Here is a 130,321-nt window from a genome sequence, read left to right as displayed (position 1 = left end):
AACGGAAATGGGGGTTTCAGATGAAGCAAAAAATGTTATTCCTGGGAAGTTTTTACGTAAAATCAAAAATAATTTTTTTTTTCCTCTTGTAAACTCAATCCGGGGACATACTGTATATGACTGATTCACATAACTTTCCGACTTTAACGAAAGTTAAATGCCGCCAGTAATACGTTATTCAGTGATAACTTTTTGGATCAAGTTATGAATGAAAAACGTATTGCTGGCTGTATTTATTTCGTTAGGGTTAGAAAGTTATGTGAATCAGTCTGTATAACAATATAATATTAAAATGATTTTTGCTACTTTGTTATCTTTGTGAAGCTAAAAGTAGCGACACAAAGGAACTTTTTGTGAAACTGTTTTTGTTTTTTTTTAATGCGTATTACGTTGGTATTGCTGTAATAGCACGCCGGGCGGCCTCTGGCATCTCTAGCGAGCTCCTGTTAACAATTAAAACATTTGACATTTGATTTGACATAAATTTCACAGAAATGCCACCATAACTCATGCCACACAAAAGTCCCTAGATTATTTCATAATTAGATTTTTCAGTTTTCATCAAATTAATGGGACCAAAGTATAAAAAAAATAGTATAGGTATTACACTCGTTTTATAAGGTGCACTGTGGCACTCGTTAACTCGTTCTGTTCATGTCACAATGAAGCGTCTTATAATAATATACCGGGGGATCAAAAAGGACCGTTTGAGTTGGCAATACAATTAAGAGCATTTTGTTATTCGGCTGTTTGCAATACTGCTACCAGATACTTACAGATATTTGACGTGAAATCAACAGCGACAAAATTCTAGGATATGTAATAGTTATTTTTATATTAAGTGCGCGAAGAGAGTGTTTTTTGTGCATGAAAAGGTCTTTTACGCCGAGACGAAGGTCGAGGCAGTATAAGCCTTTGAATGCACAAAAACATCTTCGCGCACGAAATATAAACAATATTTTTTCTATAATTGATTCAAAAAATTGAAATTAAAAATTCAAATTTTTGAAGGAACTCTGAAGTTTCAATGCAGTGACCATGTTGCTAGGTAACTAATAAAAAACAGTGCGTGAAATGAAAAACAGAAATAGTCGTATGCGTGAAATTGCATTTCACACACTGTTTTGTATGGTTTCTTTGGTTTCGATCTTACTAACAATGCAAAAAAAATTACACGTCAGAAAATGACCCACTTCAGGCACAGATAACTATGCGTGAATTTCAATTTTTTGAATCAATTATAGAAAAATTCATTTTTGTAATGACGAACTAGCGGAACTTTTTTTTGTTATATTTTTTTTACAAAATAAACAAAAATTAGACAGTTGGTAAAGACTTAAAATGTCATATTATTGTCGCTGCCATAATGAATGAATTTCCAAAACGGAGTATAAGCAAGCAGACGAAGCAGCACATTTTAAAGGCGTTCAACAAAATAAAAGAAATTACTCATGGAGATAATGGAAACGCAGTGAAAAAGTACAAAATTGTAGAAGCCATAACTTAACTTTTTAAAAGCCCAAATTCGCGGTAAAAAGGTGTGTTCACGAGACAAAAGTTACTAAATTTAGTAACTCTAGTTTGTCATTACAAAAATGAATTTACTATATGTACAGGTAGAAGGTCTTTTTGTGCTTCGCCCAGTTGCCGATCTCAACTGCGTTTCGGTCTTCAATCTCTGGGCTTGGCACAAAAAGACTCACTTCTACTCTTTATGATATAATATGCTATTGTTTACACCCCCATTGTTGCTAAAAAATGCTTCATCACTGAAAAGCACATTTTCCAAAAAAATTTGATTTAAAATGATTTGCCAATTCGCGCTGCCCCACGTGCGGTTCCTTCTCAAAAATTTGAAGGACTGCTATTTCGTGTTCCTCATCCGTGGCCACCTTTTGCTTTGATAACTTAACAAGAGGCCAACTAACTCTCAACTGATCCCCCAATCTTTTAAAAATCATGTCAGAAAGCTCTGTCCGTTCGAGGTAGGGCTGGCCATAAACACAAGCAGCAAGAGATGCATTCTTTAAACATTTCTTTCAAAATAATACATTTTTGAGTACAATGAGTTTACTAAAAAAATGTTAGATCCGGTTACTTTCAGTTAGACATTGTAGCATGTCAAAATGCCACTATACGTTTGGCCGGGGTAGGAGGCCAAGAGGTCCTACTTTTGCTCGCGGGACTATTAGATCGCTGCTCAAAGACCTGGAGCTAGCAGATAACGCACGGCACATGACGTCGCGACGCGCCCACCCTGCCGTAACCTTTTTCGGGACGCTCATTTCGAGATCATTCAGTTTTGTTTGTGTCGTCAATCAGTTCATTTTAGTTTATCGGTTCAGGGTTCATTTTTTGTTTATCGTTTCACTTTCAGTTTCGTTCAGTTTCACTTTCGGTTTTCGTTCTTTCGAGTTTTCTTTGCAGAGACTGTGCCAGCCATTTTTGGGGCGGCTGGAACCACACATGTTGGCCCCTAAATTTTAGGCTGAGGTGGCTTTACGCCTCTAGGCTGTCTAGCTGCGGCCTATCTTTCTATCGTTCTCTTTTTTCTTCTTTCTCCTTTCCTTTTCCTTCAATTCCTCTCTACTTCTTCTCAGCTCGGGTAACCGTACGGCAAAGTTAGTTCCGATTCCCTTTTGTTCCAGTGACTTGCCGGAAAGTTATCTTCTTCTCTTCTTTTCCCCAACCTTCTTCCTTCATCCTTGTGTGTCCAAACCTTTTGAGATCCTGCGGGAAATAGCCGTCAACATCTATCGTGAATTACGCGCGGACTCACCGACACATTACCGCTTCAACATCAGTGAATTTTCCGATCGGTGAAAACCAACGTAAACAAACCGGCGCCATGATCGACCATCTGTCATTTAGCGCGCAAGTGTAGACCCACCGGAAATGGTCATCAAGATGCGCTGTTCGTGCAATTATCGGGACGCCTTATTACAGCGGAAAATAAGGTCCAGATCTTTCATGTTGCGCTCCTAGATTCGTGGGTAACAGAAAAAACCCATCGCGAGCGGAAATCAAGGGACTCGGTCGGCGACCGCCGAGCGGGCGGCTGTGCCGCAAGTCGCGGAATGCGAATCACGTGCGTGGCGTTCGGGATCTGCAATCATCCCCGAGAGCGGATTGCCGATCGCCATGGCGCTTATCGTCCGGCGCTGCCAGGCTTCGGGGCCGTCGAGGAGACCGAAGGTTTACCGATTACCGTTTTACCGTTTGCCGTCTTACCGTGGTCGAGAAACCCCTCGTCGTCTAGCGAGATAGAGGGGTAGTTCGAGCCAGATTATCGTACCGTACCGTGAAGGAGTACCGGAAAGTCCTCCTTCAATTTATCGTAGAGCAACCCCTTTCAGCGGAAAGAAGTTGTTTGTGGAGTCCCGTACCGTCGTTCTTCCAGTCATATCGTCGTTCGCTTATGGTCCGTTTTGCGAGGACACGTCAGGATCACGCTGTGATGCCGCGCCTGGTGTCGTATCTCGGCGAGTCCTAAGCGCATCGGGATCATCTGCGGATATCGTTTTTGGATCAAGTTTTAGAAGGATCATCGTTCTTTAGGGTGGTCGTCGCCAGACCAACCATCGCTCTTTTGGGCCGTCGTTCCTGAGGGTGATTCTTCGCCAGAATCATCGTTCTTTAGGGTGGTTGTCGCCAGACCACTTATCGTTCCTTTGAGTCATCGTTCTTGAGAGTGATCGTTTACCGGTCATCGTTCGTAAGGATCGTTCGCCAGGTTTATCTTTCGTAAGGGCCATTGTTCGCCAGACCATTTACCGTCCAAATAAAGAGATTCGTCAAGGTCACGCCGTGACGCCATCATAAAAGGAACAGTACCGTACCGCAAGCCGAAAGGACGCTAATCGAGGACACAACGTATCCGGCATAAGATGAGTCGCCACATTTTTATTGCGGATTAATGAAAATTTAAAGAACGCCTCGAATTTCCCGCTTCTCATCAAATAGAACCCTCTCACATTTTGTAATTTTGAATTTTAAATATTTCAAGACATTTATTATATTTCACAAATTTCAATTTTTCATTTTTGCATTTTGATTACATTTAGCAGTTCTTCTATTTCTTAAAGTTTGCACATCCATTATTATACATTATATTTCACCATTCAAGTTAGATTTTCGGAACTTTTCCGACCGCACTTTTCATGATTTTTTCATATAATTTTTAGTGTCAAGGTCAATACCAGACACCTTTCTCATAGAATCAAAATTTCATTTAACGTTGTAATTTTATTTAGCAGAAGACTGCATTTCATTTCAAACAAAACGAATGTAACACCTTGTTTTCTTTAGTACTTCGGAAATACTGTAGTTTCAATTTGGTTGTAGGTCGTAAAATTTTATTGGATATTATGAGCGATTTACGGACACAATGGTTGGGTTTGAAAAGGTTGGGAAGCGGCGCGTGCCGTTTGCCGTACAATGCAAATATACCAAATGTACAATACAACCCTGCTTAAAATATTACCTGCTAGTGGTAAACTAGGATTTATAAGCCCCGCAAGATCTTTAACTTAAAGTACCATAAAATTTTACGACCTACAACCAAATTGAAACTACAATACTGTATTAGTTTTAAGTTTATTCGCAACAGAAACATAAGATAAGTTACAACGTCCCTGTAAAGGAAAGCTTTCTTAATAAGACCAGAATAAGTGTTAATTGATAAGGTCATTAATGTGAACTGGTTCTGCAATTTCTTTTTTTTTTCAAATCATTTAGAGGAACCGTTTTTCGATTCTATGAACCAGAGCACAACACCAGTAGAAAATCTCTTATTTTAATTACTGTTGGTGAGAATAGCAGAATAAACCAAGTTATTTAATTCCCACGGAATTAGATATTTTATTTTTTCTTACTTCCGACGTTTAAAGAAATCTAAGTACTTGTCCCGGCAGCTGGACAAGTCTAAACCAGCTCAAAAAGGTTGCCTGGCGCCCACATCCTAACCCACGCCCTTTGCCCCGAAAAACCCCCTGAGAGCCCGGTGCTGTCACTGGCCAACTTTTGGTCATAACATGTTTTGATATTCCTTGTCCTACTAAAGGAGGAATATTAGAACAAATCAGAGATTTGTTGAATAAATTAACTAAAGTACAATGACTGTTGCATCACTAAGGCCCGGTTGTATAAAGCGATGTCAATTCGTTGTTAAAGTTAATATACTGTCAAGCGATCTAATTGGCGGATATTTAACATTGGATGTGAATCAGCCAATCAAATTGGCGGATTTCAGACTTGACGCGTTGTTAGCTGACACGATGTTAACTAAGCTTTATGCAACCGGGGCTTGGAGGAATAAATAATAAATGCTGTGACATAATTGATTATAAGTTTATTACTTACTAGATATAAATAAAAAAAAAACTTAAACATATAATAGCAGTTTATTTAATGAGTTCGTGTGTAAATTGGGCCTTTTTTCTCACAAGTGGACCATTTTTAAACGCGAGCGAAACGAGGCCCACGAGTGCTAGAAAAGGCCCAATTTACACACGAACGAGTTGAATACAAGGTTTTTTTTTGTTCGACGAGCCTCTTAAAGGCAGGCTCCAAATCGCTTAAAATCTTTGACGTTTAGTTTTGACAAGTTGTGACATTTATCAAAATTCGTTCACACAGGAGAAAATTCTCAAATTCTGACGGTGTCGGACAAAAAATACAATTAAATTAAAATTAACACACTACACTTATCACAATCACACTACAACTTCATACATAACTGACGATGGGAACGACATATTTGATTGATTCTTTTTTTTGTTCGATATTCTCCCAGGATGGAAATCCTAACTCAATTGAATGTTTTCAATAGAAAAAAATCTGGAAGATTTGGAGAAAAATCTGGAAAACTAAATTAAAATAATTCGGGAAAAACTGAAAGTGCTTTTTCTATGGAATTTTTGTATGAACTCAATACCATAACTCAGGATTCGAACGATGGCTATGCGTAATTCTTTTTTGTTTTGTTCGTTATGGTTTTGGAAGTTTTCGGGGAAAAAAATCGGGACAATTACAAAGGAAAGTCGGAAAATTCGGGCAAACTTCAAAATTTATAATTTTTGTATGCACTCTCGAGAATAACTGACGATAGGAAGGACATATTTAATTAATTCTTTTTTTTTTTTGGTCGATATGCTCCCGGGATGGAAATAACTCAATTGAATGTTTTCAATTGAAAAGAAAATTTCGAAGATTTGGAGAAAAATGTGGAAAAACCAGCCTAAATTAAAATAAATTTACATTTGTTTTTACTTTTGTGTTGTTTCACGATCTATCCAACAAATAATGTAGTTGTTTTATTTCTTTTCCAATTTATTTGGCTACGTGCACAAATGTCATTCTCATTTGACAGCGGATTGTCAAATTCTGAATCAAACCAATCGGATTTTCTACTTAAACATCGATCTTGCAATCGAAATCGAAATGTAAATAAAACAACTTGAGATTCATTGTGATTTCAAATTTAATGGAAGAAAATAAATTTTTTTCCCTACCGGTTAGAAATATAGGCTGTGGATACCTCATTCGAGGTGAGAAAATTCAACTTTCTCGCTAAGGTCAAACATGTCAAAAATGAAATAAGTTATTGATAAATGAAAGCCAATTCAATAAAACAAGTTGGTAGATCAATTATATAGTCTGGAAAATAAACAGATAAGCTAGGTAGGTAGATTACTTTACCCTGTTTATATCAAATTTTCGAACAAACGTCAAATCTTCAAATGCGATGACAAGTTAATTAAACAAATAACCCAGCCTACTATTCAATTCTCAAAAATTTCGTTTTAATCAGGAATATAACCATCTTTTTTTGACTTTTTTCAACGAAGTTGTGCCGGTAGGGAAAAAAATAGTATTCAAACCTTGTTAAGAAAGTGCCCTTGCAGACCTTGGGCACTTACAAACCTGGCCTACGGCTCGGTTTATAATCTTTGCCTGCGGTCTGCAAGAAAGCACTTTCTTACCTTGGTTTGAAATATACTATTTATATATACTGACTAAGTTAAATTGTGACTTAAATTCTGGAACAAATCAGCATTCCAGGCACATCACACATTTACAGCATTTCAGCAGTGTAGAATACTGCCGATAGAATTCATCTCCGATGTAAAATTCCTTATTTTTACTTTGTTTACACATTTCCGATAGCTTTTCACAAATTCACAAAACGATCACAAACAAATTTATTGAAATTTGGACAAGACAACGTCTGTCGGGTCAGCTAATTAATTATAAAAACAGTTTAATTATGGGGTCATGAGTCCACTAGTGTTTTACAGACCTCATAATATATTCAAAATCGGCATTATTATGACTTCAGAATAAACAGGTTTTGGATAGATTATAAAAACAGTTTAATTATTGGTTCATTAATCCACTAGTGTTTTATAGACCTCATAATATATTCAAAATTGACACTATTATGACTTCATAATAAACAGGTGTTGGATAAAATCACCAAAACAAACCCTTTAGAAATTAATTACGTATTAAATTACTAAAAAGCTATTTGTGTAATAAGTTAGGGAATGTAATTTTTTTCCGTATAGGCATGGGATTTTTGCCGTGTACGAAAAAAATGGATTTCATACGTATTGCGCACATGATTTTTTCTATTGGAGTTTGGAAATATAAATTAAATTTGGATATTTTCAATTTTCTATAGGTAATTATGTATTTCTAAATTAAAAAGTGGAATCAAAACTGTTAGAGAAACAATTTTGTTTGTAAAAAAACAAAGTTTGGGAAAGCGTTTAGGTGTTCTCTCGAGTAAATTGACGGAAATTCTATTAAAATGTCTGCTATAGTTTGTTTCCAAACTATATCCAGTTGTATCAATTTATAACACGAACTACGTGTATGTAGCTATCTCCTTTCAACACATGTCAAACAAAAACAAGTTCGTTGCTTCTGCTACGTTCGCTATTAAGATTGTCGCTCTAGCATCTCATTCTAAACCGTACGATTAGAGTAACATAGAACTATTGACGTGCGTAAGATGTCCACCAAACGTCAAAATGTGAAGAAACGACGAAAATGTAATTCCATTTATCCAAAGCTTTGGAAATCATGACAAAAGTGTCCCAAAAACAAAATTATTATTATTATTGCAATCGGAACGAAATTTGAAATAAAGACACAACTGCACATGCGCATCATTCATAATTGGAAAGTCGAATGGATATTTAGATTATTCAAAGCGATTATTTCGATTTATTCGATTATCAAAATATATCGATTATGCCCAACACTATAAAATACTATAATTTCTTGACAATGGCGGTAACATAATCAACTTTGCTGTCAAATGTCAAATATGGACGAACGGCATGTCGTCTTCTTGATTCAGGCGTGACGTCATTGCATATATTTTGGAAATAAACTATATAGTGAATAGTTTAATATTGAAGAACATGCAAAAAAAAAACAGGCCGAATAAAATTATATTGCCAACACCGCTGACACCTGGATTTGAATTGTCAAAATGACGCTTTAAAATTCAATACAAAATATGAAACGGCCAGTTAACAGTTGTAGAAAAAGATTGAATTTTGAAGCGCCACTTTGACAAACCAAATCAAGATGTCAATGGTGTTGACAATCTAATTTTAAAGTCACAGCCAACTTTAATTATAAATTTAAATGATCTCAAGGTACAGTCGCGAGCAATAAATTTTGGTCGTCAAGGTCATTCTTTGACGCATCGAAAATGCTCCATTGTAAAATAGTCGTAAATATCATAACCTATCATCATGTTGTATGACATTAATTGTCATTTTTTTTCTCATTTTTTTTGACACTTTGTTGACATGGGCATAATCAGGCAGGGATTTTTTTTAAATTTGTAATAATGTAACCAAATTTTGAAATGACATTGACGACCAAAATTTATTGCTCGCGACAGTACATTTCGGAAGCCAGAGCTAGATAGATGCAATTTTTTTACTTTAAAAATGTTTCCCATTACTATTAATTAAGTACTACATATTGCAGGGGCTACTAATTACTAGTTAATTAAAATTGTTTGTTAATTTTTGTTTTAATAAAAATAAATTGTGTTTTTATTACTTTTTTAAAGTTAATTGAACGATTCAGATTCTTCAAATATATTTTTTTTGATGATCCTGTTGTCTATGTGACCCTGAACTTGTGCAGTAATTGAGATAAATAAACATTAGAAATTAGAATGGTAGAAGCACCTTAAATTTAACTTAATCAAAAAATAATATCATGCAATTATGCCCCGCTCCGGCCCTGCAAAAAGCTGGTCGAATTTAACCACCACCGCTTGCCGCCAGTTCACAACGAGAACGAAGCTAACCAAACAAATGCGTCGGCACCGTACGTAACAGAGCGGTGTCTACAATGTATTTTTTAAAAGGAAAAAATGTGAATTGTATGCTAAATTGTTAAATATTCAATCGTTTCGTTAAATATTCTATAAATGATTTACATCAAGTGTCAACGTGACTGTTTTTCGTTTATTTCAAGGGAAACGGTCGTGATAAATCGGTGGTGTAAATTTGAGGTTATGTGATTTATTCCGTTTTTAATATTTATCAAGGAAAGTGGAACAAAATTGGGAATCTCTTCGGTAAGTGATTCACACTAATCGACATTACTAACCTTGTTCGTTTCTGAAGTTCAGGAAAACCGGTTTAATTAATTGGGCGTTTTTCGTACAAATTATACCGAGATACTGCAAAAACATTCGGGGTGAAAGTTTTTCGGGACATTTGTTGGTATCAATAATCTCCAAATAATCATGATAATAACAATAACTTTGTATGCAAATACGAGTAAATTATCTATGGTAATTAGGTAGAATATCGGTACACGAGTACTCGCAGTTTCTCCAGTTATTTTCACGTTTAAAGTTATTGCCCTGTAATAATAAATAATGGACACGTGTTCATGGCATTCCTAGATGTAATTTCTCATATTCTTCCACGGTGATTAACGGTCGATGCGTTTAACATCAATTTAGAAATGTTTTGGTTGATGATTTCGTGTTTATATTGTCCAGTTTTTTGTTGCTGACGTTTTATCTTCTAAATTAGAATTTTGATCATGTATGTTCGGTTATTTAGCATAATAATTAGGGAACTTTGCTTTAAACAAAAAGTAAAAAAAAAGTATTACAATTTTATGTTTAGATTTTATTACACAAGTAATTAACTTGACATTAGTGACTAAATTATGTATTGTAATTACTTACCAAGAACTGTATAGGTAATTCAAGATTATGAGTAAGGATTATAGCTACATAATATGTAATAATCAACGATGGTTAAATTTTTGTCTTATTAAATGTTAAAATTAATATTAAAACTTCCCGAATTAAATTTTCATGTGATTAATTCCCACGTACATCAAACGTGCATGTTCAGCCGACCAGAGCACTTGCTTTCATCCAATCAAAAATGTTTATCGCGGTAAAACTAAAAACGTCCTACTACTCTATCATCTGTCAGATTCTCAACTTGTTTATAATAATTGTGTTTTTAATAACTGTATTATAAATAAATAATTACCTAACGTTAAAATTTGTATTCTGAAATGATTTTTGCCAAAAATAAAACGACCAAATTTTTTATATCTGATAAATTTCCCAATTTTCACTCAACATTTTTGCTTTAGACAATTTTACTCGTTGAATTTGGGCATTTTTATTCAAAGGTTAAACCCTCGAGCTAAAGCTCTCGGGCCTAAACAGAATTCAACTCATAACATTGTTAAAGAAAAAAGTTTTCATAAAATTGAAAAATTGATCCGATAAAAAATTATGTCTTGTTGTTTTACCTTCGAAGAAAAATGGTATTCTTGAGACTATTTAACGATGGTAAATAGTAAAACGTAGCAAATTTTACATTGCTGTCGATTGTGTGTAAACAAGTTACTAATCAGATGCCACTAATGTCGCCATACAATTCTTTTGTGTGACATTTACTTCAAGAATGATTTGATAAGAAAAATTATGTGTTTGGATTCAACTTTGTGTTAAAATTTTAAATAAAAATGATAATACATATAAAAAAAATGCCATTTACGATGTTTTGGCATAAGAGGAGGCTATGATTTCATTTTTTAACGTTGGATACATGTTTGATTTCTGTCATCTCTGCTGTCACTAAAGTGCCTGACATGCGGACCTATCAAAATGAACGTAACATGTTGCCGAATTTACCGTAATCATAATTAAGCGACATTAAAACGTATTGATGGTGTTTGTATTAGACTGCAGAACATATTTTCAGTAAGTTACAGTGAAGTCAAGTTCTTTTTATGTATAAATTCAATCGTAGGTGAGTACAAGATAAATATGTAGCACGGATAGTGAAGGAAGAAACAACGACCCAATTGAAATGGCACAGGGGTTTTGTAAGACCTATTATAACTTCGCGATAGAGTTGTGAATTTATGGCTTGAGTCCATTTTTAAATGTACTCCTGAAATTTGCCAACATTTTTGTAGATATTGTGAAGAACTTATTTCGGAAGATTGGGCAAAATTAATGAGAAATCTTTCATTTGAAAACGTTCTTCCTTTAATAATTTCATTAGGAGAATCTGACTCGGAATTTGATGCAGGTAATGATTATTCAGAATTTTCTAATGAAATTATGGAAGTTGAATAGTTTTGTTCTTTTTTTTGTCATGGACGATGGGTGTGTAAATATTTTGCAGAAAGATTCGAATAAAGTAAGGCTTAATAAGTAGGTACAAGATTTTATACAATCTAGTTCTAGGAACGTTTTGGTTAAAATAAAAAATTCATTGACAAGTTACTAACTGGTTGGTTAAGACACTGTATAGGTGGGTTATCTAAGTGGTGCAGGAGCCACTTTAACTTTCGGTCCCGGTCCCTACTATTCTGTAGTCTGTTCAAGTCAGTTTCCTGTTTTGTTAAATTGGATTAAAAATGTGTGAGTATTTTATATTGCAAACTAGTAAAACTGACAACAATGCACTAGACAATGACGCAGTTTATAACCTCAAACTTAGAAAAAAATAACCTAATTCAACAGACAGCTTTACTGCCAACTTAAATGCACTTTTTCCATAGCCTCCCCTTATGCCAAAACATCGTGAATGGCATATAAAACTTAGTTACAGAAGTTAGGCGTAAAAGTTTCAAACACTTTTTGATAATTGCCAAGAAATGAAATGAGAGTTTTGACGGACTTTTATTCAGGATCACTGGTGCTACGATTGAAGTCATATCTAGGGCTCTCTACTTCTAGCACTTTGTGGATTTTGATCAGTTTACGAGAGAATTCACGGTCAGATACATAAACAAATGAAAATTAATATTAAAATTCATGTGATTTTTCAGTTTAATCTCTTTTTAGAATTTTACATATGGCCTATATGTATAGTGATGTTGTAAGGCGGCTATTCCATTTTTATGACGCTTCTTGAAAATCTGCAGAAAACTTTATAAAACAATACTTCATGATTGGTCGTTACATGTATTTTTCATGAACTGTTGTCGAAGATTGGCATACTATTGTGTTGTAACGGTCTGACCTAGATAATAAGATAGAAGATTACATTTGTGCAGGACCAAAAAATTACCGGTATTATTTTGTTAGGCGGATGAAACTACCTTTGCCTTCTTGCAGAAGGAGAATTGGCATGTTTTTTCTCTTTTGTTTTGAAATGTATCTAGCGAATCAATATTTCATTAGTGCCTAAAGCCGAATTTTTCTTTTGGTGTTGATTCCAAAACGTTTTTTGGAAGTAAACAAACAAACAAAGTTTTTGATTATGTTTTACTAACCATGAAAAATAAACATTTCAAGAACTTTTTTTACTTTGGTGCGTTGAAAACGTGTTTTTGAAAATTAGTAGAACACACCGGTTCACATATTTTAATTCTTCTCTATGGCCATCATAAAGTGACACTTTTGCGTATATGTATATTCTTTTTTTATTCTGTCAAGATTTAGGTATAATAAAAAATGTATATGTATATCTACCCATTATAACGAAAAATTTAGTCTAGAAATAATTACTGAGTTTGTCGAACTCGTCTAATCGTTATATTTTTACAAGTCTACTATTATTATGTAGCACAAATTACTACTGCTTTAAGTCCACCGTTAGAAGTAAACATCGTGACGATTATCTCTTTTACTGTCTTAAATTGAACATACAAGATACCTAGACGTTTTTCCACCACTGTTAAAGAATGAATGCATTCTTGTTGGATATTCAACGAAAGAATGATATAGTCGAATGTTTACCCTTTTAAGGTGACGTCACGACTTCCTTCCTCGCTTTCTCTTTATTGAAACGACAGAAACAGTAAAAAACAAAAAAAAAGGCACGTTTATTTATTGATGGTCACTTTGAGGTTATTTTATGCTTCTGTCCATTTGACAATTTTTAATTTCTTTCACTTATTACATAACATAACCTTTCGAAGCAATTGTCAACAAATTTGACACATTTATAGTTATTTATGATCAATTCAAATTTGTTTCTGATCCTAGCTCAAACATACGTAAAGTTACTAGATAATGACGTCATCGCAAAAGGGTAAAAATTGGAATATATCAATTCCACACCCAGTGATAGAAAATACAAAAACCCATGGCTGTCGGCCAATCCATCCCTCGTATTTTTATTTTATTACCGGCAGTTCGCGAATCGGATGCGTTTGTAAACAATAAGTCACGCATCGCGTAGCAACCGCTAAACGAGGCACAATTTTAATCGTCAAATTTGGAAGTCAAATTAAATTCAATTTTCAAAGATTGTTTTTTCTGGTAGGGTCATGGAGAAAGTATAGTCTTCAACTCGCGAATAATGGCCAGTATTCAATTGGACGATTCCACCACTCGCCTACGGCTCGTGTTGGAATTTTCGTCCTCTTGAATAATACCCATCATTATACGCTCGTTGAAGAATGTACTATTAAAAAAATACCTTTTTTATACTTAATTGTTTTAATGTACTTAAACAATTCAACAACTCAAGCGTAAGTGAATTTATTTTCATATTACTTTTAGGTAAAAATTTGCGACTTTTATCTGTAGATTTTCTACATGTAGTGCGTATTAAATTAAAAACGATGACGTGGCCTATAACCTCTTTGTTATGGTAATAAAATTTATTAATGATTTAATAAAAAAAAATTAGTTACTGCAAATGGAAATATGTATGACAGAATAATAATTTCAAATACAGGGTATTTCACGAGTGATAATAAGCCTGACGGAATTGAAAATGCAACCCACAATACATTTGCAAAGCAAACCTGGATATTTTGCGCGTCCATATCCGTTCCATTCCGTGGGCTCATTATCACTCGTGAAATATCCTGTATATTGACGAACTAAGTTTGGATACAGTACCAAAGACCTATCTTTCAGCTCATTGAATTTAGAAAATTCAATCTTCGTCGTCGAATAAAACGGACGCGTCAAAAATGTGTTGTTTTTTTTATCACACTATACTGAATCAAAGCGCACAATCTTAAATTTGGTGAACAAGGGACCACGTTGAGGACGTACTTATGAGTTTATAGTGTGCCGCTTTACAGCGTATGTGCGTCAAAGAACTTATTCCAGAAGTTACAAAATTTTGACGACATTTTTGGCATTTAATGTTAATAGTAATATACCGCGCGTAAATCCGATTTCTTTGAACAAAGTTTTGATTCCAAAACCGTGTTTGAAAAACATTGTGATGATCATTTTTTAGTTCCTTTCTCCTTTCTCATAGAACTGTTTGGGTTCCTAATGCAGGAAGAATTCCAACGGTTTATCTGATTTGTAGATGATGTATACAAGGCAGAGCTGCTTCTTTGTAAGTGGTACGTCAGAAAAAGTTATAAAAAATCGCAAAACTTAGTGAGAAACGAATATACAATAAAAGAATGTTTTCAGCGAAGCAGGTATTCGTTACTGACCATATGACGAATGCTTTGATTACATAATTGGTGGTGATAAAACAGGTATGGGATACCTTCCAACGATAGTGACAGCTTCTTAGGAAATAACAAGTCACAAAATTACGTAGAAGAACCGTTGTTTTTATAGCAAAAAGTGAGATGTTGTACGTCTCTGACAATATTGATTCATGTATCACGTGATCATGAATGATCCAATGAAAACGCGTAAAGTTCTTAGTTGCATGGCTATCACAGCGATAATAAAAAACAAAAAAAAATTATCTTATTTACTTTCGTGGTTACGATTTTTGATTGATTTGATTTGTATTTCATTCATTATATGGTCTCATCGAATATAACACGTGGTATGATTAATCATCGATGATATTAAATTCGTGAAATTGAAGCAGGACATTTCACTCGTCCTTCGGACTCGTGAAATCTCCAGCTCAATTTCACTCATAATATCATCGATTATAATCATACCACTAGTTATATTATAGCGGAAAATATACTTTTTAAGCTAACATTTAAAAATGTAACCTCCAGTGTAGTGAGTGATAATTATGGGGAATGTTTCCATCAGGAATTCGCGGGAATGGAAGAAGATATCGACGTTGATGTATCTGGCAACGCGGGCCGATTACCGTTGAAACATAAAACAAGTACGAGTATTTCTTAAATAAGTACAAACCGATGTATGTAGCTGTAACTTCAAAAAATAAATAATCATAATAGGGAAAATATAACCTATAGGTTTGGCAGCTCCGTATGTCAAAAAACGATTTTTGAATAGAGTAATCTGCGTTTTCAAAAAAAGCAATCTGATACTGATATGAAGTAAGTAGTTTCATTTAATCGTTATTGGGAACATAATTATACATACATAGCAGTAAATAATTTGAAAATTTTAATCTTTATTATTAGTTGAATTTTTACTTTTTTGTGCATACCAAGGTTGCGAATAATAAATAATTTTGATAACGACGTGTTAAGTGAAAAAGTAATATTTTTGTAAAAACACAACATACATATTATGAAACTTTCACAAAGAATGTCATCCATATTCGTGCACTTAGTTGCATAACAATTGTTATTTTGTGAAAGAAAACAACTTCCATGCCAAAAGTTGAAAGCATGTCCAATTCACCGACATCCGCGCCGGGCGCCGGCATGAATGAGCGGAACACTACCGTAACTACCGTCTCATCTGACCATCGTACTCGTGTAAAACAATTTTACTTCACTTAAAAATGTACAGGTCATAACCGTTGGTTTAAGTCTAATTGTGGGAACAATTATTAATGATTGAAAGAAAAAAGAAAAACCGACAGTAATGTTATTAACTGACAGTTATAGAAAGAGAAACACGGCCACAATAACGTGTATTTATCAAGGCTGTCGTGATTGGTAGATTGACGTCACCAGTTTGTGGTATGATTCTGATTGGTTAGATTTGAACATGCCACATGTTCTGAGGAGATCAATTTGTGCGAACTTCTTTGTACTAGAAGTCAGGTTGCGATCTTGAGTGGGATGATACCATGACGTTTTGGTTGTTTTTCTTATCTTTGTTTACCGTATGTCTCATACTACGGAAGCCGTGCGTAAAAATGTAACATCGGTGTTATTAGATAAGTGGTGATGACGCAAAGGACGTCATAGTTCTAGTGTTAGAAGTTGTTTTGATTTCTAACCTTATTTCTGTCGATATTGTTTTCACATAAAAATATCTTCTAATGAAGTTTCAGGATCGAGAGTTGTTCTATTGCAAATTGCAAGTCGTTTCATTTTTCTCTTGAATTATATAGCGTGTCTCAAAATTCGCGAATTTCGAATTCAGAGCGTGGTAGGGAAGGACCCAGTGGAGCCCGAAAAATACTTAGAAAAAAAGGTAATTGTTCACTTTAACTACTTCTGGAATTTTCGCGTTTTTTCTGGCTAGACAGCCTCAGGACGTCCTCCTACATCGTTTCCCACCAGTCAAACCTTGTGCAAATGAAAATTTTCCTTACCCATTAGATATACTAAGACTTGGCGCGACCTTGACGCGACCTTGAAACACAACAAGAGAGAAAAAAAAAGGCCCTGAAGCTGTCTAGCCAGAAAAAACGCGAAAATTCCAGAAGTAGTTAAAGTGAACAATTACCGAAAAAAATTCGCTCTTCATTTAATTTTGTTCAATACATAGCAGCCTTCACACACAGTGACAATACTATTCTAGCTACGTTGCCGTTCCATTTTTAAGAAAAATTACAAACATTTCAGATTTTTTGGTAATTGTTCACTTTAGCTACTTCTGTAATGTTCGCGTTTTTTCTGGCTAGACAGCCTCAGGACGTCTTCCTACATCGTTTCCCACCAGTCAAACCTTGTGCAAATGAAAATTTTCCTTACCCTTTAGTTATACTAAGACTTAGCGCGACCTTGAAACACAACAAGAGAGAAAAACGGGCATTTGCACAAGGTGTGAATGGTGGGACACGATCTAGGAGGACGCCCTGAGGCTGTCTAGCCAGAAAAAACGCGAAAATTTCAGAAGTAGTTAAAGTGAACAATTACCGATTTTTTTACTCCAAAGTAAAGCTACTCTTCAAAAAATTGTTTTACGTTATTATTTTCCACAATCATCTACACCATAAATAACAATAAACACTGAACTTTTCAGCCTGTATTTGAAGAAAACGCACTTCAAAGAGTGCACCTTCAGACCAATGTATCTTTGTGGGGGGAGTCCCGATTTTTTTTTTTAAATTTCCATATTTGGACTGCGGAAGTGATCCCCTACAACGCTCTAAATTCGGGATTCGCGAATTTTGAGACACCTGTATGTATGTATGTAATTTAATTTTTTCTTTGGTTCTATTTATTTTCTTTTTACACTTTAGCTAACGAACCATCTGTTAGAGAACTGTTTTATAATCGTCCAGTCTCCTGGACAATTTGACTGTAACTTTTTTTTTTTGAGTAACAATAGAAAAGTCATGGATGGCCAATAGTCGAGCTGAAGTGGGCTTTGGGGGTTGTCATTGTTTCACACAATTATCTGTTTGTTATTATGTTGTTATTATTTGGTAAGCAATAGCCATAATGAAGAAGTTCAGCCTGAATGCCTGTTAACTGTCGAGTCAGTGGTGTCAATAATACAGGGTTATTGTTATTATAAATGATTGTAGTCCAAGCAAGCCATGCCCATGTTATGAAATTTTTGCCGCCTCACTGTGAACTATCAATTTTCGTTACCGTCAGTATCATTTTTTAAATGAAAAGTGCGGTGATGATACTTCTATTTATTTCTTTCTAAATTAATTATTGAATCTAAGAATATTGAGTTGTTTTGCAACCAATTTAACTGCTGTGTGTGAACGGTGTGTATTCACTTATTCATCATTTTTATATGTAGCGGCAACCATACATTTTACATTCAGTTTTTACGCCAACTACAATCATTTATAATGACCCTGTATAAAAATTTATTTTTGGAACCAACTGCTTTTGTTTGCTTCAGCTATATGTTTTCTTGTATTTTTGTGACATGTGCGTGATAGTATTGTCTTCAGCGTTTAATATTTGAATAATATTTATGTACTTCGAATATTTTATTGAATAGGTCAAGGTTATCTTTATAATGGTCAGACTTGTAACGTAATAGGTGAAGAATCAGTGAAATGTGATAGATAAGAATGCATTGCTCTACTGCCCTCCCTGATTATAGGGAGTAAAGTGGCTCTTTTTCTCATTTTTTTTAGCCTAGGTGCAGTTTGTAACCTTTGGGCTTTGAGATGTGACGCAGAATTTCCTCTTTTTGCCCAAATCATTTTTACTCCTTCGGAATCAAGTGCCTAACAAACGTGTATGTTTTCGTCTTGCTTTATCATGAAACCTTTTAAATTTTTAAAATTGGCCATTTAAAAACAAAGAAGTTAAACTAAACCAGGTACCTACTGCAACACTTTATACAACGTTGTAACTTCTATGCTTAAGTAGTACAAGGCAATTTACAAAACAAGTACTGTTTGCTCTTATGAAGGATCTTTTAAAATTTAAATGAAAGAGTAGATATAATAAGTTTTCAATAAGGTAAAGCGGTGTTTTTTATTTGCAGAATAAATATTTTATTATTATAAGCAATGCATATCAGCAATTAGCTGTAATCCGTTCCTACAGAAGTTGGAACTTACAACTCACTATTTTGGTGTGGGGAACGGAGCTAGAAAATTATATATACCTACTTACCCTGGATTTATTTAATTTATTTAAAGGTGTTTTTACCACCTGCTAAATTCTTCTCGAAATATATACACTGCGTTTTTTATTTCGCTGAACATACAATGTAAAATGGCTATGTTCAGTTCTAAAATGGACAAGTCAATTCATTTGAAATAGGCAACCAAACTTCCAGATCCATGAATCCTATGTTCAGTCAAATAAAAAACTCACGGCAGATACCTGTTAGTTATGAAAGTATATCTAACAAAAAAAAAAATGCATTTTTCCGTTGACCGCTTGTTAATTTCAATATTAATGAATTATTTTGTCTAAAATATAGTGTATTAATGGACCTCATTAATACACTATTTTTCATTAATCAACGATTCTTGCGATTTTGACGTTTTGATGATATTTTGATGTATAAACAACCTCGAACATGCATTGTTTGCACTTACCAACACTGCAGGAGGTAGTGCAGCAGGGTTTTCTATATTTTATAGATCTATAACTGCACAATTACGAATTCACTTTTTCAAAAGTAGACCTTTTTGGTTATAATTCGCATGTCATATTTTTCAAAGGTAACTAGGTTTTCTTAGCAACCGTGATTTTTACGTGAAATTGAATGTAAATGGAGTTGACGTCTTCCTACGTTCTTTGTGGAAAAGTGAATAGAAAGTGTTGAAAAATTTAAAAATGGCCTACCCTGAGGACAAAAAAAAGGATGAAGGTATTTTATAAGGTCTCATCTTTATCGAAAAAGATGAAATTGGTTTTGATTTGGCTTTAATTTGAAATTTTGTCACAAAAAAAAAAGTTTGCGGTCAACGAAAATTTTTTGTAATCAACTCATTTGTTAATGGGCGATTAATAATTTCAACTATTAAAGGCACTCACTCGCTACACTCGTTCGTGCTTTAAACAGTTTAAATTATTAATCGCCTTAATTAACAAACTAGTTTATTAAATAACTATTAATGATTGATTATGTAAATTTAAATAAGATAAACAATCGAAAGTTATCACAAACTGAACATTTTTGTTCTATATTGTCAAAATAGTGCATTGGAGTTAGAAAGCCTGCAGATTTTGCATTTGGAGATCCCGATTTGTGAAATGAATATAATTTGCTTTCTAACAAAGGAGTCCTCAACTGATGAGTTAAGGCATGAAAATTGGTCAAGCCGATTCAAATTTTAAGTCAAGGGCGATTGATGTATGTTGCAAAGTTGTGAATGAGAGAAGGAGCCAGTACAGTAGTAAGTAGAGAGTAGCGATTTGATGTCATGTCTGAAGATACAGGGTGTGGCACAACTCACGCCCCAGAGGAAACTGACTTGTGCCGACAGCAATAACATTACAGGAACGATTGATTCTTTTTTCTTATCCGCATTTTTAATCGAGTTATGAGCATATCAAACCAGGGAAGAATATAGTCCAATTTTTACCCTTTTGAGGTGACGTCACGATTTCCTTCCTCGCTTGCTCTTTATTGAAACGACAGAAACAGAAAAAAAAACAAAAACAAAGGCACGTTTATTTATTGATGGTCACTTTGAGGTTATTTTATGCTTCTGTCAATTTGACAATTTTTAATTTCTTTCACTTATTACATTGATTACAAACATAACCTTTGGAAGCAATTGTCAACAAATTTGACACATTTATAGTTATTTATGATCAATTCAAATTTGTTTCTGATCCTAGCTCAAACATACGTAAAGTTACTAGATAATGACGTCACCTCAAAAGGGTAAAAATTAGACTATAGAACGAATGGGGCCGTTGCTTGGTTTCCAAAAATACTCTCATTCTACTCGAAATATCTGGTCGAGTGTATTTAATTGTCAAATTTGGCACATTATTGCACTGTCGAAAAACTTTGGTTAAGAATAATGTCAACAAATTTAATAAAAGTTGTCATCGTATAGCCCGCAACTATTAATACATACAAATGTATTATTGGGCGAGAGTCGTAAAGTAAACAACAAATGGTGGTTCGAAAAAGAACCGAGTTTAATAGAACGAAAGCAAATAATAACAAAGCGAAACACCAAGAAAACTCAAAGAAAGGAGGAAGAATGAAAGGAGATGCTCAAAATGTCCACCATTCATTTCGACACATAGTTGTGCACGCTGTAGTAAGCTTAATTTAGAGGCCCTGACCATTTTTGGTGTAATTGTTCCAAAAGAACCTTGTAATCTGTTTCGAAGATCCTCCTCGTTATGAATGGGTCAGTTGTAAACAACGTTTTTCACGTGCCCCCATAAGAAAAAATCCAGAGGATTGTGGCCCGGAGATCATGCAAGCCAGTGGCGTGGACCATCTCGTCCCATCCAACGATTAGGATACATTCGATTCAAAATACCTTGCACATTGTGACTGAAATGGGGTCGCGCCCCGTCATGTTGTAATAGAGGTATTTTCATATTTGGTGGCGGAAACAAAAGACTGAGAAATGTCACAAAAATGTTTTGTCAGTGTCAAATTTCTCATAAACGCCGTAAAAAGGAATGTCTAGGTAAATTTAAATTTTCGCTAAATAGATTGAAAAAACAAATTCTAAGGAAACCAATTTTTGTCAGTGCTTCAAAAGGAAAAGTTATTCTCATATAATCAAACGTATTACAAATTATTTTGTGTGCAACCGTACGCGAAATGAGCACTTCGCGTGCCTAGAGCAGGCCGCGAAATTGAATTTCGCAGCCGTTGCCTTGACGACGGCCGTAAAAGTAAAAGTCATTTCAATATTTATTTATTATCACAATTACAACATATCTATCTCTATATTTGCGGTGTGATCTTACAAAATCTGGATTGGGTACAGTTAAAGTTTGATTTATGCCAGTTTTTGTGTCAGGAACGGCCGCTATTAGTACAGAATTTTCATCCGGTTTGAAGTTCCCGCCAATTTCAAATGGTGTGGTCGCCTGATGATTCGATGATTGACGTATTGACGAGTCGGTAAAAAAGATCGATCTAGAACAGACACGTATGAATTAGGTTAATTTTCCACCGGTCAAAAAGGGAAATATCTAGTAACTAGTAAGTAGTAACATATCCTGAATCATGAATGGCATCAACAGACATTTTGGTTTATTTGTCTCTTCGCACGGCATCTGATATTTCCACGATTAAAATAACCTAAAACTTATAACAGAATTTAACGTTTACCTGTCACAATAAATAAATTCCAGTAAATAGGTAAGCCAATGCAACATTATCCGACAGGGTTTTCACATTCTTCTTGTTACATCAGTCTCAAAGTCACTGTAACATTTTTTATATTGCTGTTTCGATTTTTCAGGTTTCAAATGCGACACTGCACAATTTATAATCTTTTTTTAACTCTGGATGAGTACACGGAACAACAAGTAAAAGTTCGTTTTATGTCAGTTTTTGTGTCAGGAACGGCCACTATTAATACAGAATGTTCATCCTTGATGTCATCGATAGACATTTTGGTTAGTTCGTCATCGTCTCTTCGCATGGCTCCTAATATTCCCATGATTAAAATGACCTAAAAAAAGGGCAGATTATACAGCAAATTGATCTGGTCTTGTGTCAATACCTTAGACTTTTTCGCCTGATAACCAACTGGCTTTTTTTCAAAAAAGGTACCAATTTCAGAAACTTCGTAACACCAATGCCATCCCATATGTTCAGCGTGAGCTTCAACATTGAATATGTGCTCCATAAAGTTGAACTTTTCACAGTTTTTGATTTTTCCATTAAATAAGCCAAAACAACATTCTCCGACACCGTTTTCACATTATTTTTATTACACCGCTCTTTAAAGTCATTGTAACACTTATCGTACTGCCGTTTGGACTTTTCTGGTATTAAATTGGACACTGCACAATCTGGGGAAGTAGACGGAACAAAAACGTTGTAATTTTTTTGCGACATTTTTCCAATTTTTCTCAAAATGAATTGTTTTATTTATGTCGTTTCCATAGCGACATGGCGACATGTAGGCCGACTTTATTTTTATTGACAGTGAAGGAAATTTTACTTGTTCATTTTATAATTACAAATTTTCGGGTTGCACACAAAATGTTGTGTACACCTCGGCTACGAAATCCTTTGACATCCTCGAGATTGTCTTGTCTCGGCCGCAAAGCGGCCTTGACGACAATTTTTCTCTCGGTTCGTCAAAGTAGGATTTCGCAGCCTTGCTATACAAATAACTATTTCTAGTTCGACGATGAATAACTTTCTTATTGCCAATTTGCTGCATTTCTGTCGAAATCACGAACGTCTCTGAGAAATTTGACACTGACAATACCAATTTGTGACATTTCTCAGTCTTTTGTTTCCGCCACCAAATATGAAAATATCTCTACTAATTTATGCGAAAAATCAATGGAATACCTTCAAGTAAATGAGGTAGTTCCATGTTTAAAAAGTTTGCGTACACTGCTCCTGTTAAACGCGTAGGGAATTCAAAAAGTCCAATCTGAAAATAAAGAATACCTAAACACGCTTTCTTTATTTTTTACAGTCTTGACTTACCACTGAATCTCCCACTAGTCCTGCCCACAAATTTACGGAAAATCGACGCTGAAATGCACGGCGATAAATAACTCTTGGATTATCGGACGACCAGACATGCAAATTTCGATGGTTGAAACATCCCTGCCGATCGAAATTTGATTCGTCCGAAAACAAGACCAGCGAAATAAAATTTTCATCTTCTGCAGCTTTATTAAGCAACCAAACACACACATTTCTTCGAACAGGGTAATCTTTTGGTTCGAGGTGTTGCACACAAGTAGAGTGGAAAGGATGAAGTCTGTTCTCCATCAAAATGCGCCGATCTGATGATATCCAAATCTCGGGCAATTTCTCTTATACTCCTTGTTCCATCTTCCTCAACGATATTCAGCATTGCCCCTTTATTAGCCAAGGTCCGTGCGGTTCGTGCACCTCCGCCAATTTCATTACGATTCGGCAAAACTTTTCCTGTTTCTTAAGCCCTAGCAAGTACTCTCAAAATTGTTTTGTGATTAGGAGAAGGTCGGTCAGGGAAACGATCAGAGAAAACTTTTGCTGCCTCCCTAGCGTTCCGCCCGCATTCTCCCAACACCTCAACAAAATGGACAGCTGAATACATCTCGGCAAAGTTTTACAACACGATTTCAGATCTTTTGAAAACACATGACAAATTAAAATGTTTAAATTGTCAAGATGACACAAACACCTTTCAAAAAAAGCAGTGGCCCATTTGATTATAAAAAGTTCCGCGCGGGTCGGTAATATGCAATTGGGTAGCGACCAATTAAGTCCTCCATGGTATTCTTGTCTGATTGGTCAATTTCGCAATGTTTTCTCGCTTATTTTGAGAGTAAAAAAGATAGTTTTTCAGCGTAATCCCACGAATTTACCAGTCTTATGTGCAGTCCTGTCACACCCGATATAATATAATCTGCGTTGTTAGGAATACTAATGTGCTGGAATAATTGAAATACCAGATAATGAGGGCAACTGTTTATTGGAGTTCATAAAAATAGAGACAGATCGCTAAAATACTAATGGTTTATTTCGGTTTTTTGGGAGAAAATGCCGCCTAGTTGGCACAACAATTTCCAAAACGACGTCATCTTAATCGCCATTAGTAATTCTTATGAGTTTTTCCTTTCCTAATTCAACACGTTTAGATGTATAATATGCTTTTATAATCACATCAGCAAAATTCAAATTGCATTGTATTTAACAATAAAATTTTTACGTTTTGACTCAGAAAGGTACTCTTACGTTATAAATTACTCTCCCGAACTGGGCAACCCTGTTACCGGTAACAAATCCGGAATGTTCAGGGGTATAACGAACAGGTCGTGGACTTCGAGTCGGTTAACAATACGAACCACGAGTATCGTCGACTGAGGCTGAAAAAAAAATGGTGAGAACTACCCGGAGTACGGGAAATGATACACAACAAATTCGTGGAGAATGGTTTTTTTATTCACAAACTGTCACGTGAAAAGGTTGGTACAAGACAAGATGATAATAAATGAAACCTAGAAGTTCAAAATTCGGTAATTGTACACTTTAACTACTTCTGGAATTTTCGCGTTTTTTCTGGGTAGACAGCCTCAGGGCGTCCTCCTAGATGCAAATGCCTTTTTTCCTCTCTTGTTGTGTTTCAAGGTCGCGCCAATGTCTTAGTATGTATATCTAAAGGGTAAGGAAAATTCATTTGCACAAGGTTTGAATGGTGGGAAACGATCTAGGAGGGCGCCCTGAGGCTGTCTAGCCAGAAAAAACGCGAAATTTCCAGAAATAGTTAAAAGTGAACAATTACCCACAATTCTTATCCAGTATAACTTAACAAAATGATACAATCTGTAAAGCTCCACGAAATGATAAACCTAAACAATTCAGTAATATTTCTTCTATTTTGACCCAGACAAGACGCAACTAAATAACCCACGAGCTTACCTGTATTGACGCGAACCCAACGAGTAAATCTTTTGACACCGGTTGACAGCAAGTCGCGAAAATATAAGGGAGTGGAAGGCCGACCCCTTTTCGGAAGCTAAACAATTACACCGCCCTCCGGTGAGGGTTAGGCCGTCGAGCTCTTCCTCCCTTCCTTCAGCGAGTTCCGGATTTACTGCTGGTCGACACTGAAGTCGTTGATCTTTGTCACCGCGGCATGTTTACCCGGTAAAGAACCGTCGGAAGAAAGTGTGGTGGTCGCCGATAACTGGATGCTGACGAGGTCACTTTCAGCTCATACGGTGAAGCCGTATTTAGACAGTGACGAAATGATTAATAAACTATTTCAATGAATCTGTCATTGAATAAAAGTGAAATGAAATAAAAAAATGAGATGAGATACATAGATAATGTGGAAATTGAATTTATATGTAAAATATGAATAAGGTGTGGAAGCCACGGCCTAGAGGAAAGAAAGTGTCACCACTGCTCCGGACTTGGCTGGTGGGTAAATCCGGAATCTTCCGGTGAGTCCGGGGATGACCTGGACTGGTAGGACTTTCGCCCCCTCTCTGCGCGGATTTTTCGACGAAAGTCCGTGTACGTTTTTGTTGCTATGGGTTCTAGAACGTTCTACAGAAATCGCCAGGATTTACAAGCGCGCGGCGATTTAAATCGTAACAGTACCTACATGGATTAATGAAAACTGTCATATAATGAAATAACTAACATTATCATGTACGAATCGACTTTGATAAATCATAGATTCGACGAAGGTTTTGTATCAACTAATTAATTCAGTTCAATAGCAAGACTAGTGCACCAGGAAAATTGATGTTCTGAATAGATATCCCTTGTGTTGTTATTATATGGGCATCAAATTCTGCCATGATGCAATATTTTTTGACCATGTACTAGGTTTTCTTATATCTAAATAGTTTTTATTAAACCATTGGCCCAAATAACATGCCGAAGTCACTTGGGAAAATGTCTCTCTTATCTTGTGTTTGTTCCTTCCTTTGTTTATATATCGTGTAAAAATCATTTTAAGTGGAAGAACTCTCTAATTTATGAAATTTTTCTCTATAACATTTTGCAAAATTCGCAAAAGTTTTCCAAGATTTTTTTCTCCCCAATTTTTACCAACAGAATCGTTTTGTGTGATACTAGTCTCTATTTTTTTGTAACCATAAGAATTTTTTCTATAACAATGTAACTTTTTTGAGAAGGTTCCGTTTGTATCACAACAGAAAATTTTTGCCCCAACCCATAGGCGGGTATACATTTTGATGGATAATTTATTTAAAATTTGAAAGCAATTTGTAACGCTTTTTCGTAAAAAAAAATCAAATAAAAAAACTTTTCATTTAACAAGCTCTCCTACGTGTTAAAATTAACACACACATTTTAGATACACTCTCTATACCGGGTGTAGAATGGATTTTGGTACATAGGCACGTGTAAAAGTAAAAATCCTCGGATATTGGCTGCTCTAATTATTTTAGAACACTTCTCACCAAAGTTGGCGTTGAAGAGTCCCACCACGGATTACGGAATAGCTGTTTAAATCTAACCTCGCTTTTTGCGTTTTTTTTGTGTTTTTAATCTGCAGACTGACGAGTGGATTCGGATTCATCTGCATCCGCATCTGCAAGGCTGACTCGAATACAAGTTTTCTTTGATCATGGGCGATCATTTTTTTTTTTTTAGAAAAAACTGTTGTCCAATTTCTTTGTTTGAAATTTAACGTTTAATGTATTCACTATCAATGCGAAGCGTTTAATATATTCACTATCAATGCGAAGTAAATTATGTACTTATGTAATGATTATTATTAGTTCACAACATAAATAAATGAAACGGGACTCGTTGCATTATTTAAATTTAAATTTGGGATTTAAAACATGTACAATTGCGGCCATTCAAAAGTGAACGTTTTTTTTTAATAGTTTGATTTTTACTTTAAATCATAGGCGTCTTAAAATGTCAATTTGACAGTAAAAAAAATATTTTTTTTAAATGCCACGACATCTCACTCCGATTCAGACAGCTAGAAGAAAATTGGTTGTTGGCTGCTGTGGCGAGACTCATTTTTATTAAAAATTATTTATTAGAACTTTTTTATTAATAGTAACTTCTGCTGCACGAATGCCAATGAATACAGCCTAATTTAATCTAAGGAAAAATACGGAAATGTTCGCAGGCTATCGTTCACTTTTGAATGGCCGCGATTGTACGAGTACGTACCCATTAACCAAAAAAGAAAAACTTTCAAATCTAAAGTGAACAATATTTTTCGCGAAAGTGCCAGAAAGATTCCCAGTTTTTTAGAAGGCACATTGGTTTAACCAAAAATTAACACTTCTGAGTTGATACTTTCTGATGGGGTCGATTACGAAATAAAATACAAAATTAAAAAGACGAATTTCATCCGTTCAGAACAGGTTTTGGTTAAAATTTGAATCGTCCATGGACTTAACAAGTGCAACTTTATGTAATCTATGAAATGTAGTTCTTTTACTTCTTTTCTTTATGTATATTTTTGAATATCATGTTTTTCAATTTTGTATACTTAATCATTGTGTACCTAATGGTGCCGTGATAATTTTATTAAAAAACAATACTTATTATTTAATAGACAAAAGAGACACTACATTCTTGATGATGAAGTAATTAATCTTTTGCGTTTTATTTTATACGCAAATAAATAAATTAAATCAAGTTATTAGAGTCCTTTATTATCAGTAGCTAATATTCAGTATATGTTTGGGTAATTTAATTATATGGCCCAACTGTTAATACCAAAGTTTAGATTTATCTGTCGAAAAATAGAAGTAGAAGTGCCTCACTCAGACTACTTGGAGCCATTCGATAATATCTCAGTCGGGTCTTATCAAAGGTGATATTAGCAATTACTTTTGACCCATTTGAACCGTCATACGAGGCAGTATTTCCCAATAATTTCCGACTTTGTACTGATTTTCGTCCAACATTTTAACAAGTGTTGAACGATTTTTAATAAGTGCAGGTGGAAAGAGTGAACCCAACTGCCCACTTATCAATGACAATCAATAATCACACTGTTGATTTGCGATCATACGACCACGTGCATAAGTCTTCGATCAACGTGTCTGTCTGTGTCAGATCTTTTAAGAAGTTGATAAAAAGGTATTGATAAAAGAGCTGATTGTTGTTTGCCGTGGTCATTCGGTATTCACGCGTTTCATCAACATCTCTAACCATGATCGTGTCTTGAAGACGGCAAAAGTCGAAACAAGGGTATCCTAGTGTCATTCTCGCTTCAAGGTTATCGTTTCGTGTTGCAAATATCGGGTTCAATTTAACAAATTTTCTACAATTTAGAATTAGTCGGTTCGATGATTTTGTTAGTGGATGTTGTTTCTTGTTGTACTTTTTGTCGTTGTGGTGTTTGTGTTAAAGCATTATCTGAGGAAGTTGTGGAGTACGCGAACGGATAGTCCAGGTAAGCAGAAAGAATATTTTTCTTTCCATTCTGGAATTTTTTCAATATTTGCCTTGTGTAACGATGTAGTAGGCGACAACCTTTGCCACTTTGGTAAATAATCTCAATGCATCTTGTTTCGAAGGTCGAACAATGTCAACGATTTGCTTTTTTTGTGATTTTTTCCTTTGGGTTTGAAGAAAATTTGTTAGTTTAACAGCAGCGTGTTCGTGACACAAAGCATTAGCTTTGCACCAAGGTGTACTTTAGTTCGTGAGTAGGTTCAATTTTTATTATGTACAAAACAATACACAATTTTTAAAATGAATGTATATAATGTGTCCTCATTATTTGAAAAAAAAAAATTAAGTTTTCAATTAATTTTTTATAAATTAAATACCACTATTTCATTTGTGCTTCTTCTTCAAAACCTTGTTCGAAGAGGTCTTAAACTGTTCTATTTTTCGTTTTTGTTTTTCAATAATCAGTTCACAACCCTTGAGGTTTTTTTTCAACTGCGCATTTTCCCTCAAGAGGAAGTTATATTTTTCCAATAAAATGTCGTACGTGTTAAGAGGATCGACTTCTAATCTACCTTTATCGTTTTGCATCACAAATTCGTTTTCTTGTCCATCCGAGTCTTTTTCTTTCTTTACCTCCACAGACGGAACCTCTAGTAAAAAAATTTGATTCAAAACTGGTAACGTTTCATCTTCCTCATCTTCAATTTTAATGTCCTTCGGAGGTAAAACAATCGTGGGAGCTGTTATTATATATTAGATTGTGAATATATAAATCTCAATAATTTACCTTTTTGTGTTTTTATTTTGGTTCGGGGATACCACTCCACGGGGGCGTGCAAATGTAAGGAGGGAACAGCTACAAATATATATTTAGTCACTGGAACATATATATATTTTACGTGGGATGATTTCGTTACCTTCAGGTTTTAATCGGTGTTTAGGTTTAAGATTGAGCAGTTCCGATCTGAGATCTCTGACGTAGTCTTCTGTAGTGAAGTGGACCGAGCAGATCTGGGACGTGTTAGGGTTAAAAGGGTTGGGTCGTTTGCAACTGTCGATCCATTTTTGTCGAACGATTGGGTCTTTAGGAAACTTGTGGTAATGGATGTCTTTGCCACATTTTTTCGACAGTTTCCGGTTGTTGAAGCAGACTTTTACAGCACATAAGGAACCAGTCATGGTCTGAAATTTGTGTAATTACTAATTAAAACATTTGGTAGGAGATTTATAAAATGTCGCAAATGGATGCGTCGAAAAATTTTGAAAATGCTCAAAATTTTGGCAATAGCTCAGTTTCCTCTCGGTTAGCGTACTTAAAAAGCTGCATGTTAAAAAATTAAATAAACCCTTTTATCATTTGTCCATCGATTATGAAGAAATTTAATTATGTAATAACAATATGTATATAATCACATTTTTAATAATATTTAATTAAACCTTTAATAATTAAATTTGGCATAATTCTGGAGCAGACGATAGAAATTTCAAGTTAACTGAAACTGAATTGATTGGCAATAGTCGGTCAAATAATAAATAAAGTTTTTCTTGTAGAACCCAGAATAGTAGTTTATTTAACGAGTTTGTGTGTAATTTGGGCTTTTTTTGGCATGAGTGGGCCAGTTTAAAACTCGAGTGAAACGAGAGTTTTAAAGGTCCACGAGTGCCAAAAAAAAGCCCAAATTACACAAGAACGAGTTGAATACAACGTTTTTTTATTCGACGAGCCCCCCAAAGGCTCCAAATCGCTGAAAACCTTTAAAATTAGCTTGACGTTTCGTTTTGACAAGTTGTCAAATTTATCAAAATCCGTTCACACAGGAGAAAATTCTCAAATTCTGACAGTGTCGAACAAAAAATAGAATTTTATTAACGTTTGTGCTGCAAGTAATTGATTTTTTGAATAATTTCTAATAGTATATTATTCAATGGGCGTATAATAATAGCTATTACCAACGAAGATGAAACTTACAGCACGAGCGTCAGCGAGTGATGTAATCATCTAAGTGGGTAATAGCTATTATACGCGAGTCAAATACTATACATATTTTTTTGTTCGACACTGTCAGAATTTGAGAATTTTCTCCTATGTGAACGGATTTTGATAAATGTCACAACTTGTCAAAACAAAACGTGAAGTTAATTTTAAAGATTTTAAGCGATTTGGAGCCTTGAAGGAGCTCGTCGAACAAAAAAACGTTGTATTCAAATCGTTCTTGTGTAAATTGGGCTTTTTTTGACACTCGTGGGTTTTTAAAACTGGCCCACTAATGCCAAAAAAGCCCAATTTACACACGAACTCGTTAAATAAATAACTATTTATCTACTACTACCAGAGAAGAAACGATAAACTACCTATATTACGTTTTATTAAACACAAAATCAATTCTAGGATTAATTTTTGTTACCATGGTAATAATTTTTTTTTTATTACCAATATGTACCGGGTGATCAAGAAGGACTGTTTAAGTTGGCAATACAATTAAGAAAATTTTTATTTATAACACTGTAACTGGATATGTTTTGTTGGTTTATTTGACAAATATCTGATATAGGTATAGCATTAACAACGACAAGCCACCAACAACCGGAAGTTACTTCTGTTATACGATTTAAAATACGATTCAGTGTTACCAACTTAAACAGTCCTTATTGATCACCCCGTATAATAAAATTTGTTACACAGTCTAGGACTGGCTTACAAATCTATGAGGGGCATGATGACCAACTCAGTAGACCGGGACCAATGGCTTAACGTGACTTCCGAATCACGAGACAGAATATAGCCTTTTTTTTAATTTCGCCCTGGGTAATATTAGTACAGTCATTAAAAGTTGCAGGTAGATTTTCCTTGTTTTTGTAAATTTTTCCCAGTTTTTCTTCCTCGTTCTAACTTGTTAAACTCCGTACGGTGATAGATTGTACTTTTTTAAATTCTAGTTCCAAAACATAAAGCAGTGAAAAATACTAAACTCTGCATCTCAATTGTTTCACGTTATGTAGAAAACAGTTGTATCCCTGCAGATTAATTCCCGCCACACCACTCTCTGGGTCTGTCTTCTGTCAAAAAACGTACAATCTATCAGAATATGGAGTATATTTAGGTTGTCGTCGATATAACCTTCGACAACAGCGGGTGATTTCCATCCCCCTATTTTTTTACAGCCGAGATGTTTGATAGTTTAAATTTAATTTTGACATAACGATTGAGTTATATTATTCCATCGAATTGTCAGTATTATTCAATTGACAATAGTAATAACTGTCATTACTTGCCAAAATCTTCTTAGTAATCCATAGATTATGCGATAGTTGTAGATAAAAATGTTTACTGCCCTAACCTTAATAAGGTTTTCTTCTCATATTTAGGGAATGTCTGTACATACTTAATTGCCCAAGAGTATTACAAAATAAAAAATCGGGCCATGTATTCTTAGAAACAAGTTAACTTTGTTTATTGTTTTCTACTGTCATAAATTCTCATTTTTCTCCTTTGTAAACTGCCTCGTAACTGCCCTAAAGCAAAATGAGCAGATAACGAACCGTTGCCCTAGACAACACAATTTTAAAAGATTTGGATGCTTGAGATAAGTCGTTTCAAACAATAAAATTTTGTATGCAACTCGTTTCTGTGTAAATTGGGCTTTTCTAATTGCCCGAGGGACAAGATTAAAACACGAGCGTAGCGAGGGTTTTAAGGCCTCGGGGGCAATTAGAAAATTGCATAAATAACTATTAATTTAATTTTTAGTATACAAATTTTGTAGCATTTTGAGACCGAATAGTGCGCATAATATTTTAAAATTGTAATTGTAATTTATAACTGTTAAATGGTTTCTAAATATTTTAATTAATTTAATTGGCGGAACGAATAGCTGAAAATTATTTATAAGTTTTGAAAAGTTTCTGAATACAGGCTGTTTGATAAAAAAACGCCTCAACCCATAACTTTTTTATTTATTATCTGATTTCAATGAACAAAAAAAAACAAAGATATGGTTTTTCATCCGCTACAAAACAGCTATAAAATATATTTTTTTGTTCGACACTGTCAGAATTGGAGAATTTTCTCCTGTGTGAACGGATTTTGATGAATTTGACAACTTGTCAAAACGAAACGTCAAGCTAATTTTAAAGATTTTCAGCCATTTGGAGCCTTTGGGGGGGCTCGTCGAACAAAAAAACGTTGTATTCAACTCGTTCTTGTGTAATTTGCGCTTTTTTTGGCACTCGTGGACCTTTAAAACTCTCGTTTCACTCGAGTTTTAAACTGGTCCACTCATGCCAAAAAAATCCCAAATTACACACGAACTCGTTAAATAAATAACTATTTTTGGTGTTATCTTCAATAGCTGACGATAGTCAACTTTTTTTTTTAAATGGACACATTTAGTTTTTTATACATAGTCTGGTAGAGCTTTTTTTTCTGAATCTAATGATGTATTAAAAATTATCATTTAGTCGACAGCCAACTGAAAAAAAAACAATTTTCAATTGCGGTTCAGCTTATTATGAAATTTTCAAGGGTGCCGTGAAAAACAATTGGAATACAAATAGGGTAATTGTTCACTTTAACTACTTCTGGAATTTCCGCGTTTTTTCTGGCTAGACAGCCTCAGGACGTCCTCCTACATCGTTTCCCATCAGTCAAACCTTGTGCAAATGAAAATTTTCCTTACCCTTTAGTTATACTAAGACTTGGCGCGACCTTGACGCGACCTTGAAATACAACAAGAGATTAAAAAAAGGCATTTGCACAAGATTTCAATGGTGGGACACGATCTAGGAGGACCCTCTGAGGCTGTCTAGCCAGAAAAAACGCGAAAATTCCAGAAGTAGTTAAAGTGAACAATTACCACAAATAGCAACAAATGTCAAGTGTCAGTTTGAAAATTTTCACGTGCGATTTTGCAGTGGTTTATTATTATTTTCTTGGAAAACATGAACAATAATAATATGTAATAATTATCTCACCGATATGTTTGAAGATCACGTTGAATGTAATAAAAATCGAAATCAAGCCCTACGGTGTTACAGTTAATCTATTGTTCTCGTGATGATTATTTTTATTATTATTCATGTTTTCCAAGAAAATAATAATAAAGCACTTCAAGACTGCACATGAAAATTTTCAAACTGACACTTGACATTTGTTGCTATATACATATTTGTACTCCGATTGTTTTTCACAACACACTTGAAAATTTCACAATAAGCGGAACCTCAATTAAAAATTGTTTTTTGTTTTTCAGTTAGCTATCGACCAAATGATAACTTTTAATACATCATTAGATTTAGGAAAAAAAACCCTACCAGACTGCAAAAAAAAACTACATGTGTCCATTAAACAAAAAAAGTTGACAATTGTTAGCTATTGAAGATAACGCACAAAAAAATTATGGCTGTTTTGTAGCGCATGAGAAACCATATCTTTGTTTTTTTTGTTCATTGAAATCGGATAATAAATAAAAAAGTTACGGGTTGATGCGTTTTTTATCAAATAGCCTGTATACAGAGATGTTCTGGCATTTATTCTAGTTCACCTGTTATACTGATTATATAGGTAATTTAAAAATGACAGAATGACACCGTATGGAAGTTTGATTAAAGAATAATGAACTTAATTTGCGTTGTTGACTCTCGTAATGGTTAAGTTATGTCGCATTTATACAGTTTTATGTGATTATGTGATGAATTTTTAATATTATCATTTAGTAATGTGACTTATCAGTTAACCTCCAGAATCCATAGCTGCGTTACGTTTAAAAGTGTCAGAGCGAATTGGTAAGTAAAGCTAATAAAATGCTTAATGTCATTATATTATATTAAAGAACGAGTTTTATAAGGGTTGATTTGGCGCGTGAGTCCCAAGTGTAGAAAACGACCCGTAGGGGAGTTTTGTATGGGACGAGTGCGCTAATGTCCTTATAAAACGAATTTTTTATGTTATTTTTTAGAATTTGCACTCTTGTTTTAATTTTTAAATAAAAAAATTAAAATGTCAAATTCTAGGGAATTTTGTATTAATTGGTAATTCAAGGTAACGGATGCAACTATATCTGCAACATATGTTAAAAAGTAGAGTTTGAACATTGTTATTGGAAGTTTTTTGGTGTAAATGACAATAATACACTGAAATATTGATAAAAAATTTTTTAGAGATCTATTAAACTACGATTGCTTTAAGAGATAGCCATAAACGACTCCAAATTGAATACAATAATAGACCTATTAGGGATGCAGATTCTAAAAAGTAAATTTAATGGTATACGGGAAATGTAAAGCTGATCTTGGTATTTTATTAGGTGGTAGCGTGGCTTGAGTTAAAGTATCGGGTGTTCATTTAAATGTATCCTCAAAGTAGGCGTTGAAGAGTCGATTGTGAACGGACCATGGATCAGCTGTTTAAATCTAACATCAGTTTTTGCGTTGTTTGTGTTTTTACTGTGGAGACTGACGAGTGGTGCGTCCACAATCGACTCTTCAGAACGCCAACTTTGATGAGAAATTTAAATGAACATCCGATATGTCTTAATTATTGTATCTCAACTTCGTGGGTATATCTAAATTTTACTTTACATAACATCCAATTTTTACTGAAACTAAACAGGCAACAGCGCTGTGTGTCCATTCTCCGTTATTGAAAGCACCATTACGATTCAATGATGAATCTTTTATGTTCTGAAGTTAAAACCATTTTTGAGTTAAAATTTGATTCATAGAGATAGTTGTTTGATGTTTATTAGCTGAGTTAGCAAAAATACGAAAACTCTGACACTGTCAAAGTCATAGCCGCCCCTTATCTAAGTAATTGTTGATTGTACGGTATATGTTGCTATGGTTGTTCGAAAACAAACATGTTATTAAAAATGGCGATTGGTTGGGCAGAAGGGGTTTTATCGAAATTTTATCGAAGGTAAAATAACAAGACCTAATCTTTTAATCGGATACATTTTTCAATTTTACGAGTCGAATTTGGGCATTTTTATTCTGGTTAGGCCCGAAAGCTTTAGCTCGAAGGTTTTAACCTTTGAATAAAAATGCCCAAATATCAACGAGTAAAATTGTCTAAAGCAAAAATGTTTAAGTGAAAATTTGGAAATTTATCAGACATAAAAAATTAGGTCGTGTTATTTTTGACAAGATTAATCCCAGAATACAAACTTTAACGTTAGGTAATTATTTATTTATAACAGTTATTAAAAATACAATTATTAAAAACAATTTGAGAATCTGACAGTAGTAAACACCACTTGTTGATAACCACCACTTCTTGAATTAAGTTGGTGTAAACAAAATTACACTAAGTGTATAATGGCAATTTTGGTACATATTACTAAAATGCTAGACCAATCAAATCTAAGTACACAACGTTGCCGGTTGATTTCCTGGGTAGAATGCAGTGTTGGTGGTTATTTTTATTTTTTTATTTTTGTTAATTTTTTTTTGTGAAGCGTCAATTTTGTCAAGCTAGGTAATAGGCAACCAGTAAAACCAATTTGTTTTGAGGGTTGCGTATCGTAGATCAGGCTAACATTATGCGATTTCTGGTGAAAGAGTCGCCTACTTCGATCCCACATTCATTTATAGACACTCTGTATCTTGAGCATTAGCAACAATTTCGTCTGTATGTATCTGCGTAAGGAATTCTGACTTAAGCCCTAAATAAATCGAACAAAGACCCTACTTAAAGAAATTTATTGTCATATTATGCCTGTCAATCACTAGACGGTCTCCGACAAATATTTTGAGTACTACCCCAGGTAATTTTTTTCTCCGAGACCGCCTAGTGATTGGCAGGTACAATATCACAATACACTTCTTTAAGTAGGGTCTTTGTTCGGTTTATTTATGACTTAAGTCAGAATTCTTTACGAAGATGCAAGTACCTACTATACGTTTTCGAACTGCTGCACTGCCTGGTTTTCGCAAGACACTACTAGTTCCACGAAACAAATGTATAGCTCTGTCCAAGGTTTTCTTAAAATGTGTGTAATCTACAGCAAAATTTGGAAATTCAGCTTGAAATTTTTCAATACAATTTTGCACCGAATAAACCCAGACTCCCCCATGTATGCAGATGATTAGAAAAAATGCTGCAAACAACATTGAACTGTTGTTCTTAAATAATTAAAAACATTGGTCAGTATTTCAGGTCTCACATTTGCTATGGCATCTTCACTTATTTGTTGCAGTTTTTGCACATTGTTAATCGAATTTCTAAACACATTTTTTTTTAATGAGGGATAAAAACAAATTAAGAGGAGTCAAGTCAGGTGGTCGGCTTGGCCACAGTGGAAATAACTCTGCAAAATAAGTAAGTGATAATTTGTCGACCCTGACGAAATATAAATGCAGCCAGTGATATGTTTTTCATTGATAACTTGATCCACAAACATGAATAATTTAAAACTTTTGTATGGTTTGGACATCCCTCACAAGTCTCAATTATAAAAATTTTAAAATGATAGTAAGTAATCGACAATTTTTTTTTAATTTAAAAAACTGACTCATCATAATACATCAATATCATATCGATCTTTTCGTCATTGGAGCACATTTTAATTAATAAAAAATACTTCAATTCAATATCATATAAAAAAGAATGTTGACATTTTTAAGAATAAAACCTAATTTACAAATTATCTCCGACATTTTTTGTTTTGTTTTTGACAATGCGGTCCAATCCTCGACATTTCCTAAGCTAACTCGATGAAAAATTTCTTGATTACGCGATATTTCCACTTATTTAGAAGTACATATCAAAATAAAGTACCAATTGGTACAGCTCACGATATACATAAGAACTGGTACGCGCATTTCCCTATACTTCCCTAATAAATAAGCCTGTCAAAAAAGCACCCTAGGTGTCAGCTTCATAAGTTACTATACTCCGTATGCTGATAAAGTCGGAACACTGAAACAGTCGATGCACGTCATCAACGCGAAATGATGACGTAGTTAGTACCAACACAAAAAAAAATGATTTTTTGTAGTTTTTCTTGCAAGAATATACATTGTACGGCAAAAATCTTGTTCCTTTATCGAAAACGTATGTAAAATAGTTCATTGCTGTACATATTTATGGCAAAAAATTAGAAAAGATATGTCCAATTGTCCAGTTAGTGATATTGACATCTTACTGTTGGTGGTAAATAAAGCGTCGTTTAGAGAGGCATCTGTCGTTTCGTGACATCTCATCTTCATCTTCGTTCGTCTCTGTGTTTTTCGTGTTTCGTCCTGTTGGTTTTCTCAAGTGTTTTTTAGAAGTCGTTGTGGTTGTTTTTCCAAATCTGTTCTTTTCAGAACAAAAAAACTCGAGCAGAACGAGTTAGTTTTGTGTGTTTTGTTATTGTCGTGTCTTTAACAATGCCAAAACCCCTCAGTAAACATTCGCAAGAGATGATTGCTAAGTTGATACGTTGTTTGAACAAGAACGTGACAACCGTGGCCCCCTTTTACCACTAGGAGCTGTTAGAGAGGTTAGTTTGTCTCTTGCAATATTTTATACTTGATAGTAACACAAAGTTGTTTTAGAGAGTTGCAAATGCTCTTCAAGTGTCTGTTGCAACTATTAGTGGAGTTTCCAGCAAAATAGCATCCAATGTGTTATTACGCACTCCCAAGAAAAAAAGACCTCGTACAAAACTCATTTGTGACTTGGATGAAAACCACGAAATGGAGATACGCAATGTCATTTATGATATGGTTAAAAATAGTAAGTATCTATTAAACATTGTTATGCAAATAATTATTGCGAATTTTATCTTTAGAGAAACATATTACAAAGTTAACTCTGCTACGAGTCCTCAAAGCCAAACATTTATTCCAAGGAGGCGCATCTTCTTTGGGAAAAGTATTGAAGGGCATTGGGTTCCGCTTTAGGAAAGATGATCCAAGGCGCGGTTTAATAGAGCTGCCAAGAATCGCTCTAAGTTGGCTGCAGGAACGTCACATTCCTTTTACAAGTGAATTGCTGAAAGTACAGTTGTTAGAAATTGTGACGCGGTATAGATACTTAGTCATGTATTTTATCAATTACTAAATTTAAATATTTTAGGCACAAGCCCTACAAAAAATACAAAGCAGATGAATTTGCCCTTAAATATGGTCATAAAGTACTGCGTCTTCCTCCATATCATTGTTTTGACAAGTTGTCACATTTATCAAAATCCGTTCACACAGGAGAAAATTCTTAAATTCTGACAGTGTCGAACAAAAAATGGAATTTGTGCTACAGCAATAATCCTACTGATAAAGGCTAATGAGGGTTGTTATTTTGGGGTTCGTAATGTTAGCTTCAAGCAGGGATGTTACAGGTGAAGTGCGTCTATCGATATTTTGAAACGACTTTTCAATCACTAGTTATCATTTTGGGTCGTTTATGGTCTCATTACTAAGGGATTATTTACCTATTAAAATATCGATAGACGCACTTTAGTTGTATTTATGACAAAGGATATTACTTGATAATAAGATCTTATTCTTCGGTTGTTATTGTTAAATTTACAACCAAAGTCGAATTCCACAAGAGTTTCTGTAGGACTATACTCTCCGGCCTAAAAATTTCGTCCACCCTTTTCCTGTCATTTCACAAAAATTGAATGTAGTTTAACCTTTATTGTCATTATGATTGACGTTTGCAAATTAAAATTTGTATCCGCCACTGTAATACTACTTTAAAATAAACAGTTAACAATAGATTTGTTTCATTTCATTCTCTAATCTGTAACGTTTTAATTATTATAATTTTTCAACCATTTCACTAGTTTTTTTAACTTTTTATGGTGCACAGTAAATAGTTATTAAATCTTTTGATAAAATTTTTGGAATTACCGCCAAATTGCATCAATTTGCGTGTAAATTAAGCTTTAGCATGACGTCACGCTCTAGTGATGACGTGCATCGACTGATTCAGTGTTCCGACTTTAGATTGCACGTTTTTAAATTCTATTTCCAAAACCCAACGCAGTGAAAAGTACCAAACTCCCCATCTCAATTGTTTCACGTTATGTAGAAAACCGTTGTAGCCTTGCAGATTAATTCCCGCCACACTCGTTTCTGTGCCTGTCTTCTGTCAAAAAACGTGCAATCTATCAGAATCAAAGTACGGAGTATACTAGACGGCGCTGTATGTACACTCGACCCAAAGCCAGTCGATTAATAAAGTACCGACACGATTTGACGTTTATATAAAAGGCAACCGTAACGATTTTTTCGCTACAAGAGGCGCTGATATCGCTATTTTGACTGGCTTTGGTGAACATTTGTTCACCAAAGTCCATGGATTTATCAGTAATAATTAGTAATTTATTAGTAATAATTAGTAATTCGTTACTAATAAATCCATGCCAAAGCCAGTCAAAATAGTGATATCAGCGCCTCTTGTAGCGAAAAAATCGTTACGGTTGCCTTTTATGTAAACGTCAAATCGTGTCGCTACTTTATTAATCGACTGGCTTTGACTCGACCGATTTAGAAAAGCCCAGGCCCTCCGGCCAGGCATGCATTATTTGTTTGTCTAGTTGTATTTAGCCTAAGGAGACCAAAGAAGCAGGTAGTGTCGCCCCGTCTTAGAGACCATTTCATCTAAGAAGTACATAATGCGCACGAACGCGTTGTCGTCAGACGAGTCCATGTTCAAATTTTTAGGGGAGGTTTGAGTCCAGCGGCGTACAGACCTATCAACCACGTGGAATCCATGCGCTCGTTGTTATTTCTAACTTAACCCCGTTAGCGTTCAAAAAGTGTTTTGTTTGTTATTCCTTTCGCTGTGTATCGTTTTATGGTATTCATTGTTCAATTATTGATTTGTTAGAATTTCAATCATATAAATTAATTGAACTATAGTGACTCTTCAGCTAATCGAATGTTTCTACGGCACTGATCATCAGCTGACTAGCGTCGTACGGTCAGATTTCGATGAGTCATCATGTACTTCTTAGATGAAATGGTCTCTACCAGTCTTATTTGCAAATGAGGACCAAAAATATTCACTTCGTTCGGCACCGAAACTAGCGGCCTCAGCACATAAAATTTCATTTTTGCTCGTAATACACTACTAATAAAAATACGGTGTGATCAAGAATTATTGAATCTGTTGGTAACAATGAAATTTGGTGAATCTGAAATTTACTATCAAAGGTTCATTTTTGTAATAGTACAAACATAACCGGCATAACCAAAAATGTTTTTAATGTCATCTCAAGTTAAAAAATCCCGTCAGTACCAATTACGAGACAAAAAACACCAGTACTTTTCAATTGTTTCATTGCCAACAGACTCAGTCATTGTTGATCACGCTGTACATACTAAAAATTTTATTGTTTTCAAGTATTTTTTTTAAATTTAATTGATTTGATTGAAAGGATTATTATTCATATTTTTAACAGTTTTTAACCATTTAATCATTCAAGAATTTAATTTGCTAGAAATATTTGCAGATTTTTTTATTAACGACGTGCTTTGTAATAAAACAATTAGTCTTCATTGAACAATTAGACTAACAGTAAATTGTGGGTTTTTTGTCAAAAACTGTCCAACACAAAGAGAATGTTGACAGTTGACTATTACGAATTAAGTAGGTATACAGGCTGTATCTGAAATACGTGTGTTAATTTTAACCAGTGAAAGAACTCGCCAATTTATGAAAGTTTTCTTTACAACATTTTGCAAAATTCGCAAAAGTATTCCAAGATTTTTTACCCCTCAATTTTTACCAAAGGAGTTGTTTTGTGTGATTAACTAGTTTCTACTTTTTGTAACCATGAGAATTTAAATTTTAATCATGTATTTAGTTTTTTCTATAAGAATGTAATTTTTTAATAAGGCTTCGTTTCTATCACAACAGAAAATTTTCGCCCTTACCCATAGGCGGGTATACACTTTGATGGCTAATTTATTCCAAATTTTAAATCAATTTGTAATGCTTTTTCGTAAAAATGTTGCAGAGAAAAGTTTCATGAATTGGCGAGTTCTTCCACTGATTAAAATTAACACACGTATTTCACATACACCTGAATATATATATTTTTTTACCAAATTAGGCATCTTTAATGTTTAATGTTCATTTCAAATACCGAGAGATCATTTAAATTAATAATAATTAGTTTTATATTAGCACAAAGCACACAATTTTTCATTTTTAGCAAAAATCAAAATAGTCAAATATGTATTTGAAATTTTGAAATTTAACGTTCAAAGTTCAACAGTGACAGTCCCGGAAACAGACACTGCCATCTAGCAAATATTTATGACCTATTCAGCGGGCTCCAGCGGGCCCTAAATTTGGCTCTCAAAATGGCGGTGAGTGGATGTACCAGTCTTCTCTTTATCGTGGTACAGCTCAAACCATTTAAAGATACTTGTTACTTGCTGTAAACTGTTCTAAATACATATTGTTAAGTTCATACCTGTTGTTGAAAATTTAATACTGACAGTAAAACAACACACAAATGACATTTACAAAAGTGAACCCAGAGATGTTTAAAATGTTGTCTTTGCGGCCCGATGAACACGCTCAAACTACCCAAACAAAGAAATGACGCAGCTGGTGGCCTTTCACTGACGAGTCTGATGCGTACGTCACAATCCGAGTCGTGCGCGTGCCGCGTTTCGAACAAATGACGACAGCGAACAGTCAAGGTCGCCCGTTCGTCCCAAAAATATCATCGCCCGCCTCATCTCGCTGTTGACCATGGGAATTTTGTTGATTTTTGATTTTTTTGCCAACAGAAAAAACGTTGTCGGATTCCGACGAAAGCTGGTGCAAAGTCGAAGAAGAAGAATCGGGAGGTGCGCCAAAAACAGAGGAAATGACCGAGATGGATAAGACGCGCGAAAATGGTGTCCAGTGGACGCTAGGTGATGAAGTCAGAGAACAGGACGACATCTTTCCGCAGAATGGCGACACCACGGACAGCTCACCGCCGGCGGCGCCATCTGACGGACAAGGAGGTCTCACACCGGTCGAACAGAAGGCCCTCATTGAAAAGCGGAAGAGGCTCAAGTAAGTTATTTCAAAACAGTAGTAAAAAGAGCTCATCGCGTGATTTTTTTCAAAAAAATTTGGAAATATGACAATAATATTAAAATAATTAAAATTAATTATAATAAACTGCGACCAGAAGATCATTTTTCAAAATTAATTTTGTTTCTTCATGACATCAAAACATCAATGTGACTAAAAAACTTATTATTTTAACAATTAATGACGACATGTTTTATATGTTTGTTGTGATATTCATGGCCAACTCACAAAATACTCACTCAACTAACTGACAAAACTAAACATTTTTTGTTCCTCATCGCACATAAAATATTTGATTGTTAATAAAATATTAATTGTTATTGTATTTACTGTCGAGAAAGGCTATTTTATTGTATGCGGTAATATTTTTCAGATAAGCACAATGGCTCAAGGTCGGTTGCTTTTTAGATGTAATCTTTGTACAGGATTATTGTGTAATTGCAATTAATTAGTGGACATGGAGTTTTTGCACTTTCATCAAAGTATCAGATTGTTGCAGGTTACATACGAGTACGTTGAAAATAATGAATACGTTCAAAGTAGGTGATTACTATTATTTTAAATAAATTTGACGTCGTTTTAATTGAAAGTGGTTTTTGAAAAAATTCATTCATTTAAGGAGGGGATGTTGTGGCCTATAGGATAGGAGATTGTACTCTTTTTGGTTTGATTTTTTTTAGCTAAGTATATTTTTTTTATTGGCGATCTTTGGTGTACAACTTTATTAATGTTTTTACCTAGAATCCAATTTAAAAAAAAAAATAACATTACGTTTAAGCTTGTGATAAGCGATTAGGTACATCCACGAAAAAAGTATCCAAATGGCTGCCATGGTATCAGAAGTTATTTCAAAAGAAGAAAGGAATAAGGGTCTTATTCAGTGTAAGTGCGCCTTAGACACTTCAATTATTATTACTATAGTGGTATGAACATCAAGCATAGTTTTGTCTTACAATATTCTTCCTCAAAATAGGTATACTTACGTTTTATTTTATCGTCACGACTAAATTCCATAACAAAATTAATTATTGGTTTAACTATGTATGTTTTGCAGGCGAAAAAATTAGAATGAGAAAATTTTGACGTAATTCTAGTAGAGGTGTTGGATTCTCTCATGGGCTGTGACCTTGGAAATATCTGCGCGAAGACGGGGCAATAACACAGTGAAAAATCTGTAACTAACTGTGACTAATTTACATATAAAGAGAGAAAGACGAGAGACGAGAGAAAGACGACGCTAACGTAACGAATGACGATGTTTTCCGGTCAGTTTGTAGCTACTTGAGACCGATATTTTTCGTTTGCGCAGATATGTCACATAGCCCATGAGAAAATCCAAGACCTCTACTCTATCTATCTCTATCTGTAGATCTTGAGATATAATGGCAGCCGTTTGAAAAAATATGGTTTCGAGAACAACGAATTTCAAGCTTTTCGTACCCACTGTTTTAATAAGGATTTTTTTTTCAAACTCCTGTAACTTTGTTGTAACTTTCTGAATGTTGATTTGGAGACATTTTCGAAACCCCTCTTTAAGAAAAAACTACACGAAAAGAAAGATTTATATTTTTTCAAATTTATAGAATATCCTTAAAAAATCTATGTAACAATCATTTCATTTTTTTTTTTTAGATTTTAAGTTTCGAATTTATTTTTTACATTTTTTGCAAGCGATAATGTACCCGACGGAATTGAAAATGCAACCCACAATACATTTGCAAAGTTTACGTGGGTATTTGTTTTTTGATTTAAAAAACATAAAACATAGTTAGCCGGGCAGTTTAATAAATTTTGCCATAAAAACGTCATTCGCTTGGTTAAACGAAATTGTGAAAAAACAAAGAGCTTTTGGGAAAATGTTTGTTGTCTGCATAAACGCGCAGCGGCAGAAGCATTTTTATTACATTATCCATAAATCAGGATCATGTCTGTTTTTTCATGGTTGGAATACATTTTAATCGTCATATTTTAACTTTTTCGTAAATGTCAGTTGTGACAAATAAAATTATTGGAAACAAAGTCATCATAGATTCATAATTTCACTTTAACAATACGATATTTAAAATACCCACGTTAACTTTTGAAACGTATTGTGGGTTGCATTTTCAATTCCACCGGACTCATTATTATCACTGGTGAAATACCCTGTTTATCAAATTAACTAATAATTCTTGTTTCGTTATTATTTTTTAAATGACATAAGCAAAAAAAAAAGAAACTTTTGTCAAGTTGAGTTTTTTGAGAATTGTTCAAAACTGAAAGTTCTTTTTAACATTTCAAAAACAGAAAAACTGTATATACGAACCTCGTATATTATTAGGTTGGCTGTCATGTAGGTAACTGAAAATATAATTTTTCATTCGTATAGGGCGAGATTTGGAATAAAAAAAATGAAGTTTTAATTTACCATAAAATCTGTGGTAGGTATTGCAGTTTTTGTTGATTTGGGTCACTGTGTAGGTGTAAGTTACAAACGTAAGAGTCATGAACTCGTGACAGTCCGGACCTGTTCATTAACCACTACTACGTCCACCTGTTGCAAAGTTACCCATTTTTCAATGTAAATTTCTTTCCATCAGTCGCGTTCCGAGTTTGCACAGCCGCGTTTCGTATCGAGTGAATCGATCGCGTCAGCTGGGATTCACGCCCGATTTTCAATTATTTCGTTAGCCGGAGTAACTTATGTTCGACAAAATATGTGCTCCTACAGTGATTGATATTCGACTTTTTGTTTCTGTGCAAGAAAATCAAGAAACGTCATCCATCGCACATCAACAGTTTTGTTATTCTATCGTAGGTTATGTTTCTCTAACCTTAAAACCGCATTCGTGGACGTTTAACGCGGTCACTGCGTTAATTAAGGGAAAGTGCATGTTGGAAAAATGTAGTGAAAGGAGATTTAATGTCAACTGAACATTTCCGAGTGTAATTTGGTAATTTCTGAAAAAAACATGATACTAAGCGTAAGGGTACCAAATTGTTATTACCATGTTCTATGAAGTCATGGAGCTGTCTGTGTAAATTTTCGATATTCCGAGTTCCATATCGATGACATCGATCTTAAGAAGATTTTTTCGAAAATGACTTCAAGTAGAACACTTGACTGTGAGGTGCACTTCACGACTTCACTTTAAATTGTTATCACTTATCAGTCATTCGAGTAGCAGGCGCTCCGGCGCTCGTTTCCGTTTGCATCACATTCTATGTTTGTTTTTTATCATTGCCAAACACGTTACCAAGGGTTCTATAAAAATTAATAAACCGCTAGATTTGATTGACCGATTGAACCATGGAAATGGAGTCGATCAGCTAATCGAAAAATCATTAATAGTTATTTTTAGTTCTGATTTAATTAAATGTTTTTTCTGGATTATTTGATAAGAGCCATAAATATTTAAAACAAATGCTATGTCATACACTGTACTCTTTATCTTATTCTACAGGGTTATTACTTATTATAAATGATTGTACCTAGTCTAAGTAGGCGTAAAAACTGAATGTAAAATTTATGGTTGCCGCTCCGTATAAAAAACATCAAAATGATATGAATAAGTGAGTATAAAAAAACACACCGTTCACATACAGGAGTTAAATTGGGTGCAAAACAACTCAATATTTTTAGAATTGATTGCAAAACAACTCAATATTTTTGGATTCAATCATTAATTTAAAAAAAAAAAATCCTCATCACCACATTTTTCACCTAAAAAATGACAGTGACAGCGACAAAAATTGACAGCGGCAAAAATTTCATAACATGAACATGGCCTGCTTCGACTACAATAATTTATAATAATCCTGTAGTATCGTGTTTTGAATGACGCGTACCTATTTCGCAGTAGTGCAATTTTTTCATATTTTTTTTTCATGTTACTAATATGAAGGTGACTGTTGTTGACACAAGCAAGTACGCAAAGTCATTAAAAACAAAAGTAATATGAAGAAAACGAATCGGAATCTTCCATTGTCACTATCTGAAATTCCCACAGGTATTTAAGAATAAAATTGCGAAACAAAAAATTGTTTAAATATTAATTTCAGTGTAGTGTATTGTAGTCCCTCCTCCAGGTTATAAAAAACAGTCTTTGATATTTTAGTACAGAGTTAATTTTATTTTTCTTTTTAATCGACTTTGGTTTAAAGTTTAAACAAAAGTTGTTTTTTTTGTCAAATCATACTTTGTAGCATTTCCACACAATGGAGGAATAAAATGTCCGAAAAATTACATAATTACATGTATACTTTAATATTGTTGTTAACTTTGTACGTAAATGTATACAATTACTAAATTCTATTGAAAGAAATAGAAACACTCAATACTGAAAGTAAAAAACTAACTTCAATAACAACAAACACAACGAATCCATGTTGCGTGTTTTGTATTGACTTAAGTCAGGTCTGTTATTTTTCGTAAAATCACTTTTCAACGAGTCTTAATTAATGTTTTGAGTCATTAATATGGAATAGTTTATAATAGTTTCCTTCGAAAAACATCCCACACCGTAATGTGTTCACAAAAGTGTATAATTGAAGTTCATGTGTATTGATTATTGTGTGATCAAACGGATTTCGGATCAAGTGTGCTTTGGACTGTGTCATCCGGACAAGAATTTATTTGAAGCAAATGACATTCCAATGCAATCTTGATATGAAATGTATTTGATCGCACGATATATTCTATCAAATTGGCACCTACAGATATTTGTACAGCGTGATCAACAATGACTGAGTCTGTTGGCAATGGAACAATTGAAAAATATTGGTGTTTTTCTGTTTCGTAATTGGCACTGACCGGATGTTTGGTAATTGTTCACTTTAACTACTTCCGGAATTTTCGCGTTTTTCTGGCTAGACAGCCTCAGGGCGTCCTCCTAGATCGTGTCCCACCATTCAAACCTTGTGCAAATGCCTTTTTTTCTCTTGTTGTGTTTCAAGGTCGCGTCAAGGCCAAGTCTTAGTATAACTAAAGGGTAAGGAAAATTTTCATTTGCACATGGTTTGACTGGTGGGAAACGATGTAGGAGGACGTCCTGAGGCTGTCTAGCCAGAAAAAACGCGAAAATTCCAGAAGTAGTTAAAGTGAACAATTACCGGATGTTTTAACTTGACACAACATTAAGAAAAATTTAGGTTATGTCGTGTATGTTCATACCATTACAAAAATGACCCTTTGATGGTAAACGTCAAATTCGCCTGTCAACTCTATCAAAGCTGACAACCGGAAATGCGTTTAGATTACAGTGGTACCAAAATCATTCAAATTTTCATTGTTATCAACAGATTCAGTCATTCTTGATCACGTTGTATTATGTCATCTGGAATACTTTTAAAGACTGTTTTTTTTTAGTCTTCTAGAAGCAGAAAACAATCTGAAGTAGTTGAAAAGTGGTGTTTTAATAATGGTTTATTTAACGAGTTCGTGTGTAAATTGGGCTTTATTTGGCATGAGTGGGCCCACGAGTCCAAAAAAGTCCAATTTACACGCGAACGAGTTGAATACAACGTTTTTTTGTTTCGACGAGCCCCTTAAAGGCTCCAAATCGCTTAAAATCTTTAAAATTAGATCGACGTTTCGTTTTGACAAGTTGTGATATTTACCAAAATCCGTTCACACAGGAGAAAATTCTCAAATTCTGACAGTGTCGAACAAAAAAGTGTTTTAATTATTCTTTAACTTCCACCTATCATATTCTAATTTTCCACGAATAACAGTCGAAAACAAAAACTGTTGTTCCTTTGATAAAATGCAAATTTGCTAACGTAAATTTCCTGGGAAGTGCGTCCTCAATTTTTTTCATGTTATCATTATGTATTGTTTTGAAATGATTTTAGTAAAAAAGTGTCGTCATTTCACATCAACTGTACTCTTTCTGTTCTAAGCTGCAACAAAAGTACCAATTTTATCCAGCACTGTATACAGAGTATTTCGCAAGTAGTGATAATGAGCCCGGCGAAATTGAAAATGCAACCCAGAATACATTTGCAACGCTAACGTGGATGTTTTAAATATCGTATTGTTTTAAAATGAAATTATGTATCGTTGATAGCTTTGTTTCCAATAATTTTATTTGTCACACCTGACATACGACGATTAAAATGTATTCGAACGATGAGAAAAGAGACATGATCCTGATTTAAGGAGAATGTAATAAAAATGCCTATGCCGTTGCGCGTTTATGCAGACAATACAGATTTTCCCAAAAAACTCTTCGTTTTTCACAATTTCATTCAACCAAGCGAATATGACATTTATGTCAAAATTCACGAAACTGCACAGTTAACTATCTTTCATGTTTTTTAAATCAAAAAACAAATATCCACGTTAGCATTGTAAATGTATTGTGGGTTACATTTTCAATTCCTTCGGGCTCCTCATTGTCACTCGTGAAATAACCCTGTATTTGTACACCTGTAGTGGTGTAAAGTTTTTATTGTTTCTGGGATTCTCGGAGTGTTTTTTTTTTTGTAAAATTCACAACAAACTTCGTTGACGTTTGACAAGAATTACGACATCGACGGAAAGATACGACTATGTATACAAATAATTCTTTATAGTAAGAAATGTTGGGAAAACACATTTTTTTCTGGATCTGTAAGATAACTCTAGGATTTTGTCAAAAGTCGTAAATTTTCTCCTGTAAAAAAATTATTACCCTTCAAACCAATTTAAAACTACATTTAGTGCATTTTTCTATCTGATTTTTTGTAAGAAAACCACTATAAATTTTTTCTCACATAATTTATAATTGTACCTATTTATACTAACCTAAACTTCGAACCTACAGAAATCAAAATTATTTCAAATTGACACATGAAAAACGTTTTGTAAAAAATGTTGAAAGTGTTATTTTCTTAATTAATGGAAATACAGTTAATTATGTGGTCGAGTGTAGGTTATTGATTGCATTAATCAGTCTATTTTTAACTCTATAACAACGTTAAATTATCCTCTTAAGTAAAAATAAATTAGAACCCGGACTGGTATGTTAATTAAATCAAACCTAAATCAGTGATTGGACCAGTAATTAAATCTAATTTTGTCCTTGTTGCTCTTCTTTGTTTTTAATTTTTTTTATATGAACCATTTATTTTCTATTTTTAATTTTCGTAATTAAAGAAGACTGCTAAAGTGATTAACCGATACTGCCCCCAAATGTTCCTCTTCTTCTTCTTTGATTTATTTTGTTCTTTCGCTTGGTTATGTTTACATTTAATTTCATTAAGTAACTGACGAAGTTTTAAAAAAGTTGATGTAATGAATAGTAATCTCCCATAAAAAGTTCACGTGTTAACTTTAAATTACTGTAGTTTTATATTTTTATAACTGATTTACCCTTTGGTACAAAACTAAAGTTGTCGAAACATGTTTGCTTCTTGGTAGAAATTTTTTAATGCTTTCAAAATAAATAACAATAAAAGGTTTGTACCAATTTCGTTATTAGGCATTTGTTTTAAGTTATTAGAGAAACAAGGTCCAGCACAACAGTCGTTCAATGGACGTTTCAAATGTTTTATGAAAAATACGGTGATTCTGAAATAAGTTTGGAAAAAAACCGGTAATTGGTGATAACGACAAGTAGTCATAGATAAAAAAAAATTCTTATAAAAGTTTTTTCGTTTTCGAGATAAAAATGATCGAAAATTTGGTCAAAATTGCTAGTACGCTGCTGAGTTAAAGGTGATTACCTGATTATCTTGGTAGTTTAGCAACAATAATAATCAAAGGTAAAAGATGCCCGTTAGTCACAAACTCCTCTCGATAATTTCCATGGTTGCTAATGAAGTGAAGAAATTCGGACAAATTTTCCCTGCTCATAGGCGTTGAAAATACAAGAATATAGGGTAATTTCCATCCTTTTGATTTCACCTCCAAAAGTCATTTACGCAGAATTAATTTGTGTGAAGGATACTCCACATTTTTTTTCCAAACTTATTTCAGAATCACCCTGTATAGTACAGTTTTTGTCACAATTCTTAAAATGTTCACACGAATATTCAACACATGATGCATCTTTTGCAACTTTTACATAATAATATTATATCTTCCTGCGCGAAATTTGGAATGAAAATATTTTTTATCTTCAAGCGGTCGAAAAGCGCGCTTTTGTCTATCTCTGTGGAAACCGTTGTGGCTTTTGTTTTATAACAGGACTTGAAACACTTCAAATCCTAAGAGTTGACATGTCCACAGGCGGCTGGACCGAGTCATATGTAAGGGTCATTTGAAGCATTTCTCACGATTTATTTATCAATAATTACACGAAATATTTAATAATCAAATTATTATTATTAAAAAAAGCCTCTAAAAAAAGCGAAATAACTAAATTATTACCCAATATTTAACGGATGCCACAGTGATGTAACACGAGTCGCCCATGCGCATGAATGACATATGTGAAAATCAAAAATAGCAACATGGCCGTTCAACGTTAAAAAGTAAACTTTAGACTTTATTATTGAACCTTCAAGTAGGTACAAATAATATTGCAGTAAGAGAACTCGGAATTACTAGTGTCTTAAAATTTGAAAATTGTCATTTTACTGTAACTGCAGCAAAAGAAAATAAAGGAGTTCATGTCCGATTTTTCTTTTGTGATCCGCTTTTTGCGGTTCGCCCAGTTGCGACCTCGACTTCGTCTCGGTCTTCAATCTCTGGGGTCAGCAGAAAAAGACTCACTTCTACTCTTAATGATATAATCTACCATTTGTCAAGTAATTTATTTTTTTATACTAACTAAGAATAGCTTCGTCAATCAACTGTCTATTTATACTCAGGGTCGTGACATATACTACATATTAAAAAATATTACTCCTATTTTATTGATGAGGTATTTAAATACTTAATTTCCTTAGCAACAACATTAATTATTATTATTTTGGATTTTCTTTTCAAATAATTTAAACATACATACAGGGTCAGTAAAAACTATGGATACAGCTAAATATATTCAGAACGGTTTAGCAGAGCTCGTTGAAATTTGGCACACAGATAGAAGTTTAAATTCTATCATCTGATATTTTTTTCAATTTTCTAACATAATTTTTTCACTACTAGTCTTAGAAGGCGTCATTATTGAGTCTCGAACTGAACCCAGAAATAGAATTTCTCTCCTACTAGTTAATAATTTTTCATTATTAACCAGTGGTTAATAATGCACAGCCGTCACCTAGCAACGAAAGATTTTCTTTGATTTTATTGGTTAACGTAGACAGACGATTTTCAATTTTCATAGCAACCGTTGAAAAATGAGAACTCGGATCGTCGCATCGGACAAACAAATTTAATTAATAATTATTATTAGAAAGGGTTTTAACGTATCTAGTAGTGAAAAAAATAATATATGCACCACGCTAGAGAAGACAATTTTAAGCCACGTTTCTTTATTACCTACCTACCTCTGCTTAAAAAAATGTCTTCTCTACCTTGGTGTATAATTACTATTATTTTGAACATATGTACAAGGTTAACATGATTTTTTTTAAACAGCACGGGGTCAAATTTAATATCTTTAAAAAGAGTATTTTTGTGAATCCAGTGATGGACTTGCATATCTTACTTTAATCGAAACTTTATAAAAAAATTATCGAATTAATAAAATTTGAAAAAAATGTAAAATTTGGAAATGTTTTTAGCTATCGTTAGGTCTTTGCCACCTGTACTTTGACCAAAAAATAAATCAGTTAATAAGTGTTGAAATACGACATTTAACTGAAACAGATACATTTTAATAAAAAAAAATTAAAGTTTAAACGCAAAACATCACTGAATTCACAAAAAATTACTCTCTTCAAAAATATTAAATTTTTTTAAAAAAATCAAGTTAGTCTTGTATCTTCAAAATAAATGACGTTAGAAAATCGAGAAAAATCTCAGATGATATAATTTAAACACTTATAATTGTGGCGTTGTGGCCCAAATTTCAACGAATTCTATTCGTCTATATTTTTCGTCAAAGGCGTTGCCATTGAAGAGTCGATTGTGAACGCACCACAGATCACGGATGAGATATTTAAATCTAATCTAAATTTTTACGTCGTTTGTGTTTTCAAATATAATTCTGAAAGGAACTGTTTTCTTACCTCAGTAAGTTGATACATGGTTATATAAAAACACGTGCAAAAAACACCGTACACACTGCCACGGTATGAATTCACGGATACTTCTTAAAACTACAAAATCACAAGTTGTCAAAGTTTACCACATCTAAAATCAATTATTTTGACATTTAATTTTTACATTTCACAGAGATTTCTGGCGAAATCCTGAAATGTTCTAGTGTGGATTTTCCACGTACAAATAAAATCAGTTCTAGTTTTTAGTTTTTACACCTGGTTTTTCCAGGTTGGTTTTTTGTAACTAGAGATGGTTACCTACCTTTCCATGAGTCGGCAATTATTTATCTTCAAACAAATGTACCTTTACAAAATCTAAAACAATTATTAAAAAAATAACTATCGTTTTTTCAAGTATTCTGAATGTAAACCCCTACGTGTTTGTTCAGTTCACAAATTGTTTCCTTTGAAGTCCAGATTAAGGTGCGTCCAAACCGAACACGCTACACTACTCCAAATGTGTCCTAATGATCGCGTGCATGTGTTCACACAGATTCGGCTGAATGCAAGGTATGAGGGGCGATGCGAGCGTAAGAAAGATAATACGATGCTCTCAAAGAGAGACAGAACAGTATAGTATTAATAATAATAATAACGTTACTAACACGGTGACACTCAGACGGTGTAACCTATAATAATAATAATTAATCCATTGTTAAAATTATGTATGTATTGAACCAACACAAACAATTCAATCTTATAAAAATAATAATCAAGATTTTAGATCAGTTTGAAATATCAACGATTTCAGTGATCATGAAAATACATGAAGTACAAATTCAAGCATAAGGAATTGCAGTAGCTGGGAAATAATTTAAATTTATCGAGCTATGTTGTACGTAGTGTAGGAAACAATAGTGCTGATGCCAGCAACAATAGCTAGGAAGTTTTTCAAAATTGCTAATCAAAAAATGTCAAAAACTTAATTTTTTTAAATGGCAACTAGATATAAATGTAAAATTTAATTCTAAGCCTACTTTTATTGACATTGTGTATGCCTATTCCCAGCCGTTTGGCGTAATTTCGATTTTTTGAGTAAAATATCCCTTTTTTACCAAACAATTGTTTCATTTGAATTTTTATTCAAAAATCACATGCAGTAAACAGTAGATAACAACGAAATAATAAAACATAAGCAAATTTTTTTGTTAATTTGCTTACTTTTTATTGTTTTATTGTTATCTAAAAAAAAATAAATAATAGTATTTATTGCAATGCTATTTTTGAATAAAAATTCAAATAAAACAATTGCTTATAAAAAAAGAATATTTTATTCAAAAAATTGAAATTACGCCTAAACGGCTGCAAATAGGCATACATAATGTTCATAAAAGTGGCCTTAAAATTTAATTTTACATTTATATCTAGTATCAGAAACGGTAGTTGCCATTTAAAAAATGAAGTTTTCGACATTTTTTGATTATCAATTTTAAAAAATTGCAGTAGGCGTATGAAACATAAAATAATGTCGTTGATAGCGCAAAAAAGCGGCCAAATCTTTTGCAAGTCAGTAAAGTAAAAATAAATTATTTATTTCTGATGGTTCAGGAATTATAAATTTTTTAATGAAGCCCTGCAACCTCACTTTTTTGCAAAAAAGATGACATAGGTCAAAAACGATGACAGATAAGTCAAAATGGGGCCTTTCTATTTAAAAAAACAAAGATGGCATCGATTTCCGGTATTTCCGGAAGTGCCGCAATTTTGAAAATGTTTCACTTGAACTTGGAGTAGTCAATTATAGTCAACTACCAATTTTCATATTAATATGATTTTGGGAAATCAAAAAGCTTCTAATGAACGGGCTACGTGAATCAGCCGGTATAACCTCATTTTTTACTCTTGGCATATTTTGTCATTTTGATTTATTGATATTAGTGATTTATAGCATAACAACTGGTAGGTAGGAAGAGATGATTTAATTACACTCAGCGCAATTAACTCAAAATCAAAAACTGACTGCGTGACCGACACAGAAAAGTTAAATTTTCGAATGTCAGTCATGATGACAGTAAAAGGTGGTTTACAGAGATTTTGTTGAAGTGACAGAAAATGCTGCCCGAAATTTTGATTCCGCGACTGTACATTTTTTTATATACCTACCGTGAATCATCTTTGTTCGTGCGCGTGTTTTTACAAAGAACTGCGCATTTTCCAGTCCCCACGAGAACGTGCACGAACGCGTCGCGTTGTTGTGTGCATCGCGATACGTTCGCTTTGGACGCACCTTAAGGATGAACTGGAGTAACAATCTCAGCAAAAAGTTGCGGAATTCTTATAATGCTATGAAATTGAATTGTAATTGAATTGTAATGAGTTGCAAGTAAATTTTGTGTTCATTTTCTTGATATTTAGATAATTACTTACATGTGATTTTACAATCTTTTGACTAAGACTGTACGTGAGAGTAAACAGAAGCACACTGAATTTCAATTTTCATTGATTTCTGTTAAAGTTCTTAACGTAACTGTAGTGGTAAAAAGTGCGATATGAGTCTAATGTTTCATACCGACGTCAATTATATGCATTTTGTTCACTTTTATTGAAATTAAAACAGATACATAACCTCAAAAACCGTATTTTTCCACATATAATTAGCGATTACATGGAAAATCCTCGACCAACTTTTTTTGTAAATTCATTAGAAAATTCTACGATATCGATACTTTATGTGTGAAAAATTTAAGAAAAATTTGCCTTTTTGAAATATATTTTTTATCAATTTTTATGCGACCATTGCTCAATTGCACACCCAGTGATAGAATATTCTGAAATCCACAGCTGTCGGCCAATCACGTGCCTTGTATTTTCATTCTGTCACGGACAGATCGTCAATCGGATGCGTTTGGAAACAATTAGTCACGCATCGCGTAGCAACCGCTCGACAAGGCACAATATTAATTGTCAAATATTATTTCGTCAAACTACATATTTAAAGGTTTAGCCTTTGAAACCTTAGGCCCTTGGTGCAAAGAAACAATAGATTTCATTAATGTCATCGGAGACCGACTTATCGCGGAATCAGGGGATTGAAAATCTAAGAAATTCCTTTTTGAGAGGATTTTCCTTGCCATTCAACGTGGAAACGCTGCAAGCATTCGGGGCACTTTTCCAGATTCCGCATTATTATCGGAAATTTTCGCATTGTAAATTAAAAATGTTATTTTATGTTAAATTTTAATAAATAATTTTAGTTATCCTTGTATCTTCAAAATAAATGATGTTAGAATATTAAAAATTAAATTAAATTAAATTTTCAAAGATTGTTTTTTCTTGATATAGTCGTGGAGAAAGTGTAGTCTTCAACTCGCATATAATGGCTATTAGTCACTCGGACGATTCCACCACTCGCCTACGGCTCGTGTTGGAATTTTCATCCTCTTGAATAATAGCCATCATTATACGCTCGTCGAAAATGTACTATGTATTATTAACAGAAAAGCAAATATCTGTAGGTACAAAAATTATCGCCTAGTAAATTCTTAAGTTCTTAAAATAGTTCGGACTTTTCCCTCACCATGAAAGATTACGATTGGTCGTTCATCATTTAAAGTCCCTGTCATAAAAAGCGAAAGTCTTAACAGCAAAGACTAATAACCTTTTGCTGTTAATTTCATTGTAACATGTCAGTTCTGAAAGCCTTAATACTGTTGCAGCTCGCCTAATACTTCATTTATTTTCTTATAGATTTTTTGCAGCAACAAACTCTTTCTATCACGGTATTTTATTACGGTTATTATGGATATCCATTTTTTCATTTATAAAAAACCACACCTCTTTTAATATTTAACCGACTAATTCTTAAACACAAAGAAAGGAGGTATCAATTAAACTTCACATTATGCTGCTATCAATAAAATCATCATTCCTGGATAGTTTTTTTTTTCAATCTTCTACGTGGGATTGTGTAGACTTTGGTTAAACATAAAGTAAATGTGTAAAAGCTACTGGTGATAATTATAGCACTGATTATATTATGTATCTAGTCAGAAAATTAATTACTATTGTTACTACTACTAAAAGTTACTGCGATTTTTCCAACAGTCGATATTTGAATCTCCATTCAGGCTACATTATAAGACATTTTCCTTTTTAACAGCACGCGCTTTCATCCGCAGTGTGTGCGGTTAGTTAAAATGACTCACATTTCATGAGTTTTCTAAGTGCGGGATTGTCGTACTTTTTGGGTTCGTATTTTCAACACCAAGAATCCATCGACAAGATGTTAAAGCGACCTCTAAATCGAAGAAACAGCAAAAGATTCGTTATCGGTGGCGAAGAAGACGACGTCACACCACCCGGTATCGAAATCACCATAGCTGAGAGCGTCGACGTTGACACCGATAACAATGAAAACATTCAAAGCAACGAATGGCTTGCCGCGTCTTCGCGGCTCAAGCCTGGGACCACTCTCACGTAAGTTTTTATACAAAAAAAAAAGAAGAAAAATATGCTATATAATAGCGCTTCTGGCATATAACAATTGCAAACACCACGACGGGATTTAGTATTAAATTGTAAATTAATTTAAACGATCATACAAATATCACACGATGAGCTCTCTCAAATCTGTTTACAAAACATTTGATCAAATTTAGGTTAAGTGTCAAATAAATGTCACCTCCTAATGTGTTCCTTTTAAGGCCCAGCATGTCTCAAGGCACCGTCATGCTGCAGAATCGGCTACAAGAAAAAGATTTTACCGTGGCCACACCGGAGGAATTCGTGAAACGTTTCAGTGGGACCAAAGTTATTAATAAGGTACGGCAAAATTTAAAAACCAAAGTAGATACAATTTTGATTGTTTGAGAGTGAGATGGATTTTTTAACTTTCCCTTCTTAATTCTTCTCAATTCAAATTTGATTCTTTTTTGAACTTTTATGAGGCCCAAATGAGGCAACACATTGCAGTAGAAAGTGACCATATTACGTGGGTAAAATAATACCGAAGACTGTTGAATCGTAGGTACTTATCGCCAACAATGGAATCGCCGCTGTGAAATGCATGCGTTCGGTGCGTCGCTGGTCTTACGAAATGTTCAAGAACGAAAGGGCCGTACGTTTTGTCGTTATGGTAACACCAGAGGATTTAAAAGCCAACGCCGAGTACATCAAAATGGCCGATCACTACGTCCCTGTACCTGGTGGAACCAACAACAACAACTACGCCAACGTCGAACTGATCGTGGACATCGCCACTAGACTGCAAGTACAGGTGCGTTATTTGCCCTGCTACGATCAAACATTGTTTTTAATTGGTCGCTAACTTAAATAGGCTGTGTGGGCTGGTTGGGGTCACGCTTCGGAGAACCCCAAATTGCCCGAACTGCTTCATAAGAATGGGATAGCCTTCATCGGCCCCCCCGAAAAAGCTATGTGGGCTCTGGGAGATAAGATCGCCTCGTCAATTGTCGCTCAAACTGCCGAAATACCAACACTGCCATGGTCCGGTTCTGGTGTGTTAACTTCATCTCAATTAGACTGTTTGTTGTAATTTGTTTTGATGACAGAACTGAAAGCCCAATACAGCGGAAAGAAGATCAAGATATCTTCGGATTTGTTTGCCAGAGGCTGCGTTCAAACCGCAGAACAGGGTTTAGTCGCCGCTCAAAAGATCGGTTTTCCGGTGATGATCAAAGCGTCGGAGGGCGGAGGCGGCAAAGGTATCAGGAAAGTGGAGAACGCCGATGATTTTCCAGCCGCGTTCCGCCAAGTCCAGACGGAGATCCCCGGATCGCCCATCTTCGTGATGAAACTGGCCAAATGCGCTCGCCATCTCGAGGTACAACTCCTGGCCGACCAGTACGGCAACGCCATCTCGCTCTTCGGCAGGGACTGTTCCATCCAGAGGCGCCACCAGAAGATCATCGAAGAAGCTCCGGCCGTGATCGCGTCGCCCTCCATCTTCGAAGACATGGAAAAGGCCGCGGTGCGTCTCGCCAAAATGGTCGGATACGTCTCGGCCGGTACCGTCGAGTACTTGTACGACCCCTCCGGACACTACTTTTTCCTCGAATTGAACCCCAGACTTCAGGTGGAGCATCCGTGTACGGAGATGGTGTCCGACGTGAACCTGCCAGCGGCCCAGCTCCAAATCGCGATGGGTCTCCCTTTGCACTACATCAAAGACGTTCGTCTTTTGTACGGAGAGTCCCCTTGGGGCAACTCCGAAATCGATTTCGATGTACCTAGACACAAGCCCCAGCCGTGGGGACACGTCATCGCCGCTCGTATCACTTCAGAGAATCCCGACGAAGGTTTCAAACCTAGTTCGGGAACGGTCCAGGAGTTGAATTTTCGATCGTCGAAGAACGTCTGGGGTTATTTCTCGGTTGCGGCGTCCGGGGGTTTACACGAATTCGCCGACTCTCAATTCGGACATTGTTTCTCGTGGGGGGAAAACCGCGAACAGGCCAGAGAAAATCTTGTCATAGCCTTGAAAGAATTGTCAATTAGAGGTGACTTCAGGACGACTGTTGAGTATTTGATTACTCTCCTCGAAACCAAGAGCTTTCAAGTAAGTTGGAGTAAATCGAGTCTGTCTGTGGATTTGATTTTTATTTTTTGTAGGAAAACACCATAGATACAGCTTGGTTGGACATCTTGATCAGCGAGAAGGTCGAATCTGAGAAGCCAGATGTGATGTTGGCAGTGATTTGTGGGTCTTTGCACATTGCGGACAAGACTATCAGTACAGCATTTCAAGAATTTCAGAATTCCTTAGAAAGAGGACAAATCCAAGGATCAAACACTTTGACAAACGTGGTCGATGTGGAGCTTATCCATGGAGGAAATAAATACAAAGTGCAAGCGACGAAGAGCGGTCCCAACAGTTACTTTCTAATGATGAACGGCACATTTAAAGAGATAGAGCTACACAGGTTGAGCGATGGAGGCATTCTGCTTTCAGTTGACGGTTCTTCATTTACGACTTACATGAAAGAAGAAGTTGATCGATATCGAATCGTCATTGGGAATCAAACGTGTGTCTTTGAGAAGGAAAATGATCCAACAATCCTCCGGTCACCTTCAGCTGGCAAGCTCATAAGCTTTTTGATTGATGACGGCGGCCACGTGGAGAAAGGTCAAGCTTACGCCGAGATCGAAGTGATGAAGATGGTGATGACGTTAACGGCGAGCGAGAGTGGGACTGTGTTTTATGTGAAGCGACCTGGAGCAGTCCTAGAAGCCGGTTCTATTATTGCCTCCTTGGAACTAGACGACCCATCTTTGGTTACCAAGGCTTCTCTCTACAAAGGACCGTTCCCAGAGCTCGACGTTTCTCAGCCGATAGTGTCGGAGAAGTTGAACCACATCCACAACAGTTACAAAGCCGTTTTAGAAAACACTTTGGCGGGTTACTGTCTCCCAGATCCTTATAACGCGCCGCGTCTGCGCGAAGTGATCGAGAAGTTTATGTCAAGTCTGCGAGACCCTAGTCTCCCTCTTCTGGAGCTCCAGCAAGTAATGGCGTCTATCTCCGGCCGGATCCCTCCAGCCGTCGAGAAGCGAATCCGCAGATTGATGAGTCTCTACGAGCGTAACATTACGAGCGTGTTGGCACAGTTTCCCAGCCAACAGATCGCCAGCGTGATCGACAGTCACGCGGCCAGCATGCAGAAAAGAGCCGAAAGAGACGGTTTCTTTTTGTCCACCGAAGGAATCGTTCAGCTGGTGCAGCGCTACAGGAACGGAATCAGAGGGCGGATGAAGGTCGCCGTCCAAGAACTGCTCAGACAGTACTACGACGTTGAGAGCCAGTTCCAGCAAGGTTCGTACGACAAGTGCGTCGCTCTTCTCCGAGAGAAACACAAAGACGACATGCAAGTTGTCTTGGCGACGATTTTCTCGCATTCGCAAGTCTCCAAGAAGAATCTGCTCATCACGATGCTGATCGATCACTTGTGGTCGAACGAGCCGGGGCTGACAGACGAGCTGGCTCCGGCTCTGACCGAGCTGACGTCGCTGAACCGAAGTGAACATTCCAGGGTGGCGTTGAGAGCGCGGCAGGTGTTGATCGCCGCCCACCAACCGGCCTACGAGCTGCGGCACAACCAGATGGAGAGTATTTTCTTGTCGGCCGTGGATATGTACGGGCACGAGTTCCATCCTGAAAATCTCCAAAAGTTGATAGTTTCTGAGACGTCGATCTTTGACATACTCCACGACTTCTTTTACCACGCCAATAGAGCAGTTTGTAACGCAGCTTTGGAGGTCTACGTGAGAAGAGCGTACACCAGCTACGACATCACCTGTTTGCAACATTTGGAGCTGAGTGGAGAGGTCCCAGTCGTTCACTTCCAATTTCTGCTGCCTCCGACTCATCCGAATCGCTTGATCAAACTGAACGACTTCAAAGAAACTATTGAAGAGGGTCCGAAGGTCGTCGACACTTTCCAGAGGACAGGGTGCATGGCTGCTTTCGAAAATTTCCAAGAGTTCGAACAATACGCCGACGAAATACTGGATCTGATTGAAGACTTCGCCAATCCTGCGACCATCTCTGCCAAAGATCTGATCGCGATGGAGAGCGGTTCCGAGTCGAGAAACAGTACTTCGATCAACGTGAGCTTGTCAGTGGAAGGTCAGAGGTCGTACCCTGAAGACAATTGCCTCCACGAACCTATTCATATTTTGCACGTGGGAATCAAAGACAAGGGAGACACTGACGACGCTACCATGAGCAAAATCTTCAGCAGTTTCTTTGTTCGTCACAAGGAAGAATTGATAAGTCGCGGGATCAGGAGAATTACGTTCGCCGCCCTCAAGCACAAGCAGTCGCCGAAATTTTTCACTTTCCGGGAGAGAGACGACTTCAAAGAGGACAAGATATATCGTCATCTGGAGCCGGCGTGCGCGTTCCAGCTGGAACTGAACAGGATGCGCAACTATAATCTCGAAGCGTTGCCCACCTCCAATCAAAAGATGCACTTGTATCTGGGCAAGGCGAAGGGAATCAAAGGGAAAGAAGTGACTGATTATCGATTCTTCATCAGAAGCATAATCAGACATTCCGATTTGATAACGAAAGAGGCCTCTTTCGAGTATCTACAAAACGAAGGGGAACGAGTGTTGTTGGAAGCGATGGACGAGTTGGAGATCGCGTTTTCGCATCCTCACTCCAGAAGGACCGATTGCAATCATATATTCTTGAATTTCATCCCCACGGTGATCATGGATCCGGCTAAAATCGAAGAGGCCGTTACTAGCATGGTCATGCGGTACGGACCGCGCCTCTGGAAGTTGAGAGTGCTTCAAGCGGAATTGAAGATGATCATTCGACTAGCTCCTAATTCTCCCACTCAGACGATTAGACTATGTTTGGCCAACGACAGTGGGTACTACCTGGATATTAACATGTACTCTGAAGTGGTCGATCCCGACACCGGAATTGTAAGTAATTCTAAAATCGTTCTCCCCAGGATTTAGGGATATTCGTTACTGGGTTGGCATAAATTTGGTTAGGTTGGAGGCTATGTGGTTTTTGGTGACAAACAAAAGATATCGTAACCTGTCAAAAATGTAAGGCAGCGAATTCCTTGTAACAATTGCAAATGGCAAATTTCTCGCGAACTGATAGCTGTTTTTTCATTTCACAATCAGTTTTGGTTTCTGACGGCATATTTAGTTGGACTTGCGCAAAGAATCTCTCAGTTGATATAAGTCGTGCCAAAACCAAATAACCACCAACACGCAGAAAATCTACCGGCAACGTTGTGTAATTAGATTTGACTTTTGACAGGAGGGAAATAAAAATGTTATTATCACGTTAGTTTGGTGTCGATTTTAATTATGAAATTTCTTTGCGCTTGCGTGTAATAACTCGTGAATTGACAGAAGAAATTGATGAAACGCAAAAAAGTGTGGAATCCTAGTGTGGAATATCAAAATTACCATTAATTACACCTAGTGTCATTTTGTTTTCACCAACTTAATTCAGCGGGAGGTGATTATTTTGTTTTGGCACGAATAATAGTTGACAGAATACGTCAACCGTCAACATCTATGAATAACCAAACTTAGCCGTTCAAAATTACTTTTGCAAATTCAAGTTATAATACATATTGGGTGATTCAAAATGATTGTGGATAAGTATGGCAACTCTGTACGAAAATTTATGTGGTAACTGAGTGGGGAGGATAGAGTTGACATTTCTCTGAATCACCCAATAGTTATTTACATTGCTGTGCAGAAAAATCGCGTACAATTCAAAAATCAAGCAATCAACTTTTCGAGTATTTTGTGTTTTGTAAATGTGGATTTTGACATTATATTTGTAAACAGGTTATAAACTGTCAGTGAAAGTGTCACTATTTTATTTGTTATTATAGGAAAATGAAACAGTTGTTTTTCTGCACAGCAGTGTACATTACAAATGCAGTAGACTGCAGTCGGTTGCAAAAAAATCGGGTAGGTACTATCGAATTCATGAAAAACTAGTACATGCAGCAAAATTTTGTTGGAGTCTGTCATTATGACAGTTCGAATTTAGCAATGCTCAATCCAACGTCAAACGTATTTAGGTTATCTATTAGGCATTCACGATCTTTTTGGGACCGAGTTGGCTATGACCATCTAGTAATTTTGTTGACAGTACCTCGGTGATAAGTATATTCCCTAAAGGAAATTGACACTTCTTGTGTTGGGTTAGGTCGTTTTCAAATTAAGGTTATATTTAGGGATGGCAACGATATATCGATATATTTAATATATCGATATTTATATAAATATATCGATATATAAATATCGATATATCGAATCATATATCGATAGTTTTAAATATATCGAAAAACTAAACCGCTGCTGCAGACTACAGTTTGGCGGCTTTTTGTTTCTGTTTCTGCTTTAAACATATTAGTGACATCTATCGTCAAGGAGATAACTTATTTGCCGACATTTGTGACATCCGGTAGGTACCAGAATTGTCGGCTGAATCTGAGGGTATTCACTTGAACAAAATTAGGTTCTTCCCCGGAAACTTCTTTCAGGGAATACTCGTACCAAGTTTATAAATACTGGTCACCGAATATTTTTCCCACAGTCTTCGCAGAGCTACAACCGTATTCACTGTGAAAATCGAAAGGTGTAATTAAAGTGAAAAATCTACTAAAATTGTGGTTGCGATAAGTTATTTTGTTAATTGTTAGTTAAAGTGACTGTTGATGAAAGTATGGCTCCTCCGAGAAAGTAACATTTGGAAACATTTTCAAAAAGTTACTCCGAATACTGCTAAATGCAACATGTGCTCAAAAATTTTGAAAACTTCGGGTAACACAACAAATTTGAAAACGCATTTAAAGCAAAAACATTACTCTATTTTGCAACACTTAAGTGATGAGAAAAAAGAGACTGAAAAGCCAGATGCGCCAAGGAAAAAGAAACTTCCTTTGCAACCCAAAAGTCGAATGGATGTTGAAACTGTTGGAAGTAGTTCACTACATTCAAGAAGACTTGAATTTTGAAAAAAATAACTATATCGTTTTTATATGATAATAATATATCGATATATCCATATATCGATATATTTGTTTCGATATATATCTTGTATCGATATAATGCATTCGATATATCATATGATTAATATATCGATATATTTACATTTTTTTGCCATCCCTAGTTATATTATCTGAATAGGTACATTGTTGCCAGATCTCTTAAATCTGGTCTATTCTTTTTAAATTGGAAGTAACATCGTTTAATGGAAATTTTTTGTCGTAACAAAATTATTTTGGCAATTTTCACTTTTCCTTTGACCAAAATTAATTATTTTTACACACTTAATACATTATTTCCTTTGTTACGAATATTATAATAATAAATCTGGCAATACGGTGCCAAGAAAATGTCGAACAGACACTGACAAAAAAAAAGTTGCATTCGTTGCATCACTGAATCAGGGAGTCCAACATGAAAAGAAAAAATCATAGCCAACTCTGTCCCAAAAAGATCGTGAATGCCTTATACTTAACGTGTTGGACATTAGTAACATAGTAACCAGTTAAAATAAAATATGTACGTAGAAACGTTACACTACAACATTTTTGAAAAGTTGACATAACTACAACGTTTTGCTGTCCTAGTTTTTCATTAATTCGATAGTACGTCATAAAAATCAAGAACACATTTTTTTCCTGTTTTTGACACATGTAAATAGGGCTTTTCTGACTTTTAATGGCATGCTTTTTCAAATAGGTTATGTCTGACACAAGGAATGTCATTTCATTATGTCTGACGTAAGAAATGAAAAGTTTTGACATCTTGCTTGTCTCGGTAACATCAAAATTGACAACAAGAAGGATGAATTACACTACCTATATAAAATTTGATGTACTCGATTTTTTTTGCAATCGATTGTACATTTTACAGCGCAATGTTTGAAACACGACCGCGAAGCGGGAGTGTTTTAACAAAAACCGAGCGACGTAAAATGCCTACCGCATTAGTAATGTGTTAATTTTTTTGGCTGACGACCCATTACTCGTTTTCTCAAATTTGAAATTTGTTGCAACCAACAATTTTACAAAACCTGTCGCAAACTGACATTTAATTAATGAAATGGCAGAAAGTTATCTGTTATACTGATGCTTACGATTTACACCACAAGATGGCGCTATCAGACTTTAGACGAAAACAGTTAAATTATATTAATTTTTGAAAACTGAACGGATCAATGGTAGCGGTATCTTGTCTTAGTATAAATAGACTTTATTTATGATACGCTAACTGTTTTTTTTGGAGGTCCCTAAAAGCTTAGAATTTTCTTGTTAGTTTACACCTATGGTTTACACACTCTGTGCGGTAAAATAACAGATAGTTTGGTTAGTGCGTAAAAATCAAGATACCGTAGCTGTTCAAAGTGTGTAAACTGTCATTTAGAGTTGAGGAGGCCAAAAAATAATTTGAAACACCAGTGTACCTTCTATTTGACACTAGTATGTAATTTATTTTTTTTGCATGTAATGAAAGTGGCACTTTTTGACACGAAAAATCATAGTGAAAGTAGTACCTTTTTTGCATCATTTTATTCCATGTCCTCGGAGATGATTGTCAAAGCAAAGCAATTTTTTTTTTTTTAATAATTTTTCATAAATCCTTTTAGACCAAATTTCTCAACTAGCATAGATATGCAAAAAAATGTATGTACAACACGTTATGAAAGTCTCTTTTTTTCACTTATTAGCTTGATTAACTCGGGCTACGCCCTCGTTAATCAAACTGAAAATTCATGAAAAAAGTATGACTTTCATAACTACATAGTTGTACAAATAACTACGGTGTGATCAAATTTAAAATTTACCATGAAAGGTTCATTTTTGTAATAGCATAAACATTACCGACATAACCAAAAATGTTTTTAATGTCGTTTCAAGTTAAAAAATCCTGTCAGTGCCAATTACGAGACAAAAAATACCAGTATTTTTCAATTGTTTGATTGCCAACAGAGTTAGCCATTGTTGATCACGCTGTATTTTTGTGTATCGCAATGAAAAAAGCACTTTTTTTAAACGAAAAATCGTAATGAAAGTAGTACTTCTTTGCATAATTTTATTCCATGTCCTTGGAGATGATTTTCAAAGTATACCTACTTTTTTTTAATTTTTTCTCAACTTACAACGATATGCAAAAAATAACATGTACAACACGTTATAAAAGTCTCTTTTTTCACTCATTTGTTTGATTAACTCGGGCTACGCCCTCGTTAATCAAACTGCAAATTCATGAAAAAAAGTATGACTTTCATAACTTGTACCGTTGAGGGAAAAGTTGTAAAATAACTACAGGGTGATTTTGAAAGTTGTGCAGATATTTTAATCGCGAACTACTGGCTTCATGTAGAACTCGGAAAAAATATTAAAAAAAATTCTATGTCAAAAAATAAAATGAGGTTGGTTGACAACGTAGAAGACTAAAAGCAATTAAAAAAAATTGTAGCTCAAAAAATAAATGTCATTTAATTTTTAAACAGAATTTTTTAATATTTTTTCCGAGTTCTACATGAAGCCAGTAGCTCGTGATTAAAATATCTGCACAACGTTCAAAATCACCCTGTATATCACTAGATTTAATCTACACTCAAAAAGAAAGTCGAAATTTTGGTGTACTGTCGCGAGCAATAAATTTTGGTCGTCAATGTCATTTCAAAATTTGGTTAGATTGCCACAACTTTCAAATTTTTCCCTGTCTGATTATGCCCATGTCAACAAACTGTCAAAAAAATGAGAAAAAATGACAATTAATGTCATACAACATGATGATAGGTTATAATATTTACGACTGTTTTACAATGGAGCATTTTCGAGTGCATCAAAGAATGACCTTGACGATCAAAATTTATTGCTGGCGACTGTACATTCGATAAAATTGGATAAAAAAATGGCACTGACACAGCGGATGTGAGATGAAAGGACAATACAACATGAAAAATCTAATTTCCCAAAAAGTTTGAATCCTAGGGAGTAATTTTTTGTTGAGACATTACTTTGTATAAACCATTGATTACTAATTCATATGAGAAGCCGAGAAAAACAAGGAAGCTAGATAAAGGAAAATTGTGCAGAACTTTTTTTATAGAGACACTACAAAAGTTTCATTCGGAACGACTTTTTATAATGAACCAGTCTTGTAGAAACAATCTGGTCTATCTTTTCACCATCGCATTGTATTTCTTTGGTTATATTTTTACTACAAGTAATCATTAACAAACATTAATTTAATGTATGGCTCATCTAGTATCGACTCATTTGATGGGATCCTTTTGCAAGTCCATACCAGAGTGTGAAATTTTGTTTCAGATTAAATTTAGAGCTTACGGCAAGAAACAAGGTCCTATGCACGGTCTTCCAATTTCAACTCCATACTTAGCCAAAGACTACCTCCAACAGAAGCGTTTCCAGGCGCAATCAGCTGGGACCACTTACGTTTACGACTATCCAGACATGTTCAGACAGATGGTCGACTCGCAATGGAAGCAGTACATGAATGAACGCATTTCCGGTGAGCATACCCGTAATTCAACGACCGTTGTTGATTGCTTTGTGTCGTTGTCTGCACAGAACACATCCAAAGCCCCGATAAGTTGATGGATTTCGTCGAGTTAATCCTCGATCCTGAAAACGAGGGTCGTCTCATCGAACAGAAACGTGTTCCGGGAGAAAACAACGTAGGGATGGTCGCGTGGAGACTTACTCTCTACACTCCCGAATATCCCCACGGCAGAGACGTGATCGTGATCGCTAACGATATCACTTACATGATCGGTTCTTTCGGCCCACGTGAAGATAAGGTGTTCGGTTTGGCCAGCGAGATAGCGCGATGTCTCAAGATACCAAGGGTACGCTTGATCTTTCTAACGCTTGTTCCTCAATTTATATTGGGCTTTTGGCAGATCTACATTGCCGCCAACAGCGGAGCCCGCATCGGACTCGCCGAAGAAGTAAAAAGTCTGTTCAGAATAGCGTGGGAGGACAACAACGAACCCGACAAAGGCTTCAGGTACTTGTACTTGACGCCGGAGGACTACGCCAAGGTCGCATCGCTCAACTCCGTCAGAGCGGTGCTGATCGAAGACGAGGGCGAGTCGCGCTACAAGTTGACCGACATCATCGGCAAAGACGACGGTCTCGGCGTGGAAAATCTTCGATATGCCGGAATGGTGGCCGGGGAAACGTCACGAGCATACGACGAAGTGGTGACAATATCGATGGTGACGTGCAGAGCGATCGGCATCGGTTCCTATCTGGTGCGTCTCGGGCAAAGGGTGATCCAAATCGAAAACTCGCACATCATTCTCACCGGTTACAGTGCCTTAAATAAGGTAAATTGTTTAGTGTGAAACGTGTGGGACCGTTCTGATTGGTCGTTGGTTCAGTTGCTAGGTAGAGAGGTGTATGCCTCGAATAATCAGCTGGGAGGAATCCAGATCATGTACAACAACGGAATCTCTCACAAAGTAGAACAGGGTGATCTCGACGGTATTGCAACGATTTTGAAATGGCTGTCTTATGTTGCTAAGGATAAAATGAGTCCTCTGCCTGTGATCAAGCCGGTAGATCCGGTCGAACGAGAAGTTGAGTTCATGCCGACTAAGACGCCCTACGATCCGAGAGCTATGCTGGAAGGCAGACAGTCCCCAAGTGAGTTTCACAATAAAATTAATCAAGCAAAAGCTTAATGGGTTTTCGATGAAAGAAAAACATGAATTCGTTTAAATTTAAGTGTAATCTGTGAAATGACGTTTGAGCATAGTTAAAAAAAATAATATCAGAAAATATAAAAACAATAAAAAAAAATACGTAAAAACCGTTAGAGGATCATTTACCAAATGTTTCATTTCTGGCAATAGTTCAGTTGATAAAATAATAGTTACTAGAGGTCGCCCAGCGGTCGGCATTCGACCGTTTTCATTAAATTTTTAAGTTTGAATGTTACTGAGGTTTTTTTTATCAAACAGTATACCTCTATAATTATTGCTTATAATTTTTTTGAATTTTGTTCTATTACGGCAGCTGCGAGCGTTTACAAATACGTCATTATGCACTAATTTTCGAGTGATTTGAAAAATACGAATGATAGGAAAAATGAGGTATAGTTTGGCTATGCCATATTTAAAAAACAATAACGCGTTTTTTGACGTTTCGTTAGGTTTTTTATTGCTATACTGGCCAGGATTCGCCAAGGCTACACAGTAAATTTGCCTATCTTTTTCAAATTATATAAAATTGAAATTGACTTCTCTGAAAATTAAATGGTAAAATAGTACTTGAATATATATGTTAAATTTATACGTGGAATCTAAATTCTCTTATTGCGTTCGGTTCCAGTTAAATCTTCGCAATCAATAGCATTGCGATGCATAAACTTGATGCGTATTCTTGTTCCATAGACTAATGCTTCCTTTGTATTTAAGTTTCTGATCGGTAAAACGTGCAATTAACTTTCAATACTAACTTATGTGGTGGCAAACCACTAATAGTCGAAGAATTTTGTATTTCACTCCGAAGAGTTTTTTTTTTGCGAATAATCTAAATAAACTCCCTCTTGGAGTGGATTTCACTGTGGGGGGATTAAATCAATTACAAATCACTCACTTAGCATTCGCTCGAAATTCACTCCGCATTTACTACGCTAATTTTTTACAGTGTATGAACGTAATACACAGGTGTCCCCGAAAAAGCATTTGAGTCCATAACTCCTTTATTTATCGGAGGATTTTAATTATTTATCCACCAAATTAAATGGCCCTAAATAGGCTACAAAAAGCCCTAATAAATTCACATATAGGTCCAAGGACTTCAGATGCCAACAACACATAATTTTTTTAACACTTCTGATAGAGATTTTTTATTCTAAAATGAACAGTGTATCACAAGTGTACACTTACTTACCCAAAAACCAAAAAAAAAAAATTAAAAATGCTACTATCGTCGAAGCTTAAACTACGCTCTGAACGTGTAATCCCAAATGTTATCACACATTTGTCATTTGTTTTTCCAACTAACTTAATTTGGTTAATTTATTACATTGTAACGCCATGAATTTTGATAGCTTCTCGCTTGGTGCTCGTCATTTGTTTCAAAAAATATAAAAAAAAAAATTCTTACATGAGGTTGCACATGTCATACATTGTTGTTTTCAGAATAAAAATCTCTATCAGAATTCGTAAAAAAAAGTATGTGTCCGTATTTGAAAAAAATATTTTGACAGTTTAACCTTGAAGCACTTTGGGTTTTACGTGAATTTAGTACGCCATTTTATAACTTATTCACAACCATTTAATTTGGTGTATACATAATTAAAATCCTCCGATAAATAAGGGAGCTATGGATTTGTCTGTTTTGTTGGGGACGCCCTGTATATTATACATAAATTTTTACCTTTCTGCACTCCTTCTCCACATAAGCTTTAACTATGCCAAATCTCACAACCCTCCGTGCGCGCAATTTGCTTAAAAAGGGGTACAAAGGTTTTCCTTCACGAATTAATATACAGTGAGTTTTTTTTTAAGACTGGCCATAGGGTTTTACATGCTAATTTTTCAACCCCCTGTTAACTTTTGTCCTCATGAAAATATTCAACTCAGTTTTGTAGTAAAGTAAAATTTTAAATTTTCAGTAGGCTAAAATTTCACCTGACATTTGTAATTTTGATCATGTGATTGCTTAACTACCTCTGGAGGCCATTTTTAACATTTCATTTAATTTTTATTGAAGTAAAGAACCTTGTTATAACATAAATAATGATTCTATCGTTATTTTTTGCAAATAACATTTTATTTGTAAATTGTCTATTACAACCATTTAGATATAACAAAATGAAGTAAATGACTAGATAATACTATTGTTTAATCTAAAAACAGCGCTAGGTTTTGTAATTTTCACAAAAATAAAAGTTAACAGGGGGTTGAAAAATTAGCATGTAAAACCCTATGGCCAGTCTTAAAAAAAAACGCACTGTATAGATTTGTGTATCAAGGCCAAAAATTACATCTCTTTCGTTCGAGTCTGGTTTTCTGGCCGAGGCGCAGCCGAGGCTTAAACCGGCGAGGACAGAAGGCACTTTTTGGCAGAGGTGCACATTGAATTTTTTAGGCGACCGCACGAACTACAGACCAAAAATAGATAAATTTATAAATTATCAACAATTTTTTTATAGTATTTATTTGTTATCAGATTGTAAACAAAACTAGAAATTTACTATTTGCAATACAATTACTTATTTACATAATTTATGATGATAGGACAATGATCGGTTTGTCGGTTTCGTTGCTAACTTACTAAACAGACCAACAGATAGCGTCACGGTCATCGTCCGAAAAAGAGTTACTTTTCGTCCGCTTGTGAGTACGTAAACTTATCGTTGCCTAATGTGGCTATTTTAATTTGTAAATGCCTTTTTGCTTATAACTGCCTAATTTGTCACAAATTTTGGTTTTCATTGAATAAACTCAGCAACAGACTAGGTTTACCTACAGTTCACAGAAAATCCCATTCCATTATGGTATTTACACTACCTAATTGTGGTTTTTCCATAATCCACAATGTAAATACATAATTAAATTCCCACTTTCTGCTTTTATCTCATTTTATCTGAAAACGAATGAAATTATCTAATAATTTCTCTCTGTGATATTCATTTATTCGAAAGTGCGTTCTTCAGTTACCGACAAATCGAGTAAATTTGAGCAGGGGTTTGGAAGTGATATTTTTTCAAGTAATGTATCCGTGTTTTGTTGGATCTGTGAGAAGTCCGAGTTCTCGTTTGCTTTATGTGAAGCGTTTGCGCGGGTTTCACGTGAAAGGCTGCATATAAATAATTTCTTAAAAGAATACTTTTTAAGGACACGCTAAAAACTTACCAACTACCGTGTGACTTTTAATGATTGAGACAAATTTGTGGGTTGGCACTCCCTTTCTAGGTTGAGATGCAAGAAATTAGATGTTATTTTTTTTATAACAATTTGATTTATTTTGAACGGAATTTGACAATCAAGTGTACCAACATAAAATCGTAAATGTGCTGCCAACCGAACAAAATAATTTCAATAATTAAAAGTCACCCGGTACTTTTTATTATATTGTCATCACAAACAGACTTATCTCTTCTGAATTGTTTTGACTTTTAACTTTATACTATTAGTGCTACGAGTATTTGTAAAAACCTTTCAAGTTTTATATCTATTAGTTTACTTTAGCTGTTTTTCAATTCCACAAAATAAAAAATCGTCAAGATTTATGGCTTCTCTTTTGAAAAATGGTTATATTTTAGAGTTACTGTTATGACCGTTCTCTTTATGTAATTGAATAATTATCATATTTTATCAAGTCAAGAAAAAAAGGAATAAAAGCCGCTTGCACCAACACAAATTAAAATTAACTGTAGGTTAAAATGCTTCGTTACTTTAGTTACCCATTGTTATAACAAGGTTTTCGTATACAGGGTGTCTCAGCTAAGACTTTCAAGCCTAATATCTCAGTTATTTGCCAACGGATTTTTATAAAATTTTAAAATGCACATATTTTAGACCGTGAAGGTTCAACTAGTAATAATAAAATTACCTCAAGTTAAAAAATGTAATTTTAACACATGTTTCCTTTATCGAAAATTATGCGCGATTATTATTAGATCGTTAAACATTAAAAAATAGGGGTCTACACAAACAATTAAGTAAATCACTTGTCTGATTCAACGAAAAGATTAGATTTTGTCGTTAAAAATTTAATGTAAAATTTGAAGGTATTTGAGCAGTTACCTTTTGAAACAATTGATGATTAATTGCCAGGCAACATTTTGTACACCCTTTAAAGTCTGTCAAAATTGGGCGCGCTTTATTAGAAACATCAAATTGTGAAAATTTATTGAAAATACTCTAAAAGTAGACTACAGCGGCAGAAATTTCAATATTGTTGAAAAAGGAAAAAAAAATTGCCTATGGAAAGTGTCGTAAGAACTTCAATGACACAGTTCGTTTTCTCGTGGAACACTATCCAAATGTAGGCTTTACAAAATGTAAGGTTAAGAGAGTCGTCAATTTACTGGAAGACACAGGAAGCGTACATGAACTAAATTACCTTGCTAAAATATCCCGATCGTGTTTTAGTCCTTTATGGAAGAATTAAAGCATCCAGTATAATAAATTACGTCCAAATGTTGTCTTTAACTTTGTAAGTGTTTGTAAGGTTAGCAAGATAAACGTCAAATATGTCACCTGCGCTTCTGCGAAAAGGGATGACCAAAATTCTGCAAAATTGCGCGTTTGTTTCATACGCGTCTACATTTTTGCATTTGCAGCCACGTTTAACACAGTTTTTTGCTTTTTTTCTTGCAAACCAGACGTCTTTCAAGGACGAGTTTTTCCCTATAGCATTTTTTATTGACGATCAATTTTTTATGTAAATGTTAATCGAGTGAACATTTTAAAAAGGCATGTAAAAATTACGTTTTTAAGACTTGGGTGATTAATGAGATTTTATTCTTCACCGTCTAAAATATCTGCATTTTAAATTTCACAAAAATCCGCTGGAAAATAACTGAGTTATTGGGCTCGAAAGTTTTAGCTGAGGCACCCTGTATTTTCTGTACCTAGTTAAATTTAACTCACGTTGGTGCAACAAGCCCTAAATCTCCTAATTTTTAATTACCTTACATGTAACACAACATACAAGTATATGAATCATTATATGACTCACTGTTTTGCAGATGATCCTAAAGTTTGGGAGAGTGGCTTCTTCGATAAGGACTCCTGGTCGGAAATCATGAAACCTTGGGCACAGACCGTAGTAACCGGTCGTGCTCGTCTAGGTGGCATTCCTGTCGGTGTTATCGCCGTGGAAACGCGCACAGTCGAATTGAATCTGCCTGCTGATCCGGCGAATTTCGACTCAGAGGCCAAGGTAAGTTTGTTAAAAAAATTTACAAATAGAGGATGCAACGAACTATAGAATTTGAAATCAACAACGAGATAACATCGTCAAGACTAGTATATTAAACTAATCCTCTACGAACCTCCTAAGTTAATTTTAAAGATCATCTTCAAAGAGCCATAGTTCTTTTCGGTTTAATTTTTAGGAATGTAATAAGTTATTGTTGAAATAAAGATACAATTTTGAACTAATTAAACAACACTGAATTGAGAAGTTTATTAATTAAACAAGACAAAATAATTACTAAGTAACATAAAAGAACCATTAAATAACAAAGAATTACTGCTGATCCGTGATCTGTAATCTGGGGTGCGATCACAATCGATTCTTCAACGCCAGTTTGAGGATAGATTTAAAATGAACACTCGATACTAGGTTGGTTCATCACTTACAGAGTACGCCTGGTGTAGAAGGAAACTTAAAACAAATTTATCTCTTCACAAAATCTTGCCCTGATCGCGCAATGTATCGAAATGAATTTATCCATACTTTGGCATAATTACTAAATTTGTCTAAATATCAAGATGTTTCGCACTCATCGAGCGTAACTCTTTTCAAGTCCGCTCCAATAATTTTTCTGCAATGCACACTTTAAATTTAAATAAAAAATCACAACATCTAACCAGCAAGTAGATTTGAACATTCCAACTTTCATTAACTTTGTTTCTGTGATTTCGTTTAAATAATACCATAAAAAAATAAACAATAAAATTGAAACTGTTTATTAAAATTTATAGACTGTCTCCCAAGCCGGTATGGTGTGGTTCCCCGACTCGGCCTACAAGACTGCGCAAGCAATTGCCGACTTCTCCCGCGAGGACCTGCCGCTGTTCATATTCGCCAACTGGCGTGGTTTCAGCGGCGGAATGAAGGACATGTACGAACAAATCATGAAATTTGGTGCATACATAGTCGACGGCTTGCACCGATACAAACAGCCCGTGATCATCTACATCCCGCCTAACGGAGAGCTGAGAGGTGGCGCGTGGGCCGTCGTCGATCCGACCATAAATTCGCGCTACATGGAGATGTACGCCGATCCGGAATCGAGAGGAGGGGTCCTGGAGCCGGAAGGCATCGTCGAGATCAAATTCAAGAAGAAGGACTTGGTGAAGACCATGCACCGGATCGATCCGATCCTAAAGGATCTCGACGAGAAAATGAACAAAATTAATCAGACGAGGCCGTTGGGAGAGAGAACGTCGAGTATATCGCAGACCATCGAACAAATTAAACCGCCGGAAGTGATGGAACTGGAGTTGAAAATCGTGGAACGGGAAAATTTCCTTTCACCGATGTACCATCAAGTGTCGGTACATTTCGCCGATCTGCATGACACTCCCGAGAGGATGTTGGAAAAGGGAGCAATTAGTGTATTTTATTTGAACCTTTCCTTTTGGCTGAAACTCATGACGGTGTTTTTAGGACATCGTGCCTTGGCGTAAATCGCGCTCGATTCTTTACTGGAGACTGCGTCGGTTGATTCTTCAAGATAAGGTTGTGACAGCCCTGTTGGAAGCTCAGCCGTTGTTGGGGGTGGGACAAGGTGAAGCAATGCTCCGAAGGTGGTTTGTTGAAGATAAAGGAGCAACCGAGGTAAGTTTTGACTTTACTGCCACCGTGACCAGGTGTGATTATTGTTGTTATTAGGGTTACAAATGGGACAATAATGAGACTGTGGTGCATTGGTTAGAGGAGCAACTAGAGAAACCTCCGAGTCAGTCGATAATTAACTACAATTTGCACTGTGTGAAGAAAGATGCTGTAATAAACCAAATAAATTCAACATTAGAAGTACGTAAAAGAATTTTCTCGTGAAAACATCAGTATTACAATTTGTGTATTCCAGGACTGTCCAGACGTGGCTCTGGATGCCGTCGTGCAGATCATCCAGAAATTGTCCGACAACCAAAAAACTGAAGTGATCCGGACTCTTTCGCAATTAGGATCTGTGGAAAACGTCGACTAGGTTAATTACTATTGAGAAGCAATGGAACTATTTTTAGTGCATTTTGTATGTTTTAGTACAGTTTTTTCTAATAACAAATATCTATTTTTGCAAGAAAGAACTATAAAATTTTAGAAACAATAATTATTAAGACTTACGAGTGTAAATAGGTTTTTGTGCTTTATTTATATTGTACAATTGATCATTGTATTTATTTTTGTGGAAAAGTGCTAGGTGTTAGGACAATTTGTTAGTTGTTACTAATTTTATTGCGCAATCTAGGGCAGACATGGTCCTTGATTTTGTTATAAAATAAAACATTTTCAAATCATCTTTTATCTTTACTGTTTACCTCTGAAATTTTGCCCAAGTGTTTGGTTAAAGGAATAACATAATAATAGCTATTTATGATATACAGTTCGGACGCCCTTACTTGGCTAAAGCAAATGTTGCGCACTGGTTTGGTTGTGCGGGAGGGAGAAAGTTTCAGCGCCCGAATAATAATTGTTCAAAAAAGTGAAGAATCTTAACAACCACAGTTATGATAATGACATCGAGTACCATTTACAATGCATTATTTTATTTAATAAATATTTCTTAATATTAATAAATTCTCTATGTGAGTTACGTGACTAAAGTCTTTTAAATGTTACGCCTCTTGGTCTATTCATGAGTTAATCGCGGATTAAAATTTAATTCGAATTAAATTTTAAAGCGCCATTAACCAATGAATCCTAAACTTCGATTGGTTCAATCTGATCACGTGTTCAGTTAATCTCGCATTTGATTACGATGAACTTAATTTCGCTTCTGTACCTAAACTGGCCCTAAGTCTTGTTATTTTAGCTTCGATTAAAATGCGAGTAGCTCGATTCAAATACGTCTAAACAAAGCGCACTTTGGCAATTGTTTGGCCATAGCTCAAATTAATTCGCATCAATGTCGCATCAGTTGTATTCAAAATGAATTCAAGTCGTTTTGGACAATGTTTGTGGAATTGTCTTGTATTAATCTCCCTAAAATACACTGGATCTTGATTAAATGAAGATAGTTTTATTTTTAAATTCACTCAAGTTTTGCTGCCTCGTGGAAAAAACTTTAGAAGGTAAAATAACAAGATCTAATTTTTTTAATCATTTTTTCAATTTTAGGAAAACTTTTTGCTTTGACAATTTACGAGTTGAATTTGGGCATTATTATTGTGGTTAGACCCGTGACCTTTAGCTCGAGGGATTAACCTTTGAATAAAAATGCCCAAATATCAACAAGTAAAATTGCCTAAAGCAAAAATGTTTAAGTGAAAATTGGGAAATTTATCAGATACAGAGTGTCCCCAAAAAAAGACGAGTCCATAGCACCCTTATTTGAGGAGCAACTCTTCAAAGCGCATTATGGCACATAAAACAGTTTTTTGGGTAGAAGCAAAAAACGTATATTTTCTAATTCGATTCACTTTACGTTAAAACTAAACGGCCAATTGAGAAGTTCTGTTAGATGAATCACATTAATGATCTCATTTAGATCAAAAAGACCCTAGATATTTAGAAAATATTAAAAAAAGATCGGACATAAGGCAATTTGATTCATTCTAGTGAATGTAATGCGTTTTGTTGTGGTATGTTTGGACATAATGCTTATTGTTAATCGTGAAATTTATTATAACATTGTAAAAACCGAGGTAAACACTTAATTGAAAAGCCAAACTAATACTAGACAAGATTTTTAATTGAAACTTATAATTTATAAACTAAAAGACACGATTGAAACCACTAATTTGAGGTTAGATACATGCCAAAATGTATCCAAAATGCCAATGAAACAACATAATGCGTTTTGATCCGTCTACCTCGATGGACATTATACGTTTTGATGCAAGCATCAGATTGCAAACTGAAATTAAATAGAGATATAATTTTATTTTTAGCAGTTTCTTTAGGTAGGGCTGTAAAGTAGTTATAGAGGATTACAAATCCACTTCAAACTTCAAACTGAATTTTGGCCTCGACTGGACATAATGCGATTTGATTAGTTGCTCCTCATTTATCGGAGGATTTTAATTATCTAAACACCAAATTAAATGATTGTGAATAGGCTACAAAACGGCCTACTAAATTCATGTATAGCTCTAAGGGCTTCAAGGCTAAACTGTCAAAATATTTTGAAAACAACAATGTATCACAAGTATAACTTCACATAAAAAAATAACACTAACTTTTGAAACAAATGACGAACACCAAGCGAGAAGCTATCAAAATTCATTGCGTTACAATGTAATAACCAAATTAAGTTAGCTGGAAAAACAAATGACAAATAATAACATATGGGAGTGCGCAGATATGCGGCCAATAATTAGCGCAAAATGGAGTATAGACGATAGTAGCGTTTTTTATATATATATTTTTTTGTATTTTTGGTATGTAAGTGTATACTTGTGATACATTGTTGTTTTCAGAATAAAAATTTCTATTAGAATTACTAAAAAAAAAGTATGTGTTCCTATTTAAAAAAAAAAACAGAATGTGTCGTAAAGACGCACGATAGAAGTGAAACTTTTGTATTACAGGGAAACATTGTAATTATTCATCAATCACTTTTAAATAGCATATTCACAACAAAATTGTATATTTTAAATAAATTATAAACAACGATAACACTAAACAATATTTTAATGAAGAAAATAAATTATAAACAACGATAACACTAAACAATATCGAAATGCGTAACTCATTGTTCATTTTTAAGCTTCCAAATTAAAGAGAAAACATTATCGATAAATGCTGTGAGTGTGACAAAGACAGAGACACTGCTCCCACTCGACCCAATAGTGTTTACCCCCACCATTTTTCGTCACACAAAAAGGTTGCCGATCAGAATTTCAAGACCCTCCCATTAAAAGTTTCACTTCAAAAAGTTTTTTTGACAGTTTAGCCTTAAAGCCCTTAGGGCTATACGGGAATTTATTAAGCCTTTTTGTAGCCTATTCATAACCATTTAATTTGGTGTATACATAATTAAAATCCTCCAATAAATAAGAGACTTATGAACTCGTCTTTTTTTTTTGGGGACACTCTGTATAAAAATTAGGTCTTGTTATTTTTAGCACGATTAATTCCAGAATACAGAGTAGTGGGACATTTTTATGGCGATAAACATTTTTGATTGAATGAAAGCAAGCGCTCTGATTGGCTGAACATGCACGTTTGATGTACGTGGGAATTATCCGTATAAAAATAAAATTATCCGATTAAAAATTAAGTTCTTGTGTATTTACCCCCGATTAATATTTGCAAAATAAACTACATACATTGTATTGGTAACATATATTTTGGAAAAATCAACTCCAGTGATACTGACTAAATCAAACCACAGCTGAATTTAGTGTGGTCTACGAGAAAGGTGTTCTTTCAGAGCAACATACCATCGAAACTGGTTATTGTTGTGAAAGGATACTTTAAAATTAAAAGATGAAAAAATCATTGTTCCTGTTTGCGTCAGCATAAATCGAATTTCAAGGATTCTTAACGAGGAACTGGAACTATCAGCTAAAAGTCAGAATCTTTGAACGTTATTGTTGAATCTGGCTCATTCTTTTTTAACAAATCAAATAACAAACAATAAGACTGGATTGTTGTCTTTAAACATAAGCAACACAGTGAATTTTAGAACAAGCCACAGAGAATTGTCTTACGCCCAATGGTTTATTTTGAATAGAAAAAAATGTGCATTACCTATTCTATTACATATTAAAATACTCGTAAACCAGTAACATAGAGGGTGAATTGGAAAGTATCCGGAATGACCCCCAAGCGGTCGCCTTTTTTAAATTGATTTTATGTTATTGTAAAGGCAACCCCTTAATGTTTATTTACCGCAAATCTCAAAAGAATCTACGGAGTAATTTGGCTTTGACAAATATTTGACTTTAAAATTGTGTGTGTTTTCAATTATGGATAAAAACGAGATTCGAGCGGTATCAATTTTTTTCATTTGGAAGGAAAAACGGCAACGGAAATCAAATCAAGGTTAGATGTTATTCTTCGGGATTCATCACCTTCATTTTCCAACGTGAATTTTTGTGTTTCTGAATTCAAGCGTGGCCGTACTCAGAAATGATGAACCACGTCCAGGACAGCCAAAAACACCGACCAGACCTGAAATAGTGGATAAAATCCAGGATGTGGTTTTGGCAAATCGCCGAATAAAGGTGCATGAGATTGCTGAAGCCGTAAGGATGTCCTACGAGAGGGTATTTGATTTAAAAAAGCTTTTTGATCAGTCCGGAGCAAAAACGCGTTCAAGCTCAAACACCAGTTGAGTGTTGGGAAGTGGTTCAAAGGAATCCAACGGATTTCAAGAGACGATTTGTCACTATGAATGAGACCTGGATTTACCACTATATACCGGAAACAAAAATTCTGTCGGAACAGTAAACTGGACCAGATGAATTGGTTCCACATAAAACAAAAATCGGTAAAGTGATGGCATCGGTTTTTTTGGGATTCCAAAGGAATTTTGCTAATTGATTAGTTGATTACCTTCAAAAGGAAAATTATTGCACATGAGTTTATTATTGGTTAATATTGACAAATTCCTAATGACAGCATTATCAATGCCAACTTGGTTTTATTTTTTGAGAATTAAATTTTTGAAAATATCTTTTTTTCACTACTAGTCTCAGAAGGCGTCATTATTGACTCTCGAACCGACCCCAGAAGTAGAATTTCTCTCCCTTGGTTAATAATAATTTTCATTATTAACCAAGGTCAATAATGAACAGCCGTCACCTAGCAACGAAAGATTTTCTTTGATTTTATTGGTTAACGTAGACAGACGATTTTCAATTTTCATAGCAACCGTTGAAAAATGAGAACTCGGATCGTCGCATCGGACAAACAAATTTAATTAATAATTATTATTAGAAAGGGTTTTAACGGATCTAGTAGTGAAAAAAATAATATATACACCACGCTAGAGAAGACAATTTTAAGCTTCGCTTCTCGGGGAATAAACTACCTCGGCTTAAAAAAATGTCTTCTCTACCTTGGCGTATAACATACTATTATACATACTCTCGTGTCAAAAATGGATTACTCCCTAGGATTTAGGGATATTCGTTACTAGATGCCATAAATTTGGTTAGGTTGGAGGCTATGTGGTTTCTGGTGACAAACAAAAGATATCCCAAAAAGGTAAGGCAGCAAATTAATTGTAACAGTTGCAAATGACTAATTTCTCGCTAAGTGATAGATGATTTTTCGTTTCACAATCAATTTTGGTTACTGGCGGCATATTTATTTGGATTTAATCTCTCAATTCAAAGTAACCAACCTTAGGCATTCAAAATAACTTTTGAAAATTCTAGTTACACACAACATGAAAAACGTTATTTCCCTAAAAGTTCGAATTCTAGGGAGTAATCCATTTTTGACACGAGAGTATATCCTAGAACAAACAAAGATATGCGCGTAGCATATCATTGAATTCAGAAAAAAATGTTTTACTCAAAAACGTTAAATTTGACCCATCATCCCATTTAAATAAAATCAAGTTGGCCTTGTATCTCAAAAACAAATCACGGTACAAAATTGAAAAAAATACCTTTAAACAGAATTTAAATCCTCCTAAGGGTACACCAAGTTTCATGGAGATCATACAAAGGGTTTTAAAAATAATCAGCTGTACCCATTTTTAATAACGACCCTGTATGTGTAGTGTGTACATAAAGTCCTTTCACGTTGGATTTTCCTCTCAAGGGCAAATAATTTAATTTTGTGGTTCTGTAATTATGTTTTGTAAATAGTGACATGCAGGTAAACACCGTTCACGTTAGATTAAGCACTGCTAAATCGCATTATGTTGGTTAGCTGCATGTCACTTTTCACAAAACATAATTACAGAGCCAAAAATGATAATAAAATTCCAATTTTACACAGAAATTTTCACAAACACATTTTGTAATAAGAAAATGACATGACTGAATTTCAGCATCTCAACGTTAACAATGTGAATTAAAATCAATAAATTAACACACTAAATGTGAATAAAATGACTCTAATGCACATTTTTGAAATGAAAAGAGCTCTTAAATCATAATTAATGATATCAAGGGATTAATTGAGTGATATGCGCCGCCATCTGATTTTATCCAATAGGAACAAAGAAGAAAGGATCTAACATGAAATTACTACAATTCAATACGAAACGAAAATGTTTGTTATATGAATGATTAGCGGAGTCTTAAAATAAACATGGCAATCAATTTAAATATTTACTTTGATTGTTTGTTTTTGTTTAAAGAGTATTTTTAAGTTTCATTACAAGTGATTAAAATGATACCTAGTTAGTTAATGTAAAAAATTAAGTTCTGCCTTTTATTAGAATCACCTTTTTCAATATTATTTTGTTTATAAACATTGCTAAAAAACTATATTCAATTGATCTAGAACTTCCAAAGGGAAGAAGGAAAAATTATTTTAAAAAGGACCTGAACTACTTGGTTTTGTAAGTTCAACTAGTCTTACTAATCAAAAACATTTTCTATTTAATATCATTCTAGACTCCCCTATCAATGAAACTAGAAAGTAAATTTATATCTTAATGTTTCTGTCTAACAAATTTTTTTGTTAGTGTTTAAAGTCTAATAAAATGAAATAATGAATTATCTCTTGTGCAGTCGCCAAATACTCTTTCATTTAAATTAGACATATTTAAAAATTTAAGCATTTCATTCTAAATTTAGGTCATTAGTTTTCTCAAAACTACACTCTATGATTTCAAAACTACACTCTATGAGACTATGTTTTTTTTTTCTATATATTGTATTTGTCTGAGGTAGGTAAGTACTATATTAGTTATGGTACTACTTAGAACTAGATGTTAATCTTGTTGAATGATTAGAAAACAAATTTGACGTGAAGTTTTTTAGTAACAGTGTAGTAAAATATAAGAAATAGAAATTTGTTCTCTATTTGCAGAATTCTGGGAAATACGTGAAGGTAAGAATATATCGTTAAGACGCAACTGATAATGTAAATGCATATCTAGACAATATTGAAACAAAATTGTCTCTAATTATAAAGACAAATAGGAATAATCCGCTTTTGATAATCTCACAAATTGCATAAATGGACATAACTGGAACCACGTGACCACAATAACCTTGTGACTAATTAGTTTATCTATTTTTTAAATTCACTGTAGTTGTTAACTGACGGTGAGTTAACGAAGAAGCAACGTAGTTCAACTTATCGAAGATGGTAAGAGACGTAGAATTCTGCATTATATCAGTTACCAAAAATACATACTTTTTTTTTGCATATTATCGTATTATCCTTGATTTTATTTTTAAAATTTCTTAACAATTTATCGTCAACATGTGTGAAGGCGAAAATGTCGAGTATCATGGTCAAAAAGACCACAATTTATCATTGTTTTGCCGAACAATAAAAACAATAACTTATTTTAGAAATAAATTGCCAAGCTTGATAGCAATTTTTTGCGACAATGTTGCAAGTTTCTAATTTTGTATCTCCGATGAAATAGTTTGTTGGATGTCTGCATAGCGTAGGTAATAGGTAAATTAATGATCCAAAAAGGAGTAAAATATGTATGTAATATTTTAACAGTATCTACCAGTAATTCCTACTAATCTCAAAAACTGCTAGTCACCGAAGAATGGTACCTATCTAATTACCTACTAGCAACAATTAAGTTTTATCAAAGAAAATATGCATACTTTTCTTTTACTTTATTTTGTAAAATAAAACAGAACCTGTCAAATTTTTAAACACCATTTCCCGACTTAATAGTTTACTACTTCTAGAATTAATGAAAAATTTGCGGAGTTTATAAAAGCAAAAAACTGCTTTTTAATATTACAGCATTTTACATTACATTTTTGGGGTTTAATAAGCATTAGATTATCATGAAATAAAACAATAATGCCAGCACTGCTTATTATAAAATTTTCAACAACCTAATAGTCAGCTTTTCTGAAAAATATTTTAATGAGGGTGACATATTGAGTTGTTTCAAAATTTTATCACAAAGTTTGCTCATTAAAATAGAACCAAATTGACGTACCTACTTACTATCGAATTCATGAAAAACTAGGACAGCAAAACGTCGTAGTTATGTCAATTTTTCAAAAATGTTGTAGTGTAACGTTTCTACGTACTTTATTTTAACTGGTTACTATGTTAATAATGCCCAACATATCAAGTAGATAACCTAAATACCTTTATTTTTCAGTAACACGATATTGTTTCTTTTCGTCATAGATACACATTTTGAAAAACAACTCATAACTCCCTTGGGATATTTCAAATTTTTTCGCCCTCCACATTGTTTACAACAAACTCATGAGAACAAAACTATAGCAACCATATATTCACGCAATCTTCCCTGCAAAATATTTTTAAGAAAGTTTTAACTTTTAAGTACAGACACTAAAAAATAAAATATTGTATGCAGCACGGGAGATATTCATGTTTTTCCCCTTTACTTAATTAAACTGCAAATTCATGAAAAAAAGTATGACTTTCATAACTAGTTGTACAGATAACTATTTAAGGTCACTTTTATTAACATTGTGTAATCCTATTTCCAGCCGTTTCGGTGTAATTTCTATTTTTTGAATAAAATATTCTTTTTTTTATGAAGCAATCGTTTTATTTGAATTTTTATTAAAAATAGCATTGCAATAAGTAGTAGATAAAAACAAAATTTTAAAAAAATAAGCAAACTAACAAAAAAATATTTTCATTGAAAACGGTGCACAAATTTTAGCATTTACATTAAAATATTTTATTTAAAAAATAGAAATTAAAAACGACTGGGAATAGATGTACATAATATTAATAAAAGTGGCCTTAAAATTAAATTTTACATTTAGGTGTATGTATCTAGTGTCATAGATGATAGTTGCCACTTAAAAAAATTAACTTTTCCCACATTTTTTTATTATCAAATTTGAAAAATTGCAGTAGGCGTATGAAACATAGAAAAAATGTCATTAATAGTGCAAAAGAAGCGCGAAACCTTTAGGAATTCAATTTATAAAAAGTCAATTCTTTATTTCCAATGGTTCAGGTGTTATAAATTTTTTAAGAAGCCCTGTAACTCCGCTTTTTTGCGGAAAAAATGACATAGGTCAAAAACAATGACAGATAGGTGTTGACAATAGAACGTTCTTAACTCAAAATTTAACGTAAAATCCAAATATGAAATCAAAATGAGGCCTTTCAATTAAAAAAAAAACAAAGATGGCGTCGATTTGCGGAAGTATCGCTATTTTGAAAACATTTTATTTGAACTTGGAGCAGTGGATTATAGTTGCCCACCAATTTTTATATTACGTAATACGATTTTGGGGAAATCAGAAAGTTTCTCACGAACGGGCTACGTGAATCACTCTGTATACATAACCGTAGGTATAATTTTTTCAAAAATAATTACATATTCTGAAATTAAATACGTATCTAAATACACAAATCAATAGTTACAAACAATTCAAGCATTTTTGACCAATTTTCTATGCATATCTATGATTGTAACTGTTTTTACTGTTTTATTTTATTTTATTTTATTTACTGTTATTGCAGTAAAAATAGTAACGACATAAAATCGACAACTTCACAGGTATCAGTGTACTCTCTCTTTGCAATAAATACTCTCTGAAATTCTATGCACAGCTACCGATTTTTGTTATTTTGTTCAATTTAAATGTGAAGGAATTGATTCACAAAAAAAATGGCGGATGGTGATCTTAGATTTCTACAAGTCGTTGGACAGATCGGATCAGGCTGAGTCTGAGTAAACTGAAAAGGGTTATGGTTTTTCAGATTTGTTATTTTAGATTTTTAAATCAATGTTCTTTCATTATCATTTTGGATGCAGAAGAAAAAATCATTGTGATAGGAGTACATTAATTTTGATTTTAAACTCCTTGATTTTCGTCTTTTGTCCATTGGTATTTTAGGGTGTTGATCGTTGATGCAATCAACATCTGTAAGTTTTTTTTTTTGGTTTTTTGACAAGCTAGAATTTTACATTTAAGAAATAAGTTATTGCATCTTAATACATACGATTTAAAATCAAATTCCTCGTAATTATTGAAATGACGAATAAATAACCTCAAAACTTTTTGAATCAAAAACAGATTAGGTACAGTAAAATGTCTGGAAGTATTGCGAAAAACTTACTCTGCAGTAATAGAAACTATCCATTAAAACGTAATATTTGGTGCAATAATTGTAATCATTATACACAATAATCATGTTACTTATTGCCACATAAAAATGATACTATAAATAACTGACACGAACAGTGATAGGATAGGGATACAAGTACATCTAAAAACTGGAAATAACCAGTAATTCCGTATCAGAATTGACCCCTTCACCTAATGATATAATTTTTTCGGTTAAACTAAATACAAACAAAGCTAAAATTCCCAGAAGAACTCGCTCAACAACTTATGACATGTCGTGCTTTGAATCTTTTTTTGTTAATTTCAAAACGAAAATGGCTTTGGAAAATTAGAAACTCCATTCATTCAGCAATCAGATTATTTGGAAAAATATATTTTGTATTCAACAGGAAATGAAAGATAAGATCCAGTCTAATTATAAATACAGCAATTTTAGAGCTGTTTTTTATTAGATTCTAATAAGACAAAAATAAAAACCCTACTTTAGTGAAATCGGAAGTAATGAAAAAGCGTTAAACGTGCAACATGACCTGTTTCTCATAATTATCATTTATCAGTTAAATAATCTTACCATCAATGGAAGCGCAAATTATTCACGTTGTTTAATAATGCAAAACAATCACAATTTTGAAAAGTCACCGACATAAATCAAATAAATGCAGTATCATGTATCTTTTCTCGAATAAAAACAAAACAATGTGAAATATTTTGTTGGCAACAATCGGCTGAAGTGTTTACCTCGAAAGTTGCGCAAGGTCTATCATTAATTTAATCATTATTCTAATTGAGTTTCTCTTAACTGGTTATATCCAGTTATATGCCTAAGAATTATGACCTGTTGCCCGATTTAACAAACACATGTCATGTTACGTGCGTTAGCATCATCTAGAAGCTGGTCTAAAACAGTTTGTCTAGAAGCAAGAACTTTATACTTTTCTGGGTGGAAAATCACACTTACAAGACTAATTTACTCGGAAAAGAATCAACAAGGAAAAAACTTTAGCTCTATTAAAAAATGAGCGAAAGAAGAAAATAAAGTTGACGAAATAGTAAAAAAATACTGATAATGAAATATGTAATAGTAGTAAAAATGAAGTGGTGGTGATATTTTATAAATTATACTGAAACCGTACGTTGCTACGGTAACCAAAACAAGCACTCGCGCTTGGAACGGGTGTTCATTTAAATTTTTCTTGAAAGTTGGCCTTAAAGATTCGATTGTGAACGCACCACGGATTACGAATCACGGATCAACTGTTTAAATCTGACCTCACTTTTTGCGTTGTTTGTGTTTTTCCTCTGCAGACGGGCGAGTGGTGCGTTCACAATCGACTCTGTAACTTTGAGGAGAAATTTAAATGAACACCCGTTATTATTATACTCCTGAAGAACTTTAAGTCATTTAACACTGAAATATTTTGGAAACCGGCCTAGTGTTCTCGAGTTTTTTCCTAATGTACGTACGAGAGATTATATATGTTAGTTAAATTGTATGAATAAATAATTCTTTTTTTTGAAAAATAAAATTTTATATTTCTGATAAGACCAAAATACCTAGCTATTTTTTAAATAAAAATAAAATAAAATAAATGTTTATTATGAAGTCATATAATAATGCCCCTTTTGAATATATTATGAGGTCTATAAAACACTAGTGTACTTATAAACCCATAATTAAACTGTTTTTATAATTAATGAGTTTAGAGAGAACTGGACAGTTTATTGAACACCAAAAAGAATAAGAATTGTTACAGAAGGAGGTGTTGGATAAAACTATGTATTACACTCGTGCCTTATAAGGCAAATAAGACACTTGTATAATAAATAGCTATTTAACTTAACATATTATAATTCAAAATGAACTTATTTTTAATATTGTGTATGTTTTAAGTATCTGATAATAAATACTAGAATATATGTTTTTTTTTGTTTTTTTTTACGTATTTAATGTGAAACTGTAAAATTTAATGTAACATCAGATCTCTTTTTAAACAAATCAGAAGGCATTTTTATCAATTCTCAACGTACGAAATTACACCGCCGACCACACTCTATATAAAGAAAGAGAAAGGAACAAATTCAATCCACAAATTATAAGAAATCACTAAAGATAAGAGCGTTAAGTTCCTATAAATGTATGCGCACAAATACAATACGAAATCAGTTTCGTCTCGAAGCTACAGATCAAGCTACATCTACCAAGAATTTTGAATAAATATCGCATGTTACAATGCCACCAAATGTGAGTTATTTTCTTTATTATTAGACTTTTTTAACTTTTGTTTTGTTCGTGTTTATTAATTTTTTGGCATTACAGCAAGGCACTGTCACCAGCCACACCCCCTTACGAATTGCCATCATAGGCCAGAGCGCTTTTGCTGTCGACGTCTTCCATCGACTTCGTCAGCACGGTCACATTGTTGTCGGTGTTTTCACAATTCCTGATAAGGGAAAACGCGAAGATCCTCTGGGTGAGTTCATTGATTTGTCAGCGGGTCAAACAGTTAAACACTATCAACTTCTTCATTTGGAATTATGTAACCGATTCATGTATTTTATAGCGAAAGTAGCACAAGAAAACGATGTTCCTCTTTTTAAAATCAAGGCCTGGCGCAAAGCTGGAAAGCCTCTTCCGGAAGTCCTGGACACTTACAAGAATGTCAACGCTGACTTGAATGTCCTCCCGTATTGTTCTCAATTCATTCCGATGGAAGTCATCAATTATCCTCGCATGAAAACCATCTGCTATCATCCGTCTCTTCTTCCAAGACATCGAGGAGCGAGCTCGATCAATTGGTAAGCACCGTATCATTCAATATTGAATCTGCTAACCTACGGTATCTAAGGACGTTGATTTGCGGCGATAAGAAAGCCGGACTTACCATCTTCTGGGCTGATGACGGCCTCGACACTGGCCCAATTCTTCTCCAGGAAGAATGTGAAGTTCTCGAAGACGATACCGTTGATACCTTGTACAAGCGCTTTTTGTACCCCGTTGGTGTCACTGCGGTAGCTCGCGCTGTTGACTTAGTAGCTGATGGTAATGCCCCTCATGAGCCCCAAACTGAAAAAGGTGCTACGTACGACCCTATGCTCAATAAACCTGAACTTCAGAAGATCGACTGGACCAAGACAGGTCTGGAGATTCATAATTTCATAAGAGGAATGGATTCAGTACCTGGTGCGACGTGTCAAATAAAACTTCCCGGTGAAGAGAACTACCAAGAAGTATTTCTCTTTGGGTCTAGTCTCTGGAGAAAGTCTAAATTTGAAGGTACAGAAATAGAGATAGCAGGAACCAACCCGGGTGTTATTCATGAAGATGGATTATCCGTCACTGGAAGTGACGGCGTCATGGTCAACATCAAAAGAGTCAAAATTGGCGGACGAATGAAACCTGCAGCACTTTTGAACCAAGTATCTAAACAAGTTACTGTAGAGCTGACACAAGAAGAAAAGAACCAAATCGAATCAATCAGAGACATTTGGGAATCCATTCTCAATACGGAGATAGAAGAAGATACGGATTTTTTCGCATCTGGTGCAGGTTCGATGGACGTTGTCCGATTGGTCGAGGAGGTTAAGGATCTTCTTAAATTAGAAGAATTAGAGAATGAAGATGTGTTCATGGCACCCACATTCGCTGAATTTTCTCTCAATGTAGTTGTTAAAAGTCGAGGCGGTGACCATAAAGCTGAAGTTGAATACAGAGCCATTGAGACTGAAGCCAATGGTATGAAGCTGAAGTTTCCCTGTCAATTATTTATAAATGGAGAATTTGTCGATGCTGAAAACGGCAAGACGATCCCAACGGTCAATCCAACAAATGAAGAAGTTATATGTCACGTAAGTGGATTGATAAATGCGTTATTTCTTAATGACGATAATGTTTAGGTACAATGTGCTTCACCAAAAGATGTTAACAAAGCAGTTTCTGCTGCCAAGAAAGCCTTCGAAAGCGGAGAATGGAGCAAGATCAGTGCTAGAGAAAGAGGGCAGTTGCTTTATAGGTAAATTGATCGTTTCATTTTATACTTCCTATTTGCGAATGTTGAAAAATACATAATAGATATTTACGATACAAGTGGAATAAGAGCATTATTAATAAACGCGTGCGAAATTTGTACGAGGCGAAGCCGAGTTGTGATATCGCACAAGTTTGGTAATGATGCGTTATCACACGTGTATTGTACAATATTTTATCTACGGCCGCCCAGAAAAAAAAAGTTTTTCTTTTTACCTAAGTGAAAATCGACCACTAGTAATTTATTTATAAAAAAAAAACAGTTATATCAATTGTTCTTGTAGTAAAATGTTTATTAAAATCAAATTTTAATTAATTGGTTGATATTATAAAAAAGCGTACGGTAATGTAAACGCATGTGGTAATGAAAATGCGTGTGATAATGAAGTTCTTATCTACATTCGTGGGATAAATGACACTTATCCTATCCATTTTACGTGAGATAAAAACTTATTATAAAAAGCGTGCGGTAATGAAGTTCTTATCTCACGCAAAATGGATGGGATAAGTGTCATTTATCCCACTGGCGTAGACAATATGCTATAATCTTTTCCTCAGCAATACCGAACTGCAGAAAACTCTAAAAATGCTTTTTTGTTATGTAATTTGTTTTTCTTTACAGATTAGCCGATCTAATGCATCAACACCGGGAGGAACTTGCAACCATAGAATCTCTTGACTCTGGAGCTGTGTACACTTTGGCGTTGAAAACACACGTTGGCATGAGTATAGAAACTTGGCGTTACTTTGCTGGTTGGGCTGACAAAATTCAGGGCTCAACAATACCAGTGTCTCATGCAAGACCCAACAAGAATCTATCATTCACTAAAAAGGAACCCATTGGGTATAATTTAGATAATTCATAGTGTTCACAAATCAAAACTTAATTTTTCAGAGTATGTGGTTTGATAACTCCTTGGAATTATCCCCTAATGATGTTATCCTGGAAAATGGCAGCGTGTCTAGCGGCCGGTAATACAGTAATCATCAAACCTGCCCAAGTCTGTCCTTTAACAGCTTTAAAATTTGCTGAATTGTCTGTGAAGGCCGGAATTCCTCCTGGTGTGATAAACGTCGTTCCTGGAACAGGATCAGTGACAGGACAAGCCATCGCTTCGCATCCTCACGTGCGCAAATTAGGATTCACAGGAAGTACCGAAATTGGACAAGTGATAATGAAAACCTGTGCTGAATCGAATTTGAAGAAGGTTTCGTTGGAGCTGGGAGGAAAGTCTCCGTTGGTTATTTTTTCAGACTGCGACCTCGATAAAGCTGTTAGATTGGTAAGTGTAATAATAAGTACGTATATTACATCATTGTCGTGACAAATGTCATCAACATTAAAATAAAAACACACATATTCCTTTCCGAAGTTTTTTTAATAACAGAATTTTCAAAATTTCAGGGAATGCAAAGCGTGTTCTTCAACAAAGGTGAAAATTGCATTGCGGCAGGTCGATTATTTGTTGAAGAAAACATCCATGATGAATTTGTCAGAAGAGTTGTCCAAGAAACAAAAAAAATTACCATCGGTGATCCTTTGAATCGCTCCACGTCTCATGGACCTCAAAACCACTTAGCCCACTTGAAGAAGCTTCTGGAATATGTCGCAATAGGAGTCAAAGAGGGCGCCAAGTTAGAATATGGCGGGCAAAGATTAAATAGGCCTGGATATTTCCTACAACCAACCATTTTCAGTCATGTGGAGGATGACATGTTTATCGCCAAAGAAGAGTCGTTCGGACCCATAATGGTCATCAGCAAATTCAATAATGGGTGAGTCCCTTACCTACTTTTTCATTTCTAGAACTAATTCATGTTGTTAATGTAGAGATATTGATGGAGTTTTACAAAGGGCCAATGCAACTGAATACGGTTTAGCTTCGGGAATCTTTACGAGAGATTTGTCCAAGGCCTTAAGGTTTGCCGAAAAAGTTGAGGCAGGAACCGTTTTTGTAAATACGTATAATAAAACTGATGTGGCTGCGCCATTTGGTGGTTTTAAACAGTCTGGATTTGGCAAGGATTTGGGTATTACAATTGATTAAATAAATTTGTTATTATGTTTAACTTTATCTGTTACAGGCCAAGACGCGTTGAATGAATACCTGAAAACGAAATGTGTGACAATTGAGTACTAATGTAGATTATCGATAGTTATTAGTAATTTAAATTATTTTTATTATGTAAGTTTATCTAATAAAAGCATTACTATCTCTTCAAGGATGATTTTTCACAAAAATTGAGCCTTCCATAAGAATAGTGTTGACATTTAGTTTCAGCATTCAAAGAATTGAGGCATATGAGTGGGATTGGAAAATTTGGATTCATAATTAATGATAATAATAATAACAATAACAATATTTTTAAAGAAACAAAAAATATAAGAAATATAAAAATAAATAATGAGTAGATTCAGTAATTAAAGAAGAATCTACTTATTCGTATTGTAATGGTCCAAATAGATTCGCTAAATTAAGAGTTTTAATTTTAAAAATGATTTCAACGAAACGTCTAAAGAACCGTTCATTTTGGGACGGAAATGCTGGTCAGTTGTAAATTTTATTTTCTCGGTTCATTTGTTGGCAAAAGTGGTATACCACATTCCTCAAGTGAAATCTGCCAACCTTCCTTTGAAAATGCAGGTACGCGTCTGGTCCAAACGCAAAACAAAGGTAACGGATTTTCATGGGAAAAGAAACTTTGCAAAAATTACTCGTTCCACAATTTGGGAAGTACAGTTAAAATCAGGAGATAATTGAATTAATGAATTTGATGTTAGCAGGTTTCAAACTGATAGAACCACAAAATTAATGTTCATTAGGTTAATTTACTTTTTTTAGCATTCTCAAATTTGGGGCATATTGGTAATTAAAGGGCGAGAATTGCAAATTAGAAACAGAGCGCTTTATCGTAGAAAATGACTAGAATCGTTTGCATTTGTAGTTAGAAAAGTAACAAAGCAAAGTAGAAAAGGAGTCGGTAGAAAACATAGACAACAGGGTAAGGGTAAAACCAGGTAGTGGTAGAAACCAGATGTGTGAGTGAGAGAGAGCGAATGAAAATTACTAATTAATTAGAACAATTTTGGAAAATCAAACCAATGTAGAACAATTATTAGAAGTAGCAGATCCACGGAATTTAGGTGCATGGCATGGCAATTACGTAACAGCATTTCAAGCCCAATTTAGCTTTCAAAAAATGTTAATTTGTTTCTTGATGCTGATGTTTATTATTGTATAGAGTTAGTAATTTAGTGTCCTTTTTCACAGTTCTAATTCAAAAACAAATTATGTACCTACATTCGGTCTGGTCCTAACAAAAGTCTAAATTTAAACATTTATTATTTAAAATTATGGTGGGAAACGGAAACGGTTATTTCAAAAGTACTAGAGATATCGAAAAAGTGTCGCGATCGGCGGGAGTAACAAGTAAAGTCGTACTGAGCTGATTGGTCACTTTGGTCAAGTAGGGGTTGCGAAAGTGGGGTGTTGGGAAAATGATAAAACCGAACGCGGAACGGGAAACGAGGCTTTTTTTATTCATTCGGGGTCTGATTTCCAAAGTAGTCGCAGGTACGTGCAGTACCTCCAACATTTATTTCTGTGACCACGTGTTTTACAATTACAAGGTAAATTTTTCCTCTAATGTAGCCGCGATCTAATTGGTCAAACACCTTTAGTTCTTTATCGTTTCACAATCTTAGATTAAATTCTTATTGCAAAGTATGTGATCTTCTTGCATTTACCGATTGGGGAAACGTGTTCTCGCCAAGGTGATCAATGATAAAATTACTATAAAACATCCTCATTAATTATTCGTTACTTGGGGGCCTTCGCCGTCGGGGAAGCTACCGCCAGTGTCGGTCGCACTCAATTAGCTGTGGACAGTGACCAAACTAGGCCAGCTGACACGTAAAGAGAGGTACCCTATAAGTCTGTTAAAACCTTTTTCCCTTTTATTTTCAATAACCGGAGTAGACCAGGCTTTGACTGAGGCCGTCCAGGGATATCGCGTCAAGTTCAATTTAATCGGGGAAACAATCCAAAGCTAAACCGGATCACATAGTTCGCATCGCAAACTCTTATAATTATTCATGAGTCATCATTCAATTCACAGGCCGTGAGTCAAATCTCATTCACCCAAACGTCCACCAAAAGACTTTACTAAATTCATTTATTTATTCACACTTTGTTGGGACCAAACACCACCACACTCCATTATTTGTTAAATAAAATTTAAGTGAAGTGTGTTCCATCGTTTTTAATTCCATTTTAAAATCCCCCGAAAGGTGCGGCCTCTCGTAGAACCAAATTAAATAAAATTATAAACAAAACACAATGTAGGGCAAATTAACATTTCTCTTACCATTATTTTTGTTTCGTATTTTTCCGCAAAAATATAATCCGAGGGAATGCGGCAACCAACAATACATCAAATAAGGGAGGAAAGTTTCATGGAGGAAGAGTCAAGGAAGTCGAAATGTTTCAGTATCAAAGATTTGTGGGAAGTTAAAAACCAACAAAAACAAAATAATATATCATATTTCTAATAAAACAATCAACGTTTACTATACTTACAGTCTTCACCTTGACAGAATGATTTTATTTTGTTGGATTTGCAAACTATAGCCGTAAGATCTCGATATACCGTGAGTTTTTTTATTTTGCATAGGATTCATGGATCTGTAAGTTTGGTTGCCTATTTCAAATGAATTGACTTGTTCATTTTACAACTGAACATTTTACGTTGTATGTTCAGCGAAATAAAAAACGCAGTATATGTAGGTCTTTAAACTGACTCTGAAGCCCCACTAATAAAACTATAATATTCACCAAATCCTGGGAGCGGCATTGTGTAGTTGTATTTCCCAAAGTATTAGGATTAAATCTGAATTTACTAAGAACGCTTCCTGCAGATGACGGAGTTATTTGTTCATTGTAAATATAGTTTCTACCTGGTTTGTACTCTAAAATGTTCCATTTGCACTTAACATGCAAATACATTCTCATGGGATGCAGCTAGTCCCGTGGGTTTTGAGATTCGCAGATTTGACAAGAATGATGAATGAGACAAAAATGACCCTTATGGTAAAATATTTTTAAGAAAAATTACATTGAAACGGTCGGTACCATCATCTTCATCTGGTGTCCCTTCGGTGAACAATAATTGAATACATATTATCGTTTTATTTTTCGGCCCTTTAGAGTTTAGACTGTAGAGTCAGTTTAAACATCTAAAGATCTAGTTAGATTAGGACAAGGAAGTTATATTGGCACCAGTGATTTTCCTTTAACCCCAGCAGCAAGGTGTTAAGCGTTCACTTTAAAGGACAATTACTATTTTTCATGTTCTTATAGTTTTTTCTGTATTATACATTTTCTTCTTTCAATTTTTGTTCTTACACTCGATACATTTCTAAAGGACAATTATTATTTTTCATGTTCTTATAGTTTTTTCTGTATTATACATTTTCTTCTTTCATTTTTCTTCAATTTTTGTTCTTACACTCAATACATTTCCACTTCCTCTTATCATAACAATTTTTTTTCCAGCGACAAGTGAAGTAATGGATTGATCGTTTTAATGAACAAGAAGATTTAAAAACGCATCGACCTGGAAGGCTGTGTGTTGTCTGAAGAAAATATCCCAGAAATCCGAGATATGGGCTCTAATAGACCCTTTATTAATTCAGTATAACTAGAACAACTAGAATTTAACTGTGGTCTAGACGCTATAAGAAGTGCTCTGAAAAGTGGAGAACTTCACTGTCGTAAATCAGCAAAGAAAATTAGACTTTCTCCAGCACGAGTTGAATTTTGCCAATTAAATCACAACAGAGACAGACATATTTCTTGTTGAGAAGACTTTCATGAGTTCTCAAGATGCTCCGTAATACCAGCGGTAGAGTGGCAGGTTTATGAGGTTGGATGTATCATGCTGGACCAGGGGACGTGGTGCGGTGACGCCTCCAAGGTTTAATGCCGGAAAGTATATAGGCGTCCTAGAGGATATTCTTGTGCCGCCTTTAAATATATTATATGCGAAGAAGAAAAGACACGGACCTTTTGTTTTCGTGCAAGATAACTGTTCTATCTACACAGTACATTGTGTGGATGAATCGTATGAAGACAATAATGGACTCAAACAACGCTCACGGTGGCCAGTAAAATCACCAAACTTGAACCATATAGAAAATGTATGTGGTCATATGGTAAACCGGTGGAATGACGTTTCCATGGGGTTCGCCAGCGGACGATGGGAGCCATAGAAACTCTTGTCAGAGATGTCTAGGAAACTTTCCGTAATAGGGAACTCTGTCGGACGATGGTAGACGGCAATCGGCTTCGAATGCAGGAGTGCTTGGAAGCCAATGGATGTTACCACACCATATTTTAACTTTATGTAAATTAATAGAAATAAATTTATAATTGCCCTTAGAGTATTTTTTTTTATTGTTTATGCAGATGCGATATAAAAAAAACGGACACTATTATGGCAACATTATTTTTAATGCAAACACCAAAAAAAAAATGCAGGCATATTTACTCATAAAATTAACAATCCCATAAAACAATTAATAGACAGGGAGATATTTGTAGCAAATTAAATTTACAGCATTTGTCGAATGATATTCAGTTCAGAATTTTCAATTGCCTCAGTAAAATAAATAATATTTTTAAAATTTCATTAAAAAAAGTTGACTATTTTTCATTGATTTTGGTGTTAGAAGTATCACTTTTTTTCACTTAGTGAAAAAAAGTTATGACGTCAGCAACTTTTTTTAACTGCTTGGTTTTAATCCATGACTGAACGATATACCTACTCGTACTATGGCGGACAATAAATTTAGGCCAGCAAATTTCTGACATTTCAAAAAAGTCAATGCAAGCGACCATTTATTGTCATTATGACTGATGTGTCAGTTTGTCAAACTAAAGGTTTTCAAGCTGTTTGGCGTTTCCTTCGCCCTTTTCGTAACTTACAGATCATGACGCACTAGCATAACTGATTTGTAGTAGCACTTCTCTCTGGTGCACGCTTCTTTTCCCAATTTTAATTTTGATTATCGCTGTCACGATTACAAAAATGACAAAAATCGAAAATGGGGTTAGTTGAACATAATGCCAGCTTCACATTTTGATGTCAACTCAATGACAGGCCGGCCTAAATTTATTGTCCGCCATAGTACGTATTGTACAGAGAAGTGATTTATTAAAATGAAAATTGAAACAACGATTAGAACAATTAGTGACATTAAACCCACCTTTCTTTAGTCCACTAGTAATTTCAGGATCTTCATCTGAATCACTCATTTTGACTTTTATTGAGACTGACATAAAACTGACAAATTAATTTTACAACAATTAAAAAAAACCTATATTCTGTCTCGTGATTCGGAAGTCACGTTAAGCCATTGGTCCCGGTCTATTGAGTTGGTCATCATGCCCCTCATAGATTTGTACACCAGTCCTAGACTGTGTAACAATTTTTTTTTTTTTTTTTTTAATATAATGTTTCCTTAGTTACCATAACCGGCCACCGCACTTGACCAAAATGGAAGCACAAACTACAGTTAAATTAGGTTTTGATTTATGAAATTTTAAATTTTTTTATAGACAACTCGTGTTAGCGTGCTTTTTTTTCATGCGTGTAGATTATTTAACTCGTCTACGACTCGTTTAATAAACTTCCACACTTATGAAAGAAAGTTGCACTTCTAACACTCGTTGTCTAAATAACTATTGGTTTTCATTTGCTGCATTCATGCAAATGGAATGGGTACACTACCTGCTTGGCCTGTTATCCTCAGGCTAAATACAACGAGACAACCAAATACCTAATGCGTCTGTGCTTGGAGGTCCTGGGCTTTTCTTTACCTACTTTATGTTACAATAAAATGCACAAATGCGCTCCGGTTTTTACAGTGGACGATACGCCACTGGCAAAGTCCCCACCAACCAACCTTGTCTAGCAACCTTTTGTGCTTGCACACGATTTGGCGGGTGGCATCACTTTTTCAAACTGGCCATCCTTCTTCTCAATATAACTTCCTGGGCTTAGAATGTCTTCAAGGGCAAGAACAAATGCCCTTACTACGGAAATAAATATGATGCTTGAAAAATAGTCACACCAGGTTCGGAAGTAAAAATATTAACTAACCGATTGTTTATTCTGAATGTTGAAGGAAAATAGATACATATTATGTATTTCAATTTGAGTGAAATCGAATGTCAGTTGATAATACAAGGTGATCAACAAGAAAACAAATTAAGAGTGCTACCTCATTTTTTGTTTTATCGAAACGTCTTTCTTAGCTTTATCGCACACAGTGTGGAAATGAAGTAACAATTAATTCAGTAATTCCGTTGATATTCATTTTTTGGAAAACAATCTCAAAGGAGTAAAGCGATTTTAACTTCAGCAAATACCGTGAGATCATTTAAATTTATAATTAAACTAGGCTATGACTTTAAAATTAGATTGGCAACGCCATTGACATCTTGATTTGATTTGTCAAAGTGACGTTTCAAAAATTAAATACCTACAAAATATGAAACTACGAGTCAACAGTTGTATCGAACACCCGGATACAACTGTTAACGCGTCGCTTCATATTTTGTACTGAATTTTGAAGCGTCAAATCAAGGTGTCAACGGTGTTGTCAATGTAATTTTAAAGTCACAGCCTCCTTTAATTATAAATTTAAATGATGCCGGTGGTGTCGGAAAATTCACCTCTCGTTCTCTAATGTAAATAACTATTACTGGTGCTCCTGTTATGGTTATGTTTTTGTTCGGTACTGTAGTGGTGTCACATTTCTTACTATCTGAACTAGACATTTTTTTCAGTTGATTATCACACCAAAATCAAATTTTCAAGCACTAACAGTGAAATTTTAACCTAATAAACACAGCAAATACATTATTTGTTTGAAAAAAAAAACAAACCAGCGTCACCGTCGTAGGGAATTTATTCCACAGCATACGATCCTTTATTGACGATGTCAAATTCTAAATTTAATATTTTGGTCCTTCGAAAAGTCTAAATACAATAATGTTGTACGGGAGGTATTTTCCGGCGCTCCAACTAATCAGGCACTCGGCGCGCCATCGTGCCTGAAACTTAGTTGTCATGCCGGAAAATTCACCTTCCGTACTCTAATGTAAATACGTCACTATTGCCTCGTAGTGTCACAAAAGTTGTGCGTAAGAGGTATTAAGGGTTCGTATCCGTGATAGAAATGTCCATGAATTTTGAAGTAATAAGGCCTCTTTGCCATTATTCTTCAATCAAAGCTTTCAAGCTGACCTTTGCTAATATTGAGTGGTAGGAGTGGAAAAATTTCGTATCGCTTTGTGTTATTTGTCAAAAGAATCGGAGTTCTGTAGTGGCGGATGGCGATGGCGGTACATTATCTATTCTATTATGACATCAACAATAATTATTGTTGATCGTGTGCGGCAAAATGCCGATTATGATAGTTTTGACAAATTTTGTCAAAAACTCTAAATGTGAGTAGCATCAAAATAGCTGACGCGACATACACATTCCGTTGATGGCATATTTAAAACAATTTACAATGAAGAAAAATACGAAAAGGATCTATATAAATCGAATGAGCATCAGTTGTCCTTAACCGTAAAATTGGAAATGTCGATTTTAGATATTCTAACTGGCATTTAAAACTGACATTTCCGATATTAAGGTTGAGTGTGGGGGAAACACATTGCATGTATGTACAACGTGTCTCAGAAAAAAGTACATTAATTTTAACTGGTAATAGAACTCGTCAATAGCAACAATATATTTAAATGCAGTTTTTCGTAAACCTTGAAGTTATCCAATTAAAATTATTGAAAGATTTGTCACCAATTTTAACACTCCCTCCATCCCAAATTATGGTATGCATTTCTTTAAAATCCTTTGATTATTATTGAAACTTAAAGGAGTTAATGAGTTTCAATCATTTTATGTTGATAAAAATAATGTATTCTAAATACATACTTGTATAGGTGGCTATGCTCAAAACAAATCTTAACATTTTGTTGCTGTCAGGGGAAAAAAAGCAAAAAGAATACACAATCAAAATCACACCCGTTTAGACGAAAATATGGAAGGTACAACAATTTTAAAAAATTGTGCGTGTATAAAAAAAAAACCGAAAAACTAAGTAATTGACTTGTGACCAACGCAATGGAATTTTATTGTTCTTATTGCAACATTTATTTATTTATTAAAAATTATCATTTATTATAAATTAATTTATTTCAATTCCGACTCAAAAAATGTTTAAATAATGTTTAAATTCAATTAAAGTTGTTTCAATAAAATGTATTGAAAAAAAAATAAGTCCTCTGTTTTGTAAACTGTAATTTGGGACAAAATAAAATCGGAAATGTATACAATAATTTGGGGCAAAAGAAGTCATAAATATTTTAAACTGACCCTAATGAACCTAAGCTAATGACAAAATGTCTCCTAAAATTAGTGTATTAATCCGTAGAAATTCTCATGAAGTAATCAGAGTCATCACTAATCATTACAAGAAGTGTTCAAAGTGACCGCCATCATTATTTTTAGTACGATAATCAAGTGGGGCACAGTGGGGCGAATGGCCTGTTTCGCTGGACAAAACTCGAAAAACGAAGGTCAAAATTTCGATGTTTTTTGTGCACAGTCTTATAGATAAGACTTTGCTGCATCTATATCAAAAAAACCTGGGTCAAAATATTGTATACCTGCTTCCCTAGGGCAGTCGAAATTTAGGGTTCTTGAGTAAGCACGTACGACGCTTCGCTACCATGTTTCAAACATAAAATTCAAGTGCTCATTGTGTAAAAATGACGTGGACGATTTTGATTTTATAAAATGGAAATCGATCAACAAGGTATGTATAATTATTGTATGTACTTTAATTAACGAAAAATATTTTTCTTCTTTTGTAAAATCAAGGTTAACTGTAGGACTGCAATTCACAATTTATTTGTTTCATACCCGGCGACAAGTGGAGTATACTTTTTACATCCACGAGCAACCGCCGTGATTTTTACATGCACATATTCGTTAAAGTGTATATTTTTTGAATATTAAAGTGCGCATTGCCTAAAGTTGCCTATTTAGAAGTTACAGCCGTTAATGTCTTGCGCGGCACAGGCTGGCGCGCTCTGTCATAATAATACTAATGATTTTTTTTTTGTTTTTTCAGAAATTACCTGCAAAAATATCATGTGCACACGGCAGCAGATTTTTTTATACATTCAGGATAAATGGGGTGCTACATTACAAGAGCAACTAGAAATTCTTGAAAATAAATTTTCAGCAATAACAGTTTGTCGTTTCTTTATTTGCGAAAATTCAAAGGACAAATTATTGCAGTCTCTTATATCGAAAATGAAAAGGAATGATTCTCATCGAACTCTGCATGTTTTTAACGCAAAAAATGAAAATTGGCTTGAACAAAACGTTTCTATCGAAGTTAGTACATGTTTATTTCGCTTTTATAATTCCCATTTCCATTTAAAATGTTTCACTGCTTATTAATAGAGACGATTCCAATTTATATTAGAATGTTGATTTCGTCGAGATGACAGGAGTTCAAAGTTCAAGCAAAGCAAAAATTCATGATTACTGATGCCGAAAACTTTTTTATACAATTTCTCATTGCAATAACTAATAACAACGACCCCGAAAAGCTTATAGTACATACTTTCGAAGCAATAACTTAATTTTCTTCAAAATAGGTCCACCATTTTAGGTCCGCCATTTTGAATTTGATAAATCTGATCAAATTCGTAATCAGCAACTCCGAAAAGCTTATAGTACATACCTTCGGGGCAATAACTTAATTTTTTTCACAATAGGTCCACCATTTTAGGTCCGCCATTTTGAATTTGATAAATCTGATATCAAATTCGTAATCAACAACCCCGAAAAGCTTATAGTCCATACTTTCGGAGCAATAACTTAATTTTTTTAACAATAGGTTTACCATTTTAGGTCCGCCATTTTGAATTTAATAAATCTGATATCAAATTCGTAATCAGCGACCCCGAAAAGCCTAGAGTATATACTTTCGGAGCAATAACTTATTTTTTTTCAAAATAGGTCCACCATTTTGGATCCGCCATTTTGAATTTGATAAATCTAATATCAAATTCGTAATCAGCGACCCTGAAAATCTTACAGTACATATTTTCAGAGCGATATATTCACTTTTCGAGTTTTGTCCAGCGAAACAGGCCATTCGCCCCACTGTGCGCCGTCGAAATGATTCTTCCATTCTTTCCAGCATTCCTCTGTTATCGTGAATTGTTGTAGCAGCATTTTCCACATTTTCCGTTCTCTGAAAACTGCAAATGTATCAATTAGGATCGAATTCACTGAATTCACAAAAAATACTATTTTCAAAAATGTTAAATTTGACCCCTGTGCCATTTAAAAAAATCAATTTAGCCTTCTATCTTCAAAACAAATGATATTAGAAATTTGAAAAAAACTCTCAGATGATAGAATTTAAACACTTGTAACTGTGTGCCAAATTTCAACGAGTTCTGCTAAATCGTTCTGAAAATATCGAGCGATCCATTGAATTTGTTATTAAAGTTGGCGGTGGAACTTAAGCCGTAGGTCTTTTTGAATCGATACACTGAATTTGTTATTAATGTTGGCGCTGGAATTGTCAAGGCCTGTCTAGTTTTGAACTATCGTGACAAACGTCACATTTAATGACAATTGTAAAACAGAAAATGGCGAATTAAGGATTCGAGGGATTAAGAGAAAAATTACGGTAATGTTTATTTTATTAAACAATGTTACAACATATGCTGAAAATGTTCACCATTTTGTTCTAAGCACAAACGGGCCCTTCGTTTAACTCCACTGATAGCAAATTCAAAATTCGACCACTTTTTGGTCCCTTTTTCTCAAAAAAAAAAGAAATCAACATTTGTATAAGGCAATATTGGCTCAATAGTTACCTTCTGCGGGGTTCAATTACAGGTTACAATATCAGCACAACTTTTAAAATCACCCTGTATGGTTCTACCAATTAAAATCTCTAAGGGCCAGTGTATAGAAAGAGAATTAAATATTTAATTGGAATTAAATTTTAATGCGCGATTAACCCTTGAATCCGAAACTTCGATTGGTTCAATCTGATCACGTGTTCAGTTAATTTCGCATTTGATTACGATTAACTCAATTTCGCTTCTGTAAACTGGCCCTAAGATAATCACATTCAAATTTTATTGACTAATACTTACGCGAGAAAAACTTAGTAGAATTTTTTTTTCTATTTAAGAAAAATGCATACAATTTCTAAAAACCGGTTGGTGTGATTCTAATTATTGTTATTACATGAAGTAATCACCAATTAAAAAACAAATTAAGTCGTAAGTCAAAAGTCGTAAATTAAAACTTGTTTTGTTTATTATTAGTGGGTAAGTATTAATTAATGTTATATCGGGCGTTCAAATGAAATCCTGGGCTGAGAAGGCGTTGGAAACCGTCAATTGTTTTGCTTTTTTAAAGTGTAAATTGACAGTTGTAATTAGAGCATGTTGACAGTTAACCTAAAATTTATAAACAAAAAATGTCTCCGTTTTTTTCTTTCTTTGCAATGTTTTACATTAAAAATAGAATACTAACGATTCCTATCTAAGGGCACCCTTTGTTCAAAATAAACATGTTCAGTACTGTGCCGATTAAATTTAAACATTAGTGTCAAACGGTGGGAAACTCCAACTTTACACTGTTCCAAATGGTTTACTTTTTTCAACGCCCAATCAGTCCAGGTTTTCATTTGAACGCACGATAGTATCTATCCTTCCATGTCAGGCACTGGAATTATCATTTCTTTCGATGTGACAAAGTAATAAAATGAAGACATTTTTCCGATTACAATCAAATTGAGAATGAGAAGGGAAGTTAGTGTGTCGCAATTCTTTAATTTGGTGAGTAATTATAGTTACTAGAGGTCGCCCAACGGTCGAAATTCGACCGTTTTCATTAAATTTTTAAATTTGAACGTTTCGAGTTATTTGAAAAATACGAACGATAGGAAAAATGAGATATAGTTTGGCTATGCCATATTTAAAAAACAAAAACGCGTTTTTTGACATTTTCTTAGTTTTTTTTTATTGCTATACTGGCCAGGTTTCGCCAAGGCTACACAGTTGATTTGCCTATCTTTTTCAAATTATATAAAATTGAAATATAAATTTAATACAAAAAATGGAAAATGAAATACGTGTTTCGTATTTTTTATACCTATATTTTTTATTGAAACATAAAAACCGGGCGGTTAAAAAAATAAAATGTCCATTGAACTTAAAATAAAATTTCATCGTTTGCTAAATGCCCTTGGCAGTTATATTCGGAAGTATAAAATCTCAAACAATTGAATGATCGAACTCTACTTGCTGTGACGTACAATTGAAAACTGCAATGTTTGTTTTTGAGACTTATTTATTGTCATCGCAAATGCAGCTATAATTGGAAATTGACTTCTTTGAAAATTAAATGGTAAAATAGTACCTGAATATGTTAAATTTATACGTGGAATCAAAATTCTCTTATTGCGTTCGGTTCCAGTTAAAACTTCGCAATCAATAGCATTGCGATGCATAAACTTGATGCGTATTCTTGTTCCATAGACTAATACTTCCTTTGTATTTAAGTTTCTGATCAGTAAAACGTGCAATTAACTTTCAATACTAACTTATGTGGTAGCAAACCACTGATAGTCAAAGAATTTTGTATTTCACTCTGAAGAGTTTTTTTATGAATAATCTAAATAAACTCCCTCTTGGAGTGGATTTCACTGCGGGGGGATTAAATCAATTACAAATCATCTACTCCGCATTCGCTCCAAATTCACTCCGCATTTACTCTAATTTTTTACAGTGTATGAACGTAAACAGTGAATGTTTTGATATTTGTAACACAGGTGTCCCCGAAAAAGGAGATGAATCCATAACTCCTTTATTTATCGGAGGATTTTAATTATTTATGCACCAAATTAAATGGATCTAAATAGACTACAAAAAGCCCTAATAAATTCACATATAGATCCAAGGGTTTCAGGGCTAAACTGTCAAAATATTTTTTTTCAAATGCGAACACATAATTTTTTTAACACTTCTGATAGAGATTTTTATTCTAAAAAGAACAGTGTATCACAAGTATACACTTACCTACCCAAAATACAAAAAACTTAAAAAATACTACTATCGTGGATGCTTAAACTGCGCTCTGTACAGTTGCGGCCGTTGAAAACTCAGACACTTTGACAACGCCAAACTTTTAGCTTTGTAAATGGTATTGAAAGTGACGTTTCTCAAAATGTCACTCAAACATTATCCACATTAATTTCTCTCGCAATGGCTCTTATACTCACACCGTCCCTCAGTCACACACATTTTTGCAATTCAGATAATTGCGGCATTTCCAAAGGTAAGCACGATTCTGACCTAATATGTCAAATACTGACACTGACTTTATAATCCTTCATGAAAATCCTGTTTACGCTAATCAAATTTCGGAATTTATACAGAGTGTTTAAATCTTTCCTGTCTGAGATTTCAACGGCCGCAACTGTACGTGCAATCCCAAATGTTATTACATATTTGTCATTTGTTTTTCCAACTAACTTAATTTGTTTAATTTATTACATTGTAACGCAATGAATTTTGATAGCTTCTCATGCTCGTCATTTGTTTCAAAATGTGGTGTAACTTTTTTAAATTTTTTTCTTATATGAGGTTACACATGTCATACATTGTTGTTTTCAGAATAAAAATCTCTATCAGAATTACTAAAAAAAAATTAACTGTCCGTATTTGAAAAAAATATTTTGACAGTTTAACCTTGAAGCACTTTGGGTTTTACGTGAATTTAGTACGCCATTTTGTAGTTTATTCACAACCATTTAATTTGGTGTATAGATAATTAAAATCCTCCGATAAATAAGGAAGCTATGGATTTGTCTCTTTTTTTGGGGACGCCCTGTATATTATACATAAATTTTATCTTTCTGCACTCCTTCTCCACATAAACTTTAACTATGCCAAATCTCACACTCCTCCGTCCGCGCAATTTGCTTAAAAAGGGGTAGAAAGGTTTTCCTTCACGTATTAATATAGGTATAGATGTTTTTCATCCTGTGATTACATATTAATTTTCTGTGGTGGTAATAGCACTTTTAAACATTACATTTTTATTTCAACTTTGTTTGCTTTTCTTTAAAATTACCTTAACGGCATAAGTGATAAGTGGACAAGGTAAATAACAGAATTTTTGATTTTTTCTGTAAATTATAGTGTTTAATTAGAATCAAAATGACGAGCTTATATTAATAACATAATTACATAAACATTTTTGTTTTATAATACAAAAATTTCCGATACTATTGCGGAATCTGGAAAAGTGCCCTGAATGCTTGCAGCGTTTCCACGTTGAATGGCAAGGGAAATCCTCTCGAAAAGGAATTTCTTTGATTTTGAATCGCCTGATTCCGCGATAAGTCGGTTTCCGATGACATTAATGAAATCGATGGCTTCTTTGCACCAAGGGCCTAAGGTTTCAAATGCTAAACCTTTAAACACGTAGTTTGACGAAATGATTGAACTATATTTGCTATGTTTGCGTTTGCAAGCCATTTCAGCGGCAGAACCTGAGACTTCAGATGATTTCAATACGTAACTGTCTGCAAGTGTATCTACAACAGTGACGTCCCAAACCAAAGGTTGACCTTTAATCCACGGTACTAAAGTCATCCCATCTGGGCGTTTTCCGTCATACCGAGACAGTCCGTTTGGTTCTTAAGTTGAATTCACATGAATTGAAGTTAAAGACCGGTTGATAATGGAATTAATTTCAGTGTGTCTTGAAAATCTACCACTGCTTTTGAAACAGCTTAGACCGTGGGTGCCAATTTCGTCAACTTTCGCATTGCATTTGCAAATATGAGGTGTACAAAGATTACAACCCAACCTTAAACCAATACAAACTTGGAAGGAAGTGTTATCTAAAAGAGTACCAATATTAGGAGAAGGTATTGCATGTAACCAAGATCCTGATTCTCTGCATTGCAAAGCTTTAAAACGAGCCAAGTCTCTAGGTGAATTAAAGATTAAGTCATTGGCAATTATTCCTTTGATATTAATATTATCCCAATTCTTCTGAAATTGTGGAATTGTTGGTATTTCGTTCTCATTTGCTACACCCCAGACTGCTAAAGCTTCATCATAATGGTGAATATTAAGCTCATTATCCTTTGACTTTAGTAATAAAGAAACAAGCTTTTTAACCCCATTAATTGAAGATAGGAAAGCAGGGAGGCAAATATCGGAAATGCGACGAATTCCCAGACCACCAAATCTAATCGGTAAAGTGGACTGACGCCATTGTAAATCAGTTAAACGTAAATTAAGTATTCTCTCTAAACAAGACTTTAAAGAAGAATCAATTGAATTAACATAATTAGAAAATTTCCAAAATGGAGTTTTCTTAATAAAAAATTAAATTTTGGTATGAAAAGACAGTTTTTGATTAAAGTATAAGCCACGTGTCTGTTAAGGAGTTCAGCTTTGTTTAAAAGATTTTCAACTGTAATTATAGTTTTTTCGACGGTGTTTTTGAAACCTTGGTCAAAGATTGGAGAGCCTAAAAGAGATAAACTTTCTCGGTCACAGATTTTAATGCCTGGTGCTAAATTTTGAAATTCCTTTATGACTTTTAAATCTGTGTCTCCAGAACAGCAAAAGATCTCGCATTTGTTAAAGTTTAATTCAAGGCCAATTTCCTGAGATAAATTTATAACTTTTTTAAAGTCGGATAAAACTACTTCTGGGTAATCAGCTAAGGTTCCATCATCTAAATACCATATATTCATTTGAGAATCCAAAGATAAAATAATTGGTTGAATCGCAAGACTAAAAATCATGGGACCGCAGGGATCTCCTTGCTGGGCTCCAACAGAAGAAGAAATTAAATGATTACCGAAAAATAAAGTTGAAGGATTTCTATAGCATTGATAAAGATAAGGGTACAGAAGTGGGGTATGACATTGGACTTCTTTCAGAATACAATCCCGTTCGACTGAGTTAAAGGCATTTTTGAAATCTAATTTAAGAAGAACTTTGCCACGGTTTTGATCGTTATTAACAAAGGTTCGTGTGGTATGAATTGCTGCTTCGCATCCTAGTTTAGTTGCGACTCCAAGTTGGTGTGGAGATAAATACGAATTTACAATATTTCGACTTTAAAAACAGGCTAGCTTTGAGGTCAATCTTCGCAAACAGTTTCCGATAGCGATCGGTCTAAGTCCTCCATCTTTCTTGTTAAGGGCACATAAAGACGCACCATACAATAAATGGCAGATTTCTGAAGGAAGTTGCCCAGATAATAAAAAATTGCACAGTTTGGTTAAAGCTCTTAGTGCCTTCTGACCTGCTTCACCCGCTGACAAAGATATGATATCTTTCAAGTATTGTGGTCTCATGCCATCTAAACCTGGTGAAGAACCGGCAGGAAATGAATTTATAGCTTCTCGAACGTTTTGCTCATTGACTATTAAACTAATGTCTCCTGGTTTGAAAGGGTCTGGGAAAAAAAGTTCGCGAGATGGTGAAGGATGTTTTTTTTTAAGTTCTTCAGCAACATCTTCGTTGAATGAAGCTAATGAGTCATCCGAGGACAATAATTTAACAGCTCCTCTGATATCAAAATCGGCTACTTTTGCTTCTACTTTCTTAGCTAATGATAAATTTGTACGTTTCTTAGAACCAGTTCGTATTTGAGGTTCTTCAAAATTAGAAAGATTTTCTTTTATATGCTTATTCAACGACTTATCAGATTTCTCTGCTACATTGAAAGCTCTATACGAAAAAAGCAAAAGATTCTCAAAGGATGATAATGATTTGGTCGAAATACAGTTATTAATAATGGAACTTAATTTATCTGCAGCTAAATGTCTACAAGCTTTTGGAATTCGTCTAATAGTTGGTAACTGAAATTTCAAATTAATTAGCAATTTTGTTATTGAATCGGTTGAAGAATAAGTAGAAGAAGTTGATAGATTATTATCGACATGATACTTATCTACGTGAATTTTCAATCTGTTGTTATCCTTAAATGATTTTCCAGGACACAGAGTACAACATAATCGTTGAGATCCATCAGGTTGACTATCTTCTAATCCGGATTGTTTCTCATAATCCATGGAAGTAGGTGGAGTTTGATGGATTTTTTCATTTTTCCTTGTTTTATCAATTTTTGAGGAAAATGATTCACACAAAAAAGATTGTCCCATTGGTCCATGGATTCTTGTTTTATGAATTTTAAGACCCTTTTCATTTTTAAAGTTCCTGTTGCACTCTTCACATTGAAAAACTAATTTATCTTCATAAATTGTATTGTGACATTTCTTGACATTTCCGAATTTTTCGTCAAGATTTGTATTAACGTTTGAAGGACCTGCGTCGGTTAAATCCTTATCACTAATTTTCCATTGAGTAGTTCGTAAACGAAATCTTGAGTCTTGAGGATATTGAAATTCAAAAAAACTATCATTTTCGTCAAGAGAAATATTAGATGATGTTGACATAGGCATGGCATACTTTTTCAAAATTAATAAGTAAAATTTCTCCTGTCAGCATCTATCTAATCTGAACATAATAAAGACATGGGGAATAATTCTGCGTTTAAATCTTACATAATTAATTTTTTCTGTCTACTTAAATTCATGCCTCAGATAAAAAATATTATTGCTTTCACCAAGTAAATTGTGCATGATACACTTATGGTCATTTTTTAAGTTTAAATAGCAATAGATGAATAGGTTAATATCATAATAAGTATTCATAAATCATAGCAAATGATATCTGTGCTGCAAGCCCACGAGCATAGACCTTGTTTACATCTACTTTACAAGGTCTAACACTAAATTCTAGAAGTCGACAATTTTTTAATTTTTTATTTAGTGTCAATAAGCGTAAGCGATAATACTTTATTTATTTTAATTTATTTATTTAAATGAAAATGGGATGAAAACTTTTTATAACTTGTTATAAATTATTCCGGTTATTTTCCAAATTATTTCACAAATAAATTCCAATAGTTTTTTTTTTTTTTTTTTTTTTTTTTAATGAAAGAAATTATTTATTAAAATTTAACATAAAATAATATAATATAATAGTTAATAATTACTTTAATAATATAATATAATAGTTAATAATTACTTTTCCGTTATTTCCCAACAACATGATATTTAAAAATTTTAATATTGTGTTACTACAATAGTAAATAACAGATAACAGAGAAGTAATTAATGCGCTAACTAAAGCGGAATTATTTAAAAATTCAGGAAACCATTTATGAGAACCGTTTTCTATTGAGTCAAGGTTTTGTGAACATCTATTATATACTCGTACATTTTGATCTGAAGTGTTAGCGGAAAACTTTAGTCAAATATAACCGGTCGTACAAGATATGGAAATGATAGTCTGTCATCAAATGGAAGTGGCAGAATTTTTTGAATAATCTAATTGATTATTAAATGATCTAAGACCACTGTGAAGCAATTAAGCAATTAACTCATTTGTACAAATGGGTTGTTGTCAGAAAGTATTAATAGTAATAAAAGATAATAAAAAATGTTATAGGAAAAGATCATTTTTAAAACTAGAACATCTTTTCGTGGGACTTATGTGCGACAAATATTCATGTTTTCAATCTGATGACCCTTGCGTTGAAGCAAAAGCTAAATGTTCTTAATAATAATTACGATGAAGAAAGTACCATGTTTTCGTTATTTTTAGCAGTAGAAATTTGCATTTTTATAGAATCGTAGAATTTTAATAAAAATGAGTAAGTATTTAGTTCGTAAACCCAACCAACTCCGACCTCGCAAATGGGGTCCCTTTTGTCCCAACGTTTTCCGTTGGAAATATTATTATAAAAAGTTGTTCTGAATGCAAGTTTGACTTCTTGTAGCAAATAATTGGCCTGAGTGGTCCACTGGTTGTCGAAAAATTGAATTTTTTAAGCGGAGCCACGAAACAATTATTACCTTCAAAAAAATTGTTTCAATGATTCCTCTCTGACTAAATTAACGCACCAATTTTTTGAGGATGTAGCGGTTGCTCAACATAATAATGAGAGTTTTGAGCGCTCCACATCCTCATATTTTGTGAATTCGCGTACTCTCATAAATGTAAATACAAATACGCTTCAGTGAAATAGTAGTTTATTTAACGAGTTTGTGTGTAATTTGGGCTTTTTTTGGCATGAGTGGGCCAGTTTAAAACTCGAGTGAAACGAGAGTTTTAAAGGTTCACGAGTGCCAAAAAAAGCCCAAATTACACAAGAACGAGTTGAATACAACGTTTTTTTGTTCGACGAGCCCCCAAAGGCTCCAAATCGCTGAAAATCTTTAAAATTAGCTTGACGTTTCGTTTTGACAAGTTGTCAAATTTATCAAAATCCGTTCACACAGGATAAAATTCTCAAATTCTGACAGTGTCGAACAAAAAAAAGTTTTTGATATCCTGTGCATTGTTATGGAAGAAATATTTTTAATTGTAGTCGTTAATGTCGGACAGATATTTTGGGTTGTTCTTGCACAGTCTGCCTTACATTTATTAATGATTTCTTCAGACCGTACTTTTGGCCACCCAATACTTTCTTTACGTTTCACGCTTTAATTTTGTCTAAAATTATTAACTATTACCTATCCGAAAATTCTTTGTACTTCGCGGCCATCAGAAAAACTTCCTGAAATTCTGCGAAGGTTTCTTCCGTTACGAAAGTAACACTCCAACGCACATATCTTTGTTCCAGTGTACCACCACCATTCTTCAAGTTTAAAGTAAATTTATGGAATTTTTTTTGCAAAAAGTTACCTTTTTGTATGCCATTGTAATTGTAAAAAGTCTATCTTTTTGTAACTAGAAACTTTTTACTTTTACTTTTTACTCATTGCAAATAACATTTCGTTTCTTCAGATACATGATGTGCAAAGTGGTTTTAACTAAATTTTCGTATTCTTTGCCTAAGGGAAAGTAAACTTTTCCTTTTACATACTGTCGCGAGCAAAAAAAACTGGTCGTCAAAATCATGCTTTGACGCAATGGAAAATGCTCCATGTAAAACGGTCGTAAATATCATAACCTATCATTATGATGTATGACATTAATTCTCACTTTTTTCTCATTTTTTTGACACTTTGTTGACATGGGCATAATCAGGCAGGGATTTTTTTTAATTTGTGGCAATCTAACCAAATTTTGAAATGACATTGACGATCAGAATTTTTTGCTCGCGACAGTACATAACCTCAAAATTTGCAATTAATTAATATTTTTTAAGACTTAAACGACCACGAAAAGTTTCTTCAAAATTCGATAAAATCTTTCAATTGTTCATCGAGACGAAGTTCACGCCTGGTGATAAAAAGTATTGCTTTTACCTCTTGTTGTATAAATAGCTATTATGTGTTATCTGTCACAATGACAATATGATGAACATTTTTAACTAAAAAATGAATTACTTCTAATGATCCTAAAAACAACATAACTAAATTCCATTCAAAAATCAAAAAACCACCATCTGTTGCTTTAGGTTGGTAAAATTTAAAAAACCCTGGGTAGTTATTTTTTCATACTATGTTGGTAACTGTAAATTATGACATTTATTTGATTCAAAATCAAATTCAATTGTTTTGAATTTCGTTCAAATTGTTTAATTATTTCTCAGCATGTTTCATTTATTAATTCTTATTATTTTTACATAAACATGCCCAGAAACACAAGACACTTAATAAACACTTAACTTCAAAGTTACATTTCTCACCAAATGTTACACCAGACAGCGTTGCCGATGGTAATTATCGAGGAAAATGCGACGTTGGTGGTTTTTTGATTTTTGAATTGACTTTAGTCTAACTATCTCTATATTCATGGCTTACTGAGAGGGAGTTTTTTTTTTGGAACACACGATACAACCAGAGGGGTTTTGCCGAAACTCCAACAGTCACCATTTTCTTCGTTTCCATTTAGAAAACAGAATTCTGTCAGAAATATTTAGTGTTCTCTAGTGAAATATCATTATATGGTTATATTACGCCTTACGTTTACATATTTGCACATATATTTTTCTCTATGCTCTTTTCACTCTCTTTTCAATTTTGTTATAATATTTTTTGAATATTAAACAGAAAATTAAGAAAACAATATACGTACAGTTGCGGAATTAAAATTTCGGGCACTATGTTTCTGTCACTTCAACAAAATCTCTGTAAAGCACGTTCTACTGTCATCATGACTGACATTAAATCATCGCTTTGATATGTTGCCTACCCGTTATTATGCTACAAATGACAATTTTTGAATGCCAAAAAGACAAAAACATGACAAGAGTAAAAAATAAGGTTATTAACGTAAAGGTTGTTTTAGAGTTTATATCATGACATTGACAATAGTGCCCGAAATTTTAATTCCGTAACTGTACTTGAATTAAAAAAAAAATGCAACATGGAAAATTTCTTTTTCCGTCTAATGTCAATGCCAGCTACATATACATAATTAATTCTCCTTTTTATCGGCTATGTGAAATCAGTATGACGAAACGGTGCAGTAATTTAGGACCAGAGATAATGATTATTATCCATCTTTTTTCAGTACGCGCTCACGCTACGTGTATCTCAATATTACTTCGTTCTTTTTCTAAATTTTCAAAATGCGGAATCTGTTTCCATAATTATGAAACTGTCTGTTAAAGTAAACAAGAACTAGTCAGAGTCAACGTATGCAAGAGGAACCTGAAAACTAATTTATTCATCAAGGGCACCCGAAGACATTTTTATGATATTCGGCTAGAAAAGAAATAGTTGAGAGTGAGATTTGATCCAAGTAACATTCGTCATGGCCCTGTTCAAATTTGAAGAACATGTGTATAAGTCAATGTTGCAAGTATACGACAGAACTGAGGAATCGATGAAAGAGGATGTGCAGAGATTGAAAGAATGGATCAAAACACAACCACATTTACCGGAAGTAATGGGTGAGTAGGTGGCACAATCTTTTTATTGGGTTTAAATCAGTGAAAATGTAAGAAATCTGTCTCGTTCAGTGCAATAAGATAACATATTTTTTAAATAATTATGTAGTTTATTTTGTGACAGAATTTTTGAAAAATACAAGTTCAATGAAAAAAAATTGTAGGATATTCCGCTAACAGAAATTTTATCAGTTCAGTTCTATACGTTTATATTATTAATTAAAATATAATAAAATATAATGAGTCATACCTAATAATAATAATTACACTACTACCGCAAAAATCCGTCAGGTGTTTATTTGTCTTTTTTATAAATATTTAATGGCAGTATAATTCTACTTTTTCCAGATTTTAGAAATATATGTCTTAACATATTTTTTTAAATTAAGAAGATTTTTTTTTATTGTTAATTTTTAACAAAGAAATATTAGGGTTTTTCGAATTAACAATCTTTTTTTGTTCGACACTGTCAGAATTTAAGAATTTTTTCCAGTGTGAACGGATTTTAATAAATGTCAAAATGAAACGTCAAGCTAATTTTAAAGATTTTAAGCGATTTGGAGTCTTTAAGGAGCTCGTCGGACAAAAAAACGTTATATTCTCTCGTGGGCCTTTAAAACGCTCGTTTCACTCGTTAAATAAATAGTTATTTGTATATCAAGGCCTAAAAAGTGCATCTTTTTCTGGTTTTTTGTCGAGGCGGAGCCGAGACTTGAAAACAGGCGAGGACAAAAGGCACTTTTTGGCCGAGGTGCACACAACGTTTCTCGTGTTCATTTAGGCAAAAATTGTGATAAACATGATTTAATTGTAAATTTTGAGGTTATCTTTGGCAAATGTCAAGTTTGCTACATAAACTGAAAAATTTATATATGTATTTAGTTCTATACCACTTTTCACATAACACGAAAACTACTATTATATGCTCCAGACACTGCATGTTTTCACAAAAAACGAGAAATTCCTCGAAAACTCGACCTACGTAATCCAATTCAATTCAAATTTCGTGTTATAAAAAATGTTGACATAAGGAAATTTCGAATTTCGAATATAATACCAAATCTGATTTTTGTCTTTAATAATATTGTGGCTATTTTCGTGCTGCTCTCATACATGAATATGTAAAAATAGGTGAACTTTTTCTAAAACATGTGCAGGTGTGGTAATTACCAATTCAAATCAAATATTATTTCTGGTTACGCATATATTGAAAACGTGGCATTGATTTTTATAAACGTATTATGCAAATTAAGCTGTTAATTATGAAAACATATGACAAATTCTATAACTTGCAATTGTATAATAAATTAGGGTTTTTCCAAAATATCTCAAAAAAGTTCCAAATTTTTAAAAAGGTAAGCACCGTATTACGCACTTCTCAAATCAAACATTAGGTAGTTGTTTATTTTTTATTACTTATAAAAAAGAATGAAAGTGCGTAAAATATCTGTTTATGGCAATAGTGAAGAAAGTGTAAAATACATGCACCGATCTAGTCGAATCACAAGAGGGCATTAAAAACTAGTTCTTTCACGATCTTGGCGTTAGAAACGTCTAATTTTACATTTGTGTTTTGTGACTGTTTTTTTATGTGCAGGCAATCGTAGAAAAAAATATTATTCCAACTCATTTGAAACTCACCCCGCTTCGCGGTCAAAACCTGGCGCTGTAAAATGTTACCTACTGCATATGTAATGTAAAATAACTATTTTCCGCCACACGTTGTAGGGTAAAAGTACGTAGAGATTAGACTATTAGGGAAAAATTTAAATTTGTTTTCTGGCCAGTCAAAGCGTGAAGTATCACGACAGTGTTACAAAACATCAAACGTTTTTTGAAGATTTAAGGAATCACGTTTTTCTCCAACGATCCTCAGTTAATGAGTGATCAGAATTTTGCACGAAAACGAAAAGAAACTTTCGTGTACTAAATATCTCAAAAGTGTAGAAAAAAACCTCTTTTTTAGTCACCCTTAATGAAAACGATAATTTTACGTACTCACAAGCGGACGAAAAGTAACTCTTTTTTGGACGCTGACCGTGGCGCCATCTGTTAGTCTGTTTAGTAATTTATCAACGAAACCGACAAAACCAGTAATTGTAAAGCAAATAGTAAATTTCTAGCTTTGCTGGCGAGCTGATAATAATATGATAATAATAATATGTTATAAAATGGTCCAAAACTAATTTACAGAACATAAACGTTCAAACTAGAGCTCTCTTTACAAAATTTTGTAAACACCACCCCAAATCTGCTATTGAAAGATTTAATTTACCACGCGAAAATGGTGGTAGGGGTTCTTCAAATCTAGAAATTCTACAACACAATCAAATTGCTTCACTAAAAAATTATTTTCTCAATAGAGCTCGTGATAACACTTTTTTTAATGCTTTGGTTTCAGCGGATAAAGTTTACACACCTTTAAATTTAAGTGATAATATAATTTCAGATATTGTTGAGCCAAATACCTGACACTATAGCAAATATGTATAAAACAGAAGTCTTTACATGGGAGATATTTTAAAGAACTGGAACAACCAGAAATTAATATTCAGGCTTCTCATGCATGGCTTAAGAAATCAAATATTCACCCTGAGACTGAGGGTTTTATATTTGCAATACAAGATCGTGTTATCAATACAAGAAATTATAAAAAACACATATGCGGTTTACAATCGATCATTGATAAATGTAGGATTTGCGGAAGTGAAGGGGAAACCATTGAACACATCATTTCTTCTTGCATCGTTTTGGCTCAAAGCGAATATAAGAAACGTCATGATATATTCGCTAAAATTATACACATGAATTTAGCTGTTAAATTCAATTTATTAAAGGATACACAACCACATTACATTTATAAACCAGAAAGTTGTTTAGAAAATGACAATTACAAATTATATTTTGATCGCACAGTTTTAACTGACATTCACATTGAGCATAACAGACCAGACATTATTATTTTAAATAAACAACAAAAGCAAGCATATCTTTTAGATATAGCTGTTCCAAATTCCCATAGTATAACACAGACACATAACACAAAAATTAATAAATATTTAGAGCTCTCCGTTGCTATGAGAAATCTTTGGAGTTTAGAAAAAAATTCTATTCTACCACTTATAATTTCAGCAACGGGAATAGTACCGCAATCTTTTTTTTTAATTTAAAAATTCAGGTTTTAGGGAACACATTGGTAGTTGAAATTCAAAAAGGTATATTATTATACTCATGTCATATCGTGAGGAAATTCCTTAACATTGACACAGAACATAATACACAACAAAGTCAAAATGCGGAGGCGAGACGCCGGTAATTATGTTGATAAGCACTGCACTATTACTTGATAGTAATATCCGTAATAGTGTATGTACTCCGGCAAAAGTGCCGTGCCGCCGGGTGGCGGAGGGATAGATACTATTAAAAAAATTGTTGATATGTATGTATTTATAAATTTATCTAATGGAAAAAGATAGATACAAAATAAATTTGTAATTTTTCCAATGATGTCTTTTGCTTTGTTGTTCGTGCGGTCGCCTAAAAAAATTAACGTGCACCTCTGCCAAAATATACCTGCCTTTTGTCGTCGCCTGTTTAAAGCCTCGGCTACGCCTCAGGCTCGGACAAAGAACTTGTGCTAATTAAACAACAAGAGTAAAATAAGTGGCAAATACTGTCGCGCGTTCAAATGAAATCCTGGGCTGGGGAGGCGTGGGAAACCGTCAATTGTCGTGCTTTTTTAAAGCGTAGATTAGTTGGAGTATGTTGACAGCTAACGTAAAATTTAGAGCCAAAACATTTTTCTTTTTTTTCTTACTTTGTAATGTTTTACATCAAAAATAGAATAACGTAACGATTCCTATTCTCGAAGCAAATATCTACGCTACGGGCACCCTTTGCTAAAAACAAACGTGTTCAATTATGTCGATTAAACATAAACAAACGTCATTCGTGTCAAACGGCGGGAAATTCAAACTTTACACTGTTCTAAACGGTTTAATTTTTCCAACGCCTACTCAGCCCAGGATTTCATTTGAACGCCCGATACATACATTGTGAATAATAACAGGGTCCGGAGTGTACTTCGGTCAGATTATGAACGAGAATTTGACTGGTTTTGTCTGTAGAACATAATTACCATTGCGTGATTAAGAAAATTTGTAATCGATTTAGCCTTGGAGATCAAACCGCATGTGTTCTCCGATTGATATACGCGTGGTGAAGATTTTAATATAACTAAATTTAAAATTCGAAATTTTTTTAACATAATCAATATTTGAAGTAGCCTTTGCAACCAATTTCTTTTGTTGTATTGCATGTCAGAAATGAGTTTACAATTTTTAAAGAATTCATTAATGGATGATAATGATTAATTTAGGAAAGAAGTATTAAAAGGGGAAAAAGAAGACTATTTGCCTTGTCCAGTTGCTTAAGGCCATATTTAAAACTGGTAGGCCAAAGATAAAGAGATTTCCCATCTTCTCCACTATATATTTTCAGATTTAAGTTAGATGAAGTTTCTTAAGATGTTGTTATTCAGAGAATCATCTTCCATTAATTGAATTTAAAAAGTAGAAGTTATCAATTTATCCTCAAATTTCAGATGACAAGAGAATAGAAAATTTGTTCCTGCTCGCAAAGTGCAGCATCGAAAAAGCGAAACAAAAAATTGACAACTACTACACCATCCGATCGCTAATTCCTGAATTCTACGACAAATCCAATCCAGAAACATTCGAGTCTAAACAAGTAATGGAGGCTGTGTAAGTAGTTCAGAAAAAAACTACTGTTAATTATTAATTTTAAATTAACAACCTTAGGTACGTAATACCTTTACCAATGCTAACAAAAGAAATGTATCGAGTTAATGTCTTTAAAGTGAAGAATAAGGACATTATGAACATTCTCAGTCCTTGCAATGTGGCGGGTTATGAATTCAACATGTTCGAATTGAGATTGGCAGAAGATTACATGTTTGGTGACGTAATCATTTTCGATGTGGAGAATGTTGGATGGGAGTACATAAAGAAGTTGACACCATCAATGTGTATCAAAAACTTAGCTCCTTATGAAGTAAGACGAAACAAATTGTAGGTGTAATTTCTCAGTTGTTGTTTTACAGAAAGTGTATTCTCTTCCTTTGAAAGCAATTTACATGATAAATGCAACACCAATGGTACAAACGGTCATGAATATCCTTAAGGGAATTCTGAAACAAAAGATTTTTGAAAGAGTAAGTAAAAAAAAGTAAAATACAGGGTGTTATTGAAAGTTGTACAGATATTTTAACCACGAGCTACTGGCTTCATGTAGAACTCGGAAAAAATATCTAAAAAATTCTATGTCAAAAAATAAAATGGCATTTATTTTTTGAGCTACAATTTTTTAAAATTGCATTTAGTTTTCTACGTTGTTCTACAACCTCGTAGGTAAAATTTCGGCACATTTTAAAAATACACTCTGTATATCATGTTTTATAAAATGTACGCCAATGCGAAATAACCTATAGGAAATATGCTTTAAAACAAGGAAACCGCATTGGTGTACGTTTTATAAAATATGACATACAGGGTGTATTTTTAAAATGTGCCGAAATTTTACCTATGAGGTTGTTTGACAACGTAGAAGACTAAAAGCAATTAAAAAAAAACTGTAGCTCAAAAAATAAATGTCATTTTATTTTTGACATAGAATTTTTTTAGATATTTTTTCCGAGTTTTGCATGAAGTCAGTAGCTCGTGGTTAAAATATCTGTACAACTTTCAATAACACCCTGTATATTATTCCTCGCCGATTAAAATTGTACAGGGTTATTATAAATGAATGTTCCATCGCAATTGGCGTTGAAAACCACACATATTTTCGGTGTGCCGCCACCCTCGCAACATGAGACAGAGTAGTAGACAGATTTCCGGCGGGAAAAGCAACAGCCAGTATCGCCACCTATCGGCGATATTAGTCTGGCTCATGTTATGAGGCGCTAACGACACCACCAACGCCAACTGCGATGGGACAATCATTTATATGTATAATACCTATGAATCCTTTTCTTCCCTATCGTACTAAATTACAAAATACTCTTGTTCAGATTCACGTATACCAAGACACTAGCATACTGCACGAGCGTTTTCCTAAAGAATTGTTGCCTACAGAATATGGGGGCACAGGACCGTCTTTGGAAGAATTAGACAGTAAGAATTCGTAATATTAAAATTATTATAATTAACATTTTGTCTTTTAGGAATATACAGAGGAAAATACGTTGAATACAAAGACAGATTTGATCAATTGGATAAACTTAGAGTAGATGAAAGTTTGCGACCTGACCCACTGCAAAACGATGAAATCTTAGGCTTTCATGGTAATTTCAAGAAACTGTCTGTAGATTGAGCCTACTTTTCATTTAGATAAATTCGCAACTAACAAAACACGTTTTCTGGCATACTAACTAATTTTATAGCTTCTATTATTATACCAATTGTGGAACATTTTTAATGTATTGTAGCTTCAAATATTATTGAAATAATGTTTGGAGTTAATTTACAAGGGTAGGTACTGTGTAGTAGTCCTAGTGTCGTTTGATTGTATTGATTTTTAACTTCTCGTTGATTATTACGGCTTCCATTAGTATTACTTATATGCTCAACGTTCCAAAATATATACAGGATCATTATAAATGAATGTAGTCTAAACATGCCAATGTTATAACATTTTTGCCGCTCTATACAAACATAACTATCATGTGGCGTGAACTGTCAATTATGTGAACGGTGTGTATTCACTTATTCACATAATTTTGATCATTTTTATATGGAGTGGGAACCATAAATTTTACATTACATTTTACGCCAACTTGGACTACAATTATTTATAATGACCCTGTATAATAAAATAAAATGTGATATGTGTGTATCTAGGTACCATGGAGAGGGTTTAAAAAATATAAGTTAAAGTAAATATGTGTAGTTATTCATTATACCGTGCGATCAACAATTATCTAGATCAAAGAAGTCCCTGAGATTTTTGACGTAGGTACAGTCGCGGACAGAAAAAAGTAGGACAACGTTGTTTTTGCTAATGTAAGCCTGTTTACTTTTTCCTGTTTCTATGGTTATTATTAAAATATTCATTTATTTATTATAGTAACCCCGGTTTACTCAATTCAATTTTAGCTAAATTTCTTAATAAGACTTGTGCTACTTTTTTCTGTCCGCGACTGTATGTCTGCTAGAGGATAAATTCTATTTAAATAAAAATAATTTTTTTGTTCGGCACTGTCAGAATTTGAGAATTTTCTCCTGTGTGAACGGATTTTGATAAATTTGACAACTTGTCAAAACGAAACGTCAAGCTAACTGTAAAGATTTTCAGCGATTTGGAGCCTTTGGGGGGCTCGTCGAACAAAAAACGTTGTATACAATTTGTTCTTGTGTAATTTGGGCTTTTTTTGGCACTCGTGGACCTTTAAAACTTTCGTTTCACTAGAGTTTTAAACTGGCCCACTTATGTCAAAAAAAGCCCAAATTACACACGAACTCGTTAAATAAACTACTATTATTTTCCATTTGTTGGCTACCATTTGCTATGACATCTGGGTACGTACTGTTTGGCCTCTCAGCCCCATTCTTATGTTCTACAGTTCTAGTTTCATAAAACACTAACGTATTTCTCAGAATATTCAAGAAATCTGCCTACAAAAAAGCAAAATTTTGAAATGTTTGCCAAAACTCGGTCAAACAGGCTGTATGTCCACTCTCGGTTATTGAAAATACGAAAGTAAGATTCAATGATGAATTTTTTATGTTTAATTTTCATTACTCCAGAACGCCAGATTTGCTAAAGAGAATAAAGAAAGTTTGTATCTCGTTGGCAGAAGTGTGTTACTGGCTTGGGTTTTAATTTTCATGAAGAAATTATTATTTATTGTTACAAACTGAAATATATTTAATCTGTGTATTGCCCTTTTCAAGGTAAAAATAATAATGGTTTATATGATTACTAGTATAGGAATAAATTATTTTTCATTCAGCTCTTCATCATTATTTGTAATAGTTAACTTTTTAACAAAATCTGGAAACAAAATGAGTGTAAGCAAAAAAACACCGGTTATTTCAGATTACTAACCATCAATAACTTCAGTTTCCTCGTTGTTTCTTTTTTTAGCTTCTCTAACAGCCATTTCAAAATCATTAAAATTTCCACGGAGATAGTGAGACTTGGCTAGAAGTAATCTCGCTTTAAGCGAATTTTCATTTAAACGTAATGCTGTTTCACAATCATCAATTGCTTTATCATAGAATTTAAGATTAATGTAAGTGAGAGCTCTGTTCGAGTATAACATGCAACTATCCTTAATTTGCTCGATTGCCTAAAATTAAAATTTCGGATATATTATAATAATTTATTGATAATACTATTTTACCTTATTATAACAAGATAGAGCTCTTTCATATTCTCCTCTTCTAAATGCTAGAGTTGCTTGTTTTTTGAAAGTTTCCATCCGTTCTTTTCTTCGTAATTTATCTTTATACCTTCTGTCAGCATCCTTTGAGACTTCTTCCATAAATGCTTCTACAATAGATACCTTCACCTTTTTATCGAATTTTTAAATAGAAATAACCTTGTGACTGAGTAGCAGAATTTTCGTCACGTAACAATGCTTTCTGATTTATTACAGTTCTGTTGCTTTTAATTTTTATATCACAATTATCTACATCCAGTTTCTGATATTTGTCATCATCAATTTCGCCCAGATATTGCTTCGCTTCTAAATCACCGATTTCTTGAAGCTTTTTATCACTTGAAGCAAGTTTTTGCACTATGTTGTTTACTTGATTAACTTTGTACATAAAATTGTTGAATTCTTCATTGAGTTCTTCAAAATTGGAGGACGACATTTTGAAATACTTGAGATTGTCTTATTGATTAAAACACTGGAGCGTTACTATGGTGTTGCACACAGTTTACTTTCCATAAATTCGTCAGTTCTTATTGATCAAGAACTATTTGAGTTGGTAATACTGAATTTTATTTTTAAATGGTACTACTGGAGTAACTTCCGGTTGTTGACGGCTTGACATTGACAGCCGCATCATTGACAAGTAACATTCGCCTTCAAAATCTTCATCGGGCATTAAAGCCATTCTTTCTTTTCGTTCTGTTTGCAACAATTTTCACAAAACTTCTGACAGTATTTTTGTTGTTTATCTCAATACCATGACGACGTAGGTATAATTGCCTCACCGCCTTTCATTTCAAAATGTTTATAAACATAAATAACAATTAAAAAACGAAATTTAAAGGTAAAAGTTTGTATGCAACTCGCTTAGCAATTAATCTTTACTAGACTTACTGGTTTATGGAGACTCGTTCCTTACGTCACTCATCCGACAAAAGCCAGCGCGCCCGTAAAAATTATTTTACTAAGCCCGTCACATAAACGCTTTTTGACATTTCAGGCCAATGCTGACAAAAAATGTTTTAAACTTACAATGGTCAATTAAAAGTACGTTACCAAAAATTGATTCAGAATAAGTTCAGAAAAGCCTTATTACGACAAGTTATTTAAAGCCACAAAGTATTGTTTTTTATCGGGTGCATCTGCTACAAAATGTAAAATGAATAACCCCAGAAATGTATTCGTAGAAGAGGAAGTAAGAGTAACAAGTTTGCTAGATGAGGAATACTCGATGCGTTATGTTGCTAATCTGATAGCAAAACATCATTCCAGCCTAATCGCATGGTCAGACGATTTAACGCGACAAGATCTTACTTACGAAGGTCAGGATAAGGGCGAAAACAAGAGATGAGCGTTTTCTTAGCAATCCGCTGCGCCGTGAGAAACAGGAGAACCACTAGTAATGTGCTAAAAAATTAGCTAACAGTTACTCGCAACCTTGTAATATTATCTCGAACAATCAGAAAACGTTTGAAGGAGGCCGGTTTAAACATTAAAAAATTGACAAAAGAACCATTACTCACCAAAGCGCACAAAATTGTTTTTGTACTTGGTTTTATACTCAGATGAAACAAGGGTTAGCCTCAAATCTTCTGATGGACGTAAGCCTGCCTGTCGAGGGGCAGGAGGGAGATTTGCAAGTTGCAATATTTCTCTAAGGGTACCGTTTGGTGGTGGCTCAGTAATGTTATGGCGAGGAATCTGTTTCAGTGGTCGCACAGAGTTGATCCCCTTACTTGTGAGATCTATGAATACGGATTATTATCTAGAGCACATCGTAGTAGAATTTGTAATGCCTTTCGCTGCTTTTGTGGAATCCAATTTTTGTTTAATGCTCGCCCGCATGTCGTTAGACAAGTTATCGATTACTTGAATGCTGTTGACATTCCGTTTACGGAATGGCCACCAAATAAACTAAGCAAAAATGAATAGGGAATTTTTCAATTTTTGAATTTTTTATAAATACAGTTTAAAATTTATAATGAAATGTGTTAGAAATATATAAAGATACAGATCAGATGTAATGTTCCAAGTACCTGTAACATTTTAAATTCATCTAGTGTTTAACAATACGTGGGAGGATTGGGGCTATTATTTTGCTTTCTAAGAAAAATTGTGGAATTCCCTATTCAGTTTTGGCTAGTTTATAATAGTCCGGATTTAAATCAGATCTATGGGACCCTCTTAAAAAGAAGGTCCGAACTCGTACACCTCCACTCTTCAACCACAATCAACTGGTGGATAGAGTAATGGATAATGCTATTAACATAACTAACATCGTTTCTTTTTGTTTCACATGTATCTAACCAAAAAAGTTTTTAAATCAGAAATTATTTACAATAAGGCCGTGTTTCGCTGATTTCTTTACAAACGCTTAGATAAACCTAATTTGTAATCTGTCATGTGCCTAATTATGTAATTATATAAGTTTAATAAAGTGGTGCGTTAATTTTGTCCAGGAGTTTATTTATGATTCTTTTTTTCACTCAATCACTCAATATACATATAACGTTACACAAAGTGAAAGCTTCATTACTGTGTTAATGCTGCATTTTCAATGGTTAAATTGCCTAAAATTGCAACGAGTTTATCAATGCTTATACCGTAAGAGCAAAAAAAAATGCTATCAAGGATAGCTATGAAAAAGAACGTGCCATGTCTTTGATTAAGAAATTCGTCATGTGTTGCGTGGAATCCTGAAATGGGTTATTTAAATAAACAATTATAGTTATTGTTGCATTTTTTTCCTGCAACTTACAGTGCATAAGCGCATTATGGACTGCGTCATAGCTATCCTTGATCACATTTTTTTTTGCTCTTACGGTACGACTTGACCGAAAATCCATAGCTGGGACAAATCTGGGACAATTTTATTTTTCGAGGGTAATGTGGGCTTAACATTGAACAATATTTCCATGGATTTTTTGCTGCCAGAAAAAATAACAGATTTCATTTATTTGTCAAAGTTGTCTTGTGATTCTACTTTTCAAAGCAATTTTACCACAAAATGCCTATTGATAATAAAATAACAATCATTGGATTGTTAATTTTAGTCAAAATATATATATATTTTTTTAATAAAATGTTAACTGATGAACTGCTTGGAGTCACATTTAAAACCCAAAAAAGAAGTCGCAAATTTTATTTGAACATAACTGTACATATTCAGTCAATACATCATGCATTTGTTTAAGGTAAAGTTAAATGAACGGTTGAAATTATAAAATTAAAAAGATTTGATACAGGGTGATTCTGAAATAAGTTTGGAAAAAAGTGGAGTATCCTTGACACAAAATAATTCTGCGTAAATGACTTTTGGGGGTGAAATCAAAAGGATGGCAATTATCCTTGTATTTTCGACGCCTATAAATAGGGAAAATTTGTCTGAATTTGTTCACTTCATTAGCAACCATTGTTACGTCAACGCCACAATAAAGTCGTAGGTGCAAGCACACTGCTTTGTAAATGTTTCTATGGAAATGATCGAAAGAAATAATATCACCTTTGTGACTGACGGACACCTTTTACCTATTTGATTATTATTGTTGCTAAACTACCAGAATAATGGACTAATCACCTTTAACTCAGCAGCGTACTAGCAATTTTGACCAAATTGTCAAACTTTTGTATCTCCAAAACGAAAAAACTTTTATAAGAATTTTGTTTTGTCTATGACTTCTTCTCATCATCACCAATTACCTGTTTTTTTGCAAACTTATTTCAGAATCACCCTGTATATTGAGGAGATTTGCTAGTGCTGCCTATCACCAACTTATTTTTCGAGTACTATAAAGGGGGTGGGCCATGGACCTAGTGTTAGTATCTCCACGGGGAAGGCACATTCTTATTTTTCTTATGTTTATTTTTAATCTTATTCTTATTGTAATGTTTACTATGATTGCAAGTTCGACGATTTAAAGAAACTTCTAGAAAACAATAACAACTAATTTATTGCTGATTAGCAATTTGCATAAAATGAATTTTAACTCCACCCTACAGGAAATTATTATTTATCATGTTCACCATCAGTTATTTTTTTTCTCAAAAATTTCCTTATGTAAGATAACAAAATTCTTATAGACTACGTCCACTGATAGAATGCATTTTTTTAAATATCCTTAGATAACAAAATCCCCAAACCATAACATTAAAATATTAAGAAAGTATCATAGATTGTGTTGGTAATATCTTGAAGCATTCGCGCCACTGATTCTCATTGGTTGTTATAAAACCCACGCGAAAAATAAATTATATGACGTTTCAAATTTGAAATTGTCAGTGCTGTCAAGTGATTTAAGCATTTAGATTTGCGATTTTTCATCTTTAGAGCTTTGTTTTGCGTTCCTCTGGTTTTAAAAGTTATTAGTTTTGATCGTGTTGCTGTTTTGATCTCCTCCGTTGCGATTTTTTTGATTTCTTTGAATTTGTGAAGTGAGTGCGTGCCTCAAGAATCTAGCATAATGAACACTTCAAGTGACATTACAAACATCGAAAATGATACAGAGGTAATTTTTCTTCATGCATTAAATATTAAATAATCTCTTGTTTGTTTTAGCCATTTCCGAAAAAAGCTGGATATTTTCATTTCTGTACCCAGCTTTTTTCAGAAATTCGAAAATGTATTGTGCGTTGCATTTTTAAATCCATCGGGCACATTATCACTCTTGAAATACCCTGTATTAATAAAACCTAATATATTACCCCTGCTATACAGAAGTTTTCTTTCGTCTTTCCTAAGTGCAAACATACAGAATAATAATAAAACATCACGTGTAAACCTGTTCTTTCATTTTTTTAAATTTCGCGCCGGATCTATTTCTTATAGCGTAGAGTGAACATTTTTAGTAACATTTATGTCAAGCAATCTATCAGTGGACAGAGTTTACCTACTGTCCATTTAAAAAACATTCGAAAACAAACAACTGCTTGGAATTTTATTTCGTATTAAAATATGTATTTTTATAAACTAAAATTGACCTGTCCAATGAGTTTTTTTTATATTTGTTTAATTTTTAATGAATTTATTCCATACTTTATTTTTAAACGTAGGTATATCGAAATTGCTGAATTCATACGAATACAATACTACGACAGAACTGCGAGAAATCAAGAAGAGGTTTCTTCAAATGACGACGTTTTAATCAAAGATGGATAAATATGGACCCAACAACAAATAGTCCACAACGTTTTTCCCACAATCGCTTATACGATAAAAATTGGCTTTGAAGTAATTTTTTGATAGGAGTATTTTGAAGGCATGAAAGTCATTAATGACTTACCTCAGTAGGTATCGGTGTCGTTATTTACTTACACCATTAAGCCTGTAACTTCAACTTTCAGATTGTTTGTTAACAATTACGAATTTCATATGAATTTCAAAGCGAACCGTATCAAATCTACACATTTTTCAATTCAGCGAACTTCAATCTTTCCTGGTTTCCTCAGTGTTCTATAATTTTATTTAAATTATTGTAATACATTTTCCAATACAGTACAATACAATTATAATACAAACAATTAGTCAAAATTTATAAATCTAATTGTTTTCTAAATTTTTTGCCTCTCTACTGCAAGACTTTCAATATCTCTAAATTCTTACTTTTTTATTTACATTTTCATACAATATTAATAGTAGGTATTATTAACTATTATTATGTGGCAGTAGGTAACAAATAAAATTAATAGAATCATAATATGTAGTTTTGAACCGCCGAATAAATAACTCCTTTAAAAGCGTAAAATTCCCGGCTTTGATAAAAATACAAAGAATTTATTTTGAGAATTAAACATTATGAAATTTTTACACCAAGTTTGTTTAAATTGGGTCAGACACCTTCGACGATTTACATCAAAGTTGCGAAGGTCACCCACCTAAAGGTAGATCTTTATGTTGACCTCAGTATTAAAAAACGTAATTTGATATAAGAAGAAAAGCAAGGCTAAATCTTTTAAGTAAATATTGGATGATTCAAAATGATTGTGGATAAGTTTGGCAACTAGGTATGTATGAAAATTTATGTGGTAACTGTGTGGGTAGAGTTGACATTTCTTTGTCAGTTAGTTCAGTCGCGCAATTTTGAAAATTGTCAAATCAATGTGCAATGGTATAAAAAAAATCAAATGCACGCTTATGAAATGTCATACAAATGTCAACTCTACTCTATCCACACAGTTGCCACATAAATTTTCGTACATAGTTGCCATACTTATCCACAATCATTTCGAATCACCCAATATGTTTCAATAAGAAATACAACTCCTTCAGTCTCTCTCAATTCTAAATTTCCACCACCTGTTGAATTATGTTAGCAAAATAAAAATATTTCTAAATTGGGGATTGTTATGTTATAACCAAAGTTGGCAATATAATGATTTTATAAACATGATTCGAAAACAACGTAATTTACTTGACGCTAAAATGAAAAATGCTCTAGTAAAATGTTCCGAAGAGATAAAAAGGTTGGCACCGTTCTTTTCCTTTATTCTAAAATCTTGAGTTGTAAAATCGACACAAAGAATGATAACCTCACAAATACAACCTGACACATTTTTCACCAAACACTATTGCCGGTTGTATTTCTAACGTAGAATGCAGTGTTGGTGGAAATTTAGAATTGAGTCAGACTTTATATGCATAACTGACACATAAGTGCAGATTTTAACCTAAATTCTAAAATTCCGCTTCAAACTATAAAAATTTAATTAAATCTGACACAACGTTTTCTGACAGTTACCATTTTTTTTAAGCCAACCGTACTTATCATAGTGACAGATAAGTCATTTGCACCACAATGGTTTTTTGATTTTTGAACAGCGTTTACAATAGTTGATATTCACAACTTCAGGACATTTGTAATCGTTACTTGCTGAACCAATATCACGCAAAAATTTAATTTAAAGTTACTGTTGGCTACTCACGAATTAATAATAATTAATAACTATTTGTTATGTCAGTGGTTTCATCTTTTTTTTGCCTTGCTTTTTGCAATTGGATTGTAGCAGTT

At 34.1% G+C, this 130,321-nt stretch overlaps 5 protein-coding genes and 2 long non-coding RNA genes across 15 annotated transcripts; 4 read left to right on the top strand and 3 right to left on the bottom strand.

Moving 5' to 3' along the window:
• Window positions 1-21,871: 21,871 nt before the first annotated feature.
• On the bottom strand, window positions 21,872-23,330 carry LOC138129345 (uncharacterized). Its single transcript, XR_011159200.1, has 2 exons — window positions 22,704-23,330; window positions 21,872-22,652 (listed from the first exon to the last, which is right to left on the bottom strand). It is a non-coding gene; the product is annotated as an uncharacterized lncRNA (long non-coding RNA).
• A 5,343-nt stretch (window positions 23,331-28,673) lies between these two features.
• On the top strand, window positions 28,674-76,896 carry ACC (acetyl-CoA carboxylase). 2 transcript variants are annotated; one of them, XM_069045629.1, is made up of 16 exons: window positions 28,677-29,057; window positions 42,791-43,064; window positions 57,842-57,959; window positions 58,165-58,413; window positions 58,474-58,654; window positions 58,709-59,715; window positions 59,769-62,591; window positions 67,991-68,192; window positions 68,252-68,529; window positions 68,584-69,012; window positions 69,067-69,331; window positions 74,394-74,587; window positions 75,355-75,990; window positions 76,043-76,213; window positions 76,268-76,411; window positions 76,467-76,896. In XM_069045629.1, the coding sequence occupies exons 1-16, from the start codon at window positions 28,967-28,969 to the stop codon at window positions 76,584-76,586; spliced, it is 7,182 nt and encodes a 2,393-aa protein (XP_068901730.1). In that variant the 5' UTR covers window positions 28,677-28,966; the 3' UTR covers window positions 76,587-76,896. The 2 variants fall into 2 exon arrangements, with proteins under 2 accessions (XP_068901728.1, XP_068901730.1); XM_069045627.1 differs by having other exon boundaries at window positions 28,674-29,057; window positions 68,252-69,012.
• Window positions 29,314-87,484, bottom strand: LOC138129344 (THAP domain-containing protein 1-like). Of its 7 annotated transcripts, none has more exons than XM_069045634.1 (5): window positions 46,073-46,278; window positions 45,899-46,025; window positions 29,977-30,241; window positions 29,847-29,915; window positions 29,314-29,799 (listed from the first exon to the last, which is right to left on the bottom strand). In XM_069045634.1, the coding sequence occupies exons 2-5, from the start codon at window positions 45,956-45,958 to the stop codon at window positions 29,444-29,446; spliced, it is 750 nt and encodes a 249-aa protein (XP_068901735.1). In that variant the 5' UTR covers window positions 45,959-46,025; window positions 46,073-46,278; the 3' UTR covers window positions 29,314-29,443. The 7 variants fall into 7 exon arrangements, with proteins under 7 accessions (XP_068901735.1, XP_068901733.1, XP_068901737.1 ...); XM_069045632.1 differs by lacking the exons at window positions 45,899-46,025; window positions 46,073-46,278 and adding exons at window positions 45,391-45,425; window positions 45,493-45,885; XM_069045636.1 differs by lacking the exons at window positions 45,899-46,025; window positions 46,073-46,278 and adding an exon at window positions 87,347-87,484.
• On the top strand, window positions 38,441-39,767 carry LOC138129346 (uncharacterized). The gene is made up of 4 exons (XR_011159201.1): window positions 38,441-38,538; window positions 38,594-38,774; window positions 38,830-39,064; window positions 39,117-39,767. It is a non-coding gene; the product is annotated as an uncharacterized lncRNA (long non-coding RNA).
• On the top strand, window positions 83,709-93,022 carry LOC138129343 (cytosolic 10-formyltetrahydrofolate dehydrogenase). Of its 2 annotated transcripts, none has more exons than XM_069045631.1 (10): window positions 83,709-83,821; window positions 89,093-89,246; window positions 89,337-89,571; window positions 89,622-90,621; window positions 90,670-90,785; window positions 91,422-91,643; window positions 91,695-92,082; window positions 92,205-92,575; window positions 92,631-92,830; window positions 92,885-93,022. In XM_069045631.1, exons 1-10 carry the CDS (start codon window positions 83,819-83,821, stop codon window positions 92,938-92,940), a joined length of 2,745 nt encoding a protein of 914 aa, XP_068901732.1. In that variant the 5' UTR covers window positions 83,709-83,818; the 3' UTR covers window positions 92,941-93,022. The 2 variants fall into 2 exon arrangements, with proteins under 2 accessions (XP_068901732.1, XP_068901731.1); XM_069045630.1 differs by lacking the exon at window positions 83,709-83,821 and adding an exon at window positions 88,860-89,017.
• A 21,635-nt stretch (window positions 93,023-114,657) lies between these two features.
• Window positions 114,658-121,816, top strand: LOC138128411 (alpha-tocopherol transfer protein-like). Its single transcript, XM_069044618.1, has 6 exons — window positions 114,658-114,862; window positions 119,463-119,622; window positions 119,680-119,932; window positions 119,982-120,092; window positions 120,948-121,050; window positions 121,101-121,816. The coding sequence occupies exons 1-6, from the start codon at window positions 114,724-114,726 to the stop codon at window positions 121,247-121,249; spliced, it is 915 nt and encodes a 304-aa protein (XP_068900719.1). The 5' UTR covers window positions 114,658-114,723; the 3' UTR covers window positions 121,250-121,816.
• Window positions 121,817-122,172: 356 nt separating this feature from the next.
• Window positions 122,173-124,119, bottom strand: LOC138128412 (tetratricopeptide repeat protein 12-like). Its single transcript, XM_069044619.1, has 4 exons — window positions 123,480-124,119; window positions 123,282-123,430; window positions 122,984-123,227; window positions 122,173-122,929 (listed from the first exon to the last, which is right to left on the bottom strand). The coding sequence occupies exons 1-4, from the start codon at window positions 123,754-123,756 to the stop codon at window positions 122,874-122,876; spliced, it is 726 nt and encodes a 241-aa protein (XP_068900720.1). The 5' UTR covers window positions 123,757-124,119; the 3' UTR covers window positions 122,173-122,873.
• Window positions 124,120-130,321: the final 6,202 nt, after the last annotated feature.

The sequence above is a fragment of the Tenebrio molitor genome, chromosome 4, assembly GCF_963966145.1.
Source record: "Tenebrio molitor chromosome 4, icTenMoli1.1, whole genome shotgun sequence".
In the NCBI taxonomy this organism is placed as follows: domain Eukaryota; kingdom Metazoa; phylum Arthropoda; class Insecta; order Coleoptera; family Tenebrionidae; genus Tenebrio; species Tenebrio molitor.
Note: the sequence above shows the minus strand (reverse complement) of the source record. Positions and strands in the feature narration are given on the sequence as shown.

Bases quoted from the DNA above. Each gene is read 5' to 3' on its own strand.
- LOC138129344 (XM_069045632.1), bottom strand. From the start codon at position 45,571: ATGACTCTTACGTTTGTAACTTACACCTACACAGTGACCCAAATCAAC. The intron at 29,916-29,976 runs GTAACGAAATCA...ATATATTTGTAG, and splicing joins ACACCGATTAAAACCTGAAG to CTGTTCCCTCCTTACATTTG. The intron at 29,800-29,846 runs GTAAATTATTGA...ATATAATAACAG, and splicing joins CAAAATAAAAACACAAAAAG to CTCCCACGATTGTTTTACCT.
- LOC138128412 (XM_069044619.1), bottom strand. From the start codon at position 123,756: ATGTCGTCCTCCAATTTTGAAGAACTCAATGAAGAATTCAACAATTTT. The intron at 123,431-123,479 runs GTTATTTCTATT...TATCTATTGTAG, and splicing joins TTCTGCTACTCAGTCACAAG to AAGCATTTATGGAAGAAGTC. The intron at 122,930-122,983 runs GTTAGTAATCTG...TTTTGTTTCCAG, and splicing joins GGAAACTGAAGTTATTGATG to ATTTTGTTAAAAAGTTAACT.
- ACC (XM_069045627.1), top strand. From the start codon at position 28,967: ATGTTGTTTCTTGTTGTACTTTTTGTCGTTGTGGTGTTTGTGTTAAAG. The intron at 76,214-76,267 runs GTAAGTTTTGAC...TGTTGTTATTAG, and splicing joins AAGATAAAGGAGCAACCGAG to GGTTACAAATGGGACAATAA. The intron at 76,412-76,466 runs GTACGTAAAAGA...TGTGTATTCCAG, and splicing joins AAATAAATTCAACATTAGAA to GACTGTCCAGACGTGGCTCT.
- LOC138128411 (XM_069044618.1), top strand. From the start codon at position 114,724: ATGGCCCTGTTCAAATTTGAAGAACATGTGTATAAGTCAATGTTGCAA. The intron at 114,863-119,462 runs GTGAGTAGGTGG...CTCAAATTTCAG, and splicing joins ACATTTACCGGAAGTAATGG to ATGACAAGAGAATAGAAAAT. The intron at 119,623-119,679 runs GTAAGTAGTTCA...TAACAACCTTAG, and splicing joins AAACAAGTAATGGAGGCTGT to GTACGTAATACCTTTACCAA.
- LOC138129343 (XM_069045630.1), top strand. The intron at 90,622-90,669 runs GTAAGTGGATTG...GATAATGTTTAG, and splicing joins ATGAAGAAGTTATATGTCAC to GTACAATGTGCTTCACCAAA. The intron at 92,831-92,884 runs GTATTACAATTG...TATCTGTTACAG, and splicing joins TGGATTTGGCAAGGATTTGG to GCCAAGACGCGTTGAATGAA.